The sequence below is a fragment of the Amblyomma maculatum genome, chromosome 1 (assembly GCF_055883805.1).
Source record: "Amblyomma maculatum isolate TAMU_Amacu chromosome 1, ASM5588380v1, whole genome shotgun sequence".
In the NCBI taxonomy this organism is placed as follows: domain Eukaryota; kingdom Metazoa; phylum Arthropoda; class Arachnida; order Ixodida; family Ixodidae; genus Amblyomma; species Amblyomma maculatum.
Genome location: NC_139344.1, coordinates 430,630,540 through 430,774,718, shown reverse-complemented (window position 1 = coordinate 430,774,718; position 144,179 = coordinate 430,630,540). Strand labels below are relative to the sequence as shown.

Below are 144,179 nucleotides of genomic sequence, written 5' to 3'. Positions count from 1 at the left end.
TGTGGCAAGCTCTCCAAGAGATGGGAGTTCCAATTCACGTCATCCGTCTCCTCAGGAACCTGTATGAAGGGCAAGAGGCCACAGTCAGAACTGGGCATGGTCTTACTGATTGGTTTCCGATCGAGAAAGTAGTGAGGCAAGGCTGCATACTGTCGCCCTGCTTATTTAACCTATATGCAGAGTGCATCATGAGGAAGGCCGGTCTGGACGAGTCTTCAGCTGGAGTGAAGATTGCTGGAAAACGTATCAACAACCTTAGATATGCGGATGATACCACTTTAATGGCAGAAAGTGAAGTGGAACTCAAGAGACTTCTGATGCGCGTACAAGAAGAGAGTGAGAAGTTTGGGCTTAAACTGAACATAAAAAGACAAAAATCATGGCGTCTTGCCCAATCAAGTCCTGGAGCATCAATGGACAAGAAGTGGAAGCTGTGACAGATTTTCTGTTCTTGGGCTCCAAGATTACCTCAGAAGGAGACTGCAGCCATGAAATTAGGAGACGCCTGCTTTTGGGAAAGAGAGCAATGGTTAGCCTTGACCGCCTAGTAAAGAGCAGAGACATTAGCCTGCCAACCAAGATCCGTATAACTCGTGCTATGGTCTTTCCAGTTGTGATGTATGGATGCGAGAGTTGGATTGTGAAAAAGGCTGACCGCCGAAGAATTGACCCGTTTGAATTGTGGTGCTGGCGAAGACTCTTGAGAGTTCCTTGGACTGCCAGAAGGTCAAATCAGTTGATATTGTCGACCATAAACCCTGTCTGCTCATTGGAGGGTCAAATTATAAAGTTAAAGCTCAGCTACTTTTGTCATCTGATGAGAAGAGAGGAGTCGCTGGAGAAAGATTTGATGTTGGGAAAGGTTGAGGGTCGCCGGAGAAGGGGTAGGCAGCGAACGCGGTGGTTAGATGGCATCCTCGAGGCACTGCCGATGAAATTATGTGATGTTCGGAAGATAGTGAGAGACCGGAAAGCGTGGCGTGACATGGTCCATAGGGTCACGAAGAGTCGGACACGACTGAACGACTGAACTGAACTGACAAGATTGTGTCTTTCGTCACCGCATTCCATTCCATGTGTTGACCCAGCCCTGCGGTGATGTTCGCACCGGTGAGCGTAATAACTTCTGAAACTTACCTTCCCCCGTGGTAAACATCAGCGTACCAGGCTTGCTCCCGGCTTTGATATTGAAAGAAAGAATCATCCTAAATAGAAAACCAAAAAAAGAACATTATTTAAACATGAGTCGCTATTAGGTAGAAGTAAAATATTGATAACAACTATACAATCTATGATAAAGTAAAAACTTGATTTGTTGTTTTCTGGTAAGCGCTCGTGTGTAACATGACGCAAAACAACCGTGGCCGCAAAATGTTCGTTGTATCCATTAAATGTACTTGATGCTTACACCTGCAAGAATCGAACACCAACAAGCACTGCGTGGCATACCATTGCTGGTCTGCATCTCAAATTGTGGTTCGTATGTATAGTCGTGGTCAAAAGTAATATACAACACTCAGCCAGTAACAGAGCTCGATAAAATTGCATCTAAATGTCATCTAGTGACAGCGTAAGAGACAGCGACAGTGACACATGCATGTGGATTAAATGGGCACTGTCACTATTGTCTGGATCTTAGACAGCTGTTGCTCGATGATGTTGGCATGCAGTTTTCTCGAGCTCCGCCACCGGCTGAGTGTTGTATACCACTTTTATTCATGACTGTGAATTCTGTACATTCGGAATCGGTATCTATATACTGCATGATATAAGAAACATTCAACTAGCTCTAGACACGCACGTCATATCTCCCGAGCCCATTTCCTGCTGCATCTACTACCTGCTGCATCTGCCACTTTTTATAGGTATTAAAATAAATTGTCAATTGAATCTTATAAATAAGTTTATTCTGGCTTACTTCCCTTACTTGCCACATACTGCCTTGCCCGTCTGCCTTGCCCGTCGCAAATCGGAGACGAAAGATGGAGCGAAATAGCACGAAATTTGAATAAGTTTAACAAGTATTAGTCCCATGTTTGCTCAAGCTTTTGATAATCTCGTAATAGCTCTTTATGCTGCGGGTTTCAGCAACTCCGTATTCCCCCTCCCCCCCCCCCCCCCCCCTTTCTTTCCCTCTTGCCAGTAGAAGCATCGCCCACATTTTCTGAACCACATTTTTACTCTGCCATTGTATAACCGCCTGCTTGTAATGACGCCGCCTGTGTCGTCACCACGCCATCATTTACGTTTGGTCTTTGTGCAGGAAGCTAGATTACTCTAAATGTATATAACTCATCGCCGAACGGAAGCCCTTACAACAGGGCGACGATAAGAAAGAGGACAATGCGTACGTTGTCTCTTCGTACGTTGTTCCTTCGTTCGTATTTGTATATAGGTCTTGACATCCTTAGTAGCTACGTCACCCTCCTTAATAGTGGTAGGACCGCTTTCTTGGGTTATTGAGGCGCATCTTTTTTGCACGACCCTTATACAGATGCCGCAATTAAGCCACTATCGCAGTTTGTCCGTTATGCTTCGGAACCGGATTCGCACAGCGAATCACGCCGACGCTGCTTCGAAAGCCTCTAATGGTCTCCCAAATATACGCTCGAAAGCGCACATTTTGCCGGTAGCTTGGAACACATGATAGTAAGAAAGCAACCAATATAAATCCTTTTCACAATATTCAAACTTCTAGTGCAGAAAAAAGGGAGACTCAAGTACCCTGCTTTAGGAAAGAAGAAAGCGTATGTTGAAGTTTTTTTATCCGGATCAATATTCATTCTCTTTGCTGAGAGGCATTAAAAGATGGTGTAGTTGTTTGAGTCCGAGATGACCACAACGTAGAGGAACTTCTCCATTGTCTACGTCAAAGAGTAGATACAATTCATGTACCACACTCATTGCTCCTGAACAAATGATGCCACTGCTGATGTGGAAAGAGATATTTTGTGATGTAGCAAGGAGGCATTCAAGAAGGCATTTCGAGGAAGAAACCATTTCAAGCAGCCTTTACGTTTCGTTAAAAGTGGTGCAGCGTTTTTAACACTGTCACTGTAATGTTATGTCGGCCACAGGAAAATTCCTTTGCACACTGCTCCCCGTAGGGTGACCTGCTCAATCTGTGACGCAAGTGACGCCTTTTTATAGACGTTTCTATGAACGCCCACGACTAGGAAACTTGGTGTCTTAAAAGAAGGTGGCCCAAAATTGGAAAATCATATTTATTTTAGTTCCGCCCAGTTCTAGTGCTGCGAATAAAATGTGTTTTAGGCCAAACTAAATTTCCACAAATATGGTTTAGCCCTTTCTCTACTGGAAATGGAAATTATAGCGGGCTGCATTTTTACGTTTGAATATATTTTCCTAAAACAATTTGCCTACAAATAAAGCAAATAACGCTGAAGAAATAGCTGATGAATGATTGTTGAGGCACTAAAGAACTGCCCAGATGCTACATTTCGAATAACAAACACGAAAGCCATGTGAAATATGACAGGTAGCGCTACCTAGGCAGGCCACCCGGGCTCACGGCTACCTGCGTCGTAATATTTTTCTGCTCCCAATTCACTGAAACTTCTCCTGTACAAATCTCTATTTCGCCGTAAGTTGGAATATTATACGTCCATTTCGGATCCCTTCTTTGAAACCCTAATCAGCGCCCTCTAGCTAATTCAGAATAACTCAACACGTTCCAGTTCTCAGAGCATACCCGCACCGCTAGCACAACATCTATGAGTAATACATAATAGCTAACATTTCTTGCTAGTCGTCGAAAGTATCCTCAACTTTGTTTACTTCATAAAACATTGTACCATAACCCCAGTCAGCGCAACGATCTTATACCCCTTCCATATTATGCTTCGTCACAAGTTGATCGTCGCATAAAAAATCGGTATTCCTTTCTTTAAATACAAACCTGCAGCGGAGTCTTTCCTTCCACGAACAGTAGAAGACTAGAACCGTCTTTCCGGACCTACTGCCTATATCATCGATCATCAGCATTTTTTTTCACGCATTAGCTAAAATTGTATGATCTACCCACGTGACACACTATTCTTCTCTACACACAAGAAATCAACATTCACTATGGCAACATTAGAGTAAGTCTTCGTGCTCTTCTGATAAATCTCTCGCTACCACGCAAATACGCATTCGTAGACGCATACTACTACATACAATCCTTGATCCCGTCCCATCGTTTCTATCAGTTAAGTTCAGTCGTTCAGTCGTGTCCGACTCTTCGTGACCCTATGGACCATGTCACGCCACGCTTTCCGGTCTCTCACAATCTTCGTAACATTGCATAACTTTATCTCCAGTGCCTCCAGGATGCCATCTAACCATCGCGTTCGCTGTCTACCCCTTCTCCGGCGACCCTCAACCTTTACCAACATCAAATCTCTCTCCAACGACTCCTCTCTTCTCATCAGATGACCAAAGTAGCTGAGCTTTAACTTTAGAATTTGACCCTCCAATGAGCAGTCAAGGTTTATGGTCGAAAAAATCGACTGATTTCATCTTCTGGCAGTCCATGGAACTCTCAAGAGTCTTCGCCAGCACCACAATTCAAACGCGTCAATTCTTCGGCGGTCAGCCTTTTTCAGTGTCCAACTCTCGCATCCATACATCACAACTGAAAAGACCATAGCACGAGTTATACGGGTCTTGGTTGGCAGAATAATGTCTCTGCTCTTTACTAGGCGGTCAAGGCAAACCATTGCTCTCTTTCCCAGAAGCAGGCGTCTCCTAATTTCATGGCTGCAGTCTCCTCCGAGGTAATCTTGGAGCCCAAGAAGAGAAAATCTGTCACAGCTTCCACTTCTTGTCCAGTGATGCTCCAGGACTTGATAGGACAAGACGCCATAATCTTTGTTTTTTTAATGTTCAGTTTAAGCCCAAACTTCTCGCTCTCTTCTTGTACGAGCATCAGAAGTCTCTTGAGTTCTACTTCACTTTCTGCCACTAAAGTGGTATCATCCGCATATCTAAGGTTGTTGATACGTTTTCCAGCAATCTTCACTCCAGCTGAAGACTCGTCCAGACCGGCCTTCCTCATGATGCACTCAGCATATAGGTTAAATAGGCAGGGCGACAGTATGCAGCCTTGTCTCACTCCTTTCTCAATAGGAAACCAATCAGTAAGACCATTACCAGTTCTGACTGTGGCCCCTTGTCCTTCATACTGGTTCCTGGGGAGACAGATGAGGTGAATTGAAACTCCCATCTCTTGGAGAGCTTGCCACAATCTGCTGTGATCTACGCAGTCAAACGCTTTCACATAATCAATAAAGCAGAAGTAGATGGGCTTCTGGAACTCTCTTGCTTTTTCCATGATCCAGCGAAGGTTGGCAATTTGGTCTCTAGTTCCTCTGCCCTTGCGAAACCCAGCTTGCACGTCCAAACGCTCCCGATCCACATACTGCTGCAACCTTCCTTGGAGGATTTTCAACATCACCTTGCTAGCATGCGAAATAATCTCGATCGTGCGGTAGTTGGAACAATCTTTGGCACTGCCTTTCCTTGGAATGGGGATGTAAACTCACCTCCTCCAATCCTGTGGCCACTGCAGGGTTGTCCAAATTTTCTGACATAATGTATGCAGAATATTAACAGAGTCATGGTTGAGGTTTTGAAGCAATTCAGCTGGAGTGCTATCAATTCCGCTAGCTTTCTTCTTAGCAAGGCTGGCTAAGGCCCATTCAACTTCACTCTTCAGGATGTTCGGCTCGAGATCAGTAATCACAACTGTCTTATGTTGGGTTTGCACATTGGGGTCCTTCTTGTACAGTTCTGTGTATTCCTGCCACCTCTTCTTTATCTCTGAGGCTTTAGTGAGGTCCTTGCCTCGTTTGTCCTTTATCACGCCCAACTTAGCACAGAAGCTTCCTTTGATATTTTTGATTGTCTTATAAAGAGCTCATGTGTTCCTTAATTGGCTGTTGTCCTCAACTGCTTGGCACTGTACCGTGTTTCTATACCGTGTCATAAATTCCTCCGCATGCCCCAATTTTTGTGAACACTATTGAAACTAGAACATTGCATGTTTTCATGTCCTGTTGCAATTCAATATCCTCTCTTTCCCCGACCTCCTCCCTCAACGTGGCGGGCTTGGTTGGCCTCTGATCAGCTGAAAGATCAATTGGCGTTGGTTACCCTCGCTCAGGCCATTCTTGACGCTTAGTAATGCAATAAATAAAGTTGTTTCCACCTCCTCATTTGTGTATAAAACCACTGTATACTGCCCGTCTCCTCTTCAATGCCCTCGGTTCTTGAAGTTAAATAAAAGAAAATGAAACAGTTCGATGCGAATTAATTATCGCCGTCATCACCGTTTTTGCTCCTGTTAAGTGTGCATAGTACAAATGACTATCCCTCTGATCTTGAATTAGGAAAATTCTTGGCAGCCTTAACATTTTTGGCTCCCTTCCTAATATATCCACCAACATTTACGTTTGCACAAAATTCAATTTGCTGTCATAAGAGTCATTCGGGTAAATGCGTTCTACCCTTCAAGTCCTTGCCTCTCCTCTTCCCTTTGCATCGTCTCAGCTTGGTCTCGCTCGCCTCAAACCAATTGGATAAACTGATTGGCGTTCCTTTCTAGTCAGCTGATGATTATTTCCATTTTCAGTTCAGTCGTTCAGTCGTGTCCGACTCTTCGTGACCCTATTGACCATGTCACGCCACGCTTTCCGGTCTCTCACTATCTTCCTAACATCACATACCTTCATCTGCAGTGCCTCGAGGATGCCATCTAACCATCGCGTTCGCTGCCTACCCCTTCTCCGGCGACCCTCAACCTTTCCCAACATCAAATCTTTCTCCAGCGACTCCTCTCTTCTCATCAGATGACCAAAGTAGCTGAGCTTTAACTTTAGAATTTGACCCTCCAATGAGCAGTCAGGGTTTATGGTCGACAATATTGACTGATTTGATCTTCTGGCAGTCCAAGGAACTCTCAAGAGCCTTCGCCAGCACCACAATTCAAACTTGTCGATTCTTCGCCGGTCAGCCTTTTTCCCAGTCCAACTCTCGCATCCATACATCACAACTGGAAAGACCATAGCATGAGTTATACTGATCTTGGTTGGCAGACTAATGTCTCTGCTCTTTACTAGGCGGTCAAGGCTAACCATTGCTCTCTTTCCCAGAAGCAGGCGTCTCCTAATTTCATGGCTGCAGTCTCCTTCCGAGGTAATCTTGCAGCCCAAGAAGAGAAAATCTGTCACAGCTTCCACTTCTTGTCCAGTGATGCTCCAGGACTTGATAGGACAAGACGCCATAATCTTTGTTTTTTTAATGTTCAGTTTAAGCCCAAACTTCTCACTCTCTTCTTGTACGCGCATCAGAAGTCTCTTGAGTTCCGCTTCACTTTCTGCCATTAAAGTGGTATCATCCGCATAACTAAGATTGTTGATACGTTTTCCCGCAATCTTCACTCCAGCTGAAGACTCGTCTATTACCAGCCTTCCTCATGATGCGCTCTGCATATAGGTTAAATAGGCAGGGCGACAGTATGCAGCCTTGCCTCACTCCTTTCTCAATCAGAAACCAATCAGTAAGACCATGCCCAGTTCTGACTGTGGCCTCTTGCTCTTCATACAGGTTCCTGAGGAGACAGATGAGGTGAATTGGAACTCCCATCTCTTGGAGAGCTTGCCACAATCTGCTGTGATCTACGCAGTCAAACGCTTTCGCATATTCAATAAAGCAGAAGTAGATGGGTTTCTGGAACTCTCTTGCTTTTTCCATGATCCAGCGAAGGTTGGCAACTTGGTCTCTAGTTCCTCTGCCCTTGCGAAACCCAGCTTGCACGTCCTTAAGCTCCCGTTCCACATACTGCTGCAGCCTACCTTGGAGGATTTTCAACATCACCTTGCTAGCTTGCGAAATAAGCGCGATCGTGCGGTAGTTGGAACAATCTTTGGCACTGCCTTTCGTGGAATGGGGATGAACACTGACCTCCTCCAATCCTGGGGCCACTGCAGGGTTGTCCAAATCTTCTGAAATAATGTATGCAGAATGTTAACAGCGTCATGGTTGAGGTTTTGAAGCAAGACAGCTGGAATGCTATCAATTCCGCTAGCTTTGTTCTTAGCAAGGCTGGCTAAGGCCCATTCAACTTCACTCTTCAGGATGCCCGGCTCGAGATCAGTGATCACAACCGTCTTATGTTGGGTTTGCACATTCGGGTCCTTCTTGTACAGATCTTCTGTGTATTCCTGCCACCTCTTCTTTATCTCTGCGGCTTCAGTGAGGTCCTTGCCTGGCTTGTCCTTTATCACGCCCATCTTAGCACAGAAGCTTCCTTTGATATCTTTGATTGTCTTATACAGAGCTCTTGTGTTCCTTAATTGGCAGTTGTCCTCAACTGCTTGGCACTGTATGTTCAGTAAGGCATTCTTATCTCTCCTTGCTATTTTCTGAAAATCCGCATTGAGAACCTTGTATCTTTCTCTATCCCCATAACTTTTGCCATCCTCCTTTCCTCAGCTATTTGCAAAGCCTCTTCAGATAACCAGTTTGCTTTCTTGCATTTCTTTTGCTTTGGAACTACCTTAGTAGCAACTTCTTGTATTATATCACGAACATCAGTCCACATCTCCTCGGGCTCTTTGTCTTCTAGATCTAATTCTTGAAATCGATTCCTCACTTCCACAGCATATTCTAATGGAACTTGATCCAGATTATACCTGAAAGGCCTTCTAGTTTTCTGCGTTTTCCTCAACCGAAGCTTAATCTTGGCAACAAGCAGCTGATGATCGGTGCAACAATCGGCCCCAGGCCTTGTTTTTACTGCTTGTATAGCGCTTCTCCATCTCTGTCGACAAATAATATAATCGATCTGATTCCTGTACAGACCGTCCGGTGAAGTCCATGTGTACAGGCGCCTCTTGTGCTGTTGAAAATGAGTATTCGCTATGGTCAGGTTGTTTTCTTGACAAAACTCTACTAGCCTCTGCCCAGCTTCATTTGGCTCGCCAAGACCGAACTCGCCTTTAATTCCGGATATTTCTTCACTCCCGTCCTTAGCATTCGAGTCTCCTATGTGAAAAACGACGTCTGATAATTGGGTGCGGTCTAAAAGGCATTGTAGGTCCGCATAAAATTTCTCAAATTCAGCTTTTTCAGCAGTAGTGGTCGGTGCATAGACTTGGATAACTGTTATGTTGAAAGGGTGACCTTGGATCTGAAGTGAAATCATTCGGTCGTTTTTGGGGTTGTACCCTAGCACTGCTTTGCCGATTCTTCTGTTTACTATGAGAGCGACCCCATTCCTTCTCTTGGATTCGTGCCCACAATAAAAGACATAATGGTCGCCGGAGTTAAATTCTCCCATTCCGGTCCACTTGAGCTCGCTGATACCCAAGATATCAATGTTCAATCTGTCCATTTCTCGCTTGACGATATCCAGTTTACCTTTTAAGGGCAACGAGGTACGCCATAGAGCAGGAGTGCACCGAAAGCTTCCACCACCTGGGCTTCTTCATTGTGCGCTGGAGTTGGCCCAGTACACGGGCGCCTTGGTGTGCACCTCAATCGGAAGGCGGTCCGTGTGTCTTCGACCAAACCTACGCCCTTTGGTATGCGGGGCCAGTTCAGCGGACTAACATATATAGACACCGCGAAAGGGTTACACTGGTCCACTTCTATTGATACGATAGTTGCGAAAACGTTTTGGCCTTTATCGGAATAGATTTTAGGCGTATTTGAAATATGCTGCAATTGCTTTTTAATTCTTTTTCCCCACGCGCCTTGGAACCAAAAACCTATCTCAATCATACTTCTGACCATGCGATCATTTCTGTAAGTTTTAATACTTGTCGCAAATACAGGGTGCATATTTCCTCTTCACATGAAAAGGCATGTCTAGTGAGGGAGAAGCGCAGGCTATATATACCTTAAAGCTGTCCACTGGCTCGAGAGGCATGTTCAGAGGACCTCCTGGTGAGCCCAATTTGCCGACATCTATGCCTGCCAGACAGGTTGCAGCGAAAACAACACCACGCAATGTTTTCATTGTCATCCTCTGAAAGGCTCGAAGAGCACTGAAGGACGCCGGGGAGCTTGATATTTGTGGAGCCCGAAGCGCCTCACAGCGCGGCATCTAGAGAAATTATTCGCCTGCACATGATGTTTAAATTTTTTAAGGTTTAGTTTCGCGTGTCTCGTCCCATTTTTCTGCCAGAGAAGCACTGGAAAAAAAAATGAGTGCCTTCTGCGGTTTTAAAGTTATTTTTCGCTTTTAAGTAAATATCAGCCCTGGACAAGCTGACGGAAGCACGTAGGACAACATTCAATTATATATCGGTAACAGCTGCGATTTGTCCAGGGTTCCACGGCGTGTACACTGACAAGCGGCAATTTTGATAAATTTCAAGCAGGTGTCTGGGCTGAAGAGATGCAGTTTAAAAAATACATTACCAGAGAATCAATGATATTGGGCTAGCAAATCCCTTTCATTTTGAGGAGGGTCGCGACCGTTGTGAAACATAACCTACAGGCAATTGTTACGTCCACAGTGCTTCCGTGAACTTTTTCGGAAGAAAGAGGATGATTACCTAGGCAATCATTTCTTTGTGTTGCTGTCTCGACAGCTGTCTTGCTCCGAAAATGCGAGGCGTCCATTTTGAATAATATGTGATCGCCAATGGGAAAGAAGAAACGTTACCGACCTGAAATATAAATGTAAAAAGCGGGCAATAGTTATCTATCAGCGATTAGTTCGGTCCTCGGATGAAAATATATTGTGTATCTGCTTTTATAATACCAGCCAATGGGGTTTAACTTCACAACGCTAATTACTCTATTAATTCTGTAAAAAGCGCTTTGAACATATTCGACAACGTTCCTTTATCGTTATCTGACATTGCCCAGTAGGCGGTCGCTTTCTCTTTCGACTCCATTGGAAATATCGCTAGTAGGAGGGATGTGGCAGCTTGATGGACTGGCTCAGTATTTATTGCCTCAGCTATAGTAGGCTGCCATAGTACTTCCATCAGAATAAAGCTTATGCTTTCCAGGAGGGCAAACAATATGATCATTACTAATAACTAACTTCAAACATGCACTCTAAAATCGATTACAAAGCAAGGAAAAATTAACGAGCGTTGCCATAAACAAGGCACAGTAACACATATATAAAATGAGTCTATTTTTAGCCCTAATAAAACGGCAAAAAATATTCTCATTTGCAACTAGTTTTTCGTGTTTATATGGCTGGGTATCTTCGACATTCTGTTATGTAGACCATATTGTCTGTTCTAAGTCCGAAGAGCGTCAAAGACTATGATTTCCGGATGCAATTTCCAGGAAAAGACATTTCGTGAAAATCAGTCGCCATTTATTTTCACTTATTATAAACATAGTCATTCATAACACGTATAACCTTCCAAAATAGTTCGCAATTGCGAAAGATTTAGTTAGTTTTGAATTTATAGTTTCAAGCGTTAGCTTTCTATGGTTTTCTTTCAATATGGTGCTAAAGAGCAATATATTCTCCAGGGGCCCTATTCATGGTGGTCTTCAAGTTTTCACTGCCTGCTACTACCAGAATTGGGCCCCCTGAACCCCCGGAATTTGACATATTCAGCATTTGGCCGAAATTTATGTGTAACCTAATTAGAGTAGTGCCAAATGAAGATAGGGAGTTTCCTCAATTTGGACCTCAGGACCCCAAAATTCACCTCATAACATTTGACCAAAATGAAAGTCGAGTTTCAATTTTACTGAGGTTGATAACTTTAGTGTACAAAAGATGAATGATGCCTTCAGAGATAGCATTACTAAGGGCGCGGTTAAAAAAAGAGGTATGATTTTGGAGAACATACCTGTAAATTGGTTGAGAAAGTTTTGGTTGAGAAATGCCAAAGTATGAAAGCTCCATACCCAGCAGACAGGATAGACGGGCAGAGCTATCAAAGGTAATCAATAAGTGCAAAATGTCTGGCATAAGGTTGTATAACAGAGACAATCGATAGTGCGCTAATACCGGGAGCATCTTAAAACAGTGAAGAAGATATTGGGCACAGACAAAAATCAGATGCATGCGCTAAAGGATAAGGCGGGCAATGCCATCACGAATATGGACAAGATAGCAAAAGTAACCGAGGAGTTTTGTAATGACCTATACAATAGCCAAAGTAGTAAGAACAATTATGAGTTTGGCAGTAGTGAAAAGCAGACAGACGTTCTGCTAATGACGAAGGCGGATATTAAGAAAGCTTTAGAAACTAGGGAGGATCAGGTAACTACAGATTTGAAGTACGGGGATATTGCGCAAGAAAAGCTGGCCAGCCTGTATACGCAATGTTTGGTGTCATAGACGGTGCCGGAATCATTGCATAACGTTAAGACTATCTTAAATCGTATAAAATGGGTGCTAAGTACTTGAGCAATTACACACCAGTTAGCTTGCAATCTCGTAGGTATAAGGTATTTACTAAGGCAGTCATTAACAAAATCAGGATAGCCTTAGGCTTCAATCAAGCAAAAGATCAATACGTGGTTTTTTGAAAGAGCACTTTATTATTGGTCATATCCGTGCCACAAACCAGGCGATAGAAAAATGCTCGCAATAAAGCCAGCCCTCAAAACTAGCATTCAGTAATTTGAAATAAAGCATTTAAATCTGTTGCAGCCTCAGTAGTTATGACTGGATTTCAAAATCACCATGTAGACGAGCCGCATGTGAAGGTACTGGAAAATATCTATAATGAATGCAAAACCCAACTATAGTTCTGCATAAAGATAACAAAATTTCCATAAAGAAAGTGTTAGGCAATGACGCATGATCTTCCCAGTACTATTCATAGCTTGCATATAAGTATGCTGATACTTTTAATGTGAGCATTTATGGATAGTGGTTGATGATAAATACTTCAGTAATCTGCCATTCGCTGATGAATTTTCCTTGCTAAGTCGGGTGATGAAATGCAAAGAATGGTTGCCGACCCACAGAGAAAGGTAGGCATGGAAATCAATATGCGGAAGACTAAGATAATATTCAGCAGCCTCGGGAAGGAACAGCACTTTTGCAATAGGTAGCGTAACACTGCAAGGTGTAAGCGAATATATTTACTTAGTACAGGTAGTAATCGCAGATCCTTCTATTGATAGAAAAACAACTAGGAGCATAAAATTTGAATGAAAGGAATAGGAAAACTATTTGAAGAATATGAATGGCATCTTTGTAGTATCGCTCAAGAGAAAAGTATACCACAGTTGCATCTTACCTGTACTCACATATGGGGCTTAAATGTGGAGGCTGATGAAAAGGTTCGTAGTGAAAACAGCACTGGAAAACGAGACGAACGAAGAAAGACCCAACACAAGTGCTGTTTCGTAACTGAATTTTTATTCGAAGAAAACGTTCTTTAAATGCTTTCGTAACCAGGAAAACACATCTTGTTACTATCATATTTGATTTGTAGTTTTTGTTGTCTTCTTTTGCCTTTGGTGTTTTGTAGTAACAGGTAGTGTAACATTTACAAACTGCGAACGCCAGAGGCAGACTGATTGCTGGGTGAAATTTTTGTCGCCCATTTCGCGCGTTTTTGAATGGTGCGCCTGCCAGAAGCAGTTTATTTCGATGCATGTAGGATGCTCGTTGAATATAAATTATTCTTTTTTGTTAAATGAACGTTCCTATATGGACCTCAATACTGAAATTCGTATTTAGTAGCACAGAAGAGTGATACCTCCTCTCTGATGGGCGTTTTATTTATGAACACAGCAGCGGGCATAAAAACATTTTCAAGACAGTGGATTAGGATTTCTGTGTAGAGTTGCTGTCGAATGGAATGTGCGAGTTGATTACCAGGCATCGGCCTTCCTTAGCAAACTGAGGTCCCTATCATGAAACCAAGTAATCGATTTTGGCGACAAGAGATATAAACTGTTCTTTGTCAGAAGAAGCTACCTACCACTGTGGCTTCTGTGATGCCGTATCAATAGCTCCTTAAACAGACAATGCGTGTCTATGCGTTCTGATGCTAGGTGAACTTAACAGTTACTGTCATGAAAGTTGCTAACTGTGCCTCAATATGTGTTTAAATATAAAACAGGCCTATCTTTCAGTGTTTTACTACTCGCAGAGGCAGCGATATCTCACTCCGTACGACAGTTCCATATAGGAACGGCAGCATAAGGGGCAGAAAGCATAGCCCCGCCAAAAGTGGGCTGCTAATAGTGGCGCACTCTAATGGCCGATATCTCACTGCAGCGAGAGACCGCCGATGCAGCACTTTTCCTCCTTCCACCGCAGCCTTGTACGAGACGGTCGGCATCCCTTATTTTAGCGCCCATGACCGAACATGGGCAATATAGGAAGCTGTGGGTAAGCTGGCCCCATTCGGCGCTGCAAACGTTGTGAACGTGCATTTTCATGATGTGGCTTAGGGTACACCGTTTTTGGGTACGTTCCATTTTATTAATTATCCCGCCGCTCGAACGAGCCATGCTGCAGAGATGGGATGGGGCTTCATGCACCGTTCGTGCACCGTCAGTCTGTACAAGCGGCGTCGGAAGCCGCCTATTTTATGAGTTGTAGGGAAAGGAGGTGAAAACTAGAAGTGCACGATTTTGAAGCAGGTCCCCTAGTGCACCTTCACTCACAGGCACCGACTTGCCCTTCAGTTCAAACACGCCGCCGCCACTCTCTCGGTTAAGGGACAAAGCGAGGTTGTCGAGATAGTGGTTTACGCAGAACAAGAGCAAATGACTTTCGAAGCTATTGGAAGTGTGTCCATCCCGTCGTGTATACGGTGAATCGCAGCCACTAGTGTCCTGTCACTCGCATAAATATTGTTACGGGAAATATTCACAGTACGGCAGTTGTCCACACCACTGAGGATGATCACAGCACAGCATTCGCACAGCAAAGCACTCGTCTGCGTCTTCTTCTTCTGGGAGTCTGTCGCACTTCTTTTTCGTCAGCACGGCCAGCGAATACCACTCAGTAACACTGCCCCCCCCCCCCCCCCCCTCGGGAAAAGCACAGTCCCGGTGCGTTCTACGTTTGTGAAACAGAACGTGCATAATAGGGCTTCAGGCGGGGCACATGCACTATTTCAGAGGATGGCGCTGTGGGCGAGGATTTCGGAGGCACAGATTCAACTTCGTATGTGACGTCTGTCACGGGGCGCACAACTCGGTAAGGGCCTGCGTAGCGGGGCAAACGTTTTTCACACAAGCCCACGTGAGGGCATGGGAGCCACAGCAAGACGAGTGACCAGGAGGGTAGTGGACATCACGGTGGCGACTGTCGTACCGGAACTTTTGAGAGTCTTGGGATGCAGAGAGCCTGGCATGAGCTATCCGGCGGGCATCATGAGCGCGGGCTACGGCATCACTGGCGTAAGTACTGGTGGCGTCTGCCGCGGGTAGTGAGGTGTCGAGGGGCAGTAACGGGTGGCGGCCAAATAACAGATAAAATAGGGAGTATGCAGCGGTAAAATGGACAGATGAATTGTAGGCGAATGTCATAAAGGGTAGATGAACGTCCCAATCCCGGTGGTCGTCAGACACATACATGGAGGGTACGGTTTAGGCGTTCCGTGAGGCCGTTGGTCTGGGGTGATAGGCGGTGGTGAATTTGTTACGGACGGAGCACGGACGGAGAGTTTTGTCAACCACTTGCGACAGAAAGTAGCCGCCACGGTCAGTTAGTAGTTCACAAGGGCACTATGATGTAGAATCACGTTTTCTAGGAGGAAGTCAGCGACGTCTGTGGCACAGCTGGTCGGGACGGCTCTGGTAATAGCATACCGCGTAGAATAATCGATGGCAAAGGCGATCCATTTGTTCCCTGAGGCGGAAACTGGAAAGGGCCCAAAAAGGTCAACACCTACACGGGAAAATGGGTCAGTGGGTATGGGGATCGGCTGCAGACTGCCTGAAGGCAAAATTGTGGGCTTTTTTCGACACTGACACAATTCACATGCGTCAATGTATTGCTGGACGGAGCGGTAGAGCCCCGGCCAGTAGAAGCGTCGGCGCAGGCGGTCGTATGTGCGGGAGACACCCAGGTGGCCAGCCGTAGGAGCATCATGAAACTGGTCAAGGATGGTGGAACGCAGATGTTGAGGAACGACGAGCAAAAGGTCTGCGCCGTCTGGTCGCATATTGCGTCGGTATAGGGTGTTCTCGTGGAGTACATATAAGGCAATAGATGGATCAGGTCGGTCATAGGTCAGACGTAGGATAATGGAATGGAGCAAAGTATCTAAGTGTTGTTCGTCACCAATGTTAGAAAAGGCCGACACAGACAAGACACATGCGTCATCATCAGAGTCGGTAGGACTAGGGGAGTCGACGGGATGACGGGACAAGCAGCCTGCATCTTGGTGAAGCCGGCCGGACTTGTACACGACGGAAAATGTATACTCTTGTAATCGAAGCGTCCAGCGCCCCAAACGGCCTGTAGGATCTTTGAGGATGGAAAGCCAACACAAGGCATGATGGTCTGTTATAACAGTAAAATGCCGGCCAAACAAATAAGGGCGGAATTTTGTGATAGCCCAAACGAGTGCCAGGCACTCTCGCTCTGTGATAGAGTAATTTTGTTCGGACATAGATAAGAGGTGGCTGGCATACGCAATAACCCTTGTGTGGCCGTGTTGTCGCTGGACAAGTATAGCTCCAATGCCATGGCCTCTTGCGTCGGTGCGGAGTTCAGTATTGGCAGATGGGTTGAAATGGGCCAAGACGGGTGGAGTTGTGAGAGCAGCAATAAGTTCCGAGAAAGCTGCAACTTGTTCAGGCCCCCAGGAGAATGAAACGTCTTTCTTTAGGAGTTTGGTGAGAGGACGAGCTAGCGCTGCGAAATTCGGGACGAATCGTCGGAAATAAGAACATAGGCCAATAAGCTTCGAGCATCGCTGGATAAACGTGGAGTGGGAAAATCTCTGACGGCACGAATATTGTCGGTGTCAGGCTGAACGCCGGCAGCATTAACCAAGTGACCAAGGACTTTGATTTGTCGGTGACCAAAGCTGCACTTTTTGGAGTTGAGTTGCATTCCCGCGCGGCGAAAAAGCGGTAGGATTGTAGAAAGGCGACGGAGATGGCTTTCAAATGTAGACGAGAAAACTATTACATCGTCAAGATAACACAAACAAGTGGTCCACTTGAAGCCTCGGAGCAAAGAGTCCATCATTCGTTCGAAGGTTGCTGGGGCATTGCAAAGGCCAAAAGGCATGACAGAATTTTTAAAAGCCGTCAGGGGTGATGAACGCTGTTTTTTCACGGTCTCTCTCGTCGACAGAGATCTGCCAGTAGCCGGAACGAAGGTCGATGGACGAAAAGTAGCTGGCTCCGTGCAAAGTATCAAGTGCGTCGTCTATACGCGGAAGAGGATACACATCTTTTCTGGTTATATTTTTTAAATGACGATAGTCGACGCAGAATCTCCAACTCTAATCTTTCTTTTTGAACAACACAACAGGGGAATCCCAGGGGCTACTCGAAGGCTCAACTATGTCGTTCGCCAACATTTTGTCAACCTCTGTTTGGATGACGCGTCGCTCGGCAAGCGAAACACGATAGGGCCGCCTGTGAATAGGACTGGCGTCACCGGTGTTAATGCGGTGACTGACAACTGTGGTTTGACCTAATGGGCGGGTACCGAAGTCAAGAAGGTCACTGTAGGTTAGCAAAAGCTGTTTTAACTCTGTGGCGAATTCAGGCTGGAGATCAGCTGCAATCATGCTTTTAACAGGATGAGGGCGCGATGTAGAGGACGAGGGAGGTGTGGCAGGGACGGCATTTGGATTATCAGTAGTCAGAGCTGAAATGGCACAATCGATCATCGGCGACAGCTCTGCTAGGGAAATTCCCTCGGGCAGAACTTGAGTTGATAAGTTGAAGTTAGGGACCGGGAGAGTGGCATTGCTCTGGGAGATATGCACAATCAGATGAGGAAGGGTGACGTGCCGCTGCAAGATGACATCAGTAAGGGGACACGCGAGATAGTCGCAGTCTGGGACAGTTGGGAATGGTGACATAGAGATGTAAACAGCAGTTTCAGGAGGAAGGCGGCAGAACTGTGCTGATCGAAGGCGGGGTGAGCAGGAAGGGTATTCAGAGCAGAGCGAAAGGTCCAAGCGAAGTAGGCCGGATCAGCAGTCAATGAGGGCAGAGTGGGCTGTTAAAAAGTCAATGCCAAGGATAACGTCGTGGGGGCATTCTTGGAGGACGGTGAACAACACTGAAGCATGACGACCACCAATGGTAACTCGCGCTGTGCACGTGCCAACCACGACAGCAGGGCTTCCATTGGTGACGCGAACTGTGGGCGAGACGGGTGGAGTAAGGACTTTTTGCAGGCGACGGCGAAATGAGGAGCTCAGAACTGACAGTTGTTCGCCGGTATCAATGAGAGCAGAAACGGGAACACCATCCACAAGGACGTCGATGCGATTATTTTGTAGAGCAGGGGTCAGCGGAGGTTTTTCAGTCAGGGTCACAAATGCAGTGTCAACTCCGGGAGCTGCATTGACTAGTTTTCCGGTATGTGGCTGGAATAGGACGGCGACAAATGGCGGCGAGGAAGAGGAGAACGCGAGCGTCGGATCTGCGGGGATGGTGAACGGTTGGCACCACGAGCAGGGACACCGGAGTCAACAGTGGTCTGGTCGGGGCGAGGTGAGGTATAGCGAGGAGCATTGTCTCCGCGGCGGTCGACATAGGTGAATTGACGAGATGGCGTGTACCAACGGCTACGGCAGTGACGGGAAATGTGGCCAACGCAGGAACAAGTAAAGCAGATGGGACGATTATCATGGGTACGCCACTCATTCGGATTGCGGTACCGATATCGGGGCGAGAAACCGGCGGTGGGTGAGGCAGCTGCAATTACTGGAGGGGCAGGTCCTGAATCCACGGTGTCGGTGCGGCAGGTAGAAGGAATACCCATATTGGCAACCTCTTGGCGAAAAACAGCCTGAATGAGTGATATTGTTGCCAAGGTATTGTCGGGGGTATGCGAGAGTGAAGCTGCCAAAGTCATTGCCTCAAGCTCTTGGCGGACGATGCGGGTCAAAGTGGTGTCATTATTTGGCGGTCGAGGAGGCGGAGAATCGGCACAGGAAGAGCTTGCAGCCGTGTTCTGTAGACGGTCGAAACGATGAGATGTGCACCTCTGTTTCGCTTGTACGAAACGTCGGCACACTTGCAGTACAGAGTCCACGGTGGAACAATCCCTGCATAAAAGGAGGTTGAAAGTATCGTCGGCAGTGCCTTTTACTATGTGGCCGACTTTATCCTCCTCAGGCATGGCGTGGTCGACTTTGCGGCACAGGGATAGGACGTCCTGTGTATAAGTGATGAAGACTCTGTAGACGTTTGCGCGCAAGAAGCGAGCGCCTTTTGGCGGCAAGGTGACGGCCAATGGGCTTTCCGAAGAGGTCGTGCAGCTTTTGCTTACAGATATCCAATGATGTGAGGTCCTCTTCGTGGGTCTCAAACCACACCCGCGCTGTCCCAGTCAAGTAAAAGATAATATTAGCAAGCATAAGTGTGGGATCCCAGCTGGTGCGCTTGCTGACTCGTTCGTACAGGGCCAGCCGGTCGTCGACATCAACGTTGTCGGTCCCACAGAAGGTTCCGGGGTCACGGGGATGGGCCATGACGACAGCAGGTGCGGCGGCAGTAGATGTAGCGGCGTCAGTAGTCATAGTTGTGGTAGTGATGCGTCGGCCACTGCGGCGATCCAGCTTGGGACGGGGATCGAAAGATTCACCTCCACAAAGAGATGTTATGGGAGATATTTACAGTACGGCAGTTGTCCACACCACTGAGGATGATCACAGCACAGCACTCGCACAGCAAGCACTCGTCTGCGTCTTCTTCTTCTGGGAGTCTGTAGCACTTATTTTTCGTCAGCACGGCCAGCGAATACCGCTCAGTAACAATATCACATTGTAACTTCATTAGTCTAAGGAATAAGTTCCAAAAATTCGCCACCGTGTGCAACCCTGTCTGCCCACGCATTTCAAGCAACATGGTTTTCTTTTTACCTAATTTTAAAGACTTTATAATAAATATCTAGCTTTGTTGAGATATCTTGTGATAATGCTCAAAAGCGTTCTTTCTTACTCAGTGCACACATTATTAGTGATAATTGCCATCGCTTCATGTTCCTCTCAATGTAGTCGCATCATACTCTAGGACTGAAATGCCTCCCGATTTTTAATGCTTTAGGTTGCATTTCAATATCTTATAAATTTTTTCATCGCCAGCAACAGGCTACTGCATAAAAAAGCTTATGTCACCATGATCCATTTTTAATGCAGGTTCCACAATCGCAGTTATTTCGATCAGTCCCATAACTATGCATGCACGATTCCTCTGTCGGAACATAAACAACTGTAAAAGGGTATCCTTGCGTGCCACGTTTTTTAACGCGATAGCGTTAAAGGTCCCGCTCACCGAATATCCGGCGTCGGCTCCCGGCATCAGCGGCCATCCGCTGGCGATGGCTTTTTGAGTCAAACATCACGAGCACAGCATAGCAGGTCATAGGTGGCGGTTGACGTGGACGAGCAATAACTGGACATAGGGTTGCCTGACATTAAATTTTGCAGGAGTTGCCAACTCAGGCCTCTCATTTATGTGGGAAGGTGATAACAGAATTAGCCTGCCAGGACCCTTTAATTCATTCTCGTTACCCCTGAGTCACACAGGCACGATCATGCGTCTTAGTTAAAGCGGGTCTTTTTATTTGGGCTGGTAGCCTACGCTATTGCGTCATACACTTAAAGGCAGAGCTCAAGTTTACGCATAACTGTTCTCTTTACTGATCGCAGACGTGGATCTTGTTTATTGTATCAATATACTTACCTGTACGGCTTGTAAAATATATTTAAAAGAAGCTAACACTTCTCGCCAAGGTTGCTTAATAGTCGCACGCCTTCGAGACAGCTCGTCCGCATACTTCAACGTTTCGTCGGCTTTCGAGACCGCCGATATCGATGCTTTCGAGGTATATCATTAACACCATTTTCTGCGAAGCTCAACAAATGAATGGTGCGATATGCATTTACTCAAACAGCCACAGTGCCTGCGTCCGTGTTTCTTCTTCGTTCTTCGTGTTTCGACTCGTTCCCAGCGCTGTTATTTAGGTAATCAAGTGTACCGGTGCGGACAAAAGTAAACGGAGCAAGTCATTGCCTTTAACATTTTTCGCGCCTTTACTAATTAAATCAATCAGCTGCGCAATATGCAGGCTTGCAGGCGACGCTAAGGCACTTTTTCAAGCACAAATAAACTTTCATTATCTCCAATAGGAAACAGGGAATTGCAATCAAACTAGAATAGCGTGCTCTGTTTATTTATGTCCTCACCTGAACGTTACCCAGGTGCTCGTTGAGCATAAGTGGAGCTGAGGCATGTGCTGCTGCAAATATTAAGGCTTCTTGCGGACTGAGGATGGATTCAGCATCCGAAGAATTGAGAAAAACGTGAACAAATCATAAAGAGAAAGTTTTTCTTCGCTAGTGCTCCGTTTACTTATGTCTGCACCTGAACGTTACCCAGGTGCCCGTTGAGCATGAGTGGAGTTGAGGCATGTGCTGCTGCAAATGTTAGGCATCCTTGCGGACTGAGGATGAATTCAGCATCCGAAGAATTGAGGAAAATGTGAAGAAATCATAAAGAGAAAATTTTTCTTCGCTAGTGCTCCGTTTACTTATGTTTGCACCTGAACGTTACCCAGGTGCCCGTTGAGCATAAGTGGAGTTGAGGCATGTGCTGCTGCAAATGTTAGGGCTTCTTGCGCACTGAGGATGGCTTCAGCATCCGAATAATTGAGGAAAACGTGAACAAATCGTAAAGATAAAATTTTTCTTCGCTAATAGCGTGCTTCGTTTATTTATGTCTGCATCTGAACGTTACCCAGGTGCCTATTGAGCATACGTGGAGTTGATGCACGTGCTGCTGGAAATGTTAGGGCTTCTTGCGGACTGAGGATGGATTCATCCTCCGAAGAATTGAGGAAAACGTGAACAAATCGTAAAGAGAAATTTAACAAGGTTGACAATTGTGCAAGTATGTAGGGTTCATATTTAACCAGCCAAAGAACGAGACACAGGTTGGGTTGTGCGCGTGCTTTTCGGAAGGAGTCTTCGTTGTTTTCTTCCGTTCAATAAACATTCAGTTGCTAGTCCAGCCTTGTCCTGTTCTCTTCTTCTCTGTGTCTCGTCCTTTGGCTGGTTAATTATAGAAGAAACAAGTTGCGCTCAGAAGGACACACACAGGAAAAATAAACACAGGTAGGCAGAAAGAGCTCTTTCTGCCTACCTGTGTTTATTTTTCCTGTGTGTGTCCTTCTGTGCGCAACTTGTTTCTAAAATAGTATGCACCAACTCGCCCAACGAGAAGTTCTTTTAAATTGGCTGGTTAAGTAAAGAGAAAATTTTTCCAGGATTATAAACTGCACGGAAAAACATTTCGTAAGCATAACAGAACAAAACGTAGGAGAATGGCGAAGCATGTTATCACTAAATTGTGTCTAACATTATGGTATGAGAAACAGCCGGCTACATATATCAAAAGCTGGCTGATGGAAAAAGAATTTTCAGGAAACAATGTTCTTTTAATTCTCCGAACAATTAGCACTGTGCACGCAAATTGGAGTGAAACTATATCGTTTAAAAATCTGAGCTGCCTTCATTCAATTGATGGAGAATAGTGCGATTACAGCCTTCCAGATTTTTTAATATTGTGCGAACGTTGACTTTTGGCGCTGCTTCGCCGAGCACGAAGAAGAGTAGAAAGTACTTGCAAGGTGCAATGGCTTGGCTCACAAATCTTGATGCTGAAGTGATCGTCATCTGGGACACTGCTCTCAACTTCTGAATAATACGAAGTAACCTGTTCCATCCTTCGGCTGCCTCGCAGCCCGAAGAATAATCAAGCAGACCATAATTATCATGCCGAGGAGGAATCATGAATGGAAGACAAGTTTGCGATTAAGCTCCTAGCAATCACTTGCATTCGTCCAATGGGGTTGGCCGGAGTTAGGCTGCCAGAGATGGCACATGACAATGTTGACTAGAAAGCTATGCCAGAGGACGTCGTCCGGCACTAATTCTAGTCAGCGTGATAACGATGAGAACAGTTACACTATTCCTCTATATTTCTTGTTCGCTCCTTATCGGGCTGGTCAAGCCGAATGTTTAGCAACATTTTCAAATATTATAAAAAAGCTGGGAACAGTAAAATGCAACTCTAAGAAATCATTTGTTGCCACGAATGCAAGCCTTTAAGAGTACTTACTTGTGGCATGAGGCAATTTCGTAGTACTGCTATATTATATTGTCAGATGTAAAGAAGAGTAATACCCAGTTCCCATTACACTACCTAGAAGCGCAGGGATAAACGAACAGATGGAGAAACATTTTCTTCGTTATAGAAAAGATGAATCAATCATTATTATTAATAAACTACGTAACAGTAATAATAGTAAAACCATAAAGAACGCACAATAGCTCACAGCATGCCGTACCTACTGTTGAAACATTTCTGACCAAGATTGCTTTACAATGCATGTTTCTGATCAATAGTGATGAATAATGCCATATTTTAGAGACTGTGCATAATACCCTATCATTTGTTACTTTCACCAGTACTAGTGAGGCCGTCTAACTATATCCAATACGCTCTCTTAGGGAAAATAAATCTTCTGGCTGAGATTACTGGCTAAGAGACAAATTAGTCTCTCTGTTCATGAAGAAAATTTCTGGCGTAGGAAGAATGTGCAAATTAAAGCATTCGACACGACCATATGCCTTATATAGGATGTAGCATTTACTATTTATTTCATCATTCCTGAATTTTACTGATGTAGATCTACTTTTAAATTGATATTGTGTTTGGAGGTAACCTTGCCGATCTAGTCCAGTTGCTATTGTAGTTCAGTGCAGGTTCACTAACCACGGGCCATGTGTCATAACACCGCTGAAACGCAGAAACCAGTTCTAATCCAACATACGCCTTGGTCGCATGACCTCACTGCCCTAGGCTACTAATTTTCTCCCCGACCGATAAACCAGTAAAGTAGTCGTCTTTCGACTCTTTTTAGTACGCAGCAGTAGTAAACGCAATCACGGTTTTAGCCGATGTCTTCCTGAAACCGCTCTTTCTGTTTCGCTTCATGAAAATGAAGCAGATAGAGACAAGGCAGCGACGCGCATCATAGCTGCTTAGAAAATGAGGAGGCGGTGCTGCCGCAAACGTGCAGTCAATGACAGACGGCGGCGCATCGCATTTGCGGCCGTCATCGGATAAGGTGCTACTCCGAACTGAGCCGTGTTGTGCCGCTCGCGCCCCTTCAACTACGGCCCCTCTTCTCTCGCGGACACTAGGAGCAAATTGAAGCACGCCTTCTCGCAAGACAGAATAGAGAGCTTATCAGAGAGGTATCTGGGCAGCGTGACGCATAGACAGTGTTTCTAAGCAAACCTAGAGGGACAGTGATCCATGGCTGCTAATGGCGTTCAGGTGACAGCTCGACAGTGTAGAATAATCTCTAATGTTCATGTATGCAACAGCCCACAGACATACGCGAGATAGAATGCTTCAAGGTGTAGCCAAGAACCGCTGTCACATGTGCAAAATTTCATTTAATGCATACACTAAAGCCTCCCAGCTAGACAGATTGTTACCGGCAAGACTACCGTTCACAGAGTTTCAGCTTAATTCAAATCACGCGTTAAAGAATTGTTAGTGCGCTCGTGATGTCGAACAGCATCGTGAGCGCTGCTGCGTGGGGAGGACTGGATAGTTTGTGCTAAGCAGCAGATTAACTGATGTATTCGTTATTTGCCGCGTATTAAGAGAGCGTTTGTAAGAGCAACTTTGTAAAGCCTTTAAGGGTACTTGTTTTACTATTTTCTGTTGGTATATTGCGATTATCGGCGGCGATGACATATTGTGTGCACAACCTTTGTAGCTAATTTTCGTCTTCATCATCTGGGCAGAGGTCTCTGCTGTGTGGTGGAACAATCACGCTACAAACGTCGACGAAATGGTCGATGCAGTTCTGCGACACGTTAGCTTTTAGTTCCCGTTGAGTCGCCAATGTGCACTCTGAAATGGAAGTAGCGGTGGTAAAATGGGAACATTTTATTCATCTACGTGAGGCACTGGCGGAAATTTCTGTCAGTAAATGATATAAAAAAATGCAACCCCTTCAAGATTCATGAGACTGCTTTGAAGGTAAACATTAAAGTGGCCATGTTTGTATTTCTAAAAGCTCCTTTTACCGCCGGACTTATTGGAGGAAAACTAGTAGTAGTCAATTGTACATCCGTTTAGCTTTCTGAGCCCGGTCTCTGCATAAATGCGCGCTTTTCTACGTTAAGATATGAGACTTTTGTTTGGTTCTGTTGTACTTTTAAATCTATAGTTTTTTTTTAGTGTAAAAATTGAGCTGGGAGTCTGAATGAGAACAGTTCTGTAAATTTTCGATTACGAGATATCCTGTGGATGGCTCTCTCGCGCCTCCGCGGGCCAAGAAATTTGGCAGAGCTGATTTCGCGCATCTTGCTTGTACATCTTGGAAATAAATAAGTAGGACATTGTGGATTTATCTACTTTTCGTGACCCCCATGTTTAGCAAACTCAAAGCAATATCTTACGATTTCCTTCGCCATGCAGCTCTAAATTCGCCACCACGCAGCTCTCATAGTCTGAGTAATAGATGAAACCTTCCTATGGTGTCGAGTCTGAAAGATTTAAAGCCATATGAAACACTTTAAGAGCAATTTAGGCAATACATTTATTAAAACGCTTAAACAGCTTTGGTTTAATTTCATCATTTTATGAGAGATATTACTTTTTGTCCCATTAGATTCTAAGCCCCTGATTTCCAGCCTTACGGAGCAGCGACTTCTTTGCATTTCTCTCAAAACGTCTCTTTATGTATCTTGGTCGTATTATGATTCCGAATTATACACTGAGTTTGGGTTTCACACGTTCTTACTATAATTTGGTCGAGCGATTTTTTTCGGTCGAATCTTCCATTTAATATTTTTTGTAACCCACACCTAATGTAGCTTGTAAATTGGGCTCCATTGTTCTGACATAAACAATAAAAAACAAAGGTCTTATAACAAAGGTGTTAGAAAATGTGGCCTTGCTGCCGTCCAGATGAATATATTGAAACTCGGCATATGTCTTAAATCACAGAGTCATGGTAAACCCGCCGCCAGGAAACCTATTCGCGGCAGCGAATCAAGCTCCACAATCTAAAGCCGTGAAAAAGTTTCTAAACTGCCATTGATTAATGAGCTGTCTGGTATATGCATTGAGCACAAGTGTGGTGTACAGTATAGCTTCGATGGTGCGCTAGGTTAAAACAAAGAAAAAAACCTTGCAGTAAAGTTTGTAATTTGGTCGTCGGAGCCCCACGAAAAGTTCTTTTTTTTTCAGCGACGCGAGAGAAACGTGTTTAAAGAGCGTTTTCAAGAAGATAAGGAGGTCAGGATACTAGTTTATTAGAGGTATCACCATATTTTAGATGAACTCATGAACCCATAGCTGACCCTAGCGGAACGTTTAGAAACAGACAGACCACTCTAATGGAATGTTCGTTACGAAACGTGCATCTCAAGTCACTTACCTGCCCATGAATTTATCTAGTATATGGCGATATCTTAAAAGTCTGGTAATCTGAACTCTTCTTCTTTTAAAAAGTTCTTAACTGTTTCTGGAATCTCTAAAGAGGAACGCAGTTTTTGGGGTCCCATGACAAGATTGTCCCCTTCATGGATCACTGCCTTGTCGTTGCGGAGGGGCTTGCGAAACTCGATGAAGTCGTGAGCTCTGCTGTGTAGGGCCACCCAAGATAGACAGGTCACGGCAGAGAGTTCTGACAAAATGTGATTCACTGTAGAAGGTAATGGCAACTCACTCCAGTATTTCCTGCCAAGAAAACCCTATGGCCAGTCACAATACCATTTATGATATGGCGCCGGAAGATGAGCCCCCCAGGTTGGAAGGCGTCCCACATGTTACTGGGGATGAACAAAGGGCGATTCCTAGTAGATCCAGGACGAATGAAGCGGCTGGGCTAAAGCCAAAAGGACGCTCAGTTGTGCATGTGTCGGGAAGCGACCGGGAAGTCCGATGTTGCAAGGAGATATATCACATAGCAACATGGAATGTAAGATCTATGACGCAAGGTAAACTGGATGTTGTGAAGCGAGAAATGGACAGATTGAACATTGATATCTTGGGTATCAGCGAGCTCAAGTGGACTGGAATGGGAGAATTTAACTCCGGCGACCACTATGTCTTTTATTGTGGGCACGACACCAAGAGAAGGAATGGGGCCGCTCTCATAGTAAACAGAAGAATGGGCAAAGCAGTGCTAGGGTACAACCCCAAAAACGACCGAATGATTTCACTTCGGATCCAAGGTCACCCTTTCAACATAACAGTTATCCAAGTCTATGCACCGACCACTACTGCTGAAAAAGCTGAATTTGAGAAATTTTATGCGGACCTACAATGCCTTTTAGACCGCACCCAATTATCAGACGTCGTTTTTCACATAGGAGACTCGAATGCTAAGGACGGGAGTGAAGAAATATCCGGAATTATAGGCGAGTTCGGTCTTGGCGAGCCAAATGAAGCTGGGCAGAGGCTAGTAGAGTTTTGTCAAGGAAGGAACCTGACCATAGCGAATACTCATTTTCAACAGCACAAGAGGCGCCTGTACACATGGACTTCACCGGACGGTCTGTACAGGAATCAGATCAATTATATTCTTTGCCGGCAGAGATGGAGAAGCGCTATACAAGCAGTAAAAACAAGAATTGGGGCCGATTGTGCCACCGATCATCAGCTTCTTGTTGCCAAAATTAAGCTTCGATTGAGGAAAACGCAGAAAAGTAGAAGGCCTTTCAGGTATGATCTGGATCAAATTCCAATAGAATATGCTGTGGAAGTGAGGAATCGATATCAAGAATTAGATCTAGAAGACAGAGAGCCCGAAGAGATGTGGACTGATGTTCGTGATATAATAAAAGAAGTTGCTACTAAGGTAGTTTCAAAGCAAAAGAACTGCAAGAAAGCAAACTGGTTATCTGAAGAGGGTTTGCAAATAGCTGAGGAAAGGAGGATGGCAAAAGTTATGGGGGAAAGAGAAAGATACAATGTTCTCAATGCGGATTTTCAGAAAACAGCAAGGAGAGATAAGAATGCCTTCCTGAACATACAGTGCCCAGCAGTTGAGGACAACAGCCAATTAAGGAACACAAGAGCTCTGTATAAGACAATCAAAAATATCAAAGGAAGCTTTTGTGCTAACCTGGGCGTGATAAAGGACAAACGAGGCAAGGACCTCACAGAAGCCTCAGAGATAAAGAAGAGGTGGCAGGAATACACAGAAGAACTGTACAAGAAGGACCCAAATGTGCAAACCCAACATAAGACGGTTGTGATTACTGATCTCGATCCGGGCATCTTGAAGAGTGAAGTTGAATGGGCCTTAGCCAGCCTTGCTAAGAACAAAGCTAGCGGAATTGATGGCATTCCAGCTGAGTTGCTTCAAAACCTCAACCCTGACGCTGTTAACATTCTGCATACATTATGTCAGAAGATTTGGGCAACCGTGCAGTGGCCACAGGATTGAAGGAGGTCAGTTTACATCCCCATTCCAAAGAAAGGCAGTGCCAAACATTGTTCCAACTACCGCACGATCGCGCTTATTTCGCATGCCAGCAAGGTGATGTTGAAAATCCTCCAAGGTAGGCTGCAGCAGTATGTGGATCGGGAGCTTCCGGACGTGCAAGCTGGGTTTCGCAAGGGCAGAGGGACTATAGACCTAATTGCCAACCTTCGCTGAATCATGGAAAAAGCAAGAGTTCCAGAAACCCATCTACTTCTGCTTTATTGATTATGCAAAAGCGTTAGACTGCGTAGATCACAGCGGAGTGTGGCAAGCTCTCCAAGAGATGGGAGTTCCAATTCACGTCATCCGTCTCCTCAGGAACCTGTATGAAGGGCAAGAGGCCACAGTCAGAACTGGGCATGGTCTTAGTGATTGGTTTCCGATCGAGAAAGTAGTGAGGCAAGGCTGCATACTGTCGCCCTGCTTATTTAACCTATATGCAGAGTGCATCATGAGGAAGGCCGGTCTGGACGAGTCTTCAGCTGGAGTGAAGATTGCTGGAAAACGTATCAACAACCTTAGATATGCGGATGATACCACTTTAATGGCAGAAAGTGAAGTGGAACTCAAGAGACTTCTGATGCGCGTACAAGAAGAGAGTGAGAAGTTTGGGCTTAAACTGAACATAAAAAGACAAAGATCATGGCGTCTTGCCCAATCAAGTCCTGGAGCATCAATGGACAAGAAGTGGAAGCTGTGACAGATTTTCTGTTCTTGGGCTCCAAGATTACCTCAGAAGGAGACTGCAGCCATGAAATTAGGAGACGCCTGCTTTTGGGAAAGAGAGCAATGGTTAGCCTTGACCGCCTAGTAAAGAGCAGAGACATTAGCCTGCCAACCAAGATCCGTATAACTCGTGCTATGGTCTTTCCAGTTGTGATGTATGGATGCGAGAGTTGGATTGTGAAAAAGGCTGACCGCCGAAGAATTGACCCGTTTGAATTGTGGTGCTGGCGAAGACTCTTGAGAGTTCCTTGGACTGCCAGAAGGTCAAATCAGTTGATATTGTCGACCATAAACCCTGTCTGCTCATTGGAGGGTCAAATTATAAAGTTAAAGCTCAGCTACTTTTGTCATCTGATGAGAAGAGAGGAGTCGCTGGAGAAAGATTTGATGTTGGGAAAGGTTGAGGGTCGCCGGAGAAGGGGTAGGCAGCGAACGCGGTGGTTAGATGGCATCCTCGAGGCACTGCCGATGAAATTATGTGATGTTCGGAAGATAGTGAGAGACCGGAAAGCGTGGCGTGACATGGTCCATAGGGTCACGAAGAGTCGGACACGACTGAACGACTGAACTGAACTGACAAGATTGTGTCTTTCGTCACCGCATTCCATTCCATGTGTTGACCCAGCCCTGCGGTGATGTTCGCACCGGTGAGCGTAATAACTTCTGAAACTTACCTTCCCCCGTGGTAAACATCAGCGTACCAGGCTTGCTCCCGGCTTTGATATTGAAAGAAAGAATCATCCTAAATAGAATACCAAAAAAAGAACATTATTTAAACATGAGTAGCTATTAGGTAGAAGTAAAATATTGATAACAACTATACAATCTATGATAAAGTAAAAACTTGATTTGTTGTTTTCTGGTAAGCGCTCGTGTGTAACATGACGCAAAACAACCGTGGCCGCAAAATGTTCGTTGTATCCATTAAATGTACTTGATGCTTACACCTGCAAGAATCGAACACCAACAAGCACTGCGTGGCATACCATTGCTGGTCTGCATCTCAAATTATGGTTCGTATGTATAGTCGTGGTCAAAAGTAATATACAACACTCAGTCAGTAACAGAGCTCGAGAAAATTGCATCGAAATGTCATCTAGTGACAGCGTAAGAGACAGCGACAGTGACACATGCATGTGGATTAAATGGGCACTGTCACTATTGTCTGGATCTTAGATAGCTGTTGCTAGAGGATGCTGGGACGCAGTTTTCTCGAGCTCCGCTACCGGCTGAGTGTTGTATACCACTTTTGTTCATGACTAAAGTCTGTACATTCGGAATCGGTATCTATATACTGCATGATATAACAAATATTCAACTAGCTGTAGACACGCACGTCATATCTCCCGAGCCCATTTCCTGTTGCATCTGCTACCTGCTGCATCTGCCACATTTTATAGGTATTAAAATAAATTGTCAATTGAATCTTATAAATAAGTTTATTCTGGCTTACTTCCCTGACTTCCCACATACTGCCTTGCCCGTCGCAAATCGAAGACGAAAGATGGAGCGAAACAGCACGAAATTTGAATATGTTTAACAAGTATTAGTCCCATGTTTGCTCAAGCTTTTGATAATCTCGTAATAGCTCTTCATGCAGCGGGTTTCAGCAACTCCGTATTCCCCCTCGCCTCCCCTTTTCTTTCCCTCTTTCCAGTAGAAGCATCGCCCAAATTTTCTGAACCACATTTTTACTCTGCGATTGTATAACCGCCTGCTTGTAATGACGCCGCCTGTGTCGTCACCACGCCATCATTTACGTTTGGTCTTTGTGCAGAAAGTTAGATTACTCTGATAGTATATTATTTATCGCCGAACGGGAGCCCTTACGAGAAGGCGACGATAAGAAAGAGGACTATGCGTACGTTGTTTCTTCGTACGTTGTTCTTTCGTTCGGATTTGTATATAGGTCTTGACATCCTTAGTAGCTACGTCACCCTCCTTAGTCATGGTAGGACCGCTTTCTTGGGTTATTGAGGCGCATCTTTTTTGCACGACCCCTATACAGATGCCGCAATTAAGCCACTATCGCAGCTTGTCCGTTATGCTTCGGAACCGGATTCACACAGCGAATAACGCGGACGCTGCTTCAAAAGCCTGTAATGGTCTCCCAAATATACGATCGAAAGTGTTTATAGTATATTAAGCGCACATTTTGCCGGCAGTTTGTAACACATGATAGTAAGAAAGCAACCAATATAAATCCTTTTCACAATATTCAAACTTCTAGTGCAGAAAAAAGCGAGACTCAAGTACCCTGCTTTAGGAAAGAAAAAAGCGTATGTTGAAGTTTTTTTTATCCGGATCAATATCCATTCTCTTTGCTGAGAGGCATTCAAAGATGGTGTAGTTTTTGAGTCCGAGATGGCCACAGGGTAGAGGAACTTCTCTATTGTCTACGTCACAGAGTAGATACAATTCATGTACCACACTCATTGCTCCGGAACAAGTGATGCCACTGCTGATGTGGAAAGAGATATTTTGTGATGTAGCAATTAGGCATTCAAGAAGGCATTTCGAGGAAGAAAGCATTTCAAGCAGCCTTTACGTTTCGTTAAAAGTGGTGCAGCGTTTTTAACACTGTCACTGTAATGTTACGTTGGCCACAGGAAAATTCCTTTGCACACTGCTCCCCGTAGGGTGACCTGCTCAATCTGCGAATCAAGTGACGCCTTTTTATAGACGTTTCTATGAACGCCCACGCCTAGGAAACTTGGTGTCTTAAAAGAAGGTGGTCCAAAATTGGAAAATCACATTTATTTTTGATCCGCCCAGTTCTAGTGCTGCGAATAAAATGTGTTTTAGGCCAAACTAAATTTTCACAAAGATGGTTTAGCCCTTTCTCTACTGGAAATGGAAATTATAGCGGGCTGCATTTTTACGTTTGAATATATTTTCCTAAAACATTTTGCCTACAAATAAAGCAAATAACGCTGAAGAAATAGCTAATGAATGATTGTTGAGGCGCCAAAGAACTGCCCAGATGCTACATTTCGAATAACAAACACGAAAGCCATGTGAAATATGACAGGTAACGTTTACCAGTCAGGCCACCCGGGCTCACGGCTACCTGCGTCGCAACATTTTTCTGCTCCCAATTCACTGAAACTTCTCCTGTACAAATCTCTATTTCGCCGTAAGTTGGAATATTATACGTCCATTTCGGATCCCTTCTTTGAATCCCTAATCAGCGCCCTCTAGCTAATTCAGAATAACTCAACACGTTCCAGTTTTCAGAGCATACCCGCACCGCTAGCACATCTATGAGTAATACATAATAGCTAACATTTCTTGCTAGTCGTCGAAAGTATCCTCAACTTTGTTTACTTCATAAAACAATGTACCATAACCCCAGTCAGCGCAACAATCTTATACCCCTTCCATATTATGATTCGTCACAAGTTGATCGTTCGCATAAAAAAAATCGGTATTCCTTTCTTTAAATGTAAACCTGCAGCAGAGTCTTTCCTTCCACGAACAGTAGAAGACTAGAAGGGTCTTTCCGGACCTACTGCCTATATCATCGATCATCAGCGTTTTTTTTTTTCACGCATTAGCTAAAATTGTATTATCTACCCACGTGACACACTATTCTTCACTACACACAAGAAATCAACACTCACTATGGCAACATTAGAGAAAGTCTTCGTGCGCTTTTGATAAATCTCTCGCTGCCGCGCAAAGACGCATTCGTAGACGCATACAACTACATACGCTCCTTGATCCCGCCCCATAGTTTCTATCAGTTCAGATCAGTCGTGCCCGACACTTCGTGACCCTATGACCATGTCACGCCACGCTTTCCGGTCTCTCACTATCCTAACATCACATAACTTCATCTGCAGTGCCTCGAGGATGCCATCTAACCATCGCGTTCACTGTCTACCCCTTTTCTGGCGACCCTCAACCTTTCCTAACATCAAATCTCTCTCCAGCGACTCCTCTCTTCTCATCAGATGACCAAAGTAGCTGAGCTTTAACTTTAGAATTTGACCCTCCAATGAGCAGTCAAGGTTTATGGTCGACAATATCGACTGATTTCATCTTCTGGCAGTCCAAGGAACTCTCAAGAGTCTTCGCCAGCACCACAATTCCAACGCGTCAATTCTTCGGCGGTCAGCCTTTTTCACTGTCCAGCTCTCGCATCCATACATCACAACTGAAAAGACCATAGCACGAGTTATACGGGTCTTGGTTGGCAGAATAATGTCTCTGCTCTTTACTAGGCGGTCAAGGCAAACCATTGCTCTCTTTCCCAGAAGCAGGCGTCTCCTAATTTCATGGCTGCAGTCTCCTTCCGAGGTAATCTTGGAGCCCAAGAAGAGAAAATCTGTCACAGCTTCCACTTCTTGTCCAGTGATGCTCCAGGACTTGATAGGACAAGACGCCATAATCTTTGTTTTTTTAATGTTAAGTTTAAGCCCAAACTTCTCGCTCTCTTCTTGTACGAGCATCAGAAGTCTCTTGAGTTCCACTTCACTTTCTGCCACTAAAGTGGTATCATCCGCATATCTAAGGTTGTTGATACGTTTTCCAGCAATCTTCACTCCAGCTGAAGACTCGTCCAGACCGGCCTTCTTCATGATGCACTCTGCATATAGGTTAAATAGGCAGGGCGACAGTATGCAGCCTTGCCTCACTCCTTTTTCAATCGGAAACCAATAAGTAAGACCATGCCCAGTTCTGACTGTGGCCTCTTGTCCTTCATACAGGTTTCCGGGGAGACAGATGAGGTGAATTGGAACTCCCATCTCTTGGAGAGCTTGCCACAATCTGCTGTGATCTACGCAGTCAAACGCTTTCGCATAATCAATAAAGCAGAAGTAGATGGGTTTCTGGAACTCTCTTGATTTTTCCATGATCCAGCGAAGGTTGGCAATTTGGTCTCTAGTTCCTCTGCCCTTGCGAAACCCAGCTTGCACGTCCGGAAGCTCCCGATCCACATACTGCTGCAACCTCCCTTGGAAGATTTTCAACCTCACCTTGCTACCATGCGAAATAATCGCGATCGTGCGGTAGTTGGAACAATCTTTGGCACTGCCTTTCTTTGGAATGGGGATGTAAACTGACGTCCTCCAATCCTGTGGCCACTGAAGGATTGTCCAAATCTTCTGATATAATGTATGCAGAATGTTAACAGCGTCATGGTTGAGGTTTTGAAGCAATTCAGCAGGAATGCCATCAATTCCGCTAGCTTTGTTCTTAGCAAGGCTGGCTAAGGCCCATTCAACTTCACTCTTCAGGATGCCCGGCTCGAGATTAGTAATCACAACCGTCTTATGTTGGGTTTGCACATTCCGGTCCTTCTTGTACAGTTCTTCTGTGTATTCCTGCCACCTCTTCTTTATCGCTGAGGCTTCAGTGAGGTCCTTGCCTCGTTTGTCCTTTATCACGCCCAACTTAGCACAGAAGCTTCCTTTGATATCTTTGATTGTCTTATACAGAGCTCTTGTGTTCCTTAATAGGCTGTTGTCCTCAACTGCTTGGCACTGTACCGTGTTTCTATACCGTGTCATGAATTCCCCCGCATGCCCCAATTTTTCTGAACACTATGGAAACTAGAACATTGCGTGTTTTCATGCCCTGTCGCAATTCAATATTCTTTCTTTCCACAACTTCCTCCCTCAACGTGGCGGGCTTGGTCGGCCTCCTATCAGCTGAAAGATCAATTGGCGTTGGTTACCCTCGCTCAGGCCATTCTTGACGCTTAGTAATGTAATAAATAAAGTTGTTTCCTCCTCCTTCTTTGTGTATAAAACCACTGTATACTGCCCGCCTCCTCTTCAATGCCCTCGGTTCTTGAAGGTAAATAAAAGAAAATGAAACTGTTCGATGCGAATTAATTATCGCCGTCATCACCGTTTTTGCTCCTGTTAAGTGCGCATAGTACAAATGACTATCCCTCTGATCTTGAATTAGGACAATTCTTGGCAGCCTTAACATTTTTGGCTCCCTTCCTAATGTATCCAGCAACATTTACGTTTGCACAAAATTCAATTCGCTGTCATAAGATTCCTTCAAGTCCTTGCCTTGCCCCTTCCCTTTGCACAGTCAGCTTGGCATCGCTCGCCTCAAACCAACTGGATAAACTGATTGCCGTTTGAACCTAGGTTCCTTTCTAGTAAGCTGATGATTATTTCCATTTTACTCAGGCTCAAAATATGAATGAGACAGCGGGACACCACCGTAAATAAACGGACGTCAGATATACATCATTATACCATACTCAGAATACTTGGAAAGCCAGAAAATAGGCAATGTAATTCAAAAACCTTTAACTGCCTTCCCGGAGACGCATTGCGTTCGCTATTAGAATTCTGCCAGTTGCTTATGTGCCATCCATAACTAATTGCACAGTGAGTTTTCTATAAACAGAATGGAGGACAGGAATGGAATAAAGCACGGCAAATCCGAAGCAATGCTGATCTTCGGAACGCGGGGGTTAACTCCAATAAAAATTGAGTATTTGCTTTCATGGGTTCAAGAAACTATCTAAAAAGTTGCTATAAAAGATTGCTCGTGAGACTAATTTTGCATTTTTACATAGTTGATGAGCCGTAAGTATGTGTAGCGTCGCTTACGTTCTTCACAGCGGTACAGGACTAATAAGCCTTATTATTATGTTAAACGTCCCCTTTTAACGGCAACGAGGTACGCCATAGAGCAGGAGGGCACCGCAAGCTTCCACCACCTGGGCTTCTTCATTGTGCGCCGGAGTTGGCACAGTACATGGCCGCCTTGGTGTGCATCTCAATCGGAAGGCGGTCCGTGTGTCTTCGACCAAACCTCAGTTCAGTCCTTCAGTCGTGTCCGACTCTTCGTGACCCTATAACCATGTCACGCCACGCTTTCCGGTCTCTCACTATCCTAACATCACATAACTTCATCTGCAGTGCCTCGAGGATGCCATCTAACCATCGCGTTCACTGTCTACCCCTTCTCTGGCGACCATCAACCTTTCCTAACATCAAATCTTTCTCCAGCGACTCCTCTCTTCTCATCAGATGACCAAAGTAGCTGAGCTTTAACTTTAGGATTTGACCCTCCAATGAGCAGTCAGAGTTTATGGTCGACAATATTGACTTATTTGATCTTCTGGCAGTCCAAGGAACTCTCAAGAGTCTTCGCCAGCACCACAATACTAACGCGTCAATTCTTCGGCGGTCAGCCTTTTTCACAGTCCAGCTCTCGCATCTATACATCACAACTGGAAAGACCATAGCACGAGTTATACGGATCTTGGTTGGCAGACTAATGTCTCTGCTCTTTACTAGGCGGTCAAGGCTAACCATTGCTCTCTTTCCCAGAAGCAGGCGTCTCCTAATTTCATGGCTGCAGTCTCCTTCCGAGGTAATCGTGGAGCCCAAGAAGAGAAAATGTGTCACAGCTTCCACTTCTTGTCCCTTGATGCTCCAGGACTTGATAGGGCAAGACGCCATGATCTTGGTCTTTTTAATGTCCCCGCATACCAAACCTACGCCCTTTGGTATGCGGGGCCAGTTCAGCGGCCTAACATATATAGACACCGCGAAAGGGTTACACTGGTCCACTTCTATTGATACTATAGTTGCGAAAACGTTTTGGCCTTTATCGGAATCGACTTTAGGCGTATTTTAAATATGCTGCAATTGCTTTTTTATTTTTTTTCCCCACGCGCCTTGGAACAAAATACCGATCTCAATCTTACTTGTGACCATTCGATCATTTCTGTAGGTTTTGATACTTGTCGCAAATACAGGGTGCATATTTCCTCTTCACAAGAAAAGGCATTCCTAGGGAGGGACAAGCGCAGGCTATATATACCTTAAAGCTGTCCACTAGCTCGAGAGGCATCTTCAGAGGACCTCCTGGTGAGCCCAATTTGCCGAGAGCTATGCCTGCCAGACAGGTTGCAGCGAAAACAACGCCACGCAATGTTTTCATTGTCATCCTCTGAAATGCTCGAAGAGCACTGAAGGACGTCGGGGAGCTTGATATTTGTGGAGCACGAAGCGCCTCACAGCACGGCATCTAGAGAAATTATTCGCCTGCACATGATGTTTAAATTTTTTAAGGTTTAGTTTCGCGTGTCTCGTCCCATTTTTCGACAGAGAAGCACTGGAAAAAAAATGAGTGCCTTTTGCGGTTTTAAAGTTATTGCTCGCTTTAAAAGTAAATATCAGCCCTGGACAAGCTGACGGAAGTACGTAGGACAACATTGAATTATATATCGGTAACAGCTGCGATTTGTCCAGGGTTCCACGGCGTGTACACTGACAAGCGGCAATTTCGACAAATTTCGAACAGGTGTTTGGGCTGAAGAGATGCAGTTTAAAAATTACATTACCAGAGAATCGGTGATATTGGGCTAGTATATCCCTTTTATTTTGAGGAGGGTCGCGACCGTTGTGAAACATAACCTACAGGCAATTGTTACGTCCACAGTGCTTCCGTGAACTTTTTCGGAAGAAAGAGGATGATTACTTAGGCAATCATTTCTTTGTGTTGCTGTCTCGACAGCTGTCTTGCTCCGAAAATGCGAGGCGTCCATTTTGAATAATATGTGATCGCCAATGAATGTAAAAAGCGGGCAATAGTTATCTATCAGCGATTAGTTCGGTCCTCGGATGAAAATATATTGTGTATCTGCTTTTATAATACCAGCCAATGGGGTTTAACTTCAAAACGCTAATTACTCTATTAATTCTGTAAACAGCGCTTTGAACATATTCGACAACGTTCCTTTATCGTTATCTGACATTGCCCAGTAGGCGGTCGCTTTCTCTTTCGACTCCATTGGAAATATCGCTAGTAGGAGGGATGTGGCAGCTTGATGGACTGGCTCAGTATTTATTGCCTCAGCTATAGTAGGCTGCCATAGTACTTCCATCAGAATAAAGCTTATGCTTTCCAGGAGGGCAAACAATATGATCATTACTAATAACTAACTTCTAACACGCACTCTAAAATCGATTACAAAGCAAGGAAAAATTAACGAGCGTTGCCATAAACAAGGCACAGTAACACATATATAAAACGAGTCTATTTTTAGCCCTAATAAAACGGCGAAAGATATTCTCATTTGCAACCAGTTTTTCGTGTTTATATGGCTGGGTATCTTCGACATTCTGTTATGAAGACCATATTGTCTGTTCTAAGTCCGAAGAGCGTTAAAGGCTATGATTTCCGGATGCAATTTCCAGGAATAGACGTTTCGTGAAAATCGGTCGCCATTTATTTTCACTGATTATAAACATAGTCATTTATAACACGTATAACCTTCCAAAATAGTTCGCAATTGCGAAAGATTTAGTTAGTTTTGAATTTATAGTTTAAAGCGTTAGCTTTCTATGGTTTTCTTTCAATATTGTTCTAGAGAGCAATATATTCTCCATGGGCCCTATTCATGACAATTCGCCATTTTGTCCAAATTGTGACGTACGAGTGACGTGTGCAGTAGGACGGTGCCAGATTACCCTACTGAAAAACCAAAAGTTCTATTGGGCAATACCTCATAAAATCTCATTGAATCGCATAGACTCCCATAAGGTGCCCATTAATACATAAAATATCGTGCATAATTTATGATAATGTACAAGAATCTATAAGACCTTATGCAATTATATGCGACTTGTATGTGATTTCTTATGTGAATTGAGTGAGATTTTGTGAGAAAATGTGAGGTTATTGCCTCATACAATTTTTTCAGTAGGGTACGTAAGCACACATTCGGGTTGCGCATTCTGAAGAAGAACACAAATAAAGTGACAGAAAAAGTGCGCTGTCATCTGATGCTATATATTGGCGCCAAGTATGAAAAATGATGATGCTCCGGCAGAAACCGGTACGCAGCGGTGCATTCCGTGATTCGGAAGCCTCGGGTTGCAGTGAGGCGAGTGAAGTGGCGAGGTGGCGTAGCGGTACAACTTCCGCCTCGCCTGCAAGAGGAACGGGGTTCAAATCCCGGTGCCGCGCAATTCTCCACCGGATTAAGAAAAAAAAATACGCGTGTCAATGGAATTGCATAAACAGGTTAGGGGTGCGACCTGATGCCGGTGAATACCTCCGCCACCGCGCTCCCTCACCAGAAATGGAGTTGGCCACCCTGGTGCAGTAATTGACCGCAACATCTCATGATTAGTGCCATAAAACCCCGGCCCTCAGTCACCAGCGGCTGCGGAACAACTGACCACGGCGGCGGTCAGACCTGAGACACAGCAGGGGGTGCTAAGAATTCCTGGCTCCACTAGACGGGCCGCCATTGGAAACTGACCCTGGTAACGTTTAACGCTAAAACCCTAGCTTGTGAAGCTAGTTTAGCAGTGCTGTTAGAGGAACTAGAGGGTATGCAATGGGATATCATATTGCTTAGTGAGTTTAGGGGGCCGAATGAGGCCTCCTAAACTGGGTTATCGAGGTTTACCGGAAATGGGTTTGTCAATAAGTATATAGCGGGTAATATAGATGAATTCGATAGTATTAATTAGAGTGTGGCAGGCATCGTAAGTAGGCTTAATAAGCGGTATAAACAGAACTATGCGCACACATGTAGGTATTATGACCACGCAGTTGAAAGCTTCTACGAAGATGTAGAATCGGCAATGCGAAAAGTAAAGACGCAGTATATTGTACTAATGGGCGACTTCAATGCCAAGGTAGGGAAAAAGCAGGCAGGAGACTAGGCAGTAGGTCACTATGGCATTGGCTCTGAGAATAGAAGGGGGGAGTTACTAGTTGACCTTGCAGAGCGCAACACCCTAAGAATCATAAATACGCCCTTCAGCAAACTGAAGAACCGGAAATGGACATGGAAACGTCCTAACGGGGCGACTAAAAATGAAATTAACTTCATACTGTGTTCAAACCCCGCCAATTTTCAAGATATAGAGGTAATCGGGAAAGTGCGATGCAGTGACCGCAGGATGGTGAGGTCCCCAATTAGCCTAAATCTGAAGAAGGAACGCAACAGGTTAGAAAGAAAGCAACCCATCAACGATTTAGCGGTGAGCGCAAGGGCAGCAGAGTTCAGGATCTCGCTACAGAATAGATATTCAGCTCTAACCGAGGATGGCGACATTACCCTAGAAGCAATGAACAATAATTTCAGAGATATCATTACTGAGTGCGCTGTAGAAGTAGGCGGTAGGATAGTTAGAAACGATAACGGTAAGCTGTTTGAGGAGACGAAAGATTTGATTAAGAAACGCCAGTGTATGAAAGCTTCCAATCAAACAGACCAGATAGAATTGGCTGAGATATCAAAGCTAATAAGCGCAAGGTGGCCGATATAAGGAAGTATACCATGGACAAAATTGAGCATGCTGTAAATAACGGGGGAAGCCTTAAAGCGGTAAAGAAGAAATTGGGCATAGGCAAGAACGTATTTATGCGATAAGGAAAAAGGCAGGCAAAGTTATCACGAATATGGACGAAATAGTCAAAGTAGCTGAGGAGTTCGATACAGATCTCTACAATAGCCAACTTAGTCAGGACCGCAATGAGATTGGCGGTAGAGAGAAACAGTCAGATGTTCCACTAGTGACGAAGGACGAGGTCAAGAAAGCATTAGGCAAAATCAGCTGGAGAGGATCAGAGAACTACAGATTTGTTAAAGGACAAGGGGGGGGGGGGGGGGGGGGGGGGGGGGGGGGGGGGGCATATCGTGCTAGAAAAACTGGCCACCCTGTAAACGCAGTGCCTGGTGTCATCGACGGTACCGGAACTATGGAAGAATGTAAGCATTATCCTCATTTATAAGAAAGGGGACTCTAAGGACCTTAAAAATTACACACCAATCAGCCTACTGTCTGTTACGTATAAGGTATTTACTAAGATAATCGCTAATAGAATCAGGACAACGTTAGACTGCAATAAGGCAAAGGAACAATCAGGTTTTCGGAAACGGTATTTTACTATCGATCATATCCATACTATCAACCAGGTAATAGAAAAATGCTCGGAATATAAGCAGCCCTTATATATAGCATTCATTGATTACGAAAAAGCATTTGACTTAGTTGAAACTTCGGCGGTGATGCATTAATTGCAAAATCAGGGGGTAGACGAGCTGTACGTGAATGTGCTGGATAATATATATTGTGGCTGCAAAGCAATCATAGTTCTGCATAAAGAAAGTAACAAAATCCCTATAAAGAAATATGTTAGGCAAGAAAACACGATCTCCCCAGTAGTATACACATCTTGCTTAGAGGAAGTATCCAGAGGCTAGGAATGGGAGCAGTTAGGGATAAGGGTAGATGGAGAATACCTCAGTAATGTGTAATTTGCTGATGACGTTGCCTTGCTAAGTAACTCGGGGGATGAATTGCAATTAATGATTGATGACCTGCACAGGAAAAGTAGAAAGATACGCTTGAAGATCAATATGCAGGAGACAAAGGTAATGTTCAACAGCCTCGGAAGGAACAGCAGTTTTTGTAAGGTAGGGAAGCACTGGAAGTAGTAGGCGAATGTGTCTACTTGGACAGGTAGTAACCGTCGATCGGAACAGTGAAAAGGAAATAACAAGAAGAATAAGATTGGGATGGAGCGCATTTGGCAAGCACTGGCCGGTTATGAGTAGCAGCTTACCGGTATCGCTCAACAGGAAAGTATGCAACAGTTCCATCTTACCTGTACTCACCTATGGGGCTGAAACGTGGAGGCTAACCAAGAGGGTTCTACTTAATTGAGGACAACCCAGAGCGCTATGGAACGAACAATGTTAGAGGTAACATTAAGAAATAGGAAGCGTGCAGAGTGGGTCAGAGAAATAACTCAAGCTACCGACATTCTAGCGGAAATTAAGGAGAAATGGACATGGGCAGGACATGTAGTGCGAAGAGAGGATAACTGATGGTCGCTTAGGGTTACAAACCGAATTCCAAGGGAAGAAAAGCGTAGCAGGAGGCGGCATAAAGTTAGGTGGGCGGATTAGGTTAAGAAGTTCGCAGAGATCAAGTGGATGCAGCTAGCACAGAACGCGGTTAATTGAAGAAATATTGGAGAAGACTTCGCTCTGCAGTAGGTATAGTCAGGCTGTTGACGATGATGTTGATTATGATGATGAGTGAAGTATGTTGTAGCGTCGCGGTATCAGTGTGTCATGAAATACTTGAAGTCGAACATTCGGTATCAGCTACGCACAGAAAGGCTGCGCGAGTTTCAGCTGAAGAGCAAAAACGGCTACAGAATATTCGCAGTGGGTTGGTGCGGAATAGGAGCGGAAAGTAGCCTTACTGTTCAAGCACCGATTACTTATGTTCACTTATGAGCGGCATTTACCTATGGACCTAAAACTTTTAAGGACTTGGTCTTAAACAGAATGAATCGAGAAATTTCCAAAGTAGCTCCAGCACTGACGAAGGAGCGCAAGGGCAGCTGCCGGCACGGTCCATGTCTGAGAACAACGCTCGCGGTCTCAAAGTATCAATTACTGTTAGGTACTGGCTGTGCTACCCACCTTTTTCAAAAAGCCCCGTTAAGAACAGCAGCTATCGTTAGGTCATTAAGTCTGCTTAAATTTGTAGCATGTATTGTGCCGGCTTGAGTTGTGTAGAACGAGGATAGCAGCACAAAGAGAGAGATAGCGGGAGAGAGAGAGAGTCTTCCACATACACGTACACACGAAGTGGAAGGCATACGCTGGACCTTACACCTAGTCGGTTAAATTTTCGTGTGCTGGCGTGCGACAAGCTCTTGCGAAACTTGAAAGATGTCCGAGAAAGAGAAAGAAACATAAGAAGGGAATAGCAGGAAGGTTAATTAGGCGATACACTTACAGGAAGTACGTTTTCAGTGGGTTCCGGGACGCTGCGGCACCGCTTGTAATACAATGTCGGATTATTTAGCAAATTCAGCTATGAATGGGCCTGTTGCCATTTGCCACAGTAGGTGAAGTTTTAATAGCTTTCAAAAAGCATGGACTTGGGTTAAATTTTACCCATGAACTACCCGACTCATCTGTTTTACAGTTTTTAGATCTCGAACTTACATTCTGCGAAACACACGTTTGTTGGTCTTACTACCCTCGAGTGAAAAATGATCTGCTGCCATATGACTCGGCGCATTCCAAGACTGTGAAGAGAGGGATAGCATTGCAATGCATGGAATCTGCTCTCAAGAAATCGTGCCCGCATCAAATGCAAAATAGCTTCCTTAATCAGATAACCCGACTTTTAGCGTCGGGGTTCCCCTATTCGATCTTGATTGCTGTATGTGAGACCTTCCTCCAGAAGTTGAAGCATGGAACAGGAAAGAGCGGCTGTAATCGGGAAAAGGCCGAAAAGCATTTGGTTGTGCCGTACCTACACAAGACCACTCACAACTTAAAAAAAGTGGCCAATAGGCACTGTGAGCCGGTGTGTTTTCGGCACCCAGTAAGCTGGGAGGGCTACGCCCCCGCATCTGTGGCCAGAAAAAGAGTGGGTGCCAAAATAATCATAAACGTCGGTTTGTGACCTGTTCCACAGGAGTGGTCTACGTTATTCCCTTGACGTGCGGGAAAGTGTATGTCGGCCAATCCGGCCGTTGCATCAATGATCGATTGGGGGACCATTCAAGAAATTTTAAGAATTTTAAAGACAAGTACGCACATTTAGTTGCGCATATTAGTAATTGCAGTGGTTGCGTGGCCCGATTTAATGAGATGAAGATTCTCGGCAAGAGCATTGATAAGACAGCACGTCTCAGCTTGGAAGCCTTTCATATCACGAAATATGGCAACAGATGCATTAGCAAGCCTTCGATATCTCTCTTAAACGCTGAGGTCTGTTTTTTAGATGCGACTAATATGTTCACCCCTTGAGCATCTTGATTTCTTGGTTTTTTGTTTTTTCCAAGTGTCTCCTGCTCGCACGTGCGTTACTGAAACTTCTTATCTTATGTAAGCTGCTGTGTATATAGGTGTTGCCTTGCTCCAATAAAAATCAGTTGACAGTCGGCGCTTGTGTCTCGTCTCTTGTCCTTAGTGGTCGTGTGTGTTTGCGCTCTTTTAAAGTTTTCTAAAAGACGACGCAGCTGAAAAGCTTCCTTATGACGTCGCTTAAGTGTTTTCTGCAATTACAACATGAGGTGTCCGCTCACTACACCGCCCGCCAAAACGTCTACCAAACTGCGGTGAGCTAACAGCCGCCTACATTGCACGTCGAATTCGCCATGATTCTTTTGCGACCGCAAGTAGGTCGAAATGCGGTGCCCAACTTTGGTCATTTACACAATGGAAGAACATCTTTTACATAATAAAACGTCATTTTGACGTCATCAATAAATGTTTATGCATGACGTATTTCTCGCCAAACAACGTCAGCCAGTCAGATTTCAGGAGTCGGCTATTGACAGTGGGCAGTTCATTTCAGCCCATTCGTAAGTGCTTCCCGTTCTTTCATATATACCTCTGTTTTCTCGTCCCAATTACTTGTATATACCCTCCATACATTATGAATACCGCTGCTAAATATCCGTTTTCACACCCACGTCATTTTTACGTCACCGAAAAAAGCCATTTCTACGCACTGAAATTTCGCGCCACAGATTTGAAACACGTGACAGTTCTGAGAATCAATCAGAGAAATAAAATGGCGGCCTTGTCTAAGAGAATAAGGCCCCAGGATTCTTGTTTTCCCGATACATAATGTTCTTTGCAATATTTATGCTGAACAATTTTGCTTTAGTTTTTTGGCCAGCGAGTTTTCAGCACCATCCATGAAACGCAATTCTGGCCTTGCGGGCATCAAAGCTGAAAGCCATAGAGGGCAGCCTCGCCTGCCTTTCGATACCTACACCTATCCAATTTTTAACGGTATTACGCGAGCGTCGACCTAGCCTGCAAACTCGCTGAGAGTTGCCGCACGCGCACGAAGACCAGGCCACGGTGGCCGTCGCTAGCTAGGTGTTTCCAAGAGCTGCGCGAATCCCCTTAATTTTCCTTTGATAGTAATAATGTTGGCACTCTCCCCAATTATTCCGAATAACAAATGCGCTACCCAGCTGCAACCAGTGTGCTCAGTGTGTCTTTAGCGAACTTCAAATAATAATAATAATAATAATAATAATTGGTTCACAGGAAGGGAAAGGCGCCGTATCTGTCACATTTGTGTCTGTGGACACCTGAACCACGTCGTAAGGGAAGGGAGGAAGGTGGGAATTAAAGTGGAAAGAGAGAAATAAGAGCCGTAGTGGAGGGCTAGGAAGAAATTTCGACCACCTAGGGATCTTTAACCTGCGCTGACATCGCACAGCACACGAACGCCTCTTCGTTTCGCCTCCATCGAAACGCAGCCGCCGAGGTCGGGTTCGAACCCGGGTATTCCAGACAGTAGTCGGGCGTCTTACCACTGTACCACCCGGGCAGGGCAATCGAGCGATCTTTTCGATCGATTTTTCGTATCCTCTTGTGTTGTATACTGTTGTTTGCGCATATGGTTGCAGCCCACAATTTATATAAGCGTGAAACGCAGATAGTGACATTTGTTTGAGGACACTACCGCTATCTCTCTTACTATCTTCGCAGTGTTAGCGGCTTGGAATTCCACGTAGTGCTGTTAGAGAAGACAAAGGGCGGGGCTGCGCGCAACTCCTGTAACAGGTAGGCAAACGACGGCCACCATGGCCTGGTCCTCGTACGCATGCGGTAACTCTCGGTGAGTTTGCTGGTATGTTCCGTCATAGGGCGCTCATCAAGCGAACGGTCTACGCTCTGAGGTGACAGGTAAAAAATGGCAATGGTGTGCATTGGCTGATATACACTATCGTCGTTCGAAATTGCAACATTCGTCATCGGTACAGCAGTATTTTGAGAAAACGCAATCAACCAAGTTAGAGCATGATGCTTGCCATCCAATTGGCCTGGTTGACAGTTCTCAGTCTTTCGGTCGTGCACCGATTTTGAATTCTGCGGTGTATTTCTATTTTTTCAACTCAGCTAACATACTCTCCCGGGAGCCGAAGACAGGGCGGTCATTTTATTACCCTTGTACCATTTAAACAGCAAGATAGTCTGCTTTCAGTGCCTACAATATCAGCAGGGAGTCTTCACTTCACCTCGCTCGTGGTCGTACCGCGGCATGTCTGTAGGTACGACGGCTGTTGATACCATTATATGTACTCGCATTCTGCACTGCTTGCTTAGCACACAGCACTTATGCTGGTGCAATGACTGCATCTTGTTTATCTTATGCCATCGACTCTATGAAAACAGTCCAAATAGCGAATGAAATTTTTTCACTCTATGCACTCACAGACGTTAGCGTTTCATTTTAGAAATGTAAATCTTGTTTGCCAACGCCCTCCGCTCGCCGCCGCATGGTGTCCTTGTATCGCAAATTCTTTTCTTTCCTTCGTCAAGCATAATACATAGCAACAGTCGCCATTTCGTCTCACCAGCCATCCGCTTCAAGTTGCGCTCGAAGCACTTTCTTCTCTACCTCCTTTTACTTCTAGACCACTAAAGATCGTAACGTTCTTCCCCGTCGTATCACTGTTAGCACGTGTCCATAGAAATCTCACCACTTTTGACTGACCATTTTTATCAATGACTGATTATCATGAGACATTTTTATGTAGTATAGATCTTACCGTTCACGTAATGCATCCTCACGGGGCAACCTAAATTAATAAATTGAACTGAACTGAAGATAGCTCTACGTTATTTATTATTTATAGCTCGAAAGCGAAGTTATCCCTTTGAAGTACTTTTGATGACCGACTTCTTAAAGTAGCGAGACAAAAGGACCTGGTCGCGTTGCAAGTGCTACCAATATGTGGAGGTCTTTTTTTAAATGGGAAGTTGAAACGGGAATCTAATCATTGATATACTTCTGACAATTCATACAAGCTAACCATAGTCCGCGCAGGCACCTTCGGAGGAGTAGATATGCAATGGGGCATCATATCCAAGTCAGATTGTACTTCAAATAACATCGTAGCTCACGGCTGAAGACCAGTGTGAATGCGGATAGTCAGGTGACAAATTATTGTAATAGCAATTATTAAGACAGTACTAATACGCAGGTAGGCATAGGTGGATAAGCATGAGGAACTGCCGAAATTAGCACTCAACACTGATCCGCCTACACCTAAAAACGGAGCTTAAGTCACTGCATATATTTGCCTTCCTAGATAATCACCTCCCTGCATTATGGGTGCTGTTGCTGCCACTAGCAGCGTCCTTGTAATGTAAACAAGCCTTCTGCAGGAGGCTGAAACGTCTTCTTTTTTTTTTCTTTTCATTATGGTCAGTGCACCCGATTTCATTTGTTTAAAATTGGAGTAACTATTGAAGCTATGGACTTTTCAATCTGTGTTCTTTTTGACAATAAATCGCTCCATGGTACCTGGAATGTCCTGGAATCAAGTCAACCTACAAATTTTATCATGTGTTGTTGCTTGTGAAGAAAAAAGGTATTTGGTTTCTTTCATATCCACAGCGTGTGTTTGCACTCACTTCTTTCAGCGTGTCGGCACAGAAGTGCATCACATGTACGCAGGCTAATTCGAGAATCTATTGAGACGTCATGCTGTTACTTCAGGCGCAAAAGCATCTCGTTGGCTGGTCGTCGACAGGCTCGTACGCAACGCTTGTGGCCAGGTTTAAGAGACTGAATGTGCCTTCTCGTACCTTCTCACATCTGTTAGTGCGTCCTTCCTGCCAGAAGAAGTGAATATGGAGAGAATGGTCTGTAATTTTAATGAAAATGTTGCATTAAATGGGTCGTGCTCCAAAGCATCGTGGGTCATCTCAATATAATAATGACAGCGGCTTAACAAAGACGTAGCACATGAGTTTGGCTTTTTTCGTGTGCAGTGTTACTTGTGCCCATCAGGTCTCTCTAAAACCATTCACCCATACTAATATAAGCCGCTTGATGCAACACTTGGTGTCTTTGTCGCTGCATTCTTTCAGCACAAAAGATTACTGTTGGCTAGAAATCTGACTTTCCATTGTTTATAAAGAGATAGAGGATGTAACTGCACCTATGTGAATCCGTAGCGTGAAATGGATGTTGCCGCATGCACGCGACTAATGCTAATAAGGTGCATCATCTTGAAAAGATGTTTCACCCACGCTGATGTGTTAGGTCGCAATCAAGTCTAAACTGGAGGGGCATGGCATAGTGGCCTACATTGCATGCTAGTTGTTGTGCATTCTGCTCCTAATGTGAGGCTTATCAGTAATGCACTCAGTGGACTGTAACCGAAAATTGAGCGCATAGGGACTGAAGTTCAGGCCTCGCCATGTTTATATTCGATATTTCTTATTCACCACTCTCATGAACAATATTAGGCGCTGGAAAGTGTGGCAATAGTAGGCGAGATGACGGAGCTATAGGGGTCCGCGCATAACTCGTCGCTAGAGAACGAATTGCTATGTCTTGTGTGAGGCGAAATCGGTAACATTTTGTAAATAGTAATCGCATTTGTGATGGTTAGCACGTCATTCTCATATGCGTTAAGGGCCCCAGAGGTTATCAAATCCATGTTCTGTTGCTGGTGTGACTGAAAATTCTCAGGTATTCGCCGTCTAATTGATGAATGTGTTTGTGTTTACGGAATCTACCGTGGAGAGAAGCGCATGCCCCTGCGTCGGCAAGGCGCCGCGTTCATCATAAAAGCATCCGATCGTTGCCGCTGTTTGGCATTAATCAGCAATGGAACTCCTTTTTTCCAGTGTAGGCTTATGTTTTCTTTTCCGAAGAAAATATGATGTGGTTTGCGGCGAAAAGGAGCGTCACGCTCATTTGAAAATAACTGTAATTTGTGATGAGTTTGCACTTATGTATGGTAGTGCGTTTTAACATTCAGGGCATTTCAGTGAACCATTACAACAATTCTTCTTCCAATGACCGTGCCCCATGCTTTCTCCGTATACATTGCAGCACGCAGGTGCCTTGAGTTCGCGCGTTATCTCTCTAACGCAGATTGCCAAAGTGTAGAGTGAACGCACGCGCTTACTTACATCAGGAATTCGAACGTGACACCTGATAGACTGACATGCCTGCGAGCTGCGTCGCCTCTCTATCTTGTTTATTTGCAGATCAGGTATTGAATACAGTTCCGACCACGATGAATAGCAATACCCTTGGGATTCTTTGCTTCCGCAGGCAGTGTGCTAGAAGCTTGCCAATAAATACAGAGCATTGAAACACAGCTCTGCCCGTCAGGCCTGTGTTAGCTTTGCGAAGACATATTTCAAAGCCCATAACGGGGTTAAACAAAACATTGTTAAGAAAAGTACCAAAAAAGGTCTACAGCAAAGTGAACCATAACACTATACTTTCTGTGCTTCTGCATGTTTCGTTGGCTCCAAATTCATGTTGTCACTCTGATACTTGCACCAGCAAAGAGATTCAAAAGCTTAAGTGGAAGTGTCTTTATTATCACACCTTAGACTCCTGCTATGTGCACTCTACGCAGCAGTTAACAGTTGTGGTGACACACAGAATAAAATACCAATCATTCGGACCATACAATGTGTTACATAGCTCCTCAGCCGCTACAAGTGCAATTTGATTGAATTCAAGCACTAGGGAAGCGCAGACCGCTGTTGTCCAAGGGTGGGAAGAGGAACGTTTTTTTCTCTTTATGTCAGTATCTAAGTTTGATAGTTTTCTTGTTACATTATACATAACCTGCTGTAAAGTTCCTCTTGGAAAATATTTCAGAAAGAAAAAATGCATTTCGGGAGCATTTTTCTGCAGCTTTCATTCACTATTACGTAATTCAGGGTATAAGGGCGCCGCCTGCCCTTTCTTTACCGCGGTGGCCATGTTTACTGGACTTCGGAACAGCATATGGTTGTTGTAATTAATATGTTTTTCCAAGCATATTTCTGAAACGCCCAATTCATTTCTAGGGGACATTGTCCAAAACAATGAGACCTTTGTTTACCATTTGACTTGCTAATTTCATATTGAAGTTTGATTTGTATGCACTCCGCAAAAAGTGTTTTTACCATCATTTTAATCTTATGCAATTTCTGACCTACGCTGCTCTTTTATTTCAACATTTTAGCTGAAAAGGACTGCCGGCCATACCTACCTACTTCGCAGGAGCTTCTAGGGCTAAAGAGCCTGCTCAGCAAGATGTCTCTGGATGCACTGTGTGGACCATTCGTCACAAGGGTCGATGTGGAAACATTCGAGTCAGTGGCACTCAACAATGGCACTCACAGTTGGCTACTTGTTATGATTTATTTATTTATTTATTTATTTATTTATTTATTTATTTATTTATTTATTTATTTATTTATTTATTTATTTATTTATTTATTTATTTATTTATTTATTTATTTATTTCAAAATACTGACGGGCCAATATTTTGGCCCAGGCAGGAGTGGATATACAAGGCATTAAAACAACAAATAAAAATAAAAATCAAAACACGGGATTAGAGTAAATGAACAAGTCAACAAGATACAACACTGTATCGTTAAAAAAAAATGCAACTCTAGAGCTTTAATGAAATTGGAAGATTCGCCTGTACTCATGATGCATTGCATATTACACTATTCATTTTGATAGTATCACGCATGATGATTACTCAATTTCGATCACCATCACGGCGAGGCTAGCCACATATGTATGAACTGACAAAATATATTGGCACTCATAAAAGTGCCATCTTTGTCGGGCTTAGCAATACTAACAGCAAAGAGTTTGAAGGCATCGAGCTAATTATCTGAATGATATATCAAATCTGGAAGTGATTGGCAATACATAGATGTATCTTCTAAAGTCAGGTGAATCTTTCTTAACTGCATAAGTCTTGCTTTAAGTTCAAAAACCAAGCTTAAGACCATCATTTACAATGTGTGGTGTGCATGATGTTTGACTGAAAAAATTTCAATATATGGCAAACAGATTTTTATTTTTGAATCAATAACGTACAAAAGTATGTAATATTTACAAACGTGGATTGCAAGTATCTTACTGTGTGGCAGCGGGGCTAGTTTGGCATTATTCCTACACTAGCACCTAGTGTAGAAATAAATGTTTTCGTACTCTTTCACACTGTGTCGACCAGAAATGACCAAGGGTATTCGGGAGGAATAATGCTGATTTGTGGCTGGTGCATTTTTACAAAAACAAGGCTCTATATTTCTGGACAGCTGCGCTATCATAGTACAGGTTCAATTAACATTGTTAATGACCATATAGCTTTAAATGACGCTTTTTAACAGCAGTGCCCAAGAGGTGGGAAGAATGGCAGGTGATTATTAAAGTTAAAGGATCAGTTACTTTTTCCGTAACCAGAAAGATACATCAATCAATTGTTCAGTACACATTTAACAACATTACTCTTGTTTCGGTGTCTGAATATAAATATTTAGACATAACAGTTTTCTCTGATCTCAGATGGGATTCTCATTTTAACAATGCCACATCAACAGCTCTAAAGCCGTTATTTTTCATTTAGATACGCCGCAAACTCCTGAAGTAAAGCTACTTGCGTATAAGGCATTTGTCAGGCCAGTTTTATATTTTGCTAATGTTGTTTAGTTTCCTTTCACTAACAAGCTTATTAAACAAATAGAAGCAGTGCAGAGGAAGGCGGTCAGATGTATATTTTAGCAAACACAGGATGACAGACTGACCAACAGAACTACTCAAACACGCAGGACTACTAGCCCTTCAAACCAGAACAAAACTAGCGCGCCTTAGAACCATGCACCAAATCATACACAATCAGTTAAAAGTCGACACTTGAAGATACATATCAAAATCACGAACGCAACAAACACGTAATAATCACGTACGCACTCTAAAAGAGTTGTCATTCCATACTAACTCTTTAAAATATTCATACATTCCTCGTGCTATACGCGAGTGGAACACCGTGAACACTTCCATTGTTAGTAATCCATCATTAGATGCTTTTAGCAGACGCGAGAAAATTAACTACTTACATCGCAGTAAATATTCTGTTCTATGTCATTATGAATTTATTCCTTGCGTTTGCGTTTCGCTTGTGGTATTATTTGTCCGTCAAAGTCTTGTCACACGCTCGTCATTCTGGTTTAATTGCTATATGTATTTTCTGATGTATAATTTAGTGTCATATTTTATACGTGCTTTGAATAATTACAATTACTATATTTTGTGCCTCTGTACTTTTGAATGCACTCCCTGTAACAATCTCTGATGGGATTGAAAGTATTGCCTAAAGAAACAAATAAAAAATAAAAAATAATCATCACTGCAAACGTCAAATCCACCTTCTTTTATATGGTGTTCAGGCATTTTTTGCCGCCTACCTACCTTTCAAGAACTCCATAGCAGAATACCGTGGACTCAGGGGCCTCATCTGCGCTCCCTCCGTGACTTCATTAGATCGGCTAACCTTTCTCCATTTGATTAAAAAGCCCCTTTTGTTTCTTGGGTCCATTTGTGCATTGAGGCAAACAACAGATTTATTGAAAGTGATGGCAGTGGGTGTAACATGAGCGCTCCTGTTCACATTCTTTCGTTTCATTTGAATCCTTTCGTTTAATGTTCCTGGGATGCGCAGGGAAGATCCGCAACAGTATTGGCGAAGAACGAGAGAACCAGTCCAAAGAAAGAAATCAGAGCGTACCATTACATCTAAGGAAGAGAGGGTACCCCGAAAGAGTGAGCTTTATACAAGGACTAGTGTTTGCTTTTCGAAAGTACCGCCAAATATTATTTATTGACAGCAGTGTGCGGCGAAGGCAGTAAAAAAGGCGAACAAGTATATTCGAGCTGCCCAACAAATTTTGGACGAACCCATAACTCGTTTCGCGTTCTTTACAATTTGAGAGGCAGTTTGACCGATTGCTACTTTGTCTGCCAAATTCTGCAAGCTGCTACGAAGGATCGGCTCAAAAACCAGGACTATTGTCGCGGTATTTTCGGCTTACGCGCCTCACACTCCTTAACGGTGCTGTTCTGACGCACTACTGACCCCGGCCAATTAACAAGGTCCTATAATTATTTCACGAAACAGAAGTGGATCATTTATTAGCAGTTTTAATGAAACGTATTGTCAGCGTCCCTTTCAATATTGTGAAAAGAATGGTGCGGCTTTGGTGTAAACAAAATAGCATTTGTCTGGAATCATTTCGATATTAATGAAATATTTGGTTAGCAAAATTAATTGTGCGCTCAAAAGTCAAACCCTAGCAATTAAATAAAAAGAACTTTGTGAAGGCAGGAAAATGAAATCGCAAGAAAGAAAAGGAAAATCGTAAAAATTGGAAAAGGTACGCTGGAATTTCTACCAAGGATATCCACTGGATAGGTACACTATAAATCGAGGTGCGAAACTTGAATTAGTTTTACGCTGAAGTGCCTTAATATTTATATTTCCCTATTTAAAATCCTTTCCGAGCTCCATTTGTTCTGAACACGGTAACAGTAAAGTAGGCGTGGCTTGAGTGTAGCTTAGGCAACATTTGTACTACGATAGAAGCCAAGCATCTACATGCTGGAATTTCTCGCACGCGAAACTTCTGCTCAGACTGCATACAAATAAGGCAGCTAATCACGAGCATACCGAGAAATGAATAGTAATGCTTTAGCGTAGTGTTTAGCAGCAGAAAGTAAACTTGTGTCCCTGCACATCCAAAACCAATGGTAACATTTCCTAACGTATATATAGTTTGACACATACTACAGAATAAGCCTAATTCATGATTCCATTGCGAATAATGACGACAAAAACAATTTTTAAATGTTTCCATGAATAAGAGTTTGTGATTTCATCGTACAGATTCCTAGGCATTCAATCAAACCTTTCCGTGTCCGTCCGAACATATTACTTCAATCTGCGCTGAAGCACATCGTTCACTTGGTCACCTCCACCGATAGCTAAAAGAAAACACCTCCCGATCTCCGTAAACTTGCGTACATAACATATGTATGGCTGGAATCTGCGTCTTCACTATGGTTACCATACGAGAAGTATCTGCAAACAAAATTGGCATTATTACAAAACAGTGCTGCCAGATTTATCTCCAGCGATTACAGCCGCCAATCCAGTGAATTTGAAATGAAAAAAAAAAATCTTCTTACGCCCTTAGCTAGTCGGTGCTCAGCTGCACTTTTGAACCTGTTGGACAGCTATGTTCACAGCGATAAGCCTTCGCCGCTGCCACTTAACACTCCACTGCGCACATCTAGTCGCTTATACAACCATATCTGTTTGTCGCTCATTTGATTAAATATCTTTACCTTGACAAGTTCAAAATAACTCTGTCTATCGAACTATGAAGCATAATTTCACTGCTCATTTTTCAAAGGATCATGCAGCACAGAGTGACAAATTAATCTAGAGCACAATTGGGTATTACTTTTGTTTCGAGTGAAGATTGAAAGTGTTTAACATCAGCTCAATCTGTGGCCTCAGGGGCCTTAACGGGCAGTCCCTCAAAGTGAAATAAGTGAATAACTGCTCTCTGTTCAGGTGTCCAATCTTGTTTTTTCCGCAGATGCGGTCGAGCCGCAGCTCAGAGCCATGCGATGATACGTCGGAGTAGTGTTCGCTTAAGATTATTGTTTTATCCTTACATGAGGTGGAGAATTACCAATCTTTTAAAATTGAAAATTGACCGCTTGTATGCCCTCTGCCAGATGTTCTATTGAAGGAGCGGTGTATTATTTGTGTGTTTCTGGTTATTCCACCAGCTGCCACGACAAATAAGGCAAATGATGGAAGTACCTACGTGTGGCCACTTTCCATGTGTCATTTCGTAGAGAAAACAAAGACCAAGGACTAACCCACGCTTCCGGAGCCCTCTGTCTTTCTCAATGAAGGTGAAAAAGCGAACTCCTGGCCAGGGTCTGGTGTATCACTGGTTATTTACTCCTTATCACCGACTGCGTATTCAGAGGCAATCTCAAAATAACTGCAATTCGAAATAATTTAGTGCGAAATCATTACTAGCCCTTTATGTGAAAATCTGTATGCTCTTGCTGTTCTAGTTATCTTGCCAACGCCCGATTATATTACACTCATGAAAATCGTGGTTAGTGTGACGTCGAAGGAATTCAGAGTCATTCAATAATATAGATTGGACGGAATTTCAATTTGAGCCCAGGCCCTCTCTTCGCCAAGCAGGCAGAAAATGACGACCACACGAAGTGCTATTGTTGTAAGGATGCTAGAGACGAACCTAGTGAACGCTTTGTGGTACGTATAACTTACCAATGCAGGCTTCGAATCCGTACTGCTGAAAGGTGCAATATGTCGATGAATTCCGTATGTAATTAAAAAAACGTTTTTTTAAATGTTTTTTTCATGTGCCTTAAACATTGCATATTGTGGAAGTAAAAGTATTAAAAAAAATCTAAACAGCGTGCAATATAGTCAGATGGTGCTAACAAGCCCGGAAGCCACAAATGAAGACACTGGCATCTCTCATGAATGAAACTCTTTATTGGGCTGACTTGCGTCTGCAAAAGAACTAAGAGAATCAGCGGTGGCGATGACAACACGCGTGCTCGTCAGTCATCGAACTGAGTATGCCCGTCTTACTAGTCAACGCTCAATTTAAAAGGGTCAAGAAACATCGAGATAAAGCCGTAAACGGTGACTAAGACAATCTAGAACAATGCGGAACCATACACGAGTGGTCAGAATCTTGAAGACGTATCTCTGCGTATCTTGCGCGATAAATAATCTGCGAAACCTGAATCTCGCGACATGAGCATGAACAAACAAAGAATAAAGAACTAATAGACGTGCCAGAATTATAGTGATAAGGCCGCATGCCGGTGGCTGTCGACAAAAAAGAACAGATTCAGATTTGAATGGTTTGCGATTTGCCTCTTTTAAACGCACGGACAGCATTATTATAATATTATGAGGAAAATGCTTCCAGCTTTATCAGATCGTTCGTAAAGACACTTGGGTCGTGAGCCACATGTTTATCCATTCTTTAAGAGCCAATTACTTGCAACACAGCCAACGGCTGCCTGTGGGTTCTGGTATCATTCGTGACTAACATCACTGGGCTATTCCATCTGTGCGTTTAAGTCACTTATTGCACCTTGCCATCAACAGTGTGACGATTCCAACATTGTTCAGTTATTCAGTACAATAATATTTTATTTATCTATTACACCCACACTGCCCGAGGGCATTACATGGGAAGTGGGGATACATACGAGTACAATATACACAGCAATGTCAAAGAGAGAAATAAAATGTGCATAGACAGAGCCGAAAAAAAAAGATATTTTCAGTTTGCAGGGCCGGTAAGTTACAATGCACATTTAGGGAGTAAAATGCAAATAGGCTATTACAAGCATAAAACATTCAAAGGGAACTAGTAACTTTGCGAAATGGGTTATAATCTGACATACAAAGAATAGTATGGGGAAGGTGATTCCAGTTGGCGCAAATTCTGGGTGTGGCTGAATCCCGAAAACATTTTGTGTGACAAGATGGAAAGGAAACCTTATGGCGGTGATCAATGCGTGCCGATATGTAGGGTGGTCTTGTTAGCAAGCTGTTTTTCAGATAGCATGTTGTGATAAATTTTATGAAAAAGGAATATAGAGGCTACTGATCTGCGGTTAGATAGAAGTGGGAGAGAAAAGCTTTATCTGATGGGGGCTGCACTACTTGTTCTGTGATAGCTAGAAAGCATGACCACGGCCGGTCTCAAGAGAGAACGCGAACTCTGCCTCGAGACCGGCCGTGGCATGACACGAGAGCCGCGGTTTTGCACAGCCTCGAAAATAGAAACAAGTGAATGAATGCCGGAGCTCCAAAAAGATTATGAATATTCTAATTATGAGCGTGCAATTGTTGGTAAAGCAATTATTTTAATGAACTGGATGAACGAGAAAAATTTCTGTGAAGAAATTGACCGTAATAATGATGTATTCAAAATGAGTATTCCACAGAAAATAAAAAGTTAACACCAAGCAATTTAGAAGACGACACAGTGTGACGAGAAACAGTGTTAATGTGATAAGTATTGGGAGGGTTAGAAATGCTAGAAATGTACCCATTATTGCTCTTATCATTATCTATTTTTCTATCCTCTTTGTTACACTAATCGGCAACCTTGTTAGCGTCAGACTGAAGGCAAAATACATTTTCATCGTCACTAATTTCACGGCAAATAACACAGTCATCAGCAAACAAGTAATTAAAGCAGACGTGTTAGCCGGTCAGTCATTTATATAGACGAGAATTTGCAGAAACCCAAGGACAGACCTCGTAGGCATGCAGAATTAACGGGCAAAGAATGTGTCAAATTTGTTTGCCGTAATATTGTTACTTACCTGTATTCGCTGTCCGTGATGAGGATGAAGTGCGACTGACTCCGAGAAGACGACGACGCTGAGTGTTGTGAAATATGTGCCTTCATCAACGTTAGTTGTGCGGACAGCTTTCGCACTGTAGATCTTCCACGTAACATCTCTTGGTGGAGGTGAATCTATTCGATCCCCTGTCACAAGCTGGATCTCCGCAGCGGCCGCCACATCGGAACCACCACAATGACTACAGACGCCTCTACCTCTACAGCCGCCGCACCTGCTATTGTAATGGCCCACCCCCATGACCCCGGAACCTTCTGCGGGACCGACGACGTCGACGTAGACGACTGGCTAGCCCTTTACGAGCGCGTGAGCAAGCACAACAGGTGGGATGCCACACTCGTGCTCGCGAATGTAATATTTTACTTGGCTGGGACCGCGCGAGTGTGGTTTGAAACCCACGATGACGAGCTAACATCTTGGGATATTTGCAAACAGAAGCTGCACGACAAATTCGGAAAGCCTATTTGCCGCCACATTCCCGCTAAAAAAGCGCTCGCCTCTCGCGCCCAAACGTCTACGAAGTTTTACCTCACTTACATCCAAGCTCCTATTCCATGGCTACTTGCGTCGGTACGAAGTTCAGTGTTAGCGGAAGGGTTGAAGTGGACCAAGACTGGTGGAGTAGTTAGAGCAGCAATAAGCTCTGAGAAAGCTGCAACTTGTTCAGGCCCCCATTAGAATGAAACGTCTTTCTTGAGGAGTTGGCTGAGCGGACGAGCGAGGACTGCGAAGTTCGGGACGAATCGTCGGAAATAGGAACATAGGCCACTAAAGCTTCGGACATCGCTGGATGAACGCGGAGTGGGAAAATCTCTGACGGCACGTATCTTGTCAGGGTCAGGCTGACCGCCGGATGCTTTAACCAAGTGACCAAGTACTTTGATTTCCCGATGGCTGAAACTGCACTTTTTTGAGTTGAGTTGAAGGCCGGCGCGGCGGAATAGCTCGAGAATGGTAGAAAGGTGAGAGAGGTGGCTGTCAAAAGTGGACGAGAAAACATTGACGTCGTCTCAGTAACAAAGACATGTCGTCCAATTGAAGCCGCGCAGCAATGAGTCCATCATCCGTTATAAAGTTGCAGGGGCGTTACGTAGGCCAAAAGGCATGACTTTGAATTGATAAAGGCCGTCGGGGGTGATGAACGCTGTTTTTTCACGGTCTCTCTAGTCGACAGAAATCTGCCAGTAGCCGGAACGAAGGTCGATGGATGAAAAGTAGCTGGCTCCGTGCAAACTATCAAGCGCGTCGTCGATGCGTAGAAGATGATATACATCTTTTTTTGGTTATCTTATTCAAATGACGGTAGTCAACGCAGAATCTCTAACTGTTATCCTTCTTCTTGACCAACACGACAGGGGATGCCCAGGGGCTTCTTGAAGGCTCGATTATGTCGTTCGCTAACATCTATTCGACCTCCGTTTGAATGACGCGTCGCTCGGCAAGCGAAACACGATAGGGCCGCCTGTGAATATGACTCGCGTCACCGGTGTGAATTCGGTAGGTGACAACTGCCGTTTGACCCAATGGGCGGGTACCGAAGTCGAAAAGGTCACTGTAGGTAAACAAAAGCTTGTGTAACTCAGCGGCGAATTCAGGTTGCAGATCAGCTGCAATCATGCTGTTAAGCGGATCATGGCGCGATGGGAACGACGAGGGGTTGTTGGCAGGGACGGCAGTTGTATGATCTGTAGACAGAGCTGAAATGGCACAATCGGTAATCGGGGACAGCGCAGCTAATGAAATTCCCTCGGGCAGAACTTGAGTTGAAAAGCTGAAGTTAAGGACAGGGAGAGTGGTGCGGTTCTGGGAGATGTGCACAATTAGATGAGGAAGGGTGACGTGCCGCTGCAGCATGACATCAGTAATGGGACAAGCGAGATAATCGCCATCTGGGACGGGTGGAAATGGCGACATACGGATGTAAACGGCAGTTTCAGGAGCAAGGGGGCTAAACTGTGTTGATCGAAGGCGGGTCGAGCAGGAGGGGTCTTCCGAGCAGAGCGGTAGGTCCAAGCGAAGTAGGCCGCTAGAGCAGTCAATAAGGGCAGAGTGCGCTGTTAAGAAGTCACTGCCAAGGATAACATCGTGGGGGCATTCATGTAGGACGGTGAACAACACTGGGGCATCACGGTCAGCAATTGTAACTCGCGCCGTACACATGCCAACCACGGCAGCAGGGCTGTCATTGTCGACGTGAACTGTGGACGAGACGGCTAGCGTAAGGACTTTCTTGAGGCGAAATGAGGAGCTGAGAATGGACAGTTGGGCGCCTGTATCAATTAGAGCAGAAACGAGAACTCCATCCACAAGGACGTCGATACGGTTATTTTGTAGGGCAGGGGTCAGCAGAGATTTTTCGGTCCGGGCCACAAATGCAGCGTCACCTCCGGTAGCTGCATTGGCTAGTTTTCCGGCACGTGGCCATAATAGGACGGAGGCGAACTGCGGCGAGGAAGAGGAGAACTCGAACGTCGTGCTTGCGGGGATGGTGAACGGTTGGCAGCACGGACAGTGGAACCGGGGTCAGCGCGGGTCTGGTCGGGGCGATGTGGGGAATAGCGAGGGGCATAGTCTCCGCGGCGGTCGACGTAGGTGTACTGACGAGATGGCGTGTACCAGCGACTACGGCAGTGGCGGTAAATGTGGCCAACGCGAGAACAAGTAAAACAGATGGGGCGATTGTCGTGGGTACGCCATTCATTTGGGTTGCGGTAACGTTATCGGGGCGAGAAACCGGCGTTTGTTAGGCGGCAGCAATTACTGGAGGGGCAGGTCCTGAATCCGTGGTGTCGGTGGTGCTTGTAGAAGGGAGGCCCATATTCGCAACCTCTTGGCGAACAACAGCCGTAATAAGTAATATAGTAGCCAGGGTGTTGTCGGGCGTATGCGACAGCGAGGCCGCGGGAGTCATTGCCTCAAGCTCTTGGCGGACAATGCGTGTCAAATTGTTGTCGTTAGCAGGCGGTCGAGGAGTCGGGATATCGATACAGGAGAATCTAGCAGCCGTGTTTAGCAGCCGGTCGAAACGGTGAGATATGCGCCTCTGTTTCGCCTGCTCGAAACGTCGGTACACCTGCAGCACAGAGTCCACGGTGGAGCAATCCCTGCGCAAAAGGAGGCTGAAGGCACCGTCGGCAATGCCTTTTACTATATGGCCGACTTCATCCTCCTTAGGCATGCCTTGGTCGACTTTGCGGCATAGAGACAGGACGTCTTGGATGTAAGTGAGGTAAGACTCCATAGAAGTTTGGGCCCGAGAGGCGAGCGCTTTTTTGGCGCCAATGTGGCGGCCAATAGGCTTTCTGAATAGGTCGTGGAGCTTCTGTTTGCAAATATCCCAAGATGTCAGCTCGTCTTCGTGGGTTTCAAACCACACCCGCACGGTCCCAGCCAAGTAAAATATTACGTTTGCGAGCATGAGTGTGGCGTCCCACCTGTTGTGCTTGCTCACGCGCTCGTATAGGGCTAGCTAGTCGTCTACGTCGACATCGTCGGTCCCGCAGAAGGTTCCGGGGTCACGGGAGTGGGCCATTACAATAGCAGGTGCGGCGGCTGTAGAGGTAGAGGCGTCTGTAGTCATTGTGGTGGTTCCGATGTGGCGGCCGCTGCGGAGATCCAGCTTGTGACAGGGGATCGAATAGATTCACCTCCACCAAGAGATGTTACGGGGAAGATCTACAGTCTGAAAGCTGTCCGCACAACTATCGTTGATGAGGCCACATATTTCACAACACTCAGCGTCGTCGACTTCTTGGAGTCTGTCGCACTTCATCCTCATCACGGGCAGCGAATACAGCTAAGTAACAGTATTACGGCAAACAAATTTGACCCATGCTTTGTCCGTCCATTCTGCGTGCCTAAGGAGTCTGTGCTTGGGTTTCTGCAAATTCTCGTCTATATAAATGACGGACCGGCTAACACATCTGCTTTAATTACTTGTTTGCTGATGACTGCGTTATTTGCCGTGAAATTAGTGACGATGATAATGTATTTTGCCTTCAGTCTGACGATAACAAGGTCGCCAATTAGTATAACAAAGAGAATAGGGAAATAAATATTGATAAGAGAAATAAGGGTACATTTCTAGCACTTCAAACCCTCCCAATACTTATCACATCAACACTGTTTCTCGTCACACTGTGTCGTCTTCTAAATTGCTTGGTGTTAACTTTTTAATTTTCGTGGAAAGCTCATTTTGAATACATTATTATAAAGATCAATTTCTTCACAGAAATTTCTCTCGTTCATCCAGTTCATTAAAATTATTGCTTTACGAACTATTGCACGCTCATAATTAGAATATTCAAAATCTATTTGGAGTCCCGCCATTCATTCACTTGTTTCTATTTTCGAGGCTGTGCAAAACCGCGGCTCTCGTGTCATGCCACGGCCGGTCTCGAGGCAGAGCGCGCGTTCTCCCTTGAGACAGGCCGTGGTCATGCTTTCTAAATATCACAGAACAAGTAGTGCAGCCCCCATCAGATAAAGCTTTTCTCTTCCACTTCTATCTCACCGCAGATCAGTAGCCTCAATATTCCTTTTTCATAAAATTTATCACAACATGCTATCTGAAAAACAGCTTGCTAACAAGACCACCCTACATATCGGCACGCATTGATCACCGCCATAAGGTTTCCTTTCCATCTTGTCACACAAAATGTTTTCGTGATTCAGCCACACCCAGAACTTGCGCCAACTGGAATCACCTTCCTCATACTATTCTTTGTATGTCAGATTATAACCCATTTCGCAAGGTTACTAGTTCCCTTTGAATGTTTTATGCTTGTAATAGCCTAGTTGCATTTTACTCCCTAAATGTGCATTGTAACTTACCGGCCCTGCAAACTGAAAATATCTTTTTTTTTTTTGCTATGTCTACGCACATTTTATTTCTCTCTTTGGCATTGCTGTTTATATTGTACTCGCATGTATCCCCACTCCCACTGTAAAGCCCTCGGGCAGTGAGGGTGTAATAGATAAAATATTATTGTACTGAATAATTAAACAATGTAGGAATCGACACACTGTTGATGGCAAGATGCAATAAGTGACTTAAACGCACAGAAGGAATAGCCCAGTGATGTAAGTCACGAATGACACCAGAACCCACAGGCAAGCGTTGGTTGTGTTGCAAGTAATTGGCTCTTATAAAATGCATAAACAAGTGGCTCACGACCCAAGTGTCTTTACGAACGATCTGATAAAGCTGGAATCACTTTCGTCATAATATTATAGTAATGCTGTCCGTGCGTTTAAAAGAGGCAAATCGCAAACCATTCAAATCTGTATCTGTTCTTTTTTGTCGACAGCCGCCGGCATGCGGCCTTATAGCTATAATTCTGGCACGCCTATTAGTTCTTTATTCTTTGTTTGTTCATGCTCATGTCGCGAGATTCAGGTTTCGCAGATTATTTATCGCGCAAGATACGCCGAGATATGTCTCGAAGATTCTGACCACTCGTGCATCCGCATTGTTCTAGATTGTCTTAGTCACCGTTTACGGCTTTATCTCGATGTTTCTTGACCCTTTTAAATTGAGCGTTGACTAGTAAGACGGGCATACTCAGTTCGATGACTGACGAGCACGCGTGTTGTCATCGCCACCACCGATTCTCTTAGTTTTTTTGGGGGGGCGCAAGTCAGCACAATAAAGAGTTTCATTCAAGAGTGACGCCAGTGTCTTCATTTGTGGCTACCGGGCTTGTTAGCACCACGTGACTAGATTGCTCGCTGTTTAGATATTTTTTTAGTACTTTTCCTTCCACAATGTCCAATTTTTAATGCACATGAAAAAAAATATTGTAAAAAAAGGTTTTTTAATTGCGTACGGAATTCGTCGACATATTGCACCTTTCAGCCGTACGGATTCGAAACCTTCATTGCTAAGTTATACGTACCACAAAGCGTTCCCTAGGCTCGTCTCTAGCATCCTTACAACAATAGCACTTCGTGTGGTCGTCATTTTCTGCCTGCTTGGCGAAGAGAGGGCCTGGGATCAAACTGAAGTTCTGTTCAATCTATATTATTGAATGACTCTGAATTCCTGCGACGTCTCACTAGCCACCATTTTCATGAGTGTAATGTAATCGGGCGTTGACAAGCTAACTAGAACAGCAAGAGCATACAGATTTTCACATAAAGGGCTAGTAACGATTTCGCACTAAATTATTTCGAATCGCAGTTATCTTGAGATTGCCTCTGAATACGAAGTCGATGATAAGGGGTAAATAACCAGTGATACACCAGACTCTGGCCAGGAGTTCGCTTTTTCACCTTCATTGAGATAGACAAAGAGGGCTCCGGAAGCGCGGGTTAGTCCTTGGTCTTTGTTTTCTCTACGAAATGACACATGGAAAGTGGCCACACGTAGGTACATCCATCATATGCCTTATTTGTCGTGGCAGCTGGCGGAATTGCCAGAAACACCCAAATAATACACCGCTCCTTCGATAGAACATCTGGCAGAGGGCATACAAGCGGTCAATTTTCAATATTAAAAGGTTGGTAATTCTCCACCTCATGTAAGGATAAAACAATAATCTTAAGTGAACACTAGTCCGACGTATCATCGCATGGCTCTGAGCTGCGGCTCGACCGCATCTGCGGAAAAAACAAGATTGGACACCTGAACAGAGAGCAGTTATTCACTTATTTCACTTTGAGGGACTCCCCGTTAAGGAACCTGAGGCCACAGATTGAGCTGATGTCAAACACTTTCAATCTTCACTCGAAACAAAAGTAATACCCAATTGTGCTCTAGATTAATTTGTCACTCTGTGCTGCATGATCCTTTGAAAAATGAGCAGTGAAATTATGCTTCATAGCTCGATAGACAGAGTTATTTTGAACTTGTCAAGGTAAAGATATTTAATCAAATGAGCAACAAACAGATATGGTTGTATAAGCGACTAAATGTGCGCAGTGGAGTGTTAAATGGCAGCGGCGAAGGCTTATAGCTGTGAACATACCTATTCAAAAGGTTAAGATGTGCAACTGAGCACCGACTAGCTAATGGCGTAAGAAGATTTTTTTTTTCATTTCAAATTCACTGGATTGGCGGCTGTAATCGCTGGAGATAAATCTGGCAGCACTGTTTTGTATTAATGCCAATTTTGTTTGCAGATACTTCTAGTATGGTAACCATAGTGAAGACGCAGATTCCAGCCGTACATATGTTATGTACGCAAGTTTAGGGAGATCAGGAGGTGTTTTCTTTAGGCTCTTTAGCCCTAGAAGCTGCCGCGAAGTAGGTAGGTATGGCCGGCAGCCCTTGTCAGCTTAAATGTTGAAATAAAAGGGCAGCGTATGTCAGAAATTGCATAAAATTAAAATTATGGTAAAAACATTTTCTGCGGAGTGCATACAAATTAAACTTCAATATGAAATTAGCAAGTCAAATGAAAAACAAAGGTCTAATTGTTTTGGACCATGTCCCCTAGAAATGAATTGGTTGTTTGAGAAATAAGCTTGGAAAAAACATATTAAATGCAACAACCATATGCTGTTTCGAAGTCCAGTAAACATGGCCACCGCGGTAAAGAAAGGGCAGGCGGCGCCCTTATACCCTGAATTACTTAATAGTGCATCAAAGCTGCAGAAAAATGTTCCCGAAATTCATTTTTTCTTTCTGAAATATCTTCCGAGAGGAACTCTACAGCAGGTTATGTATAATGTAACAAGAAAAGTATCAAACTTAGATACTGACATAAAGAGAAAAAAACATTCCTCTTCCCACCCTTGGACAAAAGCGGTCTACGCTTCCCTAGCGCTTGAATTCAATCAAATTGCACTTGTAGCGGCTGAGGAGCTATGTAACACTTTGTATGGTCCGAATGATTGGTATTTTATGCTGTGTGTCACCACAACTGTTAACTGCTGCGTAGAGTGCACATAACAGGAGTCTAAGGTGTCATAATAAAGACACTTACACGTTGGTGCAAGTATCAGAGTGACAACATGAATTTGGAGCCAACGAAACATGCAGAAGCACAGAAAGTATAGTGTTATGGTTCACTTTGCTGTAGACCTTTTTTGGTACTTTTCATAACAATGTCTTGTTTAACCCCTAATAGGCTTAGAAATATGTCTTCGCAAAGATAACACAGGCCAGACGGGCAGAGCTGTGTTTCAATGCTCCGTATTTATTGGCAAGCTTCTAGCACGCTGCCTGCGGAAGCAAAGAATCTCAAGGATATTGCTATTCATCGCGGTCGGAACTGTATTCAATAGCTGATCTGCAAATAAACAAGATAGAGAGGCGACGCAGCTCGCAGGCTTGTCAATCTATCAGACGTGTCATGTTCGAATTCCTGATGTAAGTAAGGGCATGCGTTCACTCTACACTTTAGCAATCTGCGTAAGAGAGATAACGTGCAAACTCAAGGCCCCTGCGGGCTGCAATGTATACCGAGAAAGCAAGGGGCACGATCATTAGGGGAAGAATTGTTGTAATGGTTCACTGAAATGCCCTGAATTTTAAAACGCACTACCAAACATAAGTGCAAATCTCATCACAACTTACAGTTGTTTTCAAATGAGCTTGATGCTCCTTTTCGCCGCAAAACACTTCATATTTTTTATGACTGGAAAAAAGGAGTTCCATTGCTAAATAATGCCAAACGGCGGCAGCGACCGGATGCTTTTATGATGAACGTGGCGCCTTGTCGACGCAGGGGCATGCGCTTCTCTCCACGGTAGATTCCGTAAACACAAACACATTCATCAATTACACGGCGAATACCTGAGAAATTTCAGTGACACCAGCAACAGAACATGGATTTGATAATCTCTGGGGCCCTTAACGCATGTCAGAATGAATTGCTAACCATCAGAAATGCGATTACTATTTACAAAATGTTACCGATTTCGCCTCACACAAGACATAGCAATTCGTTCTCTAGCGACGAGTTATGCGCGGACCACTATAGCTCCGTCATCTCGCCTACTATTGCCACACTTTCCAGCGCCTAATCTTGTTCATGAGAGTGGTGAATAAGAAATATCGAATGTAAACATGGCGAGGCTTGAACTTCAGTCCCTATTCGTTTAATTTTCGGTTACTGTCCACTGAGTGCATTACTGATAAGCCGCACATTTAGAGCAGAATGTACAATAACTAGCATGCAATGTAGGCCACTATGCCATACCCCTCCAGTTTAGAGTTGATTGCGACCTAACACATCAGCGTGGGTGAAACATCTTTTCAAGATGATGCATCTTATTAGCATTAGTCGCGTGCATGCGGCAACACCCATTTCACGCTACGGACTCGCATAGGCGCAGTTACATCCTTTATCCGTTTATAACCTACGGAAAGTCAGATTTCTAGCCAACAGTAATCTTCTGTGCTAAGCGAATGCAGCGACAAAGACACCAAGTGTTGCATCAAGCGGCTTATATTGGTACGGGTGAATGGTTTTAGAGAGACCTGATGGGCACAAGTAACATAGCACACGAAAAAAGCAAAACTCATGTGCTACGTCTTTGTTAAGCCGCTACCATTGTTTATTGAGATGACCCACGATGCTTTGGAGCACAACCCATTTAATGCAACATTTTCATTTAAATTACAGACCATTCTCTCCATATTCACTTCTTCTGGCAGGAAGGAAGCACCAACAGATGTGAGAAGGTACGAGAAGGCATATTCAGTCTCTTAAACCTGGCCACAAGCGTGGCGTACGAGCCTGTCGACGACCAGCCAACGAGATGCTTTTGCGCCTGAAGTAGCAGCATGACTTTTCAATAGATTCTCGAATTATCCTGCGTACATTGATGCACTTTTGTGCTGACACACTGAAAGAAGTGAGTGGAAACACACGCTGTAGATATGGAAGAAACCAAATACCTCTTTTCTTCACAAGCAACAATACATGATAAAATTTGTAGGTTGACTTGATTCCAGGACATTCCAGGTACCATGGAGCGATTTATTGTCAAAACGAACACGCATTGAAAAGTACATAGCTTAAATAATTACTCCAATAGTAAACAAATAAAATCGGGTGCATTCACCCTAATGCAAATTAAAAAAAGAAGACGTTTCAGTCTCCGGCAGAAGGCTTGTTTACAATACAAGGACACTGCTAGTGGCAGCAACAGTACCAAAAATGCAGGGAGGTGATCCTCTAGGAAAGCAAATATATGCATTGACTTAAGCTCCGTTTTTAGGTGCAGGCGGATCAGTGTTGAGTGCTAAATTCGGCAGTTCCCCATGCTTATCCACCTATGCCTACCTGCATATTCAGTTCAGTTCAGTCGTTCAGTCGTGTCCGACTCTTCGTGACCCTATGGACCATGTCACGCCACGCTTTCTGGTCTCTCACTATCTTCCTAACATCACATAACTTCATCTGCAGTGCCTCGAGGATGCCAGCTAACCATCGCGTTCGCTGCCTACCCCTTCTCCGGCGACCCTCAACCTTTCCCAACATCAAATCTTTCTCCAGCGACTCCTCTCTTCTCATCAGATGATCAAAGAAGCTGAGCTTTAACTTTAGAATTTGACCCTCCAATGAGCAGTCATGGTTTATGGTCGACAATATCGACTGATTTAATCTTCTGGCAGTCCAAGGAACTCTCCAGAGTCTTCGCCAGCACCACAATTCAAACGCGTCAATTCTTCGGCGGTCAGCCTTTTTCACAGTCCAACTCTAGCATCCATACATCACAACTAGAAAGACAATAACACGAGTTATACGGATCGTGGTTGGCAGGCTAATCTCTCTGCTCTTTACTAGGCGGTCAAGGCTAACCATTGCTCTCTTTGCCAGAAGCAGGCGTCTCCTAATTTCATGGCTGGAGTCTCCTTCCGAGGTAATCTTGGAGCCCAAGAAGAGGAAATCTGTCACACCTGTCACTTCTTGTCCATTGATGCTCCAGGACTTGATAGGGCAAGATGCCATAACTGTCTTAATTATTGCTAATACAATAATTTGTCACTTGACTGGCCGCATTCACTCTGGTCTTCAGGCGTGAGCTACGATGTTATTTGAAGCACAATACGACTTGGATATGATGCCCCATTGCATATCTACTCTTCTGAAGGCTCCTGCGTGGACTATGGTTAGCTTGCATGACTTTTCAGAAGGATATCAATGATTAGATTCCCGTTTCAACTTCCCATTTAAAAAGACCTCCCCATATTGGCAGCACTTGCAACGCGGCCCGGTCCTTTTGTCTCGCTACTTTAAAAAGTCGTTGTCATCAAAAGCAATTCAAAGGGATAACTTCGATTTCGAGCTGTAAATAATACATAACGTAGACCTATCCTCAGTTCAGTTCAGTTTATTACTTTAAGGGTGCCCCGTGAGGATGCATTACTTAAACGGTGAGATCTATACTACATAAAAATGTCTAATGATAATCAGTCATTGATGAAAATGGTCAGTCAACAGTGGTGAGATTTCTATGGGCACGTGCTAACAGAGATACGGCGGGGAAGAACGTTACGATCTGTAGTGGTAGAGGTAAAAGAAGTAAAAGGAGGTAGAGAAGGAAGTGCTTCGAGTGCTTGGCCGCGCAGCTTGAAGCGAATGGCTGGTGAGACGAGATGGCGGCTGTTGCAATGTATTGTGCTTGACGAAGGAAAGAAAAAATTTGCGATACAAGGACACCATGCGGCGGCGAGTGGAGGGCGTTGGAAAACCAGATTTCCATTTCTAAGATGAAACGCTAACGTCTATGAGTGCACAGAGGGAAAAAATTTCATTCGCTATTTTGACCGTTTTCATAGAGTCGATGGCATAAGATAAACAAGATGCAGTCATTGCACCAGCATAAGTGCTGTGTGCTAAGAAAGCAGTGCAGAAAGCGACTACATATACTGGTATCAACAGCCATCGTACCTACAGACATGGCGCGGTACGACCACGAGCGAGGTGAAGTGAAGACTGCCTGCTGATATTGTAGGCACTGAAAGCAGACTATCTTGCTGTTTAAATGGTACAAGGGTAATAAAATGACCGCACTGTCTTCGGCTACCGGGAGACGTCGTTAGCTTATTTGAAAAAATAGAAATACACCACAGAATTCAAAATCAGTGCACGACCGAAAGACTGAGAACTCTCAAGCAGGCCAATTGGATTGCAAGCATCATGCTCTAACTTGGTTGCTTGCGTTTTCTCAAAGTACTGCTGTATCGATGACGAATGTTGCAATTTGGAACGACGATAGTGTATATCAGCCAATGCACACCATTGCAAGTTTTTAGCTGTCACCTCAGAGCGTAGACCGTTCGCTTGATGAGCGCCCTATGACGGAACGTACTGGCAAACTCGCCGAGAGTTACCGCATGCGCACGAAGACCAGGCCATGGTGGCCGTCGTTTGCCTAGCTGTTCCAGGAGTTGCGCGCTGCCCGGCCCTTTTTCTTCTTTAACAGCACTACCTGGCATTCAAGCCGCTAACACTGCGAAGATAGTAAGAGAGATAGCAGCAGTGTAAGCATTCCTCTAACAAATGTCACTATCTGCGTTTCACGCTTATATAAATTGTGGGCCGCAACCATATGCGCAAACAACAGCATACAACACAAGAGGATACGAAAAATCGATCGCAAAGATTGCTCGATTGCCCTGCCCGGGTGGTACAGTGGTAAGACGCCCGACTACTCTCCGGAATACCCGGTTTCGAACCCGACCTCGTCGGCTGCGTTTCGATGGAGGCGAAATGAAGAGGCGTCCGTGTGCTGTGCGAGGTGAGCGCATGTTAAAGATCTCAAGGTGGTCGAAATTACACCGTAGCCCTCCACTACGGGTCTTCTTTCTCTCTTTCTACTTTAATTCCCACCTTCCTCCCTTCCCTTACGGCGTGATCAGGTGTCCACAGACACTAGTGTGACAGGTACGGCGCCTTTCCCTTCCTGTGAACCAATTATTATTATTGTTATTTAAAGTTCGCTCGACACACACTGAGCACACTGGTTGCAGCTGTGTGGCGCGTGGCTTATTCGGAATAATTGGGGAGAGTGCCAACATTATTACTATCAAAGGAAAATTAAGGGGATTCGCGCAGCTCTTGAAAACACCTAGCTAGCGACGGCCACCGTGGCCTGGTCTTCGTGCGCGTGCGGCAACTCTCAGTGAGTTTGCAGGTAGGTCGACGCTCGCGTGATGCCCTTAAAAATTGGATAGGTGTACGTATCGAAAGGCAGGCGAGGCTGCCCTTTATGGCTTTCAGCCTTGATGCCCGCAAGGCCAGAATTGCATTTCATGGATGGTGCTGATAACTCGCTGGCCAAAAAACTAAAGCAAAATTGTTCCGCATAAATATTGCAAAGAACATTATTTATCGGGAAAACAAGAATCCTGGGGCCTTATTCTCGACAGACAAGGCCGCCATTTGTTTCTCTGATTGATTCTCAGAACTGTCACGTGTTTCAAATCTGTGGCGCGAAATTTCAGTGTGTCGAAATGGCTTTTTTCGGTGACGCAAAAAGGACGTGGGCGTGAAAACGGATATTTATCAGCGGTATTCATAATGTATGGAGGGTATATATAAGTAATTGGGAAGGGAAAACAGAGGTATATATGATAGAAAGCGAAGCACTTACGCTTTTATTAAGAATGGTCTGAAATGAACTGGCCACCGTCAAGAGCCGACTCCTGAATTCTGACTAGCTGTTGTTGCTTGGCGGGAAATACGTCATGCATAAACATTTATTGATGACGTCAAAATGACGTTTTATTATGTAAAACATGTTCTGCCATTGTGTAAATGACGAAAGCTGGGCGCCGCATTTCGAACCACTTGATGCGGTGGCAAATAAATCATGGCGAATTCGGCGTGCAATGTAGGCGGCTGTTAGCTCACCGCAGTTTGGTAGACGTTTTGGTGGGCGGTGTAGTGAGCTGACACATCATGTTGTAATTGCAGAAAACACTTAAACGACGTCATAAGGAATCTTTTCAGCTGCGTCGTCTTTTAGAGGATTGATAATGAAGATGCAGATTTACAGCCGCATGAGGGTCGTAGCTACCCTCCTGTTGCAATTGCTTTGCTCTCATAGGGAAACAATCAATCCGTGCCGTCGCTGCAAGCGCAACAATGCGGCCCGCTAACTCAAGCGGTTGATCTGGGCGACACGAGTTATTTTAGAGAGCAACAGAAGGGACAGGTGGGCGGGTTGTAGATTGTTCATTATGGTTTCGTGGGTGCTGTTTAACACAGAGACAAAGAAAAGAAGAGAAATAAAGTTGCCAGTCCCGTGTTTTTTTTCTTCTTTTTCTCTGTGTTAAACAGAACCCGCCAAACCATCATGGATTTCTGAGAGCACCGCGATGCTTTTTATTTATCTGTCTGGTGTGTTCGCGATTACACCCTGACGGGTCATATGGTTCGGTGGCTGTGCAGGAACTTCGCGCGACAGGCAGAGATTGATCACCAAAGACTGCTTTAAACGTCGTCCCTAAACACAACTTCGTTTGTCTTGCACTATGCACTCACTGCAATGTTAATAAATTGAACAGCCTAACCACGATGTGAAAAGCCAGCAAAAATGCCCACAATTCTATTAATAAAGGAATGTATGTTCCGTGTACATGAAACTTGTTTGCTTGTCACATGTGCCGTGTTTCATATATAAAGTTCTGTTTTATTTTGCATGCGGGCTCACCATTTGCATATTTTTTTAGAAAAAAATAAGTACTACGGAGCACGTTATGACAGTACGCTGTTTTCATATTATGTAGTTGAGTGACATTTAGTTTTGATTGCTTTTTTAATACAAAACAATCCCCCTTTATTGATTAGCATTTTACCATTTCGACAGTAAGGAATATGCGCGCGCTGCGCCGCCCTAGGTTCATACCACGATATCGACAGTTATATTTGGCTATCTTTCCTTATTGTCCCTTTATCCCCCTCTGCACGTCTATGGTAGCCTGGGTATCGCCTAATTAACCTTCCTGTTATTCCCAACTTATGTTTTTTTTTCTCTTTCTCGGACATCTTTCACGTTTCGCAAGAGCTTGCCGCACGCCAGCGCATGAAAATTTAACCGACTAGGGGTAAGGCCGAGCGTGTGCCTTCTACTTTGTTTGTACTTGTATGTGGAAGCCTCTCTCTCTCTCCCGCTATCTCTCTCTTTGTGCTGCTATCCTCGTTCTACACAACTCAAGCCGGCACAATATATGTTACAAATTTAAGCAGACTTGATGACCTGACGATAGCTGCTGGTCATAACGGAGCTTTTCGAAAAAGGTGGGTAGCACAGCCAGTGCCTAACAGTAATTGATACTTTGAGACCGCGAGCGTTGTTCTCAGACATGGACTGTGCCGGCAGCTGCCCTTGCGCTCCTTCGTCAGTGCTGGAGCTACTTTAGAAATTTCTCGATTCATTCTGTTTAAGACCAAGTCAATAAACGTTTTAGGTCCCATAGGTAAATGCCGCGCATAAGTGAACATGATAAGTAATTGATGCTTGAACAGTAAGGCTACTTTCCGCTCCTATTCCGCACCAACCCACTGCGAATATTCTGTTGCCGTTTTTGCTCTTCAGCTGAAACACGCGCAGCCTTTCTGTGCGTAGCTCATACCGAATGTTCGACTACAAGTATTTCATGACACACTGATACCGCGACGCTACAACATACTTCACTCATCATCATCATCATCAACATGATCGTCAACAGCCTGACTATACCAACGGCAGAGCGAAGGCTTCTCCCATATTTATTCAATTAACCGGTTTCTGTCCTAGCTGAATCCACTTCACCCCTGCGAACTTCTTAACCTAATCCGCCCATCTAACCTTCTGCCGCCCCCTGCTACGCTTTTCTTCCCTTGGAATTCCATTTGTTACCCTAAGCGACCATCGTTTATCCTCTCTTCACACTACCTGTCCTGCCCATGTCCATTTCTTCTTCTTAATTTCCGCTAGAATGTCGGTAGCTTGAGTTATTTCCCTGACGCACTCTGCACGCTTCCTATCTCTTAATGTTATCCCTGACATTTTTTGTTCCATAGCGCTCTGGGTTTTCCTCAATTAAGTAGAACCCTCTTGGTTAGCCTCCACGTTTCAGCCCCATAGGTGAGTGCAGGTAAGATGGAACTGTTGTATACTTTCCTCTTGAGCGATACCGGTAAGCTGCTACTCATAACCTGCGAGTGCTTGCCAAATGCGCTCCATTCCAATCCTATTTTTCTTGTTATTTCCTTTTCACGGTTCCGATCGGCGGTTACTAGCTGTCCAAGTAGCCACATTCGCCTACTACTTCCAGTGCTTCCCTACCTAACAAAAACTGCTGTTCCTTCCCAGGCTGTTGAACATTACCTTAGTATTCTGCATATTGATTTCCAAGCCTACCATTCTAATTTTTCTGTCTAGGTCATCAATCATTATTTGCAGTTCATCCCCCGAGTTACTTAGCAAGGCAATGTCATCAGCAAATCGCATATTACTGAGGTATTCTCCATCTACCCTTATCCCTAACTGCTCCCATTCCAAGTCTGTGAATACTTCCTCTAAACAAGCTGTGAATAGTACTGGTGAGATTGTGTCTCCTTGCCTAACACCTTCCAATGAATATGGAAGTCCCCGTCCACAGCTCCAACCTTCGAAATAGTGCATGTGTCCCGTCTAAAGCCCTATTATCAACGTTCTATTTCGCTAACATAGACCGCACCGGAACTGTGCTTTTCCCGCGGGGAGGGGGCGGGGATAGTGTTACTTAGCTGTATTCTTTGTCCGTGATGAGGATGAAGTGTGACAGACTCCGAGAAGACGACGACGCTGAGTGTTGTGAAATAGGTGCCCTCATCAACGTTAGTTGTGCGGACAGCTTTGGGACGTTAAATCTTCCACGTAACAATATATTGCGGACGGTTAAAATGAAAGCGATGCAGCCATGCAAATACATAAGGGTCTATGTCTTTTTAAATGCTTTAGAGAAGTGAATGAATAATAGTTTGCTTGAGAGACGCGGTCATGTGTGAAACATTTTAGCTTAGTTTCGCATAAAAATGACTTACAAAATCCGTCCTGGGCAATATTGAACAAGAGAGAGAGAGAGGAAACTTTTAATGAGCATAATAATCAGTAAAATTCGCAGGAGCTGGGTGGTCGGTGCCCCTAGTCCAGTGCTCCGCTGGCAGCAGCTGGCTTGCGGACTAGCTGGATAATCCAGGCTTGCTGGTCCAGATTGTCGCTGGTCAGGGCCGCCTCCCACTGCTCGTGTGTCGGGCATGACACTATTAACGTTGGGTCAGGTTTGTCCTGGCATTCCCCAGAGATGTGATAGAGTGTGGGGCTTGCACCACACCAAGGACAGTAACTCGTGTATTTAGTTGGGCTTATCTTATTTAAAATTTGAAGATTAGGGAATGTGTCTGTTTGTATTTTTCTCGAGTCTATAGCGTCCGAGGAAGGAAGTTGTTTGTGTGGTGGTGAGAAAATTCTTCTTTCTAACCGTAAGTGTTCCAGCCTGTCGCCATAGGGTCTTAGGAGAGGGGTGAGGTAGGGATGGGGATCCGCCCGGTTTGTGAGAGCTCGGGCTAGATCATTCTTTACCTCATTTCCTTCTAGGCCTTCGTGTCCAGGTGTCCATGTAATTGTGTGCGTCTGGGAGATAGACCGTAATATTGCACACGCTCTTTTGTGAGGTTTTCCGGCCAGGTAGTCCCTGCAGGCTGGTTGGGAGTCCGTCACTACGTGTGATGACTTCTTTTGGTTGGCTTGTGTTTTTATGGTGACGGCTGATTCCGCTTCCGCAGGATCCTTGGCATAGATCGAAGCCTGAATAATTGGCCTCTTCTTGTGGTCAACTGCAGCTATTGTGAACTTGCCAGGTTCGCCGTAAGCCCCTATATCCACGTAGACAACTTCCGCGTCTTTAAACAATTGTTTTTCCAATGATTTGACTCTGGCTTTCCTTCGACCTTTCTGTAACTCATGGTGCATGTGCTTGGGTATCGGGTTCACATAGATGTTGTTTCTTGTGGATGTCGGAATTTGTGATTTGATCTCAGAAGTTCTTAGTGCATGGCATAGCCCTAGTTTTGACAGGATTTCCCTACCCGCCTGCGTTGTTGTTAGGAGTTGTTTCTGACTCTCTAGAACCGCCTCCTTGAGCTCCTCAAAGTTGTTGTGCACTTCGAGTGCCCAAAGACGTTCTGTTGATGTTGTTGGCGGGAGGTTTAGGGCCGTTTTATAGGCTCCTCTTATGATAGTGTCAATGGCCCTTTTATCAGTGAATCTAATTTCGTGATATGGGAGCCCGTAGGTAATCCTGCTAACGACTAGGGCTTGTACAAGGCGGAGGGTGTCCTCCTCCCTCATCCCTTTTCGGTGCCAGGTCACCCTTCTAATCATTCTGGAAATTTGGTTGACTGTGGTTTTGAGTGTTTTGATTGAACAATAGAAAATAAGAAGCGATGATGTGACATGTGCCATGATTTTACAAGGAATACTGGTGAGTGACATAGGACGAAAGTTCTCAGGACAATGATTATTTCGAGAATTATGCAGAGGAATCACTTTCCCATATTTCAATCATCGAGAATACAAACTATTTCAAGGGACTGCTCAAACAGTTTAGCAAGAATTAAGGAGCAGGTGAACTTTGTGGTCTGGTGTAGTCGCCAATAATGGATAAAAGCTTAATCCAAAACATCATTCTGCATATCCTAAAAAATTTGCTGTGGTTTAGCTTGTGGTAAACATGGAGTTACGCGAGAGCAATCTGCATGGCTACAATTAGGTTCGGCTTGAAAGTAAAGACATGGCTTTCGCACACAGTAGTCTACTCAATGGTTTCAGGGTTATTTATCCCATAGGGGAATCACATCACGCTAGAGCACCCCCCCCCCCCCCCCCCCGCCTCTCTTTGTTGACCATTCTGAGTCGTGTGTAGAAGAATTTTGGTATGAAACCGTCTCTACGCCGAACTCCGGGGCACGCCACCGTCACAAAACTTCTGTCCTAGCAAGTCACTATTGTCATTACTCTCCACTAACTACTGAGTTATCTTCTTCTTTTTCTTCTGCTCCTCCTCCTCAAGGTCAGTGCGACCACGGGCAAGGTGCGAATAGTAGGAAAGTGCCATTACGGCGAAGAGGTCCAGTGGCTGGCGTTGTATAGCTCCGGCTACAAGCCTGTCATACACGAAGCATTTCTCAATGTTTTTTTCATAATACTTCACTCGCCTTCACTTCGAGCCATGCAAGGTTTCACTAGAGGTATCAAGGAGCTTGAGCTGGGGCAATGTCATTTTGGTTTTTAATTTCTGGGTCATGCACTCTAGATGAAAATAAGCACCGTTGATTTATTCAACAAATTGCGCTCTTTCTTGACGCTCTCAAGTACCGACTCAATTGTATGAGTTTTTAATGTCTGTTTCTCTGACGTAATCTTACTTCGTATCCAGCCAACACTGAGCAGGCGAAAAGAGCTTGTGGTACCAAGGAGTCGAATTAAGGAATTCATGCTGGACTTTCTTGCATTTACAATCTGTTCGTTTGTGTCCACCAGTAATCGTTTCATGCGCACAAACCGAGGATAAAACGTTCTCACCATCTGCAACTATATTCGACGCTAATGTACTATAATGCGCTTCTGATATTCTCTTTTGTAAACCCTGCAAAAGTACACATGACAAGGTTGCACAGAAGTATATCATAAAATCTTTTCCTGGTTTACCCCGAAGTTCAGTATTACATCTCGCATTAAAGTATGGTATAATCTTCACGAACAGAACCTTCATAACAAAGCGTGTCGCCTGCATAGATGCTAATAATGGAATAAAGTGTCTTATGAAGACTACAGTCTTTGTAAGTCTTGCGTGTGCATCGCGGATCAGCAGGATCAGGCATATTATATCTCGCATTAAAGTATTGTATAACCTTCAGGAATAGAACCTACTCAACAAAACATGTCGCCTGCAGAGATGCTAATAATAAAATGAAGTGTCTTATGAAGACAAAAATATTTGTATGTCTAGCGTGTACATCACGGATCAGCAGGATTAGGTATATTTTTGGATGAAATCCGTGAAAAAGAAAATTAAATGATATTTCTTGCATTTAGCTTGGTGAATCCGCATGATCTGCTTTCAGCACAATTTCAGCTGGGAAAACGCTGCATCTTCACACGTATTTACATAGGCCAGAGTTCTTGGATGGCTGACCTTCTTTTCCAAATAAAACGAACTGAAGCTCCTCGTTCCTAGACGTTCTTTGTGAAATATAAATGGGCCTTTGGGCCCCTTATCTGTGCAAATTTCGGAAGGACGTGTGCTGCCTTCAAGAGCAAAGTGCTAGACTGACCGCACGCTCCTTAGCAACAAAATCTGCATTTCTTACCTTTTGACGAGCATTGGTCTTTATTAATGGTACATTTACAGCAACTCTCTACCGGTCATTGCGCAATGGAGTTTATCTGGCGTCGACATGGTGACGAGTACGCTCTGGTTTCCTTTTCCACGAAGACTGGGGCCATGATCTGGTCACGAGACGTTTTGGTTAAATTTATTGTAGCTAAAGCGACACTTTCGTAGGATTTCAAGCCGTCGGCGTGGCAGAGAGGCACAGTGAAGACGAATAAGAAGAAGGAAAAGAGAAGAAGAAAAAAAAGGAGGAGGAGAAGAAGAGGAAAAAGCAGAAAGAGACGAAAAAAAAAAGAAGTAAAAGGAGAAGACAGATAACTCGGAAGTTGGTAGATGCGGACAACTGCGAGTTGTAGCACAAAATGTTCGTTCGAAGATTGTGATGGTGGCGTTCCCCACAGTTCAACCTAGAGATAATGTCATACCACTAGAAGTCTTCTACACCCGAACGAGAATAGTCAATGATGAGGAGCAATGGGTGCTCACACGAGAAAAGATTACCCTATGGCATAAATAAATCTGAAACTAAAGAGTAAACTACTAGGCGCACAAGCTATACCTTTACTTCAAAACAAAACCTAAGTGTAGCCATTCAGATGGCTTTCGCGTAACTCCAGGTTTACGCACAATGTAAACCACACTATTTTTTTTTCTTGTTTTACTCACCATTTCAATCAATTTTATTCATTTCTGTCTCCTAGCCTAGCTAAGAAGCATGAAAATGTTGCAATGCTGCCCACACATTATTATGAGTTTGAAACCTCAGATGCGGGTGCTCGCAGTGGCCGCGTTTCTATGGAGGTGAGGTGCAACGCCCTTCTGGTGTGCGATGTCAGTGCGTATCAAAGAACTCGACGTTGTACAAATAACTCAAGGCGCTCCACTACCACGTCCCTCGTAGTCTGAGTTGCTTTGGAATGCTGACGCGTCTCATCACCGTTCAACTAAGCGCATGCAAGAGCTGCGGAAAACAAAGGAAGAGAGCAAGTCTCAACAGCCCCCCCGCTACTCTACTTCCCGCCAGCGGCAATTGGGAGCAACCAATGAATATGCGCAACCAGAAAGCCCCAATGACGTCGTCTGGGAATTTTGGCCCTTGGGCATGTGTTGCCGTAAATGGTTGCGAGCAGCCGCCAGGATCACATATAAAATTATTAGTAAATTATACGCTCCACAAAATATTACTGTGGTTCATTTCAACGGCCAATAGCGCAGCAGAGAACACCTTGCGGACCATGCATAGAAGTGCGCGTTGCAATGCGATGCGCCAGCAACACGTTCCCCATTCAGGAGCTTGGGTGTAGGTCAGTTGATTGAACATTGCAAACTTGAGACCACAGAAAGGACAGGACACAGGCAAGAAGATAACACAGGACGGTTGTTCTTCTCTCCGTCCTGTAGTTTTCGCGGTTTTAATTTTACAGTGTTCCCCACTGTTGGCTCTCTTCCAGACGCAGCTAAGAAAGACCATGTGGTAGGCAAGACGCTCTGCGATTCGTACTAGTCGGCATGGCTAGTGCCGCCTGCGGCCGCTAAGTTGCGCTTTCGGCTACTTGCTGCCCTAACATTCCTCGCTTGCGTGTTGCCCTAACACCAGAATGTCACACTTATAAATTGAAACATAAACCAGATATCAGTTAAAATTGATGCAAACCTTTTCATAAGCGGTGTGCGTGACGAATAAAAAGGTACCCAATAATTCCCAGTTGATCATTCTGCTAAGTAGCACACTTCCGTTGTATTTTTATACAACAGAGCCTAATCTCATATACAAGCCCAAACATGTCACTAGCCCAGTGGTGTTGCCCACTCCCTTTCGCCGGATAAACCACATAACCTGCAATAAATAACAAATGTAGCAACATCAAATGACCTGTCAACCACAAAAGTGTTGTCTGCCTGTTCAGAAGGGTGCATTCGCACCATCATGGAAATCTGTCTGTGCTGACTACTTGAGCTCACAGTTCGGACGGGCCCAGCGTATGATGTACAGCGTATACGGCGCTTTAATGCATATCAACAAAATTTACACACATATCGCGCGGACCAAATTGTATTTGCGTCAATAGCCTCCGGTATCTTCAGAGGGAAGTGGCAGTTCTTAATTAAATATTTATTGATTACTACACTGTTATTGATGAACAGCAAGATTGTTGAACGAAAATGGTCATCACTTGCATAAAAACCGGTAAGCTCACTATCAACTATCCAGTGGGGGTAAAAATGACGCCGTTCGCAGTGTTCACTCTGATTTCAATTTGTTCCTGGCAGGTGGCCCTCGGCAACTCGGTGAACCGGGGCGTCCGCTAAAGCTACACCATGAAGTGGCACATAGTGTTCAGGCAATGTATGCTCGCTAACATGTGAAGCGTTCTTGGCATAAGCTCCAGTTGGGAAAACTCGTGAAACGTGCTAGCAAATCCTGGTATGTGGGCTTGCTTATTATGGCCCCGATGGTGGGTGCAGTAGGTGGATAAGGCGCTGTTGAGCACCTCCAAGTGGCAATTTATTCTCAACTTAAAATTACTTCATTTACTTCGAGATATCTCTAATCTAGGCTAAATTCATGATCATCAGCAGTCGCATCAGAATTCTGCAGAGCTGAAAAATGAAGCGATACAGCGTCCTTTCTCAATCTCCCTGCAACTGCATCAGTATTTTTTTTTCACGGTCTTTCGTGACAAAAAAAAGCATTCTCTAAAACAAAGTTGTACATGAATGGCTTCGTGTAGGCGAGCAGCATGAGCTGAGGCAAAAGCGACTTGCGAAAAGTGCCTCCTGATTACAATCGTCAAGGGGAAGGTTTAGTGGATAATAAGAACATGCGCTGTTTAGGAGGGCGTGGAGAGCACGGAATGCGCTCAGGCGCAGAACAGTACGTTTTTACTTCTTTTTTTTTTTCGCAGTAGCAAGCATTTGTGAGGCGCTCTTGTGCAACAATTGTGTAAATTTGGGTCGGAGCCTGTACTCACGAAGACATCTCATTTATTAGGCCTTATGCCGTCGGCATCAGCTTATGTCAGTTGCACGCACTTGTGACCTGCTTGCGTGGCTGTGCTGCGTTCACTCAACAGCTCGATTTTTAAAGGCACTCAGCCGACATCACCGCCCAGATTTTATGTAAAGAGTTATTTTATTTGCAATGTAAAAGGCATCTCAGCACACTCTCCCTTCCCAGAAAAAACTACTCCTTCTCATTCCAACCATCCATAATTCTTAACCACCAATTCAACTTAAGGGCTTGGATTAGAATAAGGTAGCATTTAGCAGGAGCTCCGGTTGCAATTGCGAGAATTGAAATGCAAATGAATCTAAAAATAATACAAGATATTATTTTATCGGACTAACTGGTGCATGAAAATTGAATTAAAAAACGATGCGAAAACAAGCAAGTGTGGTGTTGTCACGTCCTTGTTTTCGCGCCCTTTTCTATCCATGTTGAAAATGATACATGCTTTGAGAAACACGTGCTGATATATTTTTAGAGACTATTTTCATACTTTCAAGCAAGGGATATTTATTTGTTGCTTAAAGATCATCTCTTGTCTTCAGTTTTGTTACTGCTGCCCAACAAGATGTCGGTTACAATCGGATGGTCGTACGACAGTGTAGATGCATGATGAGAGTAAATGTCAGCTATTGCCCAAGACGATGATGGGAAAGATGACGGTAATGGAATAAGACACCACTTGATGATATAAACGAAGAGATTATCAGAAGTTTACGGAGTAAACTTTGCACCAAGGTCGAGTAATATGTATCGGTCAAGCTCGGCTTATCTGAAGATGACAAGGTAAGCCATAAAACGGAGCACTCGACTAGGCCCTGGGGCTGAGTTTTAATGCCTCGGGGCCTAGCCGACATTTGAATCCTTGCCAACTGCAGCAAGCATCACCACAGGTGGTTGCTTGCTGTTTACCACACCCCTCCCGACTTTCCTAGAACTAACAACCCTTTCCCAATGTATATATGACCCCGCCGGGGTGGCGCAGTGGTTACGGCGCTCGACTACTGTTCCCAAGGATGCGGGATCGAATCCCGGCCTCGGCGGCCGCTTTTCGATGGAGGCGAAAAGCAAAAGCGCCCGTGTGCTGTGCGATGTCAGTGCACGTTAAAGAACCCCAGGTGGTCGAAATTTCCGGAGTCCTCCACTACGGCGTCTCTCATAGCCTGAGTTGCTTTGGGACGTTAAACCCCACAAACCAACCAACCAATGTATATATGCAAACAAAAGTAGTATTAAAAGTCATAACATACAAATGGCAGTGACCCGAGCGACCATATTAGCCTGCAAAATCCTAGTCTCTACCCCACAACCGTAACGTGTGCACAGGTCCCTCTACTACAGAGGGAGAGAAAAAACAACCAAACACCCGATACTTTCAACGCTTCCCTTCGTAACCCCGTGTCGCCTACGGGTTGGCACTATGGACCTGGTGTCCCCAATGCCACTAAAATCATGTCATCAAATGCAGGACAATATCGCTACTTTAGTGGTCATTTGGCGGTTTCATTTGTTGTTGGGCTACCTTACTACACCATAAAGGGAATCAAGATGACAGCACTACAATTGAGAATGCATTGTGATGTGCTCAACGAGACATACATCTTATGCATACCTAAGTTTCGCAGATCTTGAGCCTAAGGACGAACGATTCTACTATAGACGAAACAACGAATGTGTGATTGAAGACCTAGAGAACCATAAACATCGAAAGCACTCATGAAATTTTCAACCACCTGGATCTTTTCATATTGCTCTGACATCAACTTTTGCCTGACTTTCTCTCGGTCGAGATGCGGCTCGGATCTATTTCGAGCCCTCGTAATCAGTAATTGCAATCATGTGGAGTTTGAATATGTAAATACGTAAATGAAATATGTAAATGATGTACGTAAAGGTGCAAGCGTGCTCGAAAAACGGCACAAATATTGGTTAGAGTTGCTAATTGAATCGTTACGGCGCTAATAAAAATCCCACCTTCTGATTACTGGAATGCCGAAGAAAATTTTTCAAAGGTAGCGATAAGCTGATATGTATAACATCGACACAAATCACACAACAGAAAGAAGCACCTTACTAGCCTGTAGACAAAACATAATAAGGTAAAAATGATGAATAAATGCAGACGCTATAATGAACAAGCAACTGCTAAGTGCGAAAGCGCAATTTTGTGTAGCCGTGATATTGATGGTCGTGGATTCCAAATATGACAAAGATGAACATGCGAGCGTGTAATATCAAAATTCGGTTTGTGAGAGTATATTCTTGATGCGAAAACGGAAACGTGAATTGAGCAAGCGAAATTACTAGTCGCCATCACCATCAGCCTGATTTCTTGCACTGCATGGTCAACGCCTGTTCCTTATCTATATATCCCGCTGCTCCTTTCGTGTCAAAGCTTTTGCCACCAATAATGCCCGAAAACTTCTCAATCTGATCCGCCCATCTGCCCCTCTGCCACTTCATGTTAAACTTGCTCTCCTTTGAGGTCCATTCTGCTACTCTTAGCAACTATCAGTTACCTTGCCTTCTTATTAAACTTCCGCTGTATATCGGGCGTGATGAAACGATTGCGCACGTGCTTTGTGACTTCCCTCAGTTTGAGCGTGAGCGCGGCTTTCTGGCTATTACACTCCGCCGCTTCGACTCTTGCTCTCTTACAGAAGCTAAATTCCTGGAACCTTGGATGAGAGCTTCATCAGAAAAGAAAGCAGAGAAGGCGCTTGTTAGGTTTTTTTAAGCAATCGGGGTTGAGTTCTATACTTACAGCGCACTCTCTCTACCGCTCCTACTATAGATCTCTGAACATGTGACAGACTCGTTTCCTTGACGCTCTTTCGTTTTCCTGTATTTTCCCCTCCCTACGTGTAGGGAGAGCTTACCGGGCATCGTAAAGTTCACTTCCCTGCCTTTCTAGTCTACTATCTCTCTCTCTCTCTCTCTGTTGTATATGTCAATTTAGTATTTGTCGATGTAAACTGAAAACTGTTCTTAACGAACGCGCAGACTACGACAGAAGTAAAGAATAAGTAAAAGATGCCTGTTACTGTCGTGTCTTGCGCTCGATGAGAATGAATCCGCACGAACTAGCCCAATGTGTGGGGTTAATTTGATATATAAACACTAGCTCGTGTTTGGTCCATGATCCAGTCTGCATTCTTCTTGTCTCTTGCGGACCACACCGCTTTACTCATCCACAGATTGCTGATTCTACTCTCTCCCATTGGCACGTTTGCTCATGTCAACCAACTCGCGACGTAATCATCACTGATCTCTTTAATTTTTTTTTTATTCTACGTGATAATGAATGAAGGTAAGCGTACTTATTCTTGCAAGTAATAAAAGAACACAGCTTGCAGAAATGGTAGAGCTTAATCAGCAAGGTCATAAAGCTTTTGTAATGTTTGCTAACAAACGCTTTGTTTGCACACAAGTAAACAAACACTCTTTTCAGAGTTAAATGTAAACCCATTGTCATCAGCCCACCTGAACAATTTGTTTACACCTAGCTGAATCTGTCGTTCACAAATGGTCAAGTTGCAAGATTTGAAGCTTCTCTGTACGTCATCAACATATACAGAGCAAGAAATAGTATTTGGCAGCACGCTTTTTAAACAGTTAATTTTGACTATGAAAAGTGTGCAACTGAGAACACCACCTTGAGGGACACCATTTTCCTTTATGTACTGCTTTGAATATGCATTGCCAACACGAACTTTGAAGGTCCGTTCAGACAAGTAACTTCGTATTGTATTCAACATGTTCCCTGTGATGCCAAGAGAGAAGAGGTCGCGGATGATACCATAGCGCCAAGTGGTATCATATGCTTTTCCAAGATCGAAAAAGACAAATAAACAATGTTGTGTATCTACAAAAGCATCCCTTGCATAAGATTCAAATGCAATGAGCTGATCAGCTGTTGACCGCCCAGCTCTAAAACCAGCTTGGTTCTAATGAAGACCATTGTATTCAAGGAAATGTAGAAGGCGGCGATTTATCATTTTTTCAAAAAGCTTGCATAAACAGCTGGTTAGAGCAATAGGCCGATAACTGGCAGCAAGAGTGGGTTCTTTTCCGGGTTTTAATATAGGAATAATGATCGCTTCCTTCCATGCTTTGGGAAAGCGTCCGGTGGCCCATATTTTATTATGCAAGCAGAGTAGGGTTTCAAGCGTGTCCGTATGCAGGTGCTTGAGCATTCCATATGTGGTCCTGTCAGGACGTAGTGCTGTGCTCTGCTCCCACATGTGCCAAGTGCAATCTTCAGCTCCTGCATGTTAAAAGGGCTATTGTACCCTCCTGTGCACGGTCTTTTATCACATATAGGCTTCTTCTCCTCAGTTACCTTGTGCCGCAAAAAAGGAATCTGTATAATGCGCTGAGCTGAATACGTATTCGAAGTTTTGCCCTAGTGTGTCTGCTTGGTGTTCAAAAGAGTCACCACTAGTGCTGACAAGGGGTGCTGGGAGAGTGCTATATCCTTTGAGTGCTCTTATTCTGTTGTATACTTTGTGAGCATCAGAATAAGAGTTCACAGCAGAAAGGAAGGATGACCAGCTTTCTCACTTGGAGATGCGTCGAACACGTTTGCCATTTGCCTTTGCGCGTTTAATTCCCATTAGGTTTTCATCCGTTGGGTATCGGCGTAACTTCGACCATGCTTTCATTTGTGTTTCACGGGCAGTCTTACATTCTGCATTCCACCACGGCCTTCGTTTGTTTCGTGGCTTACTTGATGTTTGTGGAATGTGTTTTTCTGCAGCATCTATAATGTGCAGCGTGATCAAGAGTTGAGATTCGTCAACGCCTAAGGCAGTGATTGATGAACAGGGCAGAGCTGAGTGTTCCCTGAACATCTCCCAGCAGGCCGCATATTCTTTAAATTTCCTGGGACCAGACGCATTTACATTTTTATTGCCTGCGTACTTCACAGAGATGGAAAAATGGTCGCTTCCATATAGATTGTCAATACAACCCACTCTGTAGCTGCCAAGAGCATCGGAGAGCCAATGGCTAAATCAATGGCTGTGTACCTATTATGAACTGAGCGATAGTATGTTGGCTGTTTTGAGTTGAGCAAACATGATCCTGAGGACAACAAGAACTTTTCAATTAGTGCACCTCGGAAGTCCGTTCTTGTACACCCCCATAATGGGTGGTGGGCATTAAAGTCTCCAACCAGCAGCCATGGTTCTGGGAGTTGGTCAATCAGCTTTTCAAAATTTTTGTTGCATAGTCTATGATCTGGCGGAATATATAGCGAACATACCATGGTTATTTTACCGAATATTAAGGCTTGTACTGCCACTGCCTCTAAGTCTGTGTTAAGCGAGATGTTTCGACAAGCAATTGACTTTTGTGTTGTAATGGCAACGCCACCGGAAGGGTGAGTACTGCCTTGCCTATCTTTCCTGAATACACGATACTGCTTGAGAAAACTTGTGTCTGTTGGTTTCAGATGCGTTTCTTGAAGACAAACTACGTTTGGTTGGTGTTCGGCGAGGATTTCATATATGTCATCCAGATTTTTTAGGAGGCCTCGACAGTTCCAATAAATGATGCTCTCGGTAGCCATTTTTGTAGGTGTGGCAAGAATATAGAGTAGGGTTAAGACTCGCCGCCCTTATCGGGGGGGCTTAACTAGTGTATGTTTTTTTTTTATTTTAGGCGGTCTAGTAGGCCCCGCATCTCATTGGCGGACTCCCTAGGCACCGCTGACGCTGCGGAGTCCATGCTCACCTCCATCGCCTCTGGTGAAGGCATGGAGGCAGGAGGTTTTTCAAGAGGAACCCAGTCCCTCTCAGATGTCTTTGGTGCCCCGGACGTCTGGGAAAAAGTGACCTCCGGAATTGCAAAGATTGTTGCAGCCGGTGGCTGCTTAGTGAGGAGCCGTGGTGGGAGCACATCAGCAGCATTGCACTGCGTGCCCACCGTTAATAGACGTGGTCTGGCCCCTCTGCGGGCTGCGTCAGCATAGGGAGCGGAGGAAAACATTCTGTGCTTTTTTTCGCCTCTCCGTATGTTATCTTCTCAGTTACCTTTATATTGATTACTTTCTTTTCGGCCTGAAAGGCTGCACAGGACCGTGAGTATGCCGGGTGGGTGCCCTCCCAGTTCACACACTTGTAGTCAGTTGCACTGCAATTATCGGTTGCATGGTCATGTGCGCTGCATTTTGCACATGTAAGGCGTCCTCGGCATGTCTGGCTACCATGCCCGTACCGCTGACACTTGAAGTATACCTGCGGGGGCTTGGTATGTACGGGCTAACTTTGCATCGGATGATTTCCACATTGATAAATTCAAGAATTGTGCTCCGGTTGAAGGTGAGAACAATATGTTTCGTTTTTATTTCTTCATTCTTTCGGCTGATTGTTATTATTCGTACTGCTGTTACACCTTGGTTCTGTAGGCCCTCAAGGAGATCTGATTCTGTTTCGTTTAGGAGGTCTCGCTCAGAAACAACTCCCTGGCAGCTGTTACGACTGCGCTGGGGTGATACCTCAACGTCAAGGTGAGCAAATGTTTTTGTTATGAGGAGGTTGTCAGACTGACTTTTGTCTGATACCTCTATTAGCAGGTCACCAGATCCTAGTTTTTTCGCTTTATAGTTTGCCCCAATGATTGCCTTCAGACAGTTGGTAATCAGAAAGACTGACAGTTATTTACTGGTTTAGATTCGGTTATAGAGCGCAAGGCAAAAAATTTTGGAAAGTTCTCAGTTGGGGTCGTGATTTTTTGCGTCACTTCGGCGCGACTCCTTTTCGGGGGTCGATCAGGTTTTTTTAAGGTAGTTTTTCCATGCAGTATGAATAGTTTAAGGTGTCCTAATATGTGTCGCCTCTGGTTCACCCTTGTACGCAGAGGAAGGTCCCGGAGCTCCTCGCCTGGTGGACAGGGTAGGAGCCCATAGGCCGAGACTTGACCATGGCCTCGACCGCCACCGTTCAAGGTTTCTTCCCTCCACCTCTCAACCTTTCGCCATGGTAAGGATGGCTGCTTCAGTATGGGGGCTCACGGTCCGTGGTGGCACCAAGCACCAACACCTAGTTTACACAAGGTGCGCCTGCGGGGGGACGTCAGGCACAAGGTCACAATGTTAGCCAATCCTACAGAACTAAAAAGCACACAGAAACTCCAAAGCATGAAGAATGACAAATTTTAAAGCTACCACATATTACTTTTAAAATGCGCTCAGTGTGCCCTTTGTCTTCTTGCTCAAATTGACTTAGGTAATTATTTGTGTTCAAATGGCAACCTGCGTCTGATGCCCGATAATAGTTTTACGTTCTGATGATCCTCTCTAGAGTGCTTTCTTTAGGCAAAAAAAGAAGTCAAAGATTTCTTGCCACAAACCTGCATCAACCATTTCGTGCAGACTTGTGGCGTCGTGGTTTCAGCGAACAGCAGAGATATCTGCGATGATACCAAAGACGAGCGTTAATTATTAAATAAAAGTTTTCAACATCGCACAATGAATTTATGAAGAGAATGCAAATATCAACTAGAATAATGTAAGCTTCACTTAGTGTTGATGTCCTAATTTAAATACTGTATTCGTGGTTCTTTTGACCTTGAGAGGTTTAGCACCGTCCGCTGCGTCACAGGTCCTACTGCCACCGTATTCACGATTTAGCTGCTCCTGGGGATTTTTTATAAGAATATATTAGAGGATTCATACTGCCTCGAACCCTTATAATCTTTATATCTTGCTCCTAATAGCAGCTGACTTGCGGCCGTATAATATCTCGCAGAATAATCGTATGCTCGTTGTGTACGCTCAGTACCGCCTAGACGCGGCATTATCACATTATGTGCAGCGCAAGATGTACTGAGATTTATCTTGAATGATTGCAGAGGAGCCAGACGCCTTTGACATGATTCAATGTTGCCCTAGCGTCCTTTGGAAAGTTTATGTCGATTCTTTTTCTTCGAGTTTAAATTGATTGCTGTCCGATTTGAGCGGTGTTTCATATAGTTGGACGACGGACAAAAATGATTTCTTCTATTTATTAGTGACCTCTAGTCAGGCAAATATATAGTTCATTTCAGAGCAATTTCAGCCTCCTCGTCTGGAACCTTCAGCATTTTTACCCATGCGCCACAATGTAAGATGGGATGGCCACTACACTACGGTGGCGAAATCCTGCTCCGCTGAGGGAGTGCATTTCCGCAGGCGGTGTTCGCCGCTAGGTGACAAGGGAAATATCTTTAGGCAGTTCCATCGAGAGGCGGATTTTTTCAATCAGGGGGAGAAATGCGTGGCACTGAGATTCGAATTATGGTCCATCCCAAGGCTCTATCAACCACGCCATCAACACACACGAACACACACAGAAACATTCAGTTGGGAGATAATATATCGCCTACTCGTCACAGCCACGCCACACAGATGGGAGAATTTCGCCAAAATCAAACGTATAAAAAGACTTCAAAAATCACATAAAGTAACAAACAAAATACCCGCCAACAAAAACAGTGAAAATGAAAGGAAGCTCTGCCACCAGTTTCTGACTATACCTGGCACCTGACAGCTCCTGCAAGTGGTGGGTGGCTACAGATAGCAGTAACCAATGATTATCCTTTTTTATGCAAACCTCAAGCGCTGCTAGAGAAGCACGTTAGTCACACCTTAGCCTTAATTTTTTCATCCCTAGGTTATGCTTCTGGAGACCAAATCACTGAAGTTTTGAGCAAACGGTTTCACTTTGAGGGTGATAGTAGAAATATAACCGCATCGTAGACAACTCGGTGCCGCTTGGAGGAACCACAGGTGGCAAAACAGAATTCAATGGAATAGAGGAAGAACAACGTGGTAATAAGCACTACCGACAGATGGCACAGACCAAGTGGATTTTCAGGCACCCAACGATAGTATCATTGAAGGCAAGTGACAGTTCGTATAACTGAACATTTTCTTTTCATGCCATTGCAGCTGTTCTTCGACAGCAGCTTTGAGACAGCTTGGGCGCCGTGTATATAAAAGCGGCGTGCAAGCTATCGCGTATTCGATGTGGCTAAGATGGCTTCACTCAGAGCTTACGTTCTGGTCGTCGTTTGTTACTTTCACATCACCCACTGCAAACCCAGCGTACCGGGCATTGCGAGAAACCTGGGCAAGGAAGTGGCGGACAGTTTTAAGGTAACGTGCGGGGATTGGCAGGAGGGGATGGCGTTCAATAAGGACGCTGTTAAGTCAAACCTGTTCGACGGGCTAGCTGAACCTGTGATGGGCGCGGTTTTAGTGTGGGCCTGATGGCGAGCAAAGAATTGAACTAATTAGGCTGCTCTTAATGCGCCCAGAAATCTTGAGGTCATAATAAAAATGAAGTTTTAAGTTAGCCTGTATATTTGCTAATCTGTTATTTTTCCTCTGAAAAGCTTCAAAACTTCAGAAATGGTGGAAAAGTGAGTCAATCATTTTCTGCAAGGAAATAAAACTCTAGGAGGCACTTTAGAGCGCTTCGGTGCACTCAGTCAAAACCTTCTTTATTTTTGTTTTTTGTTTAGGTTAAACACTTAAAAGTTTTTTATTTTTTTAGATTGATTGCTAATTAGTCTGGTTTGTGGGGTTTTAATGTCCCAAAGCGACTTCGGCTATGACAGACACCATAGTGGAGGACTCCGGAAATAAATACCACCTGGGGTTCTTTAATCTGCACTGACATCGCACAGCAGACGGGCGCCTTGCTTGTCGACCCCATCGTAAAGTGGGCGCCGAGGCCGGGATTAGATCCCGCGTTCTTGGGAACATTCGTCCAGCGCCGTAACCTCTGCGCCACATCGGCGGTGTATTTATTGCTAATCTAAATTATTGCTAATTATCCCGGTCGCTATGAGATGTCATTAAATCATTATAGTCAATTAATCTCGACTGGAGTCGGTGCTGGCTGGTTATGTGGATTTTGTTGGATTGGCTTTGGATACCTTTGGTCACGCATTCCGCAAGAAGTCACCTTCTGAGCGCGCCAGTGATGAGCCAAGCAAATCTTTTCGCCTCCAAATAGAGCAGCCCTGATGCATCGCTAGGTTCGTGAAGCTTATAATAGAAGTAAAGGGCGGTTTAGAAGCAACTCGCTGAAAGCGCCTCCTAGTGGTAGTCTTCGAAACATATCGACGGCGTTCAGTGTCCATCTTCTTTTGTTTCTTTTTTCATTGAGGATGGTGGGGACGGCTTAGAGTACTCGCAGAAAGTTACGGCTCATTATCTTCGTTTTTACTTTTTTTCGCAGTGAAAGGCATATATAAGCGGTGTTTACTTTTCCATAAGTTTCGACGTTTCATACATAACTTTTAAAATCACGAACGTCATCACATACGCCAGTTGCAACCAAACACTTCACGCTATGTCGAGAATAGTTTTTTGGAGCGGATAAAGTTGACCAAATAGCTCGTCATTTATTAGATACCTACTTATTTTAGGCACCGATAATAGTTACTTCAGTTTTAAAGAACACGCCTTTCGAAACCTATTCATTCTGACACCTCAATCACTCGCCGGGCGTCGATAGGGCAGAGAATGGCGCGCTAACCACCGTAATATCTGCCGTTGTGCCACAATGAACTATATATATATATATATATATATATATATATATATATATATATATATAGCGAAGTGTACGCTTCATTTAAAGAAACATTTTATTGGACTCGACGTTTCGACCAGAAGCTGGTCTTCATTAGGAGTGCGAATGCAAATGATGTGGGTGGGTCCTATAGGCGAAGAGCGGAAAAAGAAACAGGTGGCGAAGAGGCTTGCAGTGATATTGTTGTGGTGGGTGGGGTAAAAAGCAGGTGCAGGCGGGGAGTGAAACAAAGTGCAGGTGGGGAGTGCGAGAAATAATATTAATAAAAAAGATGGCACATGGAAGGAAGCACAGTAATAGGTATGACCACCGGCCATGAAAGCAGGAATTGTGTGGCCTTCATTGTGTGTATGGTGGGAGAGGCTGACATTCCCTCGGTCTACTGGCAATAAGCTTGACTTGGCAGTTTGGGTGAGTTTGCGGGAGGAATTCAGGGGGTGAGTGAACTTTGAAGTGGGGCAAGAATACCTGGGCTCTCCTTTACACCGGCCTACAGGGCATTAAATTTAAATATAAAGTACGATTCTCATCGTTCCCGTTCGCAGTTGCTATGAAAGCCGCTCTGAAGCAGGATAACTTTAAGTTTGTCGAATTCGTGACTTTTCTGTTGAACGTGTTCGGACAGGGGAAGGTGGGGAGAGATTTAGTGTGCGCGCGATGGTTGTTGAATCGAAATCGGTAGGGGTTCTCGTTTTGCCCTACGTATTGCATTTGGCACTCGCCACACTCGAGCATGTATAACCATGTTCCTAGAGTCAAAATTCAAATTTCCGCGAATGGAGTGTTTAAAATCAGAGTGTGTGCTCTTTGCCGTGGTCATTGATTGCATGTGTTTGCAAACTTGGCATCTATTTTTTCCGCACGGCATGCAACCCACAGGATCTGCTTTATCGACAGCTTCAACAGAAAAGTTATCCACACCAGCAGTATCTAAACACCTTCAACAGAAAAGTCACGAATTCAACGGACTTAAAGTTATCCTGCTCCAGAGCGGCTTCTTTAGCAACCGCGAACGGCAACAACGAGAATCGTACATTATATTTAAATTTAATGCCCTGTAGGCCGGTGTAAAGGAGAGCCCAGGTATTCTTGCCCCACTTCAAAGTTCACTCACCCCCTGAATTCCTCCCGCAAACTCACCCAAACTGCCAAGTCAAGCTTACTGCCATTAGACCGAAGGAATTTCAGCCTCCCACATCATACACAAAATAAAGGCCACACAATTTCCGCTTTCGTTGCGTGTGGTCACACCTATTACTGTGCTTCCTTCCATGTGCCCTCTTTTTTTTATTTCTCGCACTCCCCACCTGCACTTTTTTTCACTCCCCGCCTGCACGTGCTTTTTACCCCACCCACAACTACAATACCATTGCACGCCTCTCCGTCTCTCCGCCACCTGTTTCTGTTTGCGCTCTTCGCCTATAGTACCTACCCGCATCGTTCGCATTCACACTTCTGATGAGTGGCAGCGTCTGGCCGAAACGCCGACTCCCTAAAATGTTTCTTTAGAGGAAGCGTACACTTCGCTCTATAATTTTGTAAGCGGCCAAGTAAGTTAAATGTTCTCGCATCCTATATGTATACAGCGTGTTGCACAATTTGAGGCGCGATGTAGAATGCTTCTCCTAACTAAACCGCGGAATCCTAGCAGTTCAAATTTTGCACAGAAGGGGCATTTTGTCGCTAGCATTTTTTTAATATCAAATTTGTTTGGGGTACTTGGCTGATTCGATCAAAAGAATTCAGATGTTCCTATCTTATGCTGCGGCGACGACGCCAGACGAGCCGCTGTCCCAGCGATGGTACTGGTAGCGCCACCTCACGCTGCTTACAACAACTCTGTAGCAGGAAAAGAGGGGGCGAACGTTTTTCGCCGAAGGTTTGAGTTGTTGTAAGCAGCATGAGATGGCGCCACCAGTACCATCGCTGGGGGAGCGGCTCGTCTGGCGTCGTCGCCGCCGCATAAGATCGGAACATCTAACTTCTTTTGATCGAAACAGCCAAGTACCCCAAACAAATTTGGTATTAAAAAATACTAGCGACAAAATGCCCCTTCTGCGCAGAATTTGAACTGCGAGGATTCCGCTGTTTAGTTGGGAGAAGCATTCTACATCGCGCCTCTAATTGTGCAACACGCTATATATAGCACCTACTCTGACATGCGCTATAATATGAAAATATGCAAAACCATCTCGCTAGTTAAAGGAAAAGAACTTAAGCGTTTTGGCTGCAAGTTTTCTGCACGCCCACGTTTCTTGATCAGCTGTCACTAGGCCACAGCTTACGATCCCTTTAACATGTGTAAGGTTAGTTATGCCGTTTACGTCTTGTTGTGCGCCACCCCTGGCTGTCAAAGTGGATTACCGAAATGTCGGCCAGCATGCTTAGCAGGAGAAGGAACTTTGAGCTATGCTTAGTGCTACTACTAATCTTAGTATAACCACCCTTTTTTAATTGTTGGATAGCCCTTCAGAGAATACCTATTCTTCAAAGCTTTTGGAAAATGTTCAGGGGAGAGCGAGAATAGCCGAGGCCATTGCTTCCGTCAAAAGCATATGTCCAAAACTACATGTTTGTGAGGTCTGACCACCAACTAGGCCAGCATTTATTATTCTGCCGTCATTTTGCCGAGGATCGTGGGCAACACTAGTGGTTGATTTGGTGCGGGATTTGTAATATTTTTTTTTACTAGAATACTTACCATATGACAAGAAATGGCGTTGTCCTTATGTAAATCACCCATGGGGGCTATTGCCCTCCAAAAACTGGAGCGTGATCCGGATCAGCACTGTTCATCAGCTACAACCTCAGCGCTACCGGCCTTGTAGCTGCGAGGCGAACCTCTTCTTCTTGAGGTCGACTTTTTTCAGGTCGGGGGCACTTTGGACCCCTAAAGTGCAATGATCCGAAAGCCTCTAGTGCGCGGCGCTCATAAGCTCTCCAGTACGACACCTCTTTCACTCTTTTACACTCAAATCTTCCTCCTTTTCCTTACGGCTCGGTGTAGGTGTCCGCGAGGAATTGTGACAGACAGTGCGCCTTTTCTTTCCTGTAAACTAATTTGTAACGCCATTGATGCGCGCTGTACTGCATCTCAATCTATATGCCATGTGGTACGGCGTCCGAGGAAGCACCAAATTAAAGGCGCCGCGCGTGCACTTGTATCGGACTCCCGGCGGGGTCAGCATCATATATTCATGAATCGCCTGGGTACGTCATGACCGGATATGTCTTCATAACTGCAGTTCCGGTAGCAAACATGACCAGATGCGAACTCATGAGGACGTCACATCCGTTCACGACGTGCCATGTCGTAACCAGATGATGACGTCATAGTCACAGCCATCTATGTCATTATCATTATCGCGGTCGCTATCACTAACAACCACTATTATTATTGACCACTATCTACCGCTACCTAGCGGCCGCGGTCTCCATAACAACCACACTGGCATGACGCTAGACAACCAGAACTAAGGAATGTTTCTCCTGCGCCCGGCCTGGCTGTCAGGGTGATTGGCAGCTATTGTGTAACCGAACGGACGACACTATGAGCCATTAAAAGCTTTCGCGGAGGGTGGATGGTTGAGTGGGTATATGAATGGATGGATGGATGGATGGATGGATGGATGGATGGATGGATGGATGGATGGATGGATGGATGGATGGATGGATGGATGGATGGATGGATGGACGGACGGACGGACGGACGGAGGGAAGGACGGACTATGGGAGCGTACCCTTTAAAACGGCGTGGTATCACTTGCTATCATACTAGTATCTAAATTATTGTTTCAATTTAGTTAACTATACCTAAGTAGCACAAAGTGGGCTATGACGGGGGGCCCACGATGGGCCCGTGGGGGCAGCCCATATGGGTCCCTCGCGGGATTTGCAACACGTACCCAGAGGGGCCCCACGTGAGCCGCCCAAATTAGCCGCGATCGGTCCCAGTGTGTACCCGTATGGGCAGCCCAAACATAGGCTACCCGCATTCAGCCCAGAATGCTGAATGTGGGCAGCATACTAGACTCCCTAATGGGTCCTACTTTTGTGCAGGCAGGGCTGCTCCATTGATCAAGGTTTTATTTTTAATTCAAATAATCCCATCAATACCTGAAGTGTACCGGCGCGTTCTTTGTGGAGGCGTCTATTTCGGTCTGGCCCAGGTGTTGCCCTCATGGGTTGAATCTGGCATTTTCGGGACTGCCCAAGTTCCATTAATCATCAAGTGTGAAACATTGAGCACTATTTTTGTACCTTGTATTCGACACTATGTAAAATAAAAGAAATTCGTTCCACACATTACGATAATGTGGGCTGGCCCATATCACCCCTAAAATTTTGGTCTGAATGTTGATTTCGGTGGTGTGTTTAGAATAATAATGGCGCAGGAAAACTATGGAGGTAGTTCAGTACATGCTCGTAACACGGAACAGTTACGGCTCTATATTTTTTTTAATTACTGCATAACTAACGTAGTTTCTAGATTGAAAATAGATAGTCTTTATTCATGGCAGAGTATGCTATGCTTAGGGCAGTTATGTGAAACCTCCAGAAAAGATAATTAGCGGCCCGTAAAACACGAATTACATAACTAAAATTGTGCCTTAAAGATAGGGTGGAGACGTTTCAGAGCAGTAAATCCGCCTACGGCCAATTTGGGCCCACTGCGGCCTTTCATGGGCAGCCCCAATTGCGCTGATCTTATTTTTACCACATGGATAATGAATATATGTTGCATTTGCCCGCAAGTACCGCAAGAAATACCCGTGTGAGCAGAATAGGTGCATGCCCGCTTTTCAGCCCGGCCGAAAACCATGCGGCACCTATTCGGCTTTTGAGTGGGTGGCCCCAATCGGGTTTGCCCGTCTTCTATTTGCTTTATGCCCACATTTGCATCGAATCTGCCCTAAAGTGCCCCGCAAGAGACCGATGCGGGCAGAAGCTGGAAGGAGCGCTTTCCTGTCACGCTACAGGCCATGCCGAAAATGTGTAGGTTTTTGGTGGACAGCCCCATTTGGGGCAGCCGAAGAATTTTCCACATGAAGCCCACATTGACGTCTTACCTTCCCTCGAGTACCCCTCAAGGGTCCCATGTTGGCAATGTCCGGGCATACCCTTATTTAGCCCCAATTAGATTAGCCCAGGCGTTTTCTACCAAAAGCCCGAATTTTATTTGCATCAACCCTAAAATGCCCCAAGCGTGCCAGATAGGGCAATAAGTAATTAGTTAGCCCCTTCCACGTCTATATGATGCCCAGATGGAAAAAGCAGGGGACAGCCCAAATTGGGCTTGCCCACTTGATCCCTATATGATCCCTCATGGGTGTAATTGCGGTTGCTCAAGCCCAACTTGCCCGTACGGTCCAAAGTGGGCCACGAAATGTGTGCTACCTGGGTGCTATCTTTTTATTTATTAAAATTTTCTTTCTACACTACCAACATTATGTTCCTTTCCTGCTTTTAAGCCACCAATCTTCAAATAGACTTTTGCTAGCTTCCAATTCATTGACCCGGCCACTGACATTTCTAAACCCCAGGGCCTCAGGAAGAGTGACTGCACCTGCATATACTCCCGGACGGATACCACCCATTTGAGTATAAGATGGTTAATTGTTTCTGTGGATTTCCCACATACTGCACATGTGTCATCTTCATGGTTAGGTTTCTTTTTGTAGCTGCGCGTTCTAAAGCACCCTGATTTAGCTTAAAAAGTAGGCCACTGCCTCTTAAGTTACCAAACAAAACTTCCTTGCTGATTTGCCTTTTCCACTTTCGGTATAGTTCCACACTCTGTTTCTTTTCCATAGAATTTATCCCATTTTTACCTTGTGTGTTTCTCAACTGTTGCTTAACCCCCTTTATTTGTTCTTCCTCGTGACCAGCATAAGTACTGGCTAGTTTCCTAGTTCTTTTCCTTCATGGTGAGTCGGCGCTTTTTAGGTACAGGTATTTAAATACCTTAGCTGCCAATCTGTTACTGTCCGATTTCCACAGGCATTCCTCACATAATATTTTATTCTGAGCTTCGCGTGCTTCGAAAGATGGCCAGCCCATATCTCCTTGTACCGCCTCATTTGTGGTTTTGCCGTCGGCACCCAGTGGTAACCGTCAGACGGCTCTCTGATTTATTTCTAATCACGACTGTACCTCTGCTTTTACGGACAAAACAGACTTTCCGTAAATACTGGCGTCGTAATTCCTTTCCAAATACCCCTCAACACCTGATGCATGGGGTATCCCCACAATGCCATATGCTTCATTATCCCATCATTTCTTCGCCCTTTTGCCCTAAGTGATCGCTCATGATTTTCAATGCATGCCAATCCTTCGTTTACCCATACCCCGAGATATTTATATTCTGCTACTCTGGGTATTTCGTGGCCTTGTATTTAAGACCCTGATCAGTTGAGCCGTTGAAAATCATCAGACCCGATTTAACTGCGTTTCACGTGAAACCAAAGCGTCCCCTCTGTCTCCGCAGTACTTAAAGTTTGCAAGTCTTCAGGGCTACCTGCTAACAGCACAATATCGTCTGCATACATTAAACCGGAGAGGCGCTGTTCTACCACCTTTCCGCCTTATCTATATGACAGGTTAAACGTAGGTTACGTCCTTGTATCCCCCGTTCCGTATTTATCATATTTATCATGAAGGGCAACCTTGTCTCAATTTTTTACATACCTTGACAGCTTCCGTACTTCTTAGCACTTACCATGTAATTTTCTACTTTGTTATCCCGGTATCATCATCATCATCATCTTTATCAGCCTGACTATACCCACTGGAGGGCGAAAGCCTCTCCCATATTTCCCCAATTAACCCGGTTCTGTGCTAGCTGCATCAGTTTGATCCCTGCGAACTTCTTAACCTTATCCGCCCACCTAATTTTCTACCGCCCCCTTCTATGCTTTCCTTCCCTTGGAATCAAATTCATGTCCTGTTCATGTTCATTTTTCTTTTTGATTTCCACTAGAAAGTCAGTAACTTGAGTTATTTCCCTTACCAACTCAGCAGGCTTCCCATCTCTTAATTGTACCTCTACCATTTTTCGTTCCATAGCCCTCTGCGTTGTCCTCAGCTTAGTAGAACCCTCTTGGTTAGCATCCACGTTTCAGCCCCATAGGTGAGTACACATAACATGCAACTGTTTTATACTTTCCTCTTGAGCGATACCGGTAGGCTGCTAGTCCTAATCTGCGAGTGCTTGTCAAATGCGCTTCATCCAAATCTTAATCTTCTTGTTATTTCCTTTTCATGGTCAGAATCTCTAGTTACTGCTTGTCCTAAGTAGGCATATTCGCCTACTACTTCCAGTGCTTCACTACCTAACGTAAACTGCTGTTCTTTCTCGAGGATGGTGAAAATTACCATAGTCTTCTGCATCCAGGTATACTTCCTGTAACAAATCTACTATCTCATGACCGATATCTTCTTTATCTTCTTCTTTTATTACGTTCCATATGAGTTCCCTGTTTGCGTTGTCGTACGCCCTGTTTACGTTCATGAAGGACAAATATAAATGTCTGTTTTCCACTCTAGATATTTTGATGCATTAGGTAAGCACGAGTAGGCTATCATCTAAGCGCCTACCATTTCTAAAGCCGTTATGAATTTAATTTCTGCGAGTACCTTAGTTTATACCCATGATTGCATTTTTAATTTCACTGCCTGCATGGTCAACCTGTATACAACTGATGTTATGGTAATCGGCCTGTAGTATTTTATGTGCATCCTATACCCTTTTCTTTTATAAATCAAATTCAGTTTACTCTGTCGCCAGCTTTCCGGAATTTGATTATTTGTTATGACTGTTTCAAAAGGTTTCAAGAACGTTTCTTTACTTTGTAGACCAAGTTCATTATTCAGCTTGTGTAGAATTTCATCTATGCCTGTAGATGTACTTTTAGGAATATTTTTTTGCCTTTTTCCAGTTTTAATTCGACAGTTCTAAGGTGCTTTGTATTCGGCTATCTTGTGTTGCTTCCTGATTTGCGGAGGGTACCCTATCGTCGCGCTTAAATGATTTGGCTATAACTGATATGTAATGTAATTCACAGCTTTGCCTCCCGTTAAACAATTTTCCTCGTTATCTTGAATCCTGTCCAGTTTTCTTTGATTCTTTTTACCTATGAAGCTTATATGTTTCCACAATTTTCTTGGTCCGCCTCCACTGCCGTCGTATATTTCAACCATAAAGTGATAGGTGGACTGCTTTATTTTACTTTTGACGAGGGCCTGTACATCAAATATTTTTGGTTGATACGAATCCCATTTTTGGTCTATTTCTTTCTGAGATACCTGTGGTTTCGTTTCCTCTCGGTGTTCCCTTGAAGCTACCCGTCGTTGTTCATGGACTTCCCTGATTTCCTTATTTCACTAGTTCCGTGGCTTCATCTTTCCGTTCGAGTGGTTTGCTACTTTAACCTCCATACTCTTTCTTCTTATGAGTAGTTCTACCTGTTCATAATCCCAGTCTTCCATACAAATTTTCTCTATTGCTTCCTATATGTATGCTGCTGTCAGCGCTATTTATTCGTCTTTTAATTTTGCGTTTCCGTTTTGTCTGTTTCATTTGTCTTTTTATCAGGGCCTCATCTGAAGAATAATACGTTTAGGATCACTTCCCAGACTCTTCTTCGTCAATTTCCATTTTTGCGAGCTTGCTGCAAATTTTCTGCGACATTCGACAGTAGTAAATGGTCTCCTGCCTGTTTCGGAATTCTCACGTGATTTGTCCCTGGCATTTTGTTTCTCTCTTTAGAATAACTAGGTTGTGTCGCTCACAGAAATCTAGCATTACCTTCCCGTTACAATCCGTGTATCCATCCAGATCATCGATGTGGCCGTTCATGTCCCCAATAGAATATTGTCGGCCCGTCTCCAAACTCGCTTATATCGTCACTGAGACATTCAACGAGATCCTTATTTTCTTGCTTGCAAAAGTGAGCTGTTCTTAAACAAAGTACCCCTAGCCATGTCCTTATGCCTGCACTTGTTCCTGATAGCCACACCGTACACACCTATTTCTTCGTCCTTCAACTGCTGTTCTATACCTAGTCATTTCGCTCTCTTACTGCCCCCGTACATGTTTGTGTAGATGAAGCTCTAAATCTCTTTTTCGTACTTTTCTTTTTCAATCTTTTCTTCGCCATTTCAGGTGCGCTCAGCCTCCATTATTACGCTTTCTCCTGCTTCACTTCCAACTACCCCTGAGCACAGAGCCCTCGCCGACCCCCTAAAAAAGCTGCGGCCCTGCCTGTCAGGCGCCAGCCGATCTCTGCTCTAACCCTTCTGTTAAAATAGATGCCATCTCACTGCAAAACCCTGACAAAACCTGCTTTATATATGCACCTCCCTGTTTACCTCAACCACTTCGAAACGCTCCTCCAGGCTTAACTTTTTTATGTGATCATTAACTGTCACCACGTCTTTTTCAAGCTTTCCGTTCGTTCCTAGTACTGTACACACAACGATCTGCTTTTGCTGTGCTATCGCCCTGATATCGTCAACTCCCTGAGCTAAACTTGCCACCACTCATGCAGCGTCACCATTTAGGCCATTGTTCAGCACCACTGCTAATATCACCATATTATACTTTGTGGAATTTGTCGACAGCATATTTTTGGTCTCTTTCAGCACTGCGTTGTCTTGCATCACAGGGAAGGTACCAACTAATACTCGCTTATCACCCTTTACACGTTTTATGATATCTCGACTGCACCTGTTCTTGTTAGAATGCCCGGTGATAAGCACCCGGGCATCCTGTTTCTCCCTCCGAACTGTTGGCTCCTGTTATGAGTTATCTGTGTCCTTCTCTCTGGGAGTTTCATTCTTCCTTACTTCTTCCTTCCTTCTTGGTAGAACTGCATTGTAACGCCACCTAGCAGCAGCCAACCAGGATCGAGTTATTCGTGGTGGTGCCGGCCAGAGCGTCTACAGAGCGCCTGCTACAACTTGGGATCCATATTACAATAGGGGAGCTGATTGAGGCCCATAGAACAAGCCAAATTGCTAGGTTGTCGGTGACCAGCACCGGCAGACAAGTCCTCCGAGACCTCAATCTAGGCAATCTAGGGCTTCTCCCCACCACAGAAAACAGAGTGGACATCCCGTAAGCGTGGAAAAACACTTTGACGGTTAAGCCGCTCCCCAAAAACATGAATTGGGAGTATAATCAGGGGAGGCGTGAAGCCAGGGAAACATTTATACAAAATAACTATGGCAGTACGACAGGCACATATTACGTGGATGCAGCGGGTCCTACCGAGGATGGCATCTACACCATTGCTGTTGTGCACAAAGGAAGGCAGGTGAACGGAGTCTCAGTTAAAACTAACGACGTGCTAATGTTGGAGAAAGTGGCGACTGCACTGGCCGCCACCCACTGCGACGCAGCCTACATAATGTCGGACTCACAACAGGCCTGCCGAAGTTACATGCGGGGTAGGATAGCGCCACTCACCCGCACAATATTATTGGCATATGCGAAAAATTTAGATTCGGCTACTAGTAAAAAACAGGTTATATGGGTGCCCGGTCACCAGGAGGTGGAGGGGAACGAGACCGCTCACGCAGCTACCCGAGCGTTCCTCCCCCGGGGTTCCACTCAATCCTCCGGTTCTACCGAGGCAACCATACCAATCCCGCTCATAGCTTATGCGGGCATTACAAGTTATTCACCCCTCTGCAGGAGGGCACTCCCGGGACCCACCAAAGGTCACGACAGATCTGAGGAGTGCCACCTTAGACGGCTCAAAACCGGGTGTTTTCTAAATCCCGCCATACTAAAACACATGGACTCGACAATCACGGGTAGGTGCACATTCTGCGGGCAGTACGCTGACCTATACCACATGGTGTGGGCCTGACAGCAAAATTCAAAACTAAAAGCTAAAGAACAGCCAACTAGGGAGGGCTGGGAGGCGGTCCTGTCCAGCTCGGACCTGGAGGCCCAGCGTGTCCTGGTCCAGAGAGCTCGGGTAGCGGCGGCGGCCAATGGCATCCCGGAGTAGGGTCTGCCACTCAGCTCCATAATAAAACGCACCTCCCTTCACAAATTATATCACCGAAATTTAATGCTTTCTCCTCCTCTTCTTCCTCCCATTTTGTCGATATGCTTGTGTCGCTGTTACTATCGATCACCCTATAGATATATGGCGTTCACTACATGCGCTATCGCTATTCACTTCTAAGTGGACTGCTTTTTCTTTGACCGCGGTACTCTGGAGACCGCACTGTCTGTCTAGAAATGCGGAGTGCACAATGTAATCTATCTACGGACTGTATTTGCCTCAGAGTGTACCATTAAAGTCCAGGTAGTATTTTCACATTAGGACAAACATTACTTGACTGTCAGCGCGAACATCCTTGACTTTAAAAACTGCTACTTCATACCACTGGACTAGAATGGCTAACACTTAAACAATAAACACAGTGGCGACCATTAGGAACTTCCGCTTTCTAAGATGTAGATACATTTTCGATGTTTTTCTTGCGTTGAAAGCAAACGTGGACAACTTCATTCACTACTTGAGTGGAGTGTATACGTGTCTTTTTGGTTCCTGACCGTAGGTTTCGAAGAACGCAGTTCCTCCAGCTATGTATGGCACACATAGTTACGCCATTATTTCATCATTTGTTTCTATAAAACGCAGCAGCTTACGGCTGATGCACTGCATTACTTTCTGCACGATTTGATGTATATAAAAATGGTAATCACGAATGGCCGTCTTTTCCCCACATTAATGTTGCCTGTGCAATGACTGCCTTGAGAATTCTGGTGGACCGGTGCTGCGCAGGTGTGTCAGGTTACCCACACGAGTTGAGTGCGCATAAGGGACCTTTTTCAATTTCAATACGCAGGTTATGAAGAACTTCCCATTTGCTATGGCCGTGTCTTACTCTGAAAAGGATACTATGTTTCGCTGTTTGGACGCAATCCGAACCGAAATAGACCTACAGGCGCGAACAGCAACGTACGTCCTGCGGTTCCCATCGAAGGGGTAAGAAACTTTGGACTTTTTATGTTTTGCCCACTATGGGTACTGCAATTGGGAAATCAGATGGACACTTCAGCTGCTATAAGTGATGAAACGCAATTGCACGAAGACTAGACAAGTCGCTGGGACAAACACGGTGCTGAACTGGCAACATAAGCTAATGTAGCATTCCATTGCTATGCGCAGTATAGAACTACATAAACAAAAATCAAAATGCAGTTAAGTTGTAGGGTGGTCAGCATATATCACTACTTCATGCTGACGCTTCGTAAGTCCGATGATGACAAGAAAGAAGAATTATTTTTTCTCACAGATATGAAAATAGACAGTGCGGACGAATTTCTCACCAAGCTTTATAATTTCTGATTCCTTGATTAGTTCTCTAGGCTGTTTATGTTTGAGACTGATCTAAACTTAGCAGTGATTTCAACCGGTTAACACAAGAAAAGTGACGGTAAGGACGACCCATGTCACAGGTGCTATTCTTAACGTTATTGCTACGGTTTTCAAATGAGTTATACATGTAAGGACAGTTCTGAGCGATGTACTTCTTCTTTCTGCTTTTCTGTCGAATTACAACTCAAGGTTTCTACATATCTTGCTCTATTTGACAGCTAGTGAACGACATTAAAAGTTCAAAATGAAAACTTTCCTAAAGCGTAGAAAAAGGCAACGGTGAATTGAACATGCTGTGCTCGTCAATATTGAACAAACATTTTGCCACACTGATGAACGGTTAATCCGAAAAATTGATGAACTGCCGGCCGACGGAACTGAGCTTTAATAATTTCAAACTCCTACCGCTTGATCACCTCAATCATGTCCAAATGTAAGGCAAAAGAGTGAAAACAAAATGCAGCTAATACTGGCAGGCGTCTAACACAGGCCGAATTGATTGCTGCATTGCCAAATGCTTGCCAACAGGCAATAAATACATTCAGTTTTAAGAAAAAAGTTGCAGATGGGCACACGACAACTGGTCGATAGATAGTTCTGTTGGAAAGCATAGATGGGAATCTTTATTTCATCTTGAACCGAGCAACCCACTATTAAAATCATGTATATCGGTGTAACAATTTTTTGCACTCTACAACTACGAAAAAGATTTAACAGAGATTCATATCGTTATGTGCAGGCAAAGCATACCGTTCCATGTGAGGGCTGGCAACATCTCTGGAGAGTTCACCTTCTACCTTGATGATGGTTGGTGACCTCTTTCTTCCTTATTTCTGCGAATGGCTGAGTCAATGATACTTGGCGATTGATCAACGCGGAATAATGGACAGAGGGGCCGCTCATTATTTCCAGTCCATGTGAAGGAGGTAACAGATTGCCACAACTACGTTTCTAAAGTTTTTTATTGTAAAATAGATTACTCCTTCAATATCCTTTTCAGACATAAGTGAAAAAGATTTGTACATGTACAAACAATGAGCCGAGTTTATTTGATGCAAGGAGTCGAACCCAATGCTCGTGGAGTATGTGTTCTCTGCTTAGTCTTATATTATTGCAGCCACAGATTAGTAAGCATTGCCGCTTTTAATGATGAAATTCTTGTAGTTTTTAGTAATAGACTAGCATCAGGCTTAAACTGAGCCCCAGGCATTAGGCTATATGAAACAGCACTATCACAGAAAAAAAAGGCAAAGGCGGCTTACAGTGCACGCGACTATCATAATTTCGGCGAATTTTAAGAGTGGTAGGCATACTATACCCCTCGAAGGCAGCCTTCTTAAGTAATACCAAGACCAGGAGTTTTCTTGCTCACAGGTTACATCGGCTTGGCAATTCGCAACCGAAAAGATAGTGATTCTGCACAAATCAAAGTTAATACTGAGAGTGTTAGCCGGGGACATAATAAAATGCTGTGCAAATTTTGCTGCCTAATTGCAAAGGGTAACATAAATTTTTGCGAATAATTTTTGGAATGATAGCTGCTCTTGATACTTCCCCGAGGCCGAAAGCACTGCATAACTGAAGAGGTATGCCGTTGGTGACTGTGTGGGTATTTCCTATAACGCATGTATTTGAAAAATGCGGCCCTCCCATATGTCTAGCCATCCTCTTTCTGTATTATTTCCATCCTACTTGACCTCGTCTATACCCTGCAGGATGTAGTCTAATCAAGTCCGAAGAGTGCTCACTACTGGCATGCCCACTGCCTTTGCCTTCTTCTCTGACTACTGGCAAACGTTTCTTACTTTATATATTCGAGTGCATAGAGGATAGTATTTTAGGCTATAAGAGGATGGTGTAAGTGGGCTTAACTGTATTTTATTTCGTTACATGAAGTATCATTTCCAGTTCAAGACATAGAAGAGGTTAAACAATAACCTGCGGATCAGCAGAACATATAGACAATACAGGGGATCGCTTTTAAATATGAAACTACATAAAAGTGTAATACAACATAATGTACGCATTTATCAAAGCTGTCTAACGTTAGCTAGGTCTTATAATGCTGCATTTAAAAACCTTACAGTGGCTGCGCTCATTATTAGAGTGCCTCGCAAAACAATCGTGGGTGCATAACAATGGTTAGAAATATACTTGAGGAAAGTAAGTTTTTGGGCTAGTTGGTAACATTTTTTATTTATACCGGTAACGAAGAAAAAGCAAAAACACATAGAGAAGGAACATTCAATAACAAGGAGGAAAGCTGCACTCCCAACTGGTTTGCTGAGAACAATTTCCAGTATAGAAAGGCTTACGTGTCTGCGCACTACAGAGAAAATAAAAGCGCACAAGAAAGTCACAAGGTAACACCAGAAAACATGTTATCATATTGGCGCGAAAAGATTGAACTACAAAGTGTACATAGCAATTGAAGCACTTACCTATGGGGCTGAAACGTAGAAGCTGACAAAGAGGGTTCTACTTAAGTTGAGGACAACGCAGAGGGCTATGGAAAGAAAAGTGATAATGATAACGTTAAGAAATAGGAAACATGCAGAGTGGGTCAGAGCAATAACTCAAGTTACTGACATTCTAATGGAAATCAAGAAGAAAAAATTAACAATTGCAGGACATGTAGCGCGAAGAAAGGATAACCGATGGTAGCTTAGGGTAACGAACTGGATTCCAAGGGAAGGAAAGCGTAGCAGGAGGCGCCAGAAATGTAGGTGAGCGGGTGAGATCAAGAAGTGCGCAGGGGTCAAGTGGTTGCAGCTCACAGAGGACCGGGTTAATTGGAGGAATATGGGAGAGGCCTTCGCCCTGCAGTAGGTATAGTCAGGCTGAGGATGATGATGATGATTATTAATACAGTGATCTGCTCGTTTCTTTGTATGAAAGGCCACCGAATGGCAGTATGAACTCCTGGAGGCTTTCCATATAAAGAAAAGATCAGATTATTGTACCAGTCATGTGTAAAACAGGTATTCGGCTCTGATATGTTCAGCGCCTGATGATGAAGAGGACGAATACAAGCATGTTCAACGCTCGTGACGGTCAGGAAAGAAAACGACGATGAAGCTCGCTCCGACGCTCGTGCGTGTGCTGAGACAAGTTCTACGACCGATCGCCGAACATTCCACTGACTGTTCACGGCGTAGTGCCCTGTGCAAGGACTTCTTTTACAAGTGGTGAAGGTGACAGCAATCCCCTCAACCTTGAGCTTCGCAGCCGAGCCTTGCCTACCACTTCCGAAATGCCTGAGACCGCCAACCCCATCACCTGTCATCTGTCCCGGCGCAGTGTGTCATAGCGACCCAGCCATCTTTTGTGGCATCGATGACACGAATGTGGAAGACTGGTTGGCGTCGTATGAACGCGTAAGTGCGTACAACAAGTAGGACGACACCGTGAAGCTCACAAACGTCATTTTTTATTTGAGCGACGTTGCCAATTTATGGTTTCGCAACCATGACAGTGGTTGCGAATCCCCTCCTATATGAGCCTCAGGGACCTCAGCAAACTTAGCATCCTGTAATCCCCCTTATCGTCCGCTTCTCCGCCGTCGATCACAGCCACAGCCTTCCAACCCCTGGCGCACACAAGACAACTAACCTATATGCTACGCCTATGGAGTCGCCTGCCATGTGGCTCGTTTGTGCCGCAATCATGGCCCTCGTCCCTACGACTATAGACGTGAGCCGACGTACAATCTTCCCCGGTCCCCCTCGCCCGTGTTCGCTGAGCCTCCTCCGCAGTCCTCTTCAAGTTACGATCGCCGCTCCCACCGCTCGCCTTCTCCTGGCCGTCGTTCTCGTTCTCCGATGCTCCGCCGCCAATCAGCCGTTCACACGGAAAACTAACGGCCGCAGTTCCGAAGGCAAGAACTGTTCCATCAGGGACTAACTCAAGACCTGTTTTTATGCCAGTAAACATTATTACCGTATTCATTGAGGGCGTTCCTGTGGAAGCAATTGTAGACACTGACGCAGCCGTTTCAGTTCTTAATTACGCCCTCTGCCCCAAACTCAAAAAGGTAATGACGCATCTTCCTGCCGTTTCTGTTCGCACCGCCAGCGCTCAGGACATTCGACCATTAGCAGCCTGCACCGCCCACCTTGTCATCGACGACGTTCAATAGACAATAGAATTCATCGTCCTCGCCCGCTCATCACACGACGTCATCCTGGGTTGGGACTTCCTCTCCAATCATAACGCCATAATAGAAAGCGTCCGTGCTCAACTTGAGTTATCACCCCTCAATGACACTTCTTTCGACGCATCGACTGCTGCTGCCGCTACCGCGCACGTCGCAGAAGAAACCGACGTTACGCCTTTCTCCTCAGTGCTTGTGCTTATTTACTGTGCGGCTTTTTCCGACGCCACTGTTATCTACACACCCTCGTTACGATGCGCTGACCAAAAATCCGCGTGGCTGCTCCATGCTGTGCAGACAATTTTTCGCAGCTCAAGTGCTATTTTTGTTTGTAACCCGGGCCCCTGCCCTACCGCTTTGCTCCGTGGCCAGTCACTGGGTAGCGTTGTTTTGCTCGCTTCCACTCCCACCTATCCGTTCGTCGATACCGCCTTCACATTAGCGCCATAACGCCTCCTGCTGTTGCCACTCCATCTTCCCTTGAAGTTTTCCACTGGTCCATCGACGCTGGCCTTACGCCCTTACAACGAGCCCAGATTGTCGCCACCCTACAACGTTTCGCGGCTTCGTTCGACTCCCAGCAACCTTCGTTGGGGTGCACAACAACCGTTATTCACCGTACTGATACCGGCACCCATGCCCCTTTGCGACAGCGTCCGTACCATGTTTCAGCCGCCGATCTCCGCATCATTGACAAACAGGTGACCAACGTGCTCCTGCGCAACGTGATCCAACCGTCGCACTGCCCTTGGGCGTCTCGGGTCGTTCTGGTCAAGAAAAAAGACGGTTCCATCCGATTCTGCATAGACTGCTGCCGACTGAACAAGATCACGCGCAAGGACGTTTATCCTCTCCCTCGTATCGACGACACCCTTGACTGCCTGCAGGGAGCTGAGTTCTTTTCTTCAATAGACCTGCGTTCCGGCTACTGTCAGGTGCCGATGGCAGAGGCCGATCGCCCAAAAACCGCTTTCGTCACACCCGATGGGCTCTATGAGTTTAATGCCATGCAATTCGTACTGTCCTGAGTTACCAGCGGCTGCGGAACAACTGACCATGGCGGCGGTCAGACCTGTGACGCAGCAGGGGATGCTAAGAATGCCTGGCTCCGCTGGACAGGCCGCCATTGGAAACTGACCCTGGCAACGTTTAATGCTAGAACGCTAGCTAGTGAAGCTAGTTTAGCAGTGCTCTTACAAGAACAAGAGGGTATGAAATGGGATATGTCATAGGGCTTAGGGAGGTTAGGAGGCCGAATGAGGCATATACTGTACTGAAGGATGGGCATGTACTGTGTTATCGAGGTTTACCAGAGAGGAGACAACTAAGAGTAGGTTTCCTTGTCAATAAGTATATCGCTGGTAATATAGATGAATTCTATAGTATTAGTGAGAGGGTGGCAGGCATCATAATAAGGCTTAAAAAGCGGTATAAACTGAAGGTTGTACAGGCCTATGCACATACATGTAGTTATGATGACCAGGCAGTTTAAAGCTTCTACGAAGATGTAGAATCGGCAATGCGAAAAGCAAAGACGCCGTATACTGTACTAACGGGCGACTTCAATGCCAAGGTAGGGAAAAAGCAGGCAGGAGACAAGGCAGTAGGTGACTATGCAATTGGTTCTAGGATTAGCAGGGGGGAGTTACTAGTTGAGTTTGCAGAGCGCAATAACTTACGAATCATGAATACCTTCAGCAAACGGAAGAACCGGAAATGGACATGGAAAAGTCCGAACGGGGAGACTAAAAATGAAATCGACTTCATAATGTGTTCAACCCCCACCATTATGCAAGATGTGGAGGTAATCGGAAAAGTGCGATGCAGTGACCACAGGATGGTGAGGTCCCGAATCAGCCTAAATATGAAGAAGGAACGCAACGGATTAGTAAGAAAGAAACCCAGGATCTCACTACAGAATGGGTATTCAGCTCTAACCGAGGATGGCGACATTACCCTAGAAGCAAGGAACAATAATTTCAGAGATATCATTACTGAGTGCGCGGTAGCAGTAGGCGGTAGGATAGTGAGAGGATACCGGTAAGCTGTCTAAGGAGACGAAAGATTTGATTAAGAAACGCCAGAGTATGAAAGCTACCAATCCAACAGACCGGATCCAATTGGCCAAAATATCAAAGCTAATCAATAAGCGCAAGGTGGCCGATATAAGAAAGTATAACATGGAGAAAATTGAGCATGCTGTAAAAAACGGGGGAAGCCCTAACGCGGTAAAGAAGAAATTTGGCATAGACAAAAACCAGATGTATGCGATAAGGAACAGGGCGGGCAACGTCGTCACGAATATGGATAAGATAGTCAAAGTAGCAGGACTTCTATACAGATCTCTACAATACCCAAGGTAGTCAGGACCGTGATGAAATTGGCGGTAGGGAAAAACAGTCAGACGTTCCACCAGTGACGAAGGACGAGGTCAAGAAAGCATTAGAAACTATGAAAAGGGGGAAATCAGCTGAAGAGGATCAGATAACTACAGATTTACTGATGGACGGGGGGGATATCGTGCTAGAAAAACTGGCCACACTGTATACGCAGTGCCTGGTGTCATCGACGGTACCGGAACCATGGAAGAATGCAAACATTATCCTCATTCATAAGAAAGGGGACTCTAAGGACCTTAAAAATTACAGACCAATCAGCTTACTGTCTGTTACGTATAAGGTATTTACTAAGGTAATCGCTAATAGAATCAGGACAGCCTTATCCTTCAATCAAGCAAAGGGTCAAGCAGGGTTCCGGAAACGGTATTCTACTATCGATCATATCCATACCATCAATGATGTGATAGAAAAATGCTCGGTATATAATCAGCCCTTATACATAGCATTCATTGATTACGAAAAAGCATTTGACTCAGTTGAAACCTCGGCGGTGATGCAGGAATTGCGAAATCAGGGGGTAGACGAGCCGTACGTGAAAGTGCTGGAAGATATAGTGGCTGCACAGCAACCATAGTTCTGCATAAAGAAAGTAACAAAATTCCCATAAAAAAAGGTGTTAGGCAAGGAGACACAATCTCCCCAGTACTATTCACAGCTTGCTTAGAGGAAGAATTCAGAGACTTGGAATGGGAGCAGTTAGGGATAAGGGTAGATGGAGAATACCTAAGTGATCTTCGATTTGCTGATGACATTGCCTTGCTAAGCAACTCGGGGGATGAACTGCAAATAATGATTGATGACCTAGACAGGAAAAGTACAAAGGTAGGCTTGAAAATCAATATGCAGAAGACTAAGGAAATGTTCAACAGCCTCGGGAAGGAACAGAAGTTTACATTAGGTAGCGAAGTACTGGAAGTAGTAGGCGAATATGTCTACTTAGGACAGGTAGTAATCGCAGATCCGGACCATGAAAAGAAAATAACAAGAAGAATAAGATTGGGATGGAGCGCATTTGGCAAGTACTCGCAGATTATGACTAGCAGCTTACCGGTATCGCTAAAGAGGAAAGTATATAACAGTTGCATCTTTTATGTACTCACCTTTGGCGCTGAAACGTGGAGGCTAACCAAGAGAGTTCTACTTAAGTTGAGGACAACCCAGAGGGCTATGGAACGAAAAATGGTAGGGGTAACATTAAAGATAGGAAGCGTGCAGAGTGGGTCAGAGAAATAGCTCAAGTTACCGACATTCTAGTGGAAATTAAGAAGAAATGGGCATGGGCAGGACATGTAGTGCGAAGAGAGGATAACCGATAGTCGCTGAGGGTAACAAACTGTATTCCAAGGGAAGGAAAGCGTAACAGGGGGCGGCAGGAAGTTAGGTGGGCGGATGAGATTAAGAAGTTCGCAGGGGTCAAGTGGATGCAACTAGCACAGAACCGGATTAAGTGAAGAAATATGGGAGAGGCCTTCGTCCTGCAGTGGGTATAGCCAGGCTGATGATGATGATGATGATTCGTACTGTGCAATGCTCCGGCCACATTCGAACGCATGATGGACAACCTACTCAGAGGGCTCAAATGGCACACCTGCCTTAGTTACCTGGACGACGTTGTCATCTTTTCCCCGGATTTTCCTTCTCACCTCCAGCGCCTTGAGACAGTTCTGCGATGCCTGACCGATGCTGGCCTCCAATTAAATTTAAAGAAGTGCTGTTTCGGAGCACGGCAGCTAACCATTCTCGGACATGTCGTCTCCAAGGATGGCGTTCTTCCCGATCCGGCAAAATTGCGCGCTGTGGCAGAATTTCCCAAGCCAACTATTATGAAAGAACTCCGCAGCTTCGTCGGCCTCTGCTCGTACTTCCGCCGCTTCGTTCGGAATTTCGCAACAATCATCGATCCTCTCACCAAGCTTCTGTCCAGCCACGATCTTTCAGCCTGGTCTCCGCACTGTGCTGATGCCTTCGCGACACTCCGCCGCCTTCTGGCGACTATGCCAATCCTGCGTCATTTTGACTCTTCTTTTCCCACGGAATTCTACATTGATGCCAGCGGCGTCGGCCTCGGGGCAGCACTCGCTCAGCGGAAGTCTGGCTTTGATGACTGCGTTGTAGCGTACGCCAGTCGGACCCCAACAAAAGCTAAAGCAAACTATTCTGTCACCGAGAAAGAGTGTTCGGCTATCCTCTGGGCAATAGCGAAATTTCGTCCCTACTTGTATCGCCGTTCTTTTGATGTCGTCACCGATCATCACTCCCTCTGCTGGCTGTCTTCTTTGAAAGATCCTTCTGGTCGACTGGCCTGTTGGGCTCCGAGGACCCAAGAATACGACATTAACGTCATCTATCGCTCTGGCCGTAAACATGTCGATGCTGATGCGCTCTCACGTTCTCCCTTGCCGTCGGAAGACACTCCTGCTATATGCGTTCTACATCCCACCGACACGCCCACCGATATAACTTCCGATCAACGCAAAGACGCATGGATCGCTGCACTCCTGGATGTTTTATCTGGCCGCGCTTCATGACCTCCTTTCCGCGCTCTCCGTTGCCAGTCTCACCATTTTGCCATCAGAGACGAGCTCGTTTACCGTAGGAATTACCTTTCGGATGGTAGAAAGTGGCTGCTTGTAATTCCGACCCATCGGCGCTCTGTGATTTGCTCCCATTACTACGACGATCCCCAGTGTGTCCACGCCGGCTGATTGGAAACATTCACTCGCCTGCGACAGCGGTACTACTGGCGCCGGATGTACCGTTATGTTCGTCGGTTCGTCCACTCCTGCCAAGAGTGTCAGCGCCGAAAACACCCACCTCGCCAGCCCGCCGCCCCTCTGCAGCCACTGACCTCCCCAGCTCAACCCTTTGAGCACGTTCGAATCGACCTGTACGGCTCACTTCCTCGCACATCAACAGGCAATAGCTGGATCATCATTGCAATTGATCCTCTCACACGCTACGCCGAAACGGCGCCTTTTCCATCTGCTACAGCCCAAGACATTGCCTCCTTTATCCTCCATCACATCATTTTTCGCCACGGGGCTTCCAAAGAATTGCTCAGTGACAGAGGTCCCGCCTTTCTTTCTGAACTTGTCGAAGCTGTTCTTAGAGAGTGCAAAATCTTTCACCGCGCCACCTCCGCGTACCATCCGCAAACAAATGAAATGGTTGAGCGTTTTAACCGCACCATGGGCGACATGCTGGCAATGTATGTCGCTTCCCAGGTAGCACAGAATATGGGGCCCCAGTAGGTCATATGTAGGCAAGTGGGGCTGGGACAACCATCATAAAACCTGCATCGGTCCCCGATGGGACGAATGTGGGCAAGCCCCATTTGGGCTTTCCTCTGCTCCTTCTGCACGGGTCCCATAGCGGCGGTACTCGGGCTAATGCAGTGGAAATTCCTGCATCCAGACCGCAAGGGTCCTTTGTCGGATATTTAAGGGCAATCCAACCTAAATGTGGGCTCTTTATGGGAAATCCCTTACAGATCCGAAATGAGGCTGCCCCTATAAAATCTTTGTGGGACCTACATCGGCCGTAGCGGGGCAAGAAAAAATGGTCATGCCCACATGCTGCCCCAATAGGCCCCTTGTAGGTTACTTGAGGGCAGGTGAAATATGAATAAGAGGTCAATTTGGGCAAGTCCTCGTGAAGTCCAAATGAGGCAGCCTTAGCTAAACCGCTTTAAGTCCCACATAGGCTGTAATGAAGCTGGAAGGCGGGCGTGCCCCCATGGTACCGAAATTGGTCCCTTGTTGGAAATTTGAAGGCACGTGCAACCGCAGGTGGGCTCTAGGTTCAAAAACAACATCCAGCCCAATTGGGGCTGCCCGCACAAAACTGCTTTATATCCCACTTGGGCCGTAATGGGGCTGGAAGGCGGGCAGGCCTGCATGATACTAAAATCGGTCTCTTGTGGGGAATCGGAAGGCACGTGCAACAGCAAGTGGGCTTTCGGTTCAAAAACAACACCCAGCTCAGTTGGGGCTGCCCACACAAAACCCCTGTGGCCCCACATTGGCCGCAATGGGGCTAGAAGGCGTGCGTGCAATTGTGGAATGATTCTTTCCAACCTTTATTTGTATTAGCTGCGGCCCTATATTACTATTATAGATGATTAGTATAACAGTTGTTGCCATGTTTAGTCAATTAGAAATATTACGCGGCTTTAATTGTCGCACTCATGCAAATTGCACTTAAAATACTAAAATATACTGATTGCTAACTGTTGCTCCTAATGTAGTTGCTGTAGATAGCCGGCAACACTCGGTACAAAATTACTGTTCAGAACACACATCTCCATACTCTGAACAAGATCTACACGGAGTCATTTACGCTAGAATCATGTTAAGAATTATTGTAAAATTCAATATTGTGGCTGTTTAGAAAGGGCAGGTATGCAAAATATAATCGTATGTGCATAAATAATGATTGGAAAAACTCGGACAAGGGCTTCGCATCGATTTCCTGCGTCGGACCACTCTGTCAGTAATGTGGGCAAGCCCAAGTGCGGCTTGCGCTATAGAGCCCGCATCGGTCCTATGTCATTATCTGAGGGGCAAACGGAAATAAAAAAATAAATGTTCATCCAGACCGGCTGCCCGAATCTGTCCAAAGTAGGACCTTCGTGGGGAGTTGGCGGCATGTGCCCTTTTGGCAATGCGGGAAAATGTGGGCAGCCCCGCAAGGGCAGCCTGCATCAGTCCCTAGTGGGGCCCATCCGGGTTTTGTCGACAGCCCCCTTCAGGCTGATGTCGGCGCCTCTTGCAGCACCCACATTGAGCCCACCGGGGCTGTCCTGCATTTACTTACATCGGACCCAACAGGGGCCCCCCTTCATAGCCCACTTTGTGCTACCTGGGTTCCGACCACTCCAACGGAGACCGCATTCTTCCATTCGTCACATTCGCTTATAACTCTGCCACTCAAGCAACCACCGAATCCTCGGCATGCTTCTTCCTGTACGGTCGTGAGCCCTCTTGTACCATGGACACCATTCTCCCTTACCGACCGGATTCTTCCGTATTCACGACTGTTTCACAAGGTGCTACTTATGCTGAAGAATTCCGCCAGGTTGCCCGGTCCTTCACTTCTCATGCTCAGCAACAGCAGAAACTACCCGAGACCAATCTGCGCTTCTTCCTACTTACCGTACAGACTCTTTGGTCTGGCTATGGGTGCCTTCCTCAAGTCCCGGCCTTTCATTCAAACTTGTGAGCAAGTATCAGGGCCCCTACCGTATTGTCAAGCAAACACCCCCGTCAACTACCTCATCGAACCCCTTACGCCATCCACTGACCACCGTCGCCGCAATCGTGAAATAATACACAGCAACCGCCTATAACCTTACTACGATCCTGCCATCCGCGCAACGCCATAAGCCGCCAGGATGGCGTCTTTTCGCCCAGAGGAAGTTGTAAAACAGGTATTCGTCTTTGATATGCTCAGCGCCTGATGCTGAAGAGGACGAATACAACCATGTTCAACGCGCGTGACGGTCAGGAAAGACAACGACGACGAAGCTCGCTCCGACGCTCATGCGTGTGCTGAGACAAGTTCGACGACCAATCGCCGAACGTTCCATTGACTGTTGACGGCGTAGTGCCCTCTGCAAGGACCTCTTTTACACAAGTTTTAATAGTTACGTACACTTCTGAGTTCTACCTTTCTGTGGAAAAATGCTAAGATGTCTTGTTATGTTGCCTTGGCATGTGGTTGTAGCGCGTTTGCTCGGTACCGAGTTTACGCACTCGGTAAAAAGTGCGTAAACTAGGTACCCTTTTTATACGATTGGTGTTTCTGCGACTGTGGGAAGAAGGAAAAGAAAGTACACTGACCTCATAGCTCTGTAGCTGAGTCACCTCCGCTGCCTCGTGCTGACAGAAGAGAAAACAGAAAAGAAAGAAAAAAAACGAGGGGAAAGAAAAGCGCGCGTCGCGATAGCCGTCGTCCGCCACCGGTGATGGTTAAACTATTTTAATTGAAATGTTTAGAAGGTTGTAGCGGCGGTTGGAGTACCCAATCCGGAACCCCATTCGCGTTCGCTGCTGTCCGCGTTCTTTCGACGAGTTCTTTTTGACTCCCTGCGTCCAAGCTGGTCAGAGCTGCTTTCCTCCCCTCCTGCGTTGGCTGGTTACTAATAGCGATGGCCTTACTTCGCTGGCATGCTCACACCATATCGTACAGGTCCGCCTTCTCCCCGCATACTTGGCATCGTGAGTCAAATGACTCTGGATCTATTGCGGGTTAAATGTGTTGGTCTGTAGCTTTTGGAAGCTACAGACCAACGGATTCCACGATGTCCGTATTGGGTGCCCGGGGGAGAAATGCTCGGGCTGAAGCGTGTGCGCTTTCGTTGCTTGGGATACACTGGTGACCTGGTACACATACTAAGTGTTTAGCGTGGGTTGCTAGCCACGGGCGTAACTATCTTGCAGGATTTTAGTTGCTAATGGTGCAATCCTGAACCTGTGGTAATTGCAATATGCTGTCTGTGAATCTGTAAGAATGTATTCTGAGGTAGTGTGTAGCAACTAGGGCAATCGCCACTTCTTGCGCAGCCAGTGTGTCTTTTCTGGACAATATTAGTCAGTCTACTGTTTACTTTTGGTGCACTGCCGCAACGGTTGCCATTTCCCGTTCAGGACCCGCCGCATCGACATAGAACACGCCCTCGCGCCTGCCCTAGGGCTTTTTAATAGCTTCCACTTGTGCTTGTCATCTTGGCTGGTGAAAATCGGGGTGCATATTTCTCGGCAATAGAGTTCCCTTGAATTGTCCTCTCCATGAGGCTGGGATGTCGCGTTTAAGGTCTAGCTGTCGGGGGAAATGGATATTCAAGTCATTCAAGACTTGTCGGCAAGTCAGAGTCGTGGAGAGCCGTACCACCTGCGCCGTGCGGTGTGCCTCTATCAGCTTGTCTACCGTGTGTTGGACGCCCAGTCATAAAAGCCGGTCCGTCGATGTCGAAAGACGGGGGCCCAGTGTCTTCTTGTAGGCTGTTCTGATTATGACACCGAGGTTCATGATGTCAAACTTCTTGAGAAGGAGGTAGGGTGCTGCATAGACGATGCGCCTCACGACGAAAGCCTGCACCAGTCGGGGAGCATCTTCTCACATCCCCGATTTCCGCGTCGTTATTTTGGCTATAATCCTGGCGACGTGCTCGCTCACAAGGCGGAGTTTCTGGATGGTGAGGTGGCTGTTGCACTTGTTATTGATCTACAGACCTAGTATCTTGACGGTCTGAACTTCGTTGACGGGTGAGTTATCAACGTGGATGTCGATCGTGGCCTGATTTTTGTCCTGGCGGAAGACTAAGAGTTCACATTTTTCGGGAGAGCAGGTTAGTCCACACGCTCGTGCATTATTCTGAACTATTGTTTCTGCTGTTCGTAGTTTTTCTTCAATAATTCCCATTATAGCCGAAGTTGTCCAGATGGTCATATCGTAAGCGTACAGGGCGTGTCGTATGCCCTGTATCTGATATAGAAGGGGTGGGAGATTTCGGAGTGCAATGTTGAACCGAAGTGGGAATAATACCACTCCCCTTACCACTACCACGCCCCTTGTGGAGTGTCTCTCGTACCCATCTTCACTTGAGTGGTTCGTTTTGTGCCAATGCTGATGTTGCCGGTTCTGTCTTTAAGTAAATCCTAGATGTATGAGTGCACTCGCTGACCACAGTTCGTGCTGTGGAGGTTCTCGAGGATTGTGGAGTGTTTTACAAACACTCGTTTTGAGATCGAGGGTTAGAAGTGCTCGATCACTGCATGTTTCTGCATGCTGGATCAATGACTTCGTGTTTGAGTTGCAGAAGCACATTATGGGTGGACAGATGTGCTCTGAATGCAAACATTGTGTGTGGCAGTAGCTCGTTGTTCTCTAGATAGTTGGAGAGACGCGTGTGATGATTTTGCCTGCGCACGACGTGAGGTGTTTGGGGAGTATGTTTTCAATGCTGGTTTTCTTGGTGGATTTGGGGGTAAAGTGTACACACATGGCTGTTTTTCATGCCTGTGGAATGGTGCCGATGCGCCAGCATTCGTTAACGTAATCCGTAAGTTGGTGCAGTGCCTCCATGACGAGGTTAATTAGAAGTCTTACCCTAATTTTCTCTTGTCCCGGGGCTGTGCCTCTGCGAATATCTGCTATAGTGCTGCTATGATTTCTTCTAAAGTGAAGTCTGTATCTAGATTTTCATTCGATTCCCGCCGGTACTCTGTATTTGAGAGTTCTGAGTCTCGAAGTGGAGATATAGCGACGCGTCAGTTCATCCAATATTTCGTCATCCATGCCTTGAAAGTTTTGTAAAGCTCGATGCAAATTTCAATGTTGTTCACTCTTCAATTTCGGTGGATCAGTTAGGCATTGGAGAAGGTTCCATGTAGTCTTGATGTCTAGGCGACCTTTGAGGAATTTGCACCATTTGTAGCCAATTGGTGCGAGCGAGGCCCCATGCGTATTGTTCTTCTTGAGTTGTTAGCCTCGCTATTCGAATTCTGAGGTTTTGATTGTGCCTTCGTTTTTTCCACCGTTGTATCACACTACGTCTAGCTTCCCAAATGTGTAGGAGATGGTTGTTAACAGCTAGTGGTCCTCCGTGGTGCCAACAGTTTTTGTGATGTTTTTTTTAAGGTCGAGAACCGATGCTGCCCACTCTTCGTAACTAGGTATTTCTTCTGATGTAACTAGTTTAGTGTCCTTCCGTCCGACACTCTGGCTTGCCCACGTGGTTTGCTGTACTTCTTGCGTTAAAAGATGGTCTGCAGCACGTAGTGATCGCTGCCTAAGGTCTCTCCCGTATTAAGTCACTTCTAGATGCGGGAGTTGGGGTCGAGAATGAGGTCGGGGGAGGTATCCTGAGTTATACTGGCGCCGACTCGTGCCATGTCAGCGATGGCGGTAGCTAGTTTCCTGCCTTTAGTGTCTTGCCTTGGATATCCCCATAAGGGGCTAAAAGCGTTAAAGTCACCGACTATAGCTAGGAAAGCTGCTTGAGTTTTTCTTATTGCTTGAGAAAAAGAGAAGCTGATTGAGCTTTTCTTATTGCTTGAGAAATATAGTGTGAAAGGCTACGTGGTGTTATTTGGAGTGACTATATATATTGAGTAAATAGGTGCCTTGCTGTTTCTGTATTGTGGTAGCAACTTTATAAAGGTATATTCAGTTTCGCTGTGTAGATCAAGGTCTACAGTAGTTGCTTCGCATGATTTGTAGACCAAGATGAAAGTCGAGAGGCTTATTTGATGTGTTCAGTATCCTCTGATCTTAGCCTCCATATTTACTTCTTGCAGGGCTAATATTTTCGGCGCATGAATATAAGAGTCTATGTATTGTTGTAATGTTTCCCTCTTACGTTTTAGTCCCCTGCAGTTTCATTGTAGAATGGTGAGTCTAAGTCTTGGTTTTGGCCCCATGTCAAGAAATAAAAAGGTGTGTCCGATCCTGTGGTGCACCTTCAGGTTCTTTATTAAGTACAGGAATGACTAGGCAAAGATTTCACATTTCGCCCTGTGTTTTGTTCCCTTGTGAGATAAATCCAAAAATTCCTGAATTTTTCAGTCAATTCTAATATCCAGCGCTTAAATTCTGTTTATATTGAGTTCAAATTTTTCCATCATGGGCTGATTCTAACATGTTTTTAATTGTCATCTCGATCATAATTTGTAATGTATTTTCCATGAGATCTTCGACTGTATTTTCTAAGCGGTTAATGCGGTCCTGTGTTTCGGTGTGCTCGGTATATTGCGGAACGGGTGACTGCGGTACTGCTGCCTGTTGTTGTGGTACGTCCGGCGTTGGCACATGCTGTAGTGTCTCTTCTGCAGTTTGCCTCTCGAGGGTGCTAGTGTTTGCGGCTGTGGGTACGGAGTGTGTTCCTGTACCTTCATCCTCCAACATCGGACATGCCTGTTGCGTCAATGGAGGTAATGTGTTGGCTGCGATGTCTAGTTCCTCTTTTAGCTTCTTATTTTGTGACTTTAGTTTCTCGACCTCTGCTTTAAGTGGTTTGGAAGCCAACGCTTCGAGGGAGGAGGCAGCCACATCTGCCCAGTTCACCTTGCTGAGCTAACGTGAGCGTCATACCCAGCGAGTGTTGGGTTCGCCGTAACCGTTTCTTGCAGCAGAATGATTCAGGTTTCTTGGTTACCGTGGCGATGTGTTATTGCAGCACTGCTCTCTTGTTGTAATCGTGGCAGTTCCACTGCTAGACCCTAAGGCCTGATAGCGATCCTATTGTGGCTTGGGGCTGGGACATGGTTGTGATGGAGTTGAGGCTTGCGTCTGTTTTTGGGGATATGGGTTATATTTATTTCTGCTTTTGGTAAAACAGAGTGTCTTTCTCGGTACGGAAGGAATTTCTCTCTGTCCACGGTATAATCAATGAGCCGGTAATAAAGGTAAATAGTAGACTACAAGCTGCTCCTCAGCAAACACACACACACACACACACACACACACACACGCACACACACACACACACACACACACACCACGGCTGCCTACATGCCCTGAAAGTGTTTGGTGCATTTTGACACTAATTAACGCTAATTGACGGTCGAGATTTTATTAAACTACCATCGATAGGCTGGTTTGTTTGGCACTATATAAAAATCAGGCGTTTCAAAGTAGACGACGTTCTACTGAGCACAGGCAACAAAGTTCAAGGAATTAGACGCAGAATGCGTGCTATGTTGCTATAGAGATTACGCGACATACTTTTTTAATGGTGCTATAAATACCTCAAATAGCTTTTAACGTATGAAACTTGATGCATTCATGATAGGTTCCGAAGTGAAGTCATTGTGAAAATAAGTTGACTCATTAATATGATACTGCTCGATGGAACCATTATTGCTTATAAATGAAAATCTTAGCTTGTGCAGTGTTTCTCAAGCGTTGGTTTGTCCATCAGTTGTAGCTAATTGTATAATGCCAGGTACACGTCAGAAGTGCGCCGCAAATTCCCCTACTCGGAAGAAAATTTAGAGCTTAAACCTCAATGCTTAATTTCTTTTTCAGACCTGACAACTAAAAAAGGAAGATTCTATTACACAGACTACAAGAGCTGCGTAGTTGAGGAGCTGGAGTACCAAGGACACCGTAAGTCACCCGTGAGGGATATTCGTTGTCAGTATTGAGTTAAAAGTCTTCTGTGTGCTTATGCACTATTGAATGCATAAATACAGGTGGTGCTTTGTTCATTTCGGCATTCCATGTGCGGTTTTGCGCCGGAAACGAGGCTGATGCATGATTTGATGAATTGGGCACTAATATAGCTGGGAAACGATACTTGAGTCGTATTGTAGTATTCTTTTGTTTATGCCCCCAGAAACAGGAAGTTGTCTAGATGAGTAAAGAGAGCTACGAAGTCCATTAGGTTCGTAAATGAAAATATCGGTGCTATGCAATTATCTGAGGGGAAATTCTAACGGAGGAAGTTAATTGCCTCAGGATGCGAATCGTAGCCGACCCAGCTTTCAAGTATTCTTTTACTCTGAATACAAAAGGAGCATTGGCATAAGTCCAACCTACACCTGAGGCACATATGCAGATCCCGAGACATATCAAAGCGCTCGGCTTTTGACACAGTAACTGCACCACCAAGGTTTTCTCAAACAGAAGTGCAACTTATTGAGAAGGGCTGCACTTCGCCAACCTTAAGAAATGCAGACTTGCTATTTGTGCCTTCGTGATGCAACATGTACTCTCCTTTTTTGTATTTTCAAAGAAGTATTAAGTGGGAGTTTCAACTAACAAATGTTAGCTAGTTGGAAATTCAAAGCTTCTCGCGTCTCTGTTCCGTCGTTTCCTGTGTTGCTCCGATAGTCACCTTGTCTAAGATACTGTAGGATTATATTTGAACGCACACCTAAAGGTCACATATGAAATACACCACTCTTTGACCATCTTGTTGTTGCGAAATAACACTTTACTTTATTAGAATGCTAGCTACTTATGGCCAGAGTACTCATTTGGGCTTAGCTTTCATATTTGCAAATAGAATCAGAGATGAAGCTTGAGCAGAGTGGAGTTCTGGGTCAGTTGGTAAGACGTGATTTATAGAGCAGCTTAGTGCTCGTCCTGTGTGCCTCTCTTACCCTCGCCTGTCTCTCGCTAAGCCTCCCTGTCAATGAGTGATGAAACATTCCATCTTAAAGCAGAACTATGTCAATATAATTTACGCCTTCTACCATCTGCCTTATTGAAATTCTGGCAAACGAAACTGGGATGATAGCTATACGCTGGAATGTATTTATGTGTGTAATTATTTCGCCTGAAATACTCTTTCCATGGTATTCGGCGCTATTAAACATATACTATTTGCAAAATTTCAAATATATACAAGTGATGCATCACGGAGGGACAGGAAAAATGCACCAGTGTACAGAGCAATATTTTTACGAAAACGGCGGAGATAAACACTAGCTTCGTGAATTCCTATTGCTTTACCTTTTTCGGAGCGCCAAGAAGCGTTAGTGAAAGACGTGAAAGACGTTTGTTAGTCTCAGTGCGGACAGAGGAGAGTTTCGAAGAAGGAACAGTTAATTGAATTACGCTAATGTAGGTCAGCAAAAACAAAATTTTAGCACTGATCAGTTTCTAAACTTTTCGCGTAGCCATGGACATGCTCCTGTGGAAAACTGCAGAATTCTAGACCCCAAGTAGCGATCTTTATTTCCATCAGATTAAGTATGGCATCTAAATATGGCCACCTAGCGTTGCCAGGTGGCGCACGGCTGTCCGAAAAAGACGATGACGTCGGACTAGTGCTAGCGTTCTGAGGCCGCGTTCGATTACTGTGCTTCCCTGGATCCAGGTATTGGAACGTTCCTCTCCGAGGACTGTGTGACTATCCTTGAGAACTATGTGACAATATAATACATTACAGAAACGCTGTCCCTAGATCACAACAGTGTAAATTTCTGCCTTAGTGACAGCCTTCTACGAAAGGGTTAGTAGGATTATTTTTACTATGTTTCCAGGTCATTTATTATTTGCTTTCTCCAGCCTCATTCCGTAACTCGTTGATTTTGTTCAAAAACAGCTTCTAATGTGTCCTTTCCTTCATTCATTTTTTGTCCTTTTGCCATACACGTTTTCAAAGGATCCCTGGATTAGTGGATCCTGCTAGTTATTAACTTTAATGAAATTTTCTCCCTTCCTCTAGAATGCATCCTTTGGGTAAGAAGAGAAGTTAAGGATTCTGTGCCGCAAGGGTGCATCGACCAGTTCGTGAATACCTGCGGAGTTGAATTTCCGGCGCACAGCAGAGATCTTTGCGATGACAATGAAGACGAGCAGTAGTTGTGAAATAAATGATCCGGTCTTGTGCACAGTCATTTTTAAGCAAGAAATACAAACCTGTAAGTGTGAGCACGCAAATGGTAGCGAATGTTTGTTTCGCACTTTTCTTATTCTCTTCAAGGCTGATATGATCGACTGATGCTAGTATCATAACTCCATATAGAGCGGCGTGAAAGATGTATGAACACGTTCCATGATGTGAAAGTGCTACCTCGAGCAAATATAGTTAACATGTACTCTTTGTTTTTTTAACTCTAACCCATTACGTAAACTTGCTCCTTATATAAGTTTCATACATGATGTTTTTCTCTATGTGGCATCTGGTTTTTATATACACCGTAACGGAACTGTATCTCCAGAATATCATTTGGCTCTATTGGCGGTCCACCAGAGCTGAACTCCGAGTGAGAAATTAACGTTGTGGTTTTGTTATTTTGTCATGGAATCTTGCTTCGGCTGCATTTTTAATACGCTGAATATCTTTACTGTTCTCAACCTTAAAACGTTTGTTTACGATACGCCACCATCCGTGCGCATACTCCCAAACACACTCAGAATATGTCGGGATAATGTTCCAGTTTCAAATGACATCCCTTCGACTTGCGTGGCAAGCTCAGCCGGAAGTCAGCTGCCTGTGCCGATATAACGGGACGGCCTTTTGGTGACCAGCTTTCGCCGGTTCAAGCCAGACTAAATGTAGGAGTTAAAATTAACAAGCTAAGCTAACACTCTACAGGAAGAGACGATACAGGTGTAATCACACTAATACGAATGCAATCAAAAGAGATTACGAAAAAGGCAATGCAAAGTACGCAACTAAAGAAGCTTTCAGTAAACACAGAGGCTTTAGAGCACTGAATAATATACGAGAGAGTCAGAGCAAATAAACAATAAATTGCTCACCGGGCACTATCACAGTCTGACGTCTGGAGACACAGAATGTGGCCGTCAAGTGATACGAGCACCGATACCTCGCAGATCAATGGGCTCTCCGAGCAGCGGGTTGACACCGGAGGCTAAGCCGCATCTCTGCAACACTCTATGCAACACGTCTCTAACACTGGCGGGCTGGCTGAAGCGACGCAACTTCAATAAATAGGGCACTCTGCGTCTCTTTGTTACAACACGCCAAGCGCCGGCCCTCACATACACGTAATTTCGCTCTGCTGCGTCCTCTCCTCCTCCCGCCGAGACTCGCGTCATCATAAGTCAGCTCCCGCCGAACTTTCTGGAGCGATCTGGTTGGTTTCTCGTCGGGTGGGTCACTGTCACCGCCGAGTAATGAGGAGGGGGTGACGCCGATGCGCGCAAGGCTACGAGTTCTCCCGGGCAAAGGGAGACATTTCCACAAACCTCTGGAACTATCCATGCGACGCCACGCGCGCATTTCTTTCACGCCGTGCTGGCTCAAAGAAAAGGTACGCCGATTTCGTGACCGGAGTAAAAAGGAACTGCCTCTTCATGAAAAAATATTTCGAAAAAAAAAAACGTTTTGCTGAATAAAACTGACGTGAAGGCCACAAAAACACTGATTTATGAGACGACATAAAAGATGCGAGAGTCCTTTTCTTAAATATAAGGCTTAACTGCGCAAAACTACAGTAATTAGATAACTAGATAAGTCGCCTTCTATGTATTTAAGCCTCCACATGAAGGCGTGCCCCATTATTATGAATTTATGCGTGCTCAGTAATGTGCAATTACAGATGGAAGGAACCTTTTCCACAAAAGTGCAAATTTGAGGCACTTTACGCCATATCTGAAAAAACGAAGTTGTGCACTTTCCATTATTGGGAGAGGAATTATTAGGAAGCTAACCGTCTTCTCATGGCACAGAAATATGCGTAAACTTATGAATGCCCAAGCATTTGCGCCCTCTCTGATTATTGACAACTGATCTGCGGTCATCATCATCATCATCATCAACATCATCAACAACCTGACAATACCCACTGCAGGGCGAAGGCCTCTCCCATATTTCTCCACTTAACCCGATTCTGTGCTAGCTGCATCCACTTGACCCCAGCGAACTTCTTAATCTCATCCGCCCAGCTAACTTTCTGCCGCCCCCTGCTACGCTTTCCTTCTCTTGGAATCCAGTTTGTTACCCAAAGCGACCGTCGGTTATCCTCTCTTTGCACTACATGTCCTGTCCATGCCCGTTTCTTCTTCTTAATTTCCCCTAGAATGTCGGTAACTTGAGTTATTTCTCTGACCCACTCTGCACGCTTCCTATCTTTTAATGTTACCCATACCATTTTTCGTTCCATGACCCTCTGGGTTGTCCTCAACTTAAGTAGAACTCTCTTGCTTAGCCTCCACGTTTCAGCCCCATAGGTGAGCACAGGCAAGATGCAACTGTTGTATACTTTCCTCTTGAGCGATACCAGTAAGCTGCTTGTCGTAATCTGCGAGTGCTTGCCAAATGCGCTCCATCCCAATCTTATTCTTCTTGTTATTTCCTTTTCATGGTCCGGATCTGCGGTTACTACCTGTCCTAAGTAGACATAATCGCCTACTACTTCCAGTACTTGGCTACCTAATGTAAACTGCTGTTCCTTCCCGAGGCTGTTGAACATTACCTTAGTCTTCTGCATATTGATTTTCAAGCCTACCTTTCTACTTTTGCTGTCTAGGTCATCAATCATTATTTGCAGTTCATCCCCCAAGTTGCTTAGCAAGGCAATGTCATCAGCAAATCGCAGATTACTGAGGTATTCTCCATCTACTCTTATCCCTAACTGATCTGCGGGGCTTTTGATTTAATCAGAAGGTCATTATTTCATAGACAAGTAGGGCAAACCTTGAACCCACACTTCAGTGCACAGTGGAGAGAAACATAAGAAAGGTTTGCAACGTCGTGACGTCAGCACGGCAAGTGCACAGGCATTCTAGACGATATCTTTCAAAGAATACTGGGACAATAAGTCGAGAAAGAATAAAGAGTGGTTCCAGGAAAAAAAAGAATAAAAAGGAGTATCAGACACTTGTGACTTTTTATTCTACCGAAAAAACAGTGACACAAATATTACCGTAAACAATGCGCTTAAAAAGGCTACCCGACTGTTCATAAATATGCTACAGCCTTTTCTCTGACGTCCGGGGTGTATTACCGACATTTTCGCTTGTTCATTTAAGGTTTGAGTTCGTGTATTTTGTTTCAAGTTCTGAATTCGGCCGCAAAACACAAATCGGTTCCAGTCTAAAATATTTTGAACTGGTTGAAAGGTATGGGAGGGAGAATATTATTAAATGCGGTATAGTTTTGTAAACAACGTTTTTCGTGCCAAGTGCTTTCGCGTGTGACTCTGGTATGGTAATTAAAGTATACAAATTTTACGCATTGAAACGGGGAGACCCTAGTGCAAAACCCAGTGCCACTGGGTGCCAGCGCCCCAGCACCATACCTGATTATGGTCCCAGTATGACGCTGGAAACTGGACGCACTGGGACGCGGCATACTGGGACGCTCCGCACTGGCGGCACTGTTTGCCCGGAATAAAAAAGGCGTGGGATAAAAATTAAACAGTAAAAAGTAACGAAAGAAGTTAGGTACGTAAAAAACATAAAAACAGTAAAAAAATAAAAAAAATTAGTGCACCAAGCGCGCCTCGAACTATGTCCCTAAGCACATATCACTAGCTCAGCACGCTAACCAGTCGGCCACGCCGAGAATTTTTTTTTCCTGACATGGTATTTATTATACAGAAAGGGTTATGTACACAGACTATTTACAATTCCTTCAGCCATTGCTGAGATGCACTACAGAAGACACAACGTTTTAAAAGGCAGGCAAAAATAAGCACCGTGTCACCAGCGGAAACCAATCAGGTTGAAAGTCATTTTCATCATAAGTGTCCTTCAGTTGCAGCATCATTCTGCTAAAATGGAGTCTAGGTGGAACGACAGGTTCAGCGTTGCGATCCGACATGCGTGTCTTCCACAAGGAAGTCCAATAAGGAAAAACATGTCATATGGTTCGTAATCAGATTGTGTAACAGCAAGATACCGCACACTGTACGAATTTAGAACAAAGTTTTTCTTTAGAGTTCTTTGCAGAACATCCCAAAAAAGAATTGCGGCTTTGCAATTAATGAAACAGTGCTCAATTATTTCGGGCACATCACACAGACGGCAGTTTACAGAAGATACAAAAATATTTTTTCTATGGAGCCATGTGTTAACAGGTAGAGCTGTGCTGTGAAATTTAAAGAAAAATGTTTTCGTGCAAGGAGAAATCTGCATTTTGCGCACCCTTTTTAACACATCATGATCCTTAAAGCCAAAGTATAAAGAACGATACAGTGGTGGCGGAAAAAGCATTGCTACCAAATCCTTGTATAGTATCTTGCGCGAAACAGAATATAAGTACTCATTCGAGAATCGTACTGTCAAAAAACTCACCGAAGCATAAACTTCCTGCATAAATCCCAGTAACTGCGGGCGATCAGTAAAGTCTGAAGAAACAACTAAGTCGGGAAGCAGATTCATGAAATTAACTTGTAGGATTAATGCTCTAATAATAGGATGTGAACAATCACGAAAAAAAAAAACGGGCAACTAACTGCCTTACATACAGATGCACTAAGCCGAGCCCCCCTGCACAAACAGGTCTGAATAGGTTATCACGCCGAGAACTGGATTTGCTTGAAACATTTCTGCATTTTATGTCATGAACCGCATTTATAAGGTTGGGACTTCATGTTTTGCAGTCTACAAGCCATTGCTACCGCTCTAACAATTGCAAATTCTTGATCATTTTAGCTTGCTGTCTGCTCTCACGACTTGCAAGTAATGTTCTGGGTGCCTATGCGCGCTTTTTTGTGCACTGGAATCATTTTAACATGTGGAGTTTGACATCGCTGGCAAATTTATCAACGCCGGCTCTTGGGTGGTGCTCTGCTACCGTGGGCGTAATTTTCGCTGAACATGGAGCTTTAGTAGAAGCCTTCAAGGAAAAAAGTGTGACCAAGCATCAATACCGGCAAGCACCGCAGCGATGACCCTAATTGCGTGTAACTAAACCTTATGTGTATGTAAACATAGCGGGAAGCGTTGCGATGACCGAGGGCTCAGCTGCTTGATACGCAGAGTAAGAAGGAGCGCAAAAGCTTGAGAAACACCAAATATTATGTATACAAGTGCTGTATGTTGTTGCTTTTTCTCTCATGGGCCCATCGCTTGGTAAACTACTCTCTTCCTCGTTTTAGTTTTTCTTTCTGCTGTTTATACTGGGCCGTGGTGCAGGCTACGCTCGCCGGCGATTGAGCCCGCATTGAACATTTTGGCAGTAATCATTGTGTTAGAGTGCCCTTAAGATCAGCTGTGAAGTTGGTTATGCATGGTAGCCCACATTATTCAATTCCAGCTTTAGTAGTGCGTTAATCGTCAGTGTGCCATGAGATCGAGGCGCGGCGGTCGTTGTCTCTCTCGAAACGCTCGAAACGACCTATCGAAACATGGAAACTAGAACAAAAGATACTGCCTTTGTTTTCTTACAAATGCGCAACGACTTTGCAGCAAAAAGCGCTTGCTTGAACCATATTTTTCATATGCGCCCCATGGTCGATTGAAAGTACGCTGTTGCCCTGTTGGCCCCTGAGGGATGCTACTCCGGCTGACGCCGCAGGCCGCACCGGCTATACCGGGGCACTGGGACCAGTGCGGCCCAGCGCCCATACAGCGCTTCTCCCAGTGCATCGCGGATGCCAGCGACACACCCAGCGTCAAAAGTCTAATCCCAGCGTTTTTCTCCCATCGCACCAGTGCAGCCAGTGTCTTCCCGTTACTGCTCCAGTGAATATCGCAGACCTCCAGCGTGCCCAGCAGATCCAGTGCAAAACCAGCGCGAAAATCTTACTGGTTTCTGACTGGAGACGCTGGTTTTTGCAATAAGGGAGTTTATGACCTAATACTCTTGAATATATTGTGTTCAAAATGATGCATACAATCTTCTGACTACAAAAAATACTAATAAGAGTGAAAATATATTTCGCTTTCTACTTTTATTGCGGACTGCTTAGATTAGCTGCATTTTATGTTTTCTGGCTTGAATCTCTTCTGCTTCATACTTTGAAGTAAAAAACGGTTTTTTAGAAATAACAAAATCTAAATCGACCCTATTATAGCATACTATTTATTGATGCAAGGCATCTCCTCGATATTCACCACAAGGGTAGATACATTGGTGCGTTTGGATTAGAAATAGTTTTCGGATAACAATCTGTTGTTTTTGCTTTCGCCTCAAGGCATCAAGACCACAGATAGAAATAAATTAAATGTGGCTGAACTGCACCAACGCTGGGTTGCATACCGTAGTCGTTATTAACTTCCATTCTTTCTCAGTGGATTTAAAGTACACTGCTATCGCTCTATCCTCTTAGAGTGCGGTAATTGGCTTCAATACATTACAGTACACTAAAATTAACTTTCCCCTTATTTGAATTTCTCGGCCTTGGCCCAGAGACAAAACCCCAGCCTTAAAGTAAAACCTAAAGAAGGCGATGTCCAAACACACTTAGTTTGCCAGTGGACCTATTTAGCTAAAACAGCGACATTTTTACCAGCCACCAGAGTAGCTGAGCGGTTAGGCGGCTTGACTACCTGACAAGGTGAACCAACTGAGATACCGGTGGCGGCGGCCACGTTTCTATGCACAGAAATCTTTAGGCGGCCGTGTAATGTGCACCTCGGCCCAATTTAAGGAATTCCAGGTGGCTGAATTAATTCGGAGCCTCCACTCTGGCGGTTTAATTACTGTGATATCTGAACAAGGAACTGTTTCGGATACCTCCACTATACCGACATCCCATAATAAGCTCTGAAAAAAGCCTCTACGTGACTTCAAGGAGAACTTGTCTACATCGCAGAGGCAGCCGCCGACATCAATGCCTCTCTTGAACTTAGGCTACTACCGGAGCCCATTTCATTCCGGAAGGATGCCATGACATGGATGACGGTCCAGTTTACGTTCTCAGTGCGATGTTTGCCATGTACCCAATTTACCTCCCACTTTCTACGGATCACATTGCGAAGGCCGCCAAGTATGAATCGAAAATTACGACAAAGCGGCAGCCTCCTGCAACAAGGACGGCACCCCAAAACTGCGGTGCGTATCTACTGCACCAATTCTGTTCACATAATTTTCAATTTATTTGTTTTGACTAGCCATCCTCCTTTTAAGATTCCAGTTGCATTTTTGTTTCTTTATTCTGCGCCCTATTCCATGTTTTGCCTCCCACATGTTTGCTATCAGCTATCTCCTCGGCATCGTCCCCTTCCAGAGTCTTTGGCGCCTCTCCAACGTGGCGCATGAGGGCCTCCGTCCATTTTTCTTTGTCTGTAATCCTCCGAGCGGCAGGTTTCTCTCGCTTTTCCCTAAATAGTTCGCAGTGCGTAACCCTCTGTTGACACACACGGTGCGTCTCTACTCCTTATTCAATTATGATCGAGGTTAGAATGAAATGGTCGCTGTCGAAATTTTGCTCCGAATTTTCCCAGTTCAGATCTGTCTCGCCCGGTGACGTCACCACTAGTAGTGAGATCATCACCGGACGTGACGTCATTATGGAGGCACATCCAGTTATTAGACATAGTTATACGTGATGGCATGATCGTCAGCATGTGTTAACGTTATCGTCAAACATTTTAATGCACTATATATACCACTGCTGACAACATAATTTATTTCAAGGTACGACATAGTACACTACTGATGACGTCATCATTCTACAATTCAGACGCACTCTAGAATATGTTCACTGCACCAGTACGTTTCACCAAGCAAACCCTAACAAAGTTTATTAATTGTTTTTAGGCCTCGTTAGACGCATATATCAAAAATGTTTTCCCATAAAAGTAGCAAAGCGCAACCGGTCTGCACGGAAACCATTGGATACTCGTCAGCTTATGAGTAAAACTTGTGAGAAGCATAAATTATATAAAAACATTATCAAAACGAAAGAACACCGTGATATGCAGAGATTGCAAACATACTCTAATCACTTAAACGAAGAACTTGAACGAGCAAAAAAAATAGTACTATGCAAGCAAACTTATCTCTATTGCTGGTCAGACGGATCTTATGTGGAAGAAATTAAACAATCTTTTTTCTTCCTACAACAGTCATTAAAAAAATTTGTTATCAACCAAACTAGAGTTCAAATCTCAGCATAAAAGTTAGTAAACAAATTCAACAAGCATTTCATTAACCTTCCTAACCCTCTGTAAAATCCCTATGAGCACTGAAAACATATTTCTGGACCCTTTCTAGCAACAGAAAGTACAAAGCGTGTCTCAAGAGCTTAATAATACCACAAGGGCAGATATATTTGGATTGCAGTTAAAATCTATTAAGTGTGTCCTTGATATGCCCTTTCCGCCTCTCACGCATAAATTTAATCTGTGCATTGTTGACTCTGTCTTCCCTTCTAAAATGCCGATCGCTCGTGCATCCCTGATATATAACAAAGGTGGCAAAAATAACTCAGTAGTTACTGGGCTATTTCAGTGCTCTCTGCATTTTTGAAAAACCTTGAAAAATAATTCATAGGCGCTTTGCGAAGTTTGAAAAGGCAGAACACATACTAACCTATTCACAATGAGGAATCCGTAAACACTGTTCTTCTGTGCACGCTCTATTAGATCCGAGAAAATACATTTTAAAACAACTGGATCAAAATAAAATAGTTTTTGATCTGTTGAATCATGAAATATTAATCCGAAAGATTCGTAATAGTGGTTTTCAAGGTTACACAGGATCTCTTGTAAAGTCCTATTTAAGAAATCGACGGCAGGCTGTCGGTATAAAAGAATATGTATCAAAGATAGAACTGGTTTTTCGTGGTGTTACTCAAGGTACCATATTTGGTACTTTTGTTTTTATTATATTTGTCAATGATATTTTGCTGGTGTATGCTCCTGCAAAGCATATAATATATGCTGGTGATACGAGCATAATTTTCTCAGAAACTGAGGTAGATGACCTAATAGATATAATATATTCTGCACTCTTCGATTTATACGAATCTACAGAAAACAGTGACTCACAAGTTAATACCTGAAAAACTAAAGCACTCATTTCTAAACCAAAGATATGTAAATCAAGCCAGCAAAGCATGTTTACTTCAATAGTGTTCCTTTAGATAGAGCACCAACATTTAAGACGCTGGGCGTCGTATTCAATGAAAACATGATCTGGCAAAATTATATCTATTTTAATCGTACACAAACTCTCCCAGATAATTAGACTGTAATATCGCCATCGCCACATTTTGCCTTCCAAAGCAATGCTCGCAGTTCACCGTTCAGTGTGTAATTTTCGCCTCAACTACTGTAAATTAGTTTGGGCCGAAACATCAGAAGAAAACTTAAGAAAGTTACATAACTTACAAAAACTATTGGAAGGATTGCTCAATTATCCCCAGAACGTACCACACCCTACAACTTTTCCTTAGCATAAGATACTTCCGATTACGAAACTTTAGTTTATGCCGCGTCTTAAAACGCTAGATTACTAACACCACGTCTTTCTTTTCACAGTGCAGTTATTACTAAACTCAGCTACAAATTCTACGAAACAAGAAACATCAATAAGTGGCACATTAAAACATACACAACATAAGGCTGTAAAATGCTGTAGAATACTCAGCCACTTCTCCTAAATTCCCTAATTCTTAAAAATTCCTAAAAAGACCAGATCCAAGCCCTTACGGTCGAGGTCCAGAGACATTGAGCAGAATTGGTTGCCATCGAAGAATGGCAACAAAAAGTACAAGAAAAATTCCAACAGCTTCAAGATGGCTTGAGGAGAAACAGGTGAATTTCTCATCTGGCAGTGGAAATGCCCAGGCTTCCAACGCAAGCGAGCTCTTGTGCAGCAATACCTTAAACTCGTATATGCATGATTCGCCTTTCCTGACCTGTCGTGACGGTACATCGCGTGCCCCTTGTCGAACATAACCAGCATTTCCTTAAACGCATCGAAGTGTTCTATAATTCAGGTACAGTAAAGGAAAGACGCAATATCTGTCACTGGCGGAATCCCGCTATCCTTCTAACTGTACACGAGCGGAATTATGAAGAGCGTTTCATGATCCAGGGCGGGGCGCAAAGAAATCACTAGCCTGTGGCTCAAGCGATGTCTTAAAACGTTCTCATTTCGATCAATCCGTCAAGCACATATACATCCACTGAGGCTGCTCAAGCTGACTGCGGAGAACATACCTGAGAAATGTGACACTTTCAATGAAGATGTCCTTGACCGACCGTACATTTTCTTCGGTGTGCCTATATGCCATCCGCGTTTTGCAAATTCTGTGGAGTATGGGAGCTCGTCACATTTCATGTCGTATTGGAGCTCGTCACTTTTTACGAGTAGAAACCGGATGCCCTAAGGATTAATGGGTAGTTCTTTTTTTTTCAGTTCTTTGCAATATATCCCTATGAAAAACGGGATCCCAGCGGCCTATAAAACGTGATCGATGGTTTCTGGTTTTTTACAGATTGTGCAGTTCAGGGTCTAAGGTACAAACATTGCCACGTGTTTACAGGAAGGGTACCAGAGTGAAGCTGGAAGAAAAATGATTTGACGGTTGGTGTTACTGCCATCTTCATAACTCTATTTACGACATCTTGTCGTGCGCCTCCACAATATATAGATCGATATAGAAGTAAGGGTACAAACAGGTTGAGCTAGTTCTTGTACAATTTTTTTCTGGATAAAATACCAAGATACTCAACAGAAATGGGCACGCAAAATGTTTCAAGGAAAAATAACTTCTCTTAAAAATCCAGTCACAGCGCGATTTCTGGCCGTATATCTGGACACAGCAAAGTCCGGAATCACGTTACCTAAGTGCACCTGCATCATTGTGCGCAACAAAGGGTCTGTTTGATCGCGCAAGAAAAAAAAACACGATACAACTTGTCTCAGAAATAAGTTTGAAAGACCAAGGTCACTGCTTGTCATGGGAAGAAACAAATTAGTGTGGCTAGTTCGCTCCAAATTTAAGCTCCAAATAAAAGCTGCAAATACTATCTGCATTTTCTGAACATTCAAGTGGAACATGCATAGACATTGCAGCAAATATCAAATATAGGTAATCACAAACAAATTGGAGACACCTGCACGTGCGGACACTGAGAGGTGACGCCATTTCCACCCATCCGCTTTTTGCTTAGTCTTTTGAGTTGTGTCGTTCCACAACTCTCTGCTGCTCTTCTAATCTTCTAAAGGTACACCCAAGTACTTCGCTGGAACAGTCGTCCATCGCATATTAGCAAACATTGCCGGTGTATTGTCCCATTGATTTTGCCAGTAACCATTGCTCTTGTTCCAATTGATTTCACGCCCTGTCTTTTTGCAGTAGTCACACGCAACTGAACGACTTCTTTAACACTTTCGCGATCTGCACAAAAAAAAAAAAACCTGCGATGTCATCCGCGCAAACAAGTACTTTTACCTGCGTAGACTGGAGAATGAACCCGTAGATACGCTTATTATGTATCAATGATAACAGAAACAGCTCAAGATAAATAGCAAAAAGCATAGGTCATAGCGGATAACTTGCCGTACTGAAGAACAGACAGACCCACAATCTGATGACTGCTTATTCACAATCAGATGTGTGACAAAGTTATCATAGGCCGTGCGCACACCTTGTGATATCCCCGAGCCAACATTTACGCCTTCTAGCATTGCGAAAAGAATTTCGTGCGACACTCTATCGAAAGCATTCGCAATATGAAGGTGCATCAGAGCAACTCGTTCTAGAAAGGCGTCACAACATTCAAAAACAGTTCTTGCAATGTGCGCATTTATTCAGATGGTGCGGCTTTTAATACCACACGTTTGATGTGGCCCTACAGGATATTTTCTAACATTTTGCACTCATCTGGCAATTATCTTCTTAAACACTTTATAATCAACATTTATGAGGCTTATCGGACGATGAGCCCCAACCGACAGCAATTTAGCCTCGTCCTCACTTTTAGATATCAAAACCACATGGTGTTCTAAATTACGACGGCATTTTTTTTTTTGTCATAGATTTCCGTAAAGCCGCAATGAAGAACCTCTGTGATTTCTCCTTTGAAAGGTTTATAGAAGTCGGCACCTAGGCCGTCAGGACCAGGAGATTTTCCAGCGCTCAACTCTTTGATAGCTCTTTCAGTTTTTCTTATGCTGATTGGCCCCTCCAGCTTTCTTTTAGTTCGTCTTCTTGTTTCGGCATGCGGGACAAGAAGGTATTTCTAAACTCCTCTTCTTGGATCTGTCCTCACCCAAACAATTCCCGGTACTGCTCTACAAAAGCCAACTGAATTTTATCAGCGTCATTTGTTGCCTCGTTTTTGTACTTCATTTGTTTGATTTCATTCTGAGTCACGTACTTCTTTTAATCACTCAGCGAACGCTTAGTGTGTACTTCGTCGAGCCAGAGACGCTCGGCATGCGCCCGTATCATGGCAGGTCTGTATTGTTTTGTCGATAATCTCAAGCTTATTTTTTGTTTTTCTTACTTTGTTCTTGTATATTCCAGGCTGAGAGCTTTCTAGGATTACAAGGAGGTCTTCTTGGCAATGTTTCTTTTTCTTTCGTCCGTTTGTCACGGCATATAATCATTCCTCTTTCGATCGCATTTATTTTCACCTTCTGTCTGAAATCCTCCCACATAATTGCCCAGTTCCCAGACTTTCGATGACAGCAATGCTTCAATATATTATTTTGATTTCATGGCAAAATGGTTATCCTCAAGTAATTGTGAATTAAACTTCCAAAAGTCCCATGAGAACCTCGATTTCTTTTCTTTGTCCCCCAAGCTGAACATTACTAAGCTATGGTCTGTAAACGACATATGTTTTACCTCACAGCTACTGCACATAGGAAGCAGTTCATGCGACGCATGAATCCTATCCAACCTTGCGTGACTTTCACCATGGAAGTGAGTAAAATGAGGCATTGCAGCAAGCATTTCAGCTACATCATCTAACCCATTTTCTTGAATGATAGCATTCAACAGATACGCTTTTTTATCACGAACAGGTGTTTTTGTAACCCTGTCGTCTGCTTTACATAACGCAATTAAAATTACCCAAACGCAAAATTAAACGCTCACAGCACACATTGTTCAAAGCGTTCAAAATACTCTCTGCGTTCGCTCTCCTTGCTGGCGGAATACACACATATAACTCTCCATAGCAAAGAATAATATTAATATCAACTGCACGTGAATGGCCACTTTGATAAACTGTTACACTTTGAATCACAATCCCCAACGATTCACAGATAAAGACAGCCCACCCACCGGATGGGCAAGTTGAATGGCATACACATATGCTGTAGCGCGTTGTAAAGGGCTGCACCATGCGATCAGTCTGTTCCCTACTTTCGACTGTCGTTTCCTGTACGGCTGTTATGTCTAGTTCATTTGCGAGACCTAGTCTTCCTAACTGGTAATGGCGTTTTTGGAAGCGTGCCCCTTGACGTTAAAAGTTGCAACACGCAACGCTGCTACTTCTGTGAAGCCATCTATAGTTTGAAAAATGAAACCGTATGGTGCCTGCCTCTTTCGAGCAACCGGCGCGAGAAGGTTTTAATAAAGGAGTCCATCACGCGTTTAATGTACTTTGCTGACCGGCAATAAAGAAAAGAAATACAGGGTGTGGCGCAGTCGTAAAGCGCTTAGCTGGAGATCGAATGGATTGAAGTTCGATTCTCCGGTGGAAGACAAAGTTTAATAAATACTTTTTTGAGTGTCTATTCAATGGAGATTGGACATAAGACTCCTAAATGGTCGCTTGGAATTTGGCGGCTAGTGCCGTCAATTTTCTGTCGACGAATCAGGTGCGCAGCTCGCGTGGACAGCTTTTATCGACGACAGTATGAGCCAATAAAGGCTTTCGTTTTAATATTCTAGCTCGCTGCCCTGGACTGAGTGGCATCACTTGAGAATGCCATGTTGAAGGTCGACATCCCGAACGTGCACACGGACTAAACTGACACTGCACTTTCCTTCGCTCCACAGATCCCGAGGAAAGATGTCGTGCAAACTTCAAAAGAGCCCTGCGCTGGAAGGCAAAGAAGCGCGACACGAGCCCTGAGTGCGAGCGCGGAGGAGGCAAGGTACAGAGAAATCGCCGCGGCCAGCAATGTTTCATAGTGGCTCCAGAATCCAGGGGTGACCTGCTATACGGGCTCGTGAACCCGTTACAATATGTGTCATCCTAGTTGGCTGCGCATAAAACATAAATGACATGTACTGGCGGATAAGGCCGTCCATGGGCAACACGATGGTGGCCGTCTATTATATGCCTCATCTTAAAGCAGCGCGAAAACACAAGACTGAAAGGAACAGGAGACAACACAAGCGCTTTCTATCAACTGAATTTTTATTTATAGAAAGCTCTCTGCATATCATCGGATATGCAGAGAGCTGGTCGAGGCGTTTCTGATAAATAAAGAGTTTGACGCATGCGTAGCTACACCTTCCGTTAATCTTGAAGAAAAAGAGATTCACGCTCTCTGTGAATATTTAGCGATGAGGTGTTAGCGGGTGTTTATTATGTGGGAGGTTGATAGTTTTGGTAGTTGTGTTGAAGTGTTCAATCCTCAATTGGCGCACGCGCACTGTTTCTAAAAGGGCACCGCGGTGGTTTTCACGTGTCTCGTCTTGATTTTATCTGGGTTGGTTCCTATATAAATACACCTTTCATTAAATAAAAATTCAGTTGTTAGAAAGCGCTTGTGTCGTCTTTTGTTCCTTTTAGTCTTGTGTTTTCGCGCTGCTTTAAGATGAATCCAATCCAACTCGCCCAGTTTTCTATACTTGTGAATTATATGCCTCCACCACAATTTTTATCTCAGTCGTCAAAGTTCACTTTGTTCTCAGTCGTTAAGAGACCACACGTCGACAGCGGAGATTCATGTGTTGAGGGTAAGCAAGAGTGAATTCATTTAGCAGTTTATTTCTTTCTTGGAATGGAAAATGACCCCTTTGAAGCCAGGGCAAATGACATCAAACGCTACTCCTTGAATTCGTTCATACATTTCTCAAAATGTGATTTTAATATGAGGTTCGGAGCGAACGTTAAGCCCGAAATGCAAACAAATTTCATTCAGTCGTTGAAATTGTCGAATGTTTATATGCGGTCGCCGCTCTGAAGCTAGTCTTCCGCATCTTTCTGAGGCACTGATTCTTAGATAAGAGCCTCACGGAGCTTTACAGAAGTCAGAAGCTGTGTCTCTCGGACATTCTTCATTTTTGAGAGGATGCCAAGTTGACGGGATTCAACATTTAGGAGAAATGTTACGAAATTGTGACGACTGTCCGACAATCAAGTTGACAATTAAAAATTGCGAAGAGATTTTTGCAGGTTAGTTTGTGCATTACTGATTTGGTTTACTGCTCAGATCTACACAGAAAAGAAAGCCTGTAAATTCGGTTCTTCCTTTGTGTGCGCTGTAAGACAATTTTGGCAATAAAATAATTTCAAGTTCGAAATATATTTCATATATACAAGAAATAGAATACAGTAAAAATTGTACAGAAGAGGGTCCCGTAGTAAAAGACTGTCGGGGGAACTTCCCTGAACAAAGCAAGTGAGGTACAAATATGAGAAAATGGCAAGCAGTGTAACAAGTAATTAGTATTAAAGTACAACCTCCAAAACAAACAACGTTTGGAAATATATATCAATGAAACTAAAGAAGATGAATATACAGACCATCAACTTGAGTGCATAAACAAAATGTCACATAAAGGAGTGTATTATAACTGTTGAAGCAAATTTACTATGTAATAATTAACAAATATGCTTTCATGCGGAAATGGAATGAGTGAACAGTATGTAATAATTCAGTGCACGTTAAAGAACCCAAGGTGGTCGAAATTTCCTGAGTCCTCCACTACGGCGTCTCTCATAGCCTGAGCCGCTTTGGGAAGTTAAACCCTAAAACTAAACCAAACCAAATTTATTTTTGAAGCTAAATACTTCCAGTAGGATATGCCGCAGAAGGAGGTTAGTGCATTGTTTAAACCTGATAGGATTAATATATACAAGCTGGTTGGTAGTGTCATCAATATGAGCATCATGATTTATTAGTATATGCATAATCATAAAAACTTTTACTGAATAAATGTTGAAGCGGAAGTATATTCAGTCTGTGGTACAGTGACAAAAAGTGATGAAATGCACTGAGGGACATGAGCCTGGCGTCTTGAGTCTGTAGGCGTTGAAATCTTTCAATATGGGCCTAATATGTATTTCTCTAGCAAGACAAACAGTAGTTACGGTTACTATGAATGTAGGCATAATGAACGTATTATGTGAGGTTGAAAATATTCGCCAGTTTTTATTGAGATGTGAATGCCGAACGAAACTTTATGCTTGAGCGATTTAGCATGCGAGAAGCACTTGACGTGCTCTAAAATAATTACGTCCAAAAACTTCAAAGTTTCTGAGTTAGGCAGGGCATGGCTATCAATCGTCAGTATTGGCAGAACATTTTTGAACGTGAAAGGTGAGTGAAATAGCATGAATGCCATTTAAAGGGGATTTATGTATATCTTGGTATTTTGCATCATATGTTAACGCTACTAAGGTCTATGTTAAGCATTTGCTGAAGTGTGGCGGTGAATCTGTGAAAAGCATAATTGGTTATATCATCCACATATAACATACCCTTTATGTGATTTAGTGAAAGGGGCAGGTCATTATTGAACATTAAAAAGTGTAGAGGGCCGACTATCGGTCCTTGTGGAACACCTTCATTTACAGCTTGAATGGTAAAAAAGCATTATTTACAAGAACAACGTGAAATCGATTACTTTAGTAACTGCGGATAAACTCGAAGGATGGACCGGAGATTACAAAAGATTCTAGTTTATGAGCGAGTATGTGATGAATAATTGTGCCAAAAGCTTTTGTTAAGTGACTAAAATGGCTCCAACAATTAAACCGTTGTCAACAGCTTGCTCCACGTACATTGAATGAAATTTATGAGTGCTAATTTGGTAGAATAGGCAGATCAGAATCTAAATTGCTGATTAGCTAAAAGGTTACATGTTCGTACGTAATTTATCACCAGTGTGCGAAAAAGCTTCTCGATGACTTTGCTGAAAATAGGAGGGATGCAGATGGAACGGTAATTTTTGATACAAGTGCGATCGCATCTGTTGAAAATGGGGATTATTAAACCAACATTAACGCAATCTAGAAAAAAACCTGCTTTAAACACCGTGCTTACTAAAATTGCCAGAATTGCTTCAGAGATAAGCTTAACTTTAGTGGAATGAATAGAATCTAATTCTGCACCGGTTGTACTAAGTGATTTAATGACTTGATGGACTAATTGTGCAGATGTTAGACGCAAGTAAAAAGAGTGACCTTTGGCCTTAAGTGATTGCACATGCATTCCAATGTATGCCAATCCTTCGTTTACCCACAACCCCAGATATTTTTACTTTGCTACTCTGGGTATTTCATGGCCTTGTATTTTAAGACCCTGAACAGTTGAGCCGTTGAAAATCATCAGACCCGACTGAGCTGCGCTAAAACTGAAGACTAGAGCGTCCCCTTCGTCTCCGCAATACTTAAGTAGAGTTTGCAATTCTTCCATACTCTCAGCTAGCAGCACAATATCGTCTGCCTACATCAAACCGGGGAGGCGCTCCTCTACCACCTTTCCACCTAATCTATATGACAGGTTAAAACCTAGGTTACTGTCTTGTATCCTCCGTTTCAGGTTTATCATATAAAGCATGAACCGCAGCGGCGATAGAGGACAGCCTTGTCTTAATCCTTTGCATACTTTGATATCTTCCGTACTTCTTATCTCTTCCCATGTCATTTCTACTTCGTTATCCCGGTACATTTCCTGTAGGAACTCTATTATCTCATAACCGATACCTTCTTCTTTTAATATGCTTCACAGGTGTTCCCTGTTTACGTTGTCGTACGCCCCGTTTATGTCCAGGAAGGCCAAATACAAAAGTCTATTTTCCACTCTAGGTAGTTCGATGCATGGGGTAAGCACGAACAGGCTATCATCTAAGCGCCTACCATTTCTAAAGCCATTCTGAAGTTCTTCGAGTATCTTATTTTCTACCCAAGATTGCACCTTTAATTTCACCGCCTGCATGGCCAACCTGTACACAACAGATGTTATGGTAATCGGCCTGTAGTATTTTATGTGCATCCTTTCTCCTTTCCTTTCATAAATCAAATTCATTTTACTCTGCTGGCAGCTGTCCGGAATCTGCTTATTCGTTATGACTGTTTCCAGCGCTTTTAACAACGTTTCCTTACTTTTTTGACCAAGTTCATTAATCAGCTTGATCGGAATTCCATCTATGCCTCTAGATGTGTTTTTAGGAATATTTTGTCTGCCTTTTTATAGTTTAGAATGGTCAGTTCTAAGCTGGTTTATATTCTTCTAACTTGTGTTGCTTCCTGATTTGCGGAGATTACCCTATCGTCGCTTTTAAATGACTCAGCTATAACGGATGTAATGTAGTTCACTGCATTGTCTCCATTTAAACAATTTCCCTCGTTATCTTGATTCCGATCTTGCTTTCTTTGATTCATTTTCTCTAGCCAGCTTATATGGTTCCAGAATTTTCTTGCTCCGCCTCTAGACGCATCGTGTATGTCAGCCATCCAGCGATCAGTGGACTGTTTTATTTTACTTTGGACAAGGACCTGTACCTCAAGTTTCTTTTGCCGATATGATTCTCATTTTTGGTCGATTTCCTCCTGAGATACCAGTGCTTTCTTTGCCATTCGGTGTTCCCTTGAAGCAGCCGAACGTTGTTCGATAGCTTCCCTGATTTCCTTTTTCCACCAGCTCCAGCACGTGCAGCAGCAAAGCTCCGGCTTTCGCATTTCTGCAGTGCAGATTCCACAGTGTTCTAAGAATTTTTCTATTCGTTCTCAAATGCAGTTCATTATGCATATCCGTCAGTTCTGCTTGAAAGCGACTCCTTTACAACTCGCCTTGCAGCTAAACATAGTTTGAGCCAAAAAGAAAGTGGTTATTAAAAGAGTGAATTATGCCATGTGTTTTGAAGACTGTTTCGAGTGTAGAAAACTTTACTCGGCCGAAACAGCCGAGGAGCAGTGGCAATCATGTAGGAATGTAGTGAGGTCCCGAGAAATGTAGATGTCACTTAAGAATTGTAAAACACTAGGGACTCCAAACTTTACAGAAGAGTAAAAGCACCCCACAAACGAAAAAGCCAGACATAAACATAACTACCCAAAAAGCAAGATATTAAGGGGAGATTGCTAGGAAATGACTCAACACCGAACTGTTGCTCTGCAGGGACAGTCATAAAAGTCAGGAGCGGCCAAGAGCAAAATGAAGATCATTTATTTTCTACAAGAATGAATCCCACCCAATTCGAAGAGGTTGGAGAGAAAACAGAGGCAAAGAAAAGAGCCATCAAAGGATAGAGGAAGGGTACCTATTGTGGCCAGGTGGTTCAAGGTTGGCAGAAACCAACGCAATAAAAAAAAAGAACATTCACCACGAAAAGTAGCCAGTCCGATCCTTGGTACGCAAATGAAATACATCTCGGTGAAAATGGCCAAACGATAGCGTAGCGCATCAGCGCGTAGGCAACAATGCCGGCAAAATGCAACGAAAGGCGCAAGCTACGGGAATGCGGCATGAGATGGCTGGTGGAAACCAGCCTGCTGTTCGGCTTCCTAAGAAAATAATACGTTGTCACGAGTGAGGAGGACAACAGCGCTGCTAAACTGAGTGACATTTTTGATGAAACGGATGTAGTATGAGCAGATGCGGATAAGCGTTGGACTGCTTTTTGTCTGCGGGGGCTGGAAAGGACACTGCAGGACGTGTTTCTCATGATCCACTCGGATGGCGCCAAACCTCACGACGTGCTTGAGAAATCATATTCTACGAATTTAAAGTTGCATTTATGGGGTCTGACGGAACATTTTGCGGACTGTATGATTTTTTAGAGAGTATTAGGTCGGTGCAGATGTTTCAATAAGTTGCTGAAACGTTGATCACATCATCAGTGTAAAGAAAATTTCATACATTCTAGCTCTGGGTTGACATTTTTTTGAAAAGATGCAGGAACCCAGCAGAGACTGAACAGGAAGACATGAATTGTTAGTATAAACAGCGTGAACAGGAAGGCACAGGACAAGATAAAAGGAAGCGCTTATACTGTGGCTTCCTTTTATCGTGTCCCGCGTCTTCTTGTTAGCGCTGTTTACAATAACAATGAATGATTGCCAACTCCTCCAACAAGGTATCTTAGGAAGACATGGAATTCGTAAAGCCCCTCTGGTGACA

The 144,179-nt window shown here is 44.5% G+C and overlaps 1 protein-coding gene across 1 annotated transcript; it reads left to right on the top strand.

Moving 5' to 3' along the window:
• Positions 1–45,991: 45,991 nt before the first annotated feature.
• LOC146209378 (uncharacterized) lies at positions 45,992–123,870 on the top strand. The gene is made up of 7 exons (XM_084580175.1): positions 45,992–46,016; positions 50,396–50,554; positions 52,893–52,993; positions 103,458–103,597; positions 104,730–104,797; positions 121,571–121,651; positions 123,720–123,870. Exons 1-7 carry the CDS (start codon positions 45,992–45,994, stop codon positions 123,854–123,856), a joined length of 711 nt encoding a protein of 236 aa, XP_084436301.1. The 3' UTR covers positions 123,857–123,870.
• The last annotated feature ends 20,309 nt before the right edge of the window (positions 123,871–144,179 follow it).

Coding starts and splice junctions, on each gene's coding strand:
- LOC146209378 (XM_084580175.1), top strand. CDS start 45,992: ATGGCCTGGTCCTCGTACGCATGCG. Junction 50,555..52,892: donor ACTCAACAATGGCACTCACA/GTTGGCTACTTG, acceptor TGGGATGCGCAG/GGAAGATCCGCAACAGTATT. Junction 52,994..103,457: donor AGAGAGGGTACCCCGAAAGA/GTGAGCTTTATA, acceptor TTCAATACGCAG/GTTATGAAGAACTTCCCATT.